The 137417-nt window shown below is 37.5% G+C and overlaps 1 protein-coding gene across 1 annotated transcript; it reads left to right on the top strand.

Annotated features, from left to right (window-relative positions):
- The first annotated feature begins 17346 nt into the window (after positions 1 to 17346).
- Positions 17347 to 129289, top strand: Myh15 (myosin heavy chain 15). Its single transcript, XM_042676874.1, is given in 42 exon segments — positions 17347 to 17439; positions 19034 to 19140; positions 21387 to 21530; positions 23200 to 23356; positions 23966 to 23993; positions 25032 to 25125; positions 27066 to 27158; positions 30252 to 30315; positions 30409 to 30504; positions 34920 to 35023; positions 36828 to 36966; positions 42070 to 42188; positions 46572 to 46721; positions 47156 to 47326; positions 56567 to 56746; positions 58046 to 58178; positions 61930 to 61997; positions 62810 to 62897; positions 63826 to 63943; positions 65025 to 65148; positions 66302 to 66438; positions 73015 to 73115; positions 73118 to 73266; positions 78824 to 79066; positions 80042 to 80218; positions 82312 to 82457; positions 85104 to 85194; positions 87845 to 88234; positions 93509 to 93635; positions 98028 to 98146; positions 101511 to 101707; positions 105177 to 105526; positions 108222 to 108346; positions 111000 to 111115; positions 115076 to 115268; positions 115505 to 115708; positions 119576 to 119701; positions 120735 to 120905; positions 122558 to 122662; positions 125801 to 125896; positions 126772 to 126906; positions 128815 to 129289. Coding segments are annotated over 42 exon segments (5778 nt in total). The 5' UTR covers positions 17347 to 17351; the 3' UTR covers positions 128830 to 129289.
- The last annotated feature ends 8128 nt before the right edge of the window (positions 129290 to 137417 follow it).

The raw sequence follows: 137417 nt of genomic DNA, 5'->3' as shown, positions 1-137417 counted from the left end.
GCATTGGTGCTGTTTATTAATATTAGGTTGATAATTTTCCAAGCAAGTAGGCATCATCTGTTAAGACATCTGTACCTGCCTGGCTATAGCAGAAAATGATAATAGGGAAGTGTTTCTATTGGAAGAGGGACATTAGAAATAAGCTCTAGGGGGGAAAAAAGGTATCAAAAGTGACTCCATTTATCTCTTTAGAGTAGTACTATCAGTTTTCGTAAAAAGTTACATTTTCTTTAAAAATCACTAGACTCAAAATAGCTAGGGCTGAGAAGTTAGCTCAATGGTAGAGTGCTTGCCTCGCATGCATGAGGTCCTGGGTTTGATTCCTCAGCACCACATAAGCAGTAAAGAGCTGAAAGTGGTGCCGTGGCTCAAGTGGTAGAGTGCTAGACCTGAGCTGAAGAGCTGAGGGACAGTGCCCAGGCCCACAGTTCAGGCCCCATGACCGAAAAAAAAAAATTTTTTTTTCAGCTAATTATTTGGAAGCAACACAATATAAATTTTATGCAGTTTCTATTTCCTCAATTTTTAGCTAGGTGCAAGATTCCCTAGAATTGAGAGTGTTTCTGTTGGCCAGGGTGACAAACATCCATTGAAGCTACACCATTAAGTTATCATAAATGCAATATAAATGCAAATTATGAAAATTTTCTGGGGGAAAATACTGTTAAACGAGGCATGGTTCCTTTTACCTTTCTCTGTTCCTGATTGTGCATGAACATGGCTGGCTAAGAGAATTTGAATCATGACTTCATCTAGAGAATGGGATGCCATGAATGGCAGATGATCAGATAGACGACACCTGATCCTTTATACCAGGATATACATAAAAGCCCTGGATTTGCTCCTTCCAGACCTCATAAAAATAAAGTTCTGTACTATTTAAGTCATTGTTATTTTGGATTTTTCAGTTCTTAACTTGTCCATTTGAAAATAGCAAATTTGTTGTTGATCCCCTTGGCAACTAATACTGGAACTATCAAGAAATATTGACTAAGTATAATATATAATCCTCCAAAACCTAACGAAAAAAATTCAGTTATAAAAAGAAAAGAGATATAATTAGCTATAACAAGATATAAAGCAAATGTTACCATAAATATGGGAGATAAATGGTAAGTTAATACTAATGATAGACATGGAATTGGTATGTAAATATACAAAGAATAATTACATTTGAAGAAAAAACCAAATATCCTTATAGTAAAGCAAACAGGCAATTCAGACAACTCAGATTAAGAACCAATATAAACAGCTGATAAACATTTGAACAGATGCTCAAAAATTTGGTGTGTGTGTGTGTGTGTGTGTGTGTGTGTGTGTGTGTGTGTGTGTGTGTGTGTGTGTGTGTGTGCCAGTTTTGAGGCTTTTTTTGCTCATGTATGACACTCTCCCACTTGAGCCACAATCGGAGCGTCCAGCTTTTATTTGTTTTTATTTTTGTTCTGATTATTTGGAGACAGAGTCTCTTGGACTTTTCTGCCCTGGATGGCTTTGAACCATGATCCTCAGACTCAGCCTCTGTAGTAGCTAAGATTAAAGGCATGAAGCACTTTGAACTAAGATACTCAAATTTTAAGAAGAAAATTAAAGCAACATAAGATATTACTACTGGGTCCTCAAAAGTTAAAAAGAATGAAAATGAAAATGTCTTTAGTGACTAATGAAAGAATAAGAGCATTTACATGCATGACTAGTGAAATAATTTTTCTGCTTTTCTGGGACATAATCTGGCAGCATCTATGAAAATCATAAATGCATATTTTCTTTGACATTCTTTGAATGTGTCCCAAGTAAATCTCATGGAAAAGGCAAGTATACAAGGATGTAGTCTGCAAAAACTTTCATAACTGCTTAACCAACCAAACAAAAAATGGGAACTTTGCCGGGTGCCGGTGGCTCACACCTGTAATCCTAGCTACTCAGGAGGCTGAGATCTGAGAATCATGGTTCAAAGCCAGCCTGTGCAGGAAAGTCCGTGAGACTCTGATCCCCAATAAACTACTTGAAAACCGGAAGTGGCACTGTGGCTCAAGTGGTAGAGCGCTAGCCTTGAGCTGAAGAGGGCAAGGCAGTGCCCAAGCCCAGAGTTCAAGGCCCATGACCGACAAAAAAAAAAAAAAAAAAAGATGGGTATTTCAACAACTGGCTGAATAAATTATGGGATAATATGGGATACCATAGCTAATACATATCATATAAAATCATTGTAGCTTGGTTTGGAAAGGTTTCAATGAAGTATTAGTAAGAAAAAAGACATAAATGCATATATAATCCCAGTTTGTTAATCCACACTAAAGTATGATATGTTGTGTATTTTCATAAGCTGGTAAATATGTACAAAAATAGTTAATGGTGCATTTTAAATCCTTAAATAGGTTTTGTAGAGCTAGCTCAGCGATAATGCACTTGCCTGGCATATGTAAGTACTTAGAAAAGTACTAAGTACCAAAAGAGGGGCTGGGAAAGTGGCTCAGCGGTAGAGCGCTTGCCTTGCATTCATGAGGCCCTGGGTTCGATTCCTCAGCACCACAAAAACAAAAAGAAAAAAGCCGGAAGTGGCGCTGTGGCTCAAGTGGTAGAGCGCTAGCCTTGAGCTGAAGAGTTGAGGGACAGCGCCCAGGCCAGAGTTCAGGCCCCACGAGCGGACCCAAAAAAAAAAAAAACAAACCAAAACCCAAAGATAAAATGTTAACTGGGATCATTAATGTGGTAGGTAAAAATGAGTGGATAAAAATGAGTGGATAATGTGAGTGGAAAGATAAGAAAAAACGTAACTCGATTACAGGGTGTGGCAAGAGAACAAACAATTCAAGTTTTAGAGTTTTTGTTTGTTTTTACTTATTTTATATGTAAACTTATCTGTGTCTTATTTATGCTTATTGCCACCTACTTAATTCTAACCATAATTTTATACCCAGAAATACTTATCAATATCTTATGCAAAATACATTTTCATTATGAAAACAATAGAAAATACAGAGATACCAATTGTTTGAAAAATCCATATTCTCCTGGGTACAGTAGTGTGTAACAATAATCCTGGATACTCTGCTTTTATTTATTTATTTATTTATTTTGTCAGTTGGAGGGCTTGAACTCTGGGCCTGGACGCTGTCTCTTCAGCTCAAGGCAAGCACTCTATCACTTGAGCCACAGTGCCACTAATCCTGGATACTCTGGAAATTGGGCAGGCATATTGCAAATTCAAGGGCAGTCTGGGCAACTTAAAGTTGTTTTCAACTTGTTTAAAAAGCAAAATAAAAGGGGCTGAAGTTGGGCCATGCTCCTTGTCAATCTCCAGTAACACACACATACACAAATGGAATTCATAATCCTATTATCCACAGAAAAACTACTTTGAAACTTTTTATGCATATAATTCTTTTTTGTATATGATTCCTAAGTGTACTGTAGATACTGTTTTATGGTTCATTTAAATACTATGAATAGCTTTAATAATTCTTAGAAGTATATGGTGCTACTTGCAACAAATATGTAACCAACACTTCATGTCCACACATCAAATCTTCTCACAAATGTTTTTATCTTCAAACCACATTAATAAAATTTGGAAGAGACAAAGATGGTACCATGAAAGTGAGGACTGGAAAGTCCTGTCTTTCCTACTTTACAGATTGGTGACAAATTTGCATGGAAAATAGTCTTTTTCCTTCCTTTTCTCTTGAAGCTGTTCTAACTTTTCTTTTTTGGGGGAGTAAGGGGAGTCAGTCATAGGGCTTGAACTCGGTCTAGGCATTGTCCCTGAATTCTTTTGCTCAAGGCTAGTGCTTCACTGCTTTGAGCCACAGCTCCACTTCCAGTTTTCTGGTGGTTAATTGAAGATCAGAGTCTTATGGGCATTCCAGCCTGGGCAGACTTTGAACCATGATCCTCAGATCTCAGCCTCCTGAGTAGCTAGGATTACAAGTGCTGAGCAACTGGTGCCTGGCTACATCCTGTTTTTTTTTGTTTGTTTGTTTTTGTTTGCTTGCTTTGCTTTGTTTCTTTTTATCTAGATTAGAATCAGGAAAGAACAGCTGTTACAAAGTGTATTTTAAAGGAGCATACAATTTTTTTAGTCTTCAGATGATTCAGTAGTATCTCTATTTGACACTGCACATTTCCTTTTACACAGTAATTACAATGAGGTCCCATGGTTCCAAGCAGTAATTACAATGAGGTTCTACATCTCTGTACTCAACTATATTTTGTGTGTTTTTGTTTATTTGTATCCCAGGATATTCTAAAATTCACTGTTTTAGTCCAGGGTGGTCTCAAACTCTCAGCCTCCTGAGTTTCTGAATTGTAGACATGGAATATGCCTTGTTTTGATCAATTACATTTTAAATGTAACAATTTCTTGCTTCTGTGTTGGGAATATTTACGTTTATTGTTTTCAGTAATGTGTGGGACTTGACCATTTCAGTGTAGTAACTATTGACAGAACTTAGTTCTAACTTGAGCTTCTAAAGATGTTACTTGATATTCAGGGCCGTCATTTATCCCAACTCTGTTCAATCCAGGGATTGTACTGTTGGGATTATAGGACAATATTGAGTCTCTAGATCTAATGTCTTGTTTTGGTAACTCCTAAACACTAAGTAAGCAATACCTGCCTCTTATGGAATCAGCATTTTCATGAGACTTTCCTCCTCCCCCTCCCCACCCCCCCCTCCCAGCCCCCAGAAAACCACAACACTCAGCTCTCTACTGTCACTACAAACACCCCCACTTGGCTCCCCACAACTTGCCCTCAGTCTCCTGGTGGATCTCTCTTACTCAGTTAGAAATGGAAACTGGCTTATGTTTGTAACAACTGCCTCTCATTTGTTCCAAGTTAAATCCCTCTGAAAACCAGTCTGGTTAGTTTCCTCTGCATTGTGAATTCTTACAGGACATTGAAATACAAGTTCAAGTGTCCTGTTTGATCTGAATTGACTCCAAACTGTCCAAACACAACAACACACCCTTTATTTCAGTCCCTAAATGCATATGAAAATGACTTATGGTCTCCCAAAGGCTAAATGGAGGGCTTTAATACCTATCTCCTACTAATCAACAGCCAGACAGGATGATGTTTCTTCTGCTCATCTCGTGTTCCCTGGGATTTCTGTGAGGTTACTGTTGTCAATTTACCCATTCTAATTAAATCACCTTCCCGTAAGAAGTAAGAAATAGCATCTCGATTAGACTGGCACATTGGCTCATTTCAGTATGACTGATTAGTTATAATCATGTTGTCTTGCTTCAGCATTTATTATTAGCCCATTCTGTTGTCTGCACTGCTTAGAAGAGGCTTCAGCATCAGTGTTCCTCTATTATCTACTGTTTTTCTCAAATGAGAAACAGCAAATTCATTGTTTTAAAGGAATGGTCAATTCAGAACTGGCTTGTCATTAGTAAGAAGTGATTTTGTTAGGTATTGTCCAGAGGATTGTGTGTGTGTGTGTGTGTGTGTGTGTGTGTGTGTGTGTGGTACTGAGTTTTGAATTTAGTGCCCCACAATTGCTTAAGCAGGTAACTTATTACTTGAGAGAGCCTCCTCCCCTTCCCCAGTCCTAGTACTTTGATTATTTTTGAGATAAAATCTTGTGTTTTTGCTCAGGAGGGTATGCCATGATCCTCTGACTTATACCTCTCATGTAGCTGAGATGACAGGCTCATACTACAACATCCAGCTTTTTTTTGATTAAGTTGTGATGTCTAACTTTTTGCACGATCTTTTACTTCCCAATCTCTATTTCCCTAAAATTCAGTATCACAAGTTTAACTGTACAGTTTTACTTTTTAATATTAATTTCCCAAAGAGTAGTATTAAAAATTAGTTCTGAAAGTTCTTTACTGCAAAGAGACATTTTCAGGTTTTACAAAAGGTTTTCAAATTCTGCAAGCATCTTAAAGTCAAGGGCCTTGACTGGCTAGTTTCTTCTTTTATAGTAATAAGCTAATTGCTTCACCAAAAGACTCAGAGAAACAAGTTTCTAGATATTGGCATTGGCAAATAGCAAGGCATTTCCTTGGGAAGGCAATGGTTTTTTTTTTTAATTTATTTATTGAGAGGGTTCAAAGAATGCTATCAGGATTCTAAGCTAATAACTATATATCGCAATGGTTACAAAAATAGCTTAAAACCCAATGCTGTAGATTCGTGTCTTCCAGAAATTGCTTACTTAGCCAATATACATTGTAGTATAGATTTGTAATCCCAGCTACTCAGGAGGCTAAGGCAGGGAGATCCCAAATTCAAAGCCAAGCCTGGCAAACCAGCTAAGCCATCTCTTAAAATTTAAAAAGGGATGAAGATGTAGCCCAGGGATAGAGTATTTGCCTAATATGTAAGACTTCATTGAATCTGGGAATTCAATCCTACTACTGCAAAAATAAATAAACCTTAACTGATTGCATCTGCCTTCATTTTCACATTTCTATCATGGGAATATTAATACCATTAATATTAATAGTAATGTTAATTGTCTTAAGACTTTATTAAATGAGCTCATTGTTTCATATGTGCTTGGAACATAGCATAGTAAATATACCTTTCTCGCATTTCTAGAATGGCATACATAAATAGTGGATAACTATTATTAGCTATTTTTATTACAATATGGGAAATGTTGAGACTCTGAACTGCTGAAAGTCACTGGGAAAAGGAGTACTTCAGGCTAAGCTTCCCAAATTGATGCCACCATAGGCGACATCACTGCTTCTCTGACTAATACTGTCTGATCTTATTATGCAGTGAGCATTAAGGCAATGAGTGAAATTAGAATGTGGATTTGAGTTATAGAAGTGGAGTTGTTCTCTGACTTCTCAACACTCTTGCCATAGAGACATTTTGGGTGCCAAATCAAGATCCATGGGTTCAACTTCTCCAAAATCAGCAGACAAATTTAGAAACAATGGCAAAATTGACTGAGCTTGTCATCATTGACCTTAGCAAAAGTGTATAAAGTCTTGAGTTCGCATTGGTCTGCTCACTGCTTGCTTTCTCTCTCTCCAGGTTTTCTCTCTCTTCTCTTGCGAACACATTGAATAGAAGGTAGGAAAGATGGTTCACTATTTTACCAACATTATGATCATTATAATTCATTACATGCAATAAAAGATATTTTTAAGACAATGTATTTCTAGCATTGAACAATTGCTCTTGAGGCTCATCAATGAATATTAACTGAAATTTACTTATTGACTAGTCTTATCTTGTATTAGACTAGCATAATCATGAAAACAGAAATCAGATCTTAATAATTCCAGTATTTGAAGAATTTTTGTAATTCTTGGTAGTGGGTATTTTAAAAAGTGTTTGTGAATTTAACTGAACTGGAATACATGATATTCTAGTTTTACTCAAGTACATCTTTGAGTATTTGTGAAGTTGTTACTTGCTGCTGTACATAGTTAAAAGCTATATAATTATTATCTGTTGAGGTAATAGAGTTTTGTTATACAAATAAAATCATGTATTTAAAGAATATGTGACCTTTTACAACTACTAGACTTACTTTATATCTATGCTGAATAATAAACCCAGCAGTTATGAACTAGATGTTGCTCTATCCTTAGGAATATCATTACATCAGGGTTCTATTCCACCTTCCATTTCCTATTTTGTGGGAAAATATATTTAGCTTCAATTCCTAAACACAGACATGAAATCTCATTTTAACTTTTTTAGTTCCTTTTCCTAGATGCTAGCATCACTATGTGTTTGATGGTTTGTTTTGGGAGAGTCAGTCATGGGCTTGAAGTGTAGGCCTGGGAGCTGTTCCTGAATTCTTCAGCTTAAGGCGAGAACTCTACCACTTGAGCCACAGCACCACTCCCGGTTTTCTGGTGGTTAATTGGAAATAAGTCTCGCGGACTTTCCTGACCAGGCTGGCTTTGAACTGTGATCCTCAGATCTCAGCCTCCTAAGTAGCTAGGATTACAGGTGTGAGCCACCAGTGCCGGGCTCACTATTTGTTTCTTAAACTTGGGTAAAGACTGTCCAAACTTTCAACGTGACTCCACTGTTTACAGACTTAGTGAATTCTGGTGGATCATTCATTTGTTCTTGTTATATCCACCTATAAATGGGACACTGAGCTAGTTGGTATTAAACAGATTTTATTGCTAAAATTTCATGGATTAAAAAAATTTGGCTAAATCTGAGCTTTGTGGTACATGCCTATAATCCCAGTACTTTGGGAGGCAGATTGAGTGCAAGCAGTTTGGGGAGGAGTGCTATGAGTAGGGGCGCAGGAATGGTGGAAGAAAGGGTGAGTGAATGCAGGTTTTATATTCAATGTACATTATGTAAAAATTAAACTAAGGGGGTAAATTGGGGAGAACAATGGAAGGAATAATGTTATCAAGAAGCATTGTACTCATACCCTAACTCATGGAATTTTATCCTCTTTGTATAACTACTTTAAAAAAAACAAACAATGAAAATCTAGGGATAATACATATTTCCTTCTCCTCCTCCTCATCATCTTCCTCCTCCTCAACTTGCTCCTCCTCCTTTTCCACTTCTTTCATTTTCTCTTGCACTATTGTGGTTGAACTTAGTCTAGCATTTGCTAGACAATGCTCTGCCATTTGAGCCATGTCTACATTCTCAGAATTCATGATTCTTGATACATATATATGCATATATATATGTGTGTGTGCATGTATAAATATACATATATTTATTTACAATTCTTGATCTGAGCACTTGTATTTATTTAGTTTTCCTGATGTAATCAAACACTTGATCTTTAACATTATGTTTATTTGAACCGTGCTGTAGATTGTGGTAGTGATTTAAGTTTTAACTAAGGGCTTGTTGTTGAAAAGTACATGCTGTATCTTCGTTAGATTCTTTTGTGACCAAAAGCATCTGACTCAGCTAGGAGTACAATATATATTTTTTGGGGGGTCCAGTCGTGGGGCTTGAACTCTGCGCCTGGGCACTGTCCCTCAGCTCTTCAGCTCAAGGCTAGCGCTCTACCACTTGAGCCACAGTGCCACTTCCAGCTTTTTTCTTTTTGCTTATGTGGTGTTGAGGAATCGAACCCAGGGCCTCATGCATGCAAGGCAAGTGCTCTACCACTGACCCACCATCCCAGCCCCATGGAGTACAATATTATGAGCTCAGAAGTCAGACTGATGAGTGTTATTTGCTCATTGATTAATTTGCTATTTATTAAGGCCTATTCTGCATAAAAGATTGAAATTCACTCTAAATGAAGCAGATACATTTTTGATCCTGAGGTACTTTATATATGTGTGTGTCCCCATTCCTATATGACAGTTAAATATTATTATGAAATAAAGGTTATGTAACAAGTAGTAAAGAGATTTAAGAATGCATCTATCATGGAGAATTAAGTTGGAGCATACCTTTCTGTAGGAAAATTTGATTAAGAGATACACAAAGGATGGTTAAAGTCATCCAGAGATAAAGATATAGGGCTGAGCATTCCAGGCAGAGGTCATCATATTTGAACACCCAGAGATCAGGAGTATTCTTAAAGTCTATTGATAGTGACATCCAGATAGCCTAGTAATGACAGAGCACAAGAGATACTATAGGGAGAAAAGGTAGATAGATAAACACGGTATATACTCTGTTAACATAAAAATGTGGATAGGTTTTAAGTACTGATCCAGTCATGTTCCTCTGTTTATAACCTCACTCTGGATTGGCTGCTCTCTAAGACAATTAAGACAGTAAAGCACTAAGCCATAAGAAAAAATGTGATGGCCTTCCTTAAAATATCTGCAATGGAGGGCAATGGAGAAATGTGGGTGTTTTAGAAAGATATTTAAATAGTGTCAGCAGAACCCCAAAATTCCTCAGATAGAAAAGTAATGGATAGAAAGGAGACAAAAGGAACAAAGTTCCCTACTGCAGACTTATTTCTAGCCCAATCTGGATTCAAAACTAGGAAAAACGATAGTGGGCTTTCCATTTTTCTATGTTTTTATGTAATAAAGATTATTCTCTTCCTTGTGTAACTGAGAAATTAAAGAATTATGTATAAAACACTTTACCTAGTGCCCCGTGTATATAAACATTCATATTTATGACTAACATTTGCTTTGATTAATTTATATTGGTTTTGATTTTACAGGTATCACTTAATTAACTGGCCTTGTTAAAATAGGAACATACACAAGACGTCTATGCTTTTCTGTACTACCCTGTACCTTATTTTAGCTCAATATTTACCAAAGATGAGTGTAACTACTCACTCACATCTCTGTAGTCCAGTTCTTGCTTGAGAACTTACTGAAATCTTATTCTTCTTCTAATCCACAGATCCTAAGGGAACATGTTTTTAAAAATGAGTGCATGACAGAATTTAATCTGAAGTTTTTCTCTGCATAAATAGTAAATATCTCAGAGCAACAACCTAGGATCTTGAGGAGAGACTGGGAGATGAGACTCTCTACATAGGACAGAAGATCAGGCAGAGGCTGGAAAGAGGGGAACCAGTAGAAAAAAGAGCTGATATCCACATCTTCTATTACAAAGAGCCTTGAATGGTAGATAGAATGATAGATAACTTTTAATCTCTGTGAAGAAATAGTTTGATGAAAGCAATTTTTCTAAAATTATTTATTTATTTGTTTTTGTTTATGTGGTACCAAGGAATTGAACCCAGGGCCTCATGAATGCTAGGCAAGTACTCTACCATTAAGCCACATTCCCAGCCCCTGCTGAAAACAATTTAAGGAAGGAAATAAGATTTATTTTGGGTTCATAGTTTTAGAGTTCTTAGTGCCTGATGGGTGGGCCTATGAGGGGGCAATGCTGTTCAATTGGTTTCAGCTGAAAGTGGAGGTTAGCAGGTAGAGTAGGGTAGAGAGAGAGGGACAAGAAAAGAGAGGGGTGGGGAGAGAAGGGTAGAAGGAAGGAAGGTGAGGGGGGAGGAGAGGAAGGGAGATGAAAGGAGAGAAGGGAAGAGGAGAGGAGAGAAGAGGAGAGGGCAAGGGATGGGAAGGGATGAAAGGGAGAGGAAGGGAGGGAAGAGAAAAAGGCTAAGGTCCTAAAAGGCCATTTAACTCTGAGTCTGTGAATGGAATGATCCACTGAATATAAAATCATCTCTCAATAATGCCACCAACTGGGAACCAGGTTTGTAAAACATGAGCTTTTGGAGACATTAGTAAATGAACCCAAAAAAGAGCAAAAATTAAGAATCCCAAAAGGAGTGATAGCATGCCAGATACTGCAGAGTGAGTGAATAGGGGCTGAATACTTCACCAGGAATGGTCTTTAGCACATCATTAGAAAAATAGTTTCTAAGGAGCAATGGAAGAAAAAATCCAAATCCCAGTGGTTGGAGGGCACTCAGAATGGGTGGAAGGGCAGAACATTACTGCCTAAAGATCTAATACTAAACACAACGGGGTTCAGTTAGACATTTAGGTGTTTATAAAGGAAAACTTGAAGTCATGGATAATTTGTGCAACATTCTTGATTTGTAATTCAACTAAGCATGTTTACATTCCTCTCTTAAGATGATAAACCAGCTTAAGGCATCTGTCTTTGTATAGAGCCAGACTACATATAAATACATCATGCATGCATACACACATACATGCATACATACATACTTACATACATAAAATTTAGGTATTGTAACTGAGTGGAAGGGGTGATAAATTTGTGCATGAAGATTATTTACTTGGGGTTTTTCTATCTAATACAACCTTTGTGAGTGAAGAACCATAACAAGATTATCCCAGCAGCATAACTATTAAGAGATATTACCATAATCTATCTAGTAGAGTCCCTAATTAAGAGCATCTTGCAGCATTCCCCAGATCTGTGCTGTGCACTGAGCCTTGTAACTCAAAGGTGGTTCATTACTGCCTTGAGACATATGTTCCAACTTGTATGTAATCATTTAAGTGCTTGGTAATTCTCCTCTTTTTCTGTTGACATCTGGATAAATCCATTCTCATTTTCAAGCACTTTGTCTTCAATTTTAACAATGAAAGAGGTTTTTGTCAAGAGATGCTTACTTAGTTTTTGTTTATGCAGAAGAATATTAATATATTTCTTATTACTTGCAACATGGCTGCCTAGCACTAGAATTATTTGACAGTAAAAACACATAATAGCCTACTTGGAAAACGAACTCAAGTGAATCTAGTCAATTATGATAAAAAAAAACAAACATGAAAATTGTTGGATTGGTCATTTGAAATTAACTTTTAGCAATTAATAGGTCTTAATTGAATTTTATGCTTATAGTTAATGCACAAAAGGTCAACATTCTGTAAAGGTCTGCAACTTTACCCCTACAAATTTACTGTCCAGCTCTGATTAAAAGTGATAATGGTAGAGACTGCCTCCATGAAGGTCTATATTTTTGCTTTCAAATAAACTTGAACTGTCAGTTTTATTTTTTTAATGACTCAAAAGAGATAAATTTATTGTGTCCAGCAGTGTGAGGACCTCCCACAAGGATACCATGAAAGCATGTGATTCCTAGGTTCACCTAAATCCCATGTATCGGTACAATGTTGCAAGTTTCCTTATTTCTTGCTAAGGTTTGAATATATCATCAGGAGTTCCTTGCTAGAAACTAAATTTCCAAATTCATTTGTTACTATTTGGACATGAGGACAATTGTCCTCAGGAACTGATCCGTTCATAGATTAATGGATTGTCAAGAGTGGTTTTGTTATGCAGTTGGGGTCTGGCATGCATGTTCTGTCTTATGATGAAGGTATCCTTTGCCATTTCAAAATCACTCAGTACAGCCTTCAGCAGATGCTGGTAATTACTGCTCCATGCTCTTGGATTCACAGCCTCCATAACTGTAGGTTAAATAAATCCCTCTTTGTAAATCCTCCAATTGTGGTATTCAGTTGCCACAAAGAACACAGATTAAGACATTTTCTTAAAGAAATGCCTGTATACAGTCACTACATAAGCATAATACAAGCAGTATTATAGTTCCGCTTATATTATGGTTTTGCAGATGTAAGATTCACCAAACAATTTAGAAGGCAATGCTACCCTCCTACTAAACATTTAGCACAGCAATCAAAGATCACACAAATGCTTGTTGAATGGTAGGAGAAGTCAACATGGAAATTGGATTATGCACAGATGTTCTGACATACATGCAATCTTCATATCATTTTAGGAGACAAAATTAGAAGCTGTGTTATGACAAAGACTGGGACAAACTGTATTAAAGATGTTTTGATGGGAAATGGTAGAAACTCACTCAAGAGTTGGAGGCAAAATCAGACTTGACTGGAAGTTTATTGAGTGTTTTTTTTTTTTTTTTTTTAAGAAACACAGGACAGAAAATTAGATCCAAATCTCAGGAAGTTCTGTTACCTGGAATGCTTTTAAACATAAGCATTTTTCTCTTTCGTTGGTGTTTTAGTGCTACTTTTTATCCTTTCTCTATGGCTCTTTTGGTGTCATAACAAGTATGTAGCACCATGTGATCGTATCATAATGGCAAGCCTCAACTCTCAATTTTGCATTACTCCAATCAAGCAAAGACCCCAGTCTCAGAGTGACATCTAAGTCTTAAGGCTATATTCCAGAAAATATTCTGTTTGTTGCAGTTTGGCTCAGGTATTAAAGCCCGATCTACTCCACTGAGCCAAAACATCATGTCACATTACAGACATGGTTACTTACGGCTCACACTTGTGGTTTAGCCAGGCATTTTTCAGAGAAAAGTGTAGGCACAGCAGGTTATCTAAACTATGCCCACTAAAAGTATATAAGAATTATAGAAACAATAGAACTTAATGATTAATTGAATGTAGCCCTAAGACACAAGGTAAAATTAGAGGTTGGAGTTATGGCTCAATTGGTAGAGCACTACCAATAAGTGAAAATGTCAGCTATCAATTTCAAGTACCAGTCTTGGACATAAAAATAAAAAAGAAAAGGTAGAATCAGGGATGACTCCCAATGTTTTATGTAGGAAGGTCAAGGAGAAGACATTTTTATTGGCATACCAGGCCATGATAAAAGAGAGGAGTCTGTGAAAGAAAACTATGAGCAAAAGACCCTTCTGTTGACAAAAATATAACCTTACCTGAAGTTTCTGTTCCAAACAGCATGTTAGGAGTTGTGGCCAAACAGACTTTGTCTCTTTTCTTCACTTTACAGTCCCCATCTGGGCTTCTTCATTCTGACCTATGTTACTAGCCCCAGCCTTTCCCAGGGAGTGGTTTATTGCTTCAAATTGTCCAACACTACAACTATAATTTAAGACAAAGGAATTCTTACCCTCACCAAATCCATTATGCTAAAGGACAAAAGAATATTCAATCTATTATTCTACACCCTGGGCCTACTGAATAATAAAGAGCATTTTTAAAGGTGTTTACAGAGTAATTGAGGCAGATGAGTTAACACAAAAATATAACTAGCATAAAAATAATTACTGGGGCTGGGAAGTTGGCTCAGTGGTAGAGCGCTTGCCTTGCATGCCTGAGGCCCTGGGTTCAATTCCTCAGCACCACATAAGCAAAAAGAAAAAAGCCGGAAGTGGTGCTGTGGCTCAAGTGGTGGAGCGCTAGCCTTGAGCTGAAGAGCTGAAGGACAGCGCCCAGGCCCAGAGTTCAGGCCCCACGACCGGACCCAAAAAAAAAAAATAATAATTACTGTACAAAAATAGATTGTATTCTTAAAATAACTACAGAAGCTATACTGAATGTAAAGGAAGCAACTTGTTATTGGTTTCCATAACTGTCCCTTTTTTGGTCATTAAACCTTCCAAGTTTTGGGATATGCCTCTGTTTCCAGTTTCTTCAGTTCATCCAGGCTGATAACATGATGCAACTGAGAGGTACTAACTTATTTCCTAACAAGGCTAGCTAGATTTTGACTAACTCTAGGCCAAGCTGAGAATCTCATACACAATTACCCATTCCATGTAAGAACTTTCCACTATATGCCTTTTCTTTGTTAACTGGGCTACTAAGTGCACCTGGAAATTGAATGATGTCAGTGCACACAAAAGACTGGTGGTTTATAATTCCCTGAAATGATGAACTGTAGAGGAGTACAAAATGAGCTGCAGATAGAACCACAAACAGAATGATGCAATGCAATGATTCTATTATACCTTTTTCTGAGACAGAAGTTTTGATAGTCTTGATGCTGACTAAATGCTCTGTGAATCATGGGCACAAGGAATCTGAGTTTTGTGGTTATGGAAAAGAGTAGCCTCGCTGTCAGTGTATAAATAGTGGTTACCAGTCACCAGTTCGCTTACAAGTGGAATATCAATGTGTGTCTATAAGAAAGTGTCACATTATGTCTGATGTCCTGGTTTAATTATTATTAGCAGTTCCTTTCACTCTCAGTATGAAAAAAATTCCAATTAGATGGTAGTTCTAAATGCTGCCATGAACCTGATGATTATAGAATACATTAGTAAACCAAACTCCTCAATGTCCATTTTAGAAATGAGGAATTCTGGGAGTATCCAGACAGCTGCTTCTGCTTCTTAAATACATAATACACATAGAAATTCATGTTGATCTAATACATCAAAATATAATTACCTCTCAAAATTTAGATCATTTTTTTTCCTCAAATAACTACTACAGATTGATGTTCATCTATATTTTAATCTATCCTGCATGTATATACCTTCCTGCTGTATACTTTGCCTGCAAGGTGAATTTTTAAAATTCTTTTGAATATTTTCTCTTTAAATAAATCAACTATATTAGACTGTGAAATGTGTTATTCAATCAAGTTATAATATGACTTGAAATGGAAGAGATTTAGATGTCAGTAGGATTTGGGGTACTAATGAATGTAAGGGGAAGGTAAAGGAGGAGGAACAGATCCTCATCTTCAGTCAGGTGTCATTCAGCCATCTTTGTTTGTGTTGCTTCTATCGAAGATCTTTTCTCTTTTCCACTTTAGGATTGTATTCTGTATATACCCCTTTAAACTCAGTGGTATACATCATATCACTGAGTCCCCATACCAAGATACCATGATGAAAACATTAGATTAAGTACAATCAATACATTAGCTAATTGGCTACTTCATTGTTAATCATATACAAGGAAGAAAGTGATCACAGTTGACTCTGGAGTAGACACAGTATAGTACTTTTAGTTCAAGTGTAGGAAGGAGCTGAGCTAAACAAATTTGATTTGCTCTCTCCCTTCTCATCTATAAATGGGGCTGCAAATATTTGTCTTGCCTATTTGAGTGTACAGAAAGCCCTTTTTTAAAAAAAAGTAGAATGATCTTTCAATTGTGATCATGATGGTCCACTTGTCCATTTCTCCTCCTCCATGTTAGCAAATGTAAAGTACGAAAGTTAAAGACAATTCTATAAAGTATTTGGTGTAGAGTATGTGTTCATACAATTTAGCCTTACTTATATGCCTGGAAACACAGTCTTTCCACTACTTGCGTGAGCAAATGAAATCTTTTTTTATTTTTTTTATTGTGAAAATACTGTACAGAGGGGTTACAATTGCATGAGCAAGGTAATGAGCAAAGGAAATCCTTTACTCACACTTGCTCCACTCCCTTCACCTCACAACTAGCTTCTCACTTTCAGCCTCAAGTTCCTTACTCATGCCTTTGACACCTGCCTACATGCCTATTTGTGCAGTTTTGTAAACTATATTCTCCATTCACTCACAACTCTACAAGAATTCTTAAGTTTTTACTACTTTATACTCCAGTGTTGAACATCGATCTGAACAAGTTCTCTTGATGTCCTCTTCTTCTGACGATGATGATCAATCTGTATGCTGGGAGCATCAAAATACCTCTAAGTCACTCTTCCAGTTCTATCAAGGGACTTCGTGTCTACAACTTGACATTTCTGTCTAGTTCCTTAGGCCACCTGCCCAGCTCGGAACTCTGTGACTCATGGTCATGTTTTGACTTTTACCAGCCCTAAGCATTTTGGGGTTCCTCCACAAAACATTAGTAAAAATTTTATTTTAGAATCATATTGGTTTCAAGATAAATACAATTTTAGGCTACCACTTTTATATATCATTAATAGTTTATTTTTTCTCCTGATTTTGAAGAGCTTGTTACATCTTCATAGGTCCCTGAAAGCACTGCTGGCCCTAAGCACTCTGCCTTCCAGTGCTAGTGGTAACTTGGATTTGTCAGAGCCAGATGATCTTAACTCCAGTTTTCGCATAAACATGGCACATGACAAGAAGAAAGAGCACAGACAGATTAAAATGACCCATTATTGGTCTATTGTGATTGGTTTCTCTCTTTAAGGACTCATACCTCAATTCATTCCACCTGTGCCTTTGTTTTTCAGAGTGAACTACCCTGTCAAACATATCCTTTTACGTTGGGTCTTTCTTTTTCTTTCTTTTTTTTTTTAAGAATGGATCTACCAGAGTTTGGAGAAGCTGCAACTTTCCTCAGAAGAAGTGAGGCTGACTTGCTTCTGCTATCAGCCACGGACTTTGATGGTAAGACACATAAAGTAGTTGCTGGCCACAATATATTGCTTTAAGGTGGCAACTAACTTGGAGCCTAACTTATTGGTTTGAGGTACAATTGGTCTCTATAAAGTTCTGACTTAATTGTTAAGGAGCTCAGAGTGTCCAGGCTAGAAATGAAGTTTTCAAGAAAGAAGAAGATGGCTGGGAGGCAGTCCAGGCTTGGACCTTGCTTACATGGCCTTCAGACAAGGATTCTCCTCCAAGAATCACTATTATGAAATATTCATAGTCCCCTCTATCTCCTGGACTAGACATGAGGTTGAACAATGTGAGAATAAAGAAAGAAGAAGAACTGAGAAGTCTAGAGAAAGAGAATTTGTTTCTGGCTCAGTTCAGATGTTTTAAAAATTGGAATTTGGCACTCTGGCGGTCTCTGGGTCAGTGGGGTCACTCAGCTCACAGGAAAGGACAGATAATTAATTGGGAGACTTGCTCACTGTGATCCAAAATTTCTTGGTAATTACAGGCAAGGGCAAAGGTTAACAAAGACTTAGCCTCAAGCAAATGGTCAAACTCTACATTAAACTATTAAGTAAATGATACTCCCCTCTCACCCCGCCCCAAACTTAATTGCATGCTTGTGCTGCATCGCCAGTCTCTGTGAGCTTAACAGAGATTTAGAAGTCATATCACAGTGTGATCTTATACCAGGTGACCTATGTTCCTTAATTCCAAATTATTTAATAAGTCCCATAAAAACTAGCTGTTGTCCTAGTACACAGAATTTTTAGTCAACCCTAGACTTTAATAGGACCAACTAGAATTTAAACCAGTCATGGAAGTCCTTCACAGACTAACTCAGTCCTGGTTCTATTCCCAGTTTCAGTCATTGGATTCCATTAATGTGATTGGATTTTAGAATTACTACTTATAATCTATCAAATCAAATACAATAGCAGAGCAATCCCTGAGGGCAGAGCTGGTCCTGCAGAGGCTTAGCCCAGGTAGTTAGATAACAAAAGACAAGATTATAATTGTGGTGCTGGGGAGGGAGGGAAATCAAAATGGGTCAAAGCATTAAAGATAGTTGGATGATTCATTCAGTAGATTCAAAACTATAAATAGTTACTTAAAATATAGAAATTTAAATTACTATTTTTAAAACAATATTTCTTATAAAAATGTTCCTGTAGCCAGGTGCCAGTGGTGCATGCCTGTAATCCTAGCTACACAGGAGGCTAAGACTTGAGGATAGCCATTTCAAGCCAGTCAGGGCAGAAAAGTCAGTGAGGCTCTTATCTCCAATCAACCACTCAGAAAAAGCTAGAAGTGATTCTGTGACTCAAGTGGTAGAGCACTAGCCTTGAGTGCAAAGAAGCTTAGGGACAGTGCCCAGACTCTGAGTTTTAAAAAAACAAAAACAAAAAACATGTTCCTATAGCCAAAAGATGAATCTCATCAAACGTTGTTCATCTCTCTGGGCAATGGAGGTTGAAGTATTGTAACTTCCTGTGATGGTGACTCCAAGTTGACAAGCAGACTTTTCAGATATGAGATTATATCCATCATATGAAAGCACCCAATGGATATTTCTATATTATAATCCATATTTTCTCTTTAGAGGAGAAGAAATGCTGGATTCCTGATGAGAAATATGCTTATATTGAGGTTGAGGTTAAAGGGAGTGAAGCTGATGGAAAAATAATTGTAGAGACTAAAGATGGAAAGGTAATGGAATCCTTATTTCACTTGAGAATGTTTATGTTACCTGTTTAATTAAACCATTAAACATGTTTTTTCTAATATTTTCATTAAACACACTAGGAGATATGACTGACACTTATCTTTAAATTTTTTTAAAATTATCTTTAGTTGTGGAAAGAAGTTTCCATTTAACAAAGCAGCTTTAGAATACAATATATCTTGGCCTTCTTAACATTCTCATCCATTCCCTACATACCACTTCTCTCACCATTTTTTTTTTTTTTTTTTTTGTTAGTCATGGGGCTTGAACTCAGGGAATGTGCTCTGTGAGTGAACTTTTTTTGGCTCATGGCTAGTGATCTACCACTTTGAAACACAGCTCCACTTCCAGTTTTCAGTGGTTAATTGGAGATAAGAGTCTCAGACTTTCCTGCCTGCGCTGGATTGGAACTACAGTCCTTAAATCTCAGCCTCTTATGTAGCTAGGAATATAGGCATGAGTCACCTTAAGGATGTTCCTCCACTTACCCTCCAAGATTTAATGAATAATACTCAATAACCAAAGCCAAATAATTGCAGTAGCAAATATCATTGGCTCTAGAACTCAGTCATTTCCACTTTCATAAGTTTTGAGTTCTTTATTTTAAAGGTGCTGTTTTGAGTGACTATGACTTATAAACATGTCTATCAAGCTGTGTTTGTAAGATCAAGACAGAGATATGATTTGAATAAAATAGCATTTTCTCTAGATGCAAGAAATGGGAGCAATGTCTGGTTATATGAAATCCTAGAGGAAGTGATTACAGATTTGGAAAAGGCCTTGAATTTCAGTATTAGAAGGAGGTTATCTATGATCACGGAAAGAGAAGATTAATTAGGCCAAGTGCTGGACCATAAAATGGTAGAGTAGTCTTGTGCTGGTAACTCTCACAGTAATCCTAGATACTCAGGAGGCTGAGATCTTTCCTTTTATCTTGTAGCACCAGAAATTGAACCAAGCATGTTACATGTGCTAGGCAAATACTGCACTACTAAACTACATTCTAAATCCTTCCCAACTTAAAAAAAACTATTGAGAGGACATTTATATAACATTTACTTTGACTCTTTAAAGTGTCTGTTTTAATAGGTTCCAAAAACAATCAGCAAACTCCACCTGAATGCATACCCACAATGACCTAAACACTATCTCAATAATAGGCTACACCTGTGTATTATTCCATACTTCACATTTCCATACTGGAGGGAAGCAGTCAACATTTCAACAAATAAACCATTAGAGGACATAAGTCATATTCCAAGCCATAACATTTTTGTCCATGGTTCACAAAACCCATGTCTGCATTATGATACATTTTCACTAATTTAATATAATAGCTTCAAATAGCTTCCAATATTATTCAAATATCCAAGTCCAAAGTCTCATATGAGACTCCAAATGAACCCTTTCCAGCTGTGAATCCTTGTTAAACCAAACCCAAAACAAAACAAAAAAAGTTACATACTTCCAAGATAGAATGAACATTCCTATTCCAAAGGAAATATAAGCAAGTAATTATGGATAAATATTAGCTTACAGCAGACTAACAATCCAAGTCTGGCATCATGCGCTTATTGTAGTGGAAGATTGGCACTGTGTTAGTCAACTTATGTCACCACAAGTATCTGACATAATCAACCTAATGAAAAGATTTATTTTGGTTCACATTTAGAGGTTCCAGTTCAGTATTTGTTGGATCTATTGTTATGGGTCTTGTGGAAAGCAACTCAGTTATAATTGTAGTATCACATAACAGAGAAAAACCCACATTTCTCATAGCCAGAAGACAAAAGAGAATCTGGAAGCTGCTGAGCCCTACAGTCCCCTTCATCCGTATTTCACTAAGCACTTAAAGACTTTGCAAAGTTTTTTAATAGGCTTTATCTGTTAGAGATCAGGTTCTATGTGTCTTAATAGCACCATTCTGGAATCCAGTCCTCTAACTCATGGGCCTTTGAAAGACACCCAAGATCCAAAACTTGGGGCCACAAGGCCTCTGGCAGTCCCACCTCTTTGGCTTTGATGTAGCAAAAAATATTAAGTTTTCTTAAGCTCCTGGCCAAAAGAGGGCTTTGGTAGGAGGAACATCTGTTTCTTCCAGGAAAAGTGGCTTATTCTGGCCCTATTCCCTAAGAAAGCATCCCTTTCTGACTTTGAATATTATTTCCAGTGCATGGATAAAAAAAATAAGCATACGGAGAGAATTGATTAATTTTCTTCCTTTCTGCAGTGTCTGAGTGTCAAAGAGGACAAAATTCAGAAGACAAATCCTGCAAAGTTTGATGTGATTGAGGACTTGGCAATGCTGGCTCCCCTCAATGAAGCATCTATGCTGCACACCCTGAAGAGACGCTATGAACACTGGATGATCTATGTGTGTATAGCTGGTTTACTGGAAAAGCACCATGCTAGCACTCATATTTTGTAATGTTCCAACCTCTCTTGGGTGAAATATTACATTCAATGGCGGCATACTCACATAGAAACAGTCTTTGAGGAACATTTATAAGGGAGACTTACCTTGAATTTCCCTAATCTCATTTGTCAGTATTCATATCCCTTCACACAAGTTGCTATGCTAAATAAAAAACAGGAAACTTGGAACTTGATAGACCAGTGTTCAAATGCTCGCTCTGTTACTTGTTAGTTAAGGTTCTTGATTCCTTAAAGTTATTGTTTCCTAGTGGAAAATATATTTCAGATGTTTCTTTTTTTCTTTCTTTTGTTTCAGTTTTGTGAAAAGGTAGGAGAAACAGGTCAAGTTTGTATTTGCACATAAGTACACAACATTTATGTGCTCATATACACAGACCTGAAGAGAGATAGATATGCAATTCTTAAGCACCTTGCAAGGCAGAGATTACAGTATTAAAAAACAGAGATTACAGTATTACAAAAGAAAATAAGCAGAGGCCCCAAAGTATTGCTGTGTTTATGATAGCCATTGAATCTTGATTATTAGAGAGTTTCTGCATCATCTTCACCATTAAATAATGAGCTCCTTCAAGGCATAATAGGTTTCTGTCATGCTTTTCCTTCTTAGAACTGGAGTTTGAAACCAGGGCTTCTTACTTGTTATACAGGTACTCTTTCACTTAATCCAAACCCCTAGCCATATTTGGTTTTGTTGCTTTTAAGATAGTGTCTCATTTTCTTCCTGGTCAAGTATACTACTTCATCTTCCTAGCTATGCTTCCCATTATATCTGGGATGGCAAGCACATACATCTGTGCCAAGCTTTTCCTGTTGAGGAAAGTTAAGGGGTCATCTTCAGACCTTTCATTTTATTACATCTGAAGAGACTTTAGTTCCCCAAATAATAAAACATTCACTATCTCTGAGCATTAGGATCTAAACATGTCACTTATGGAGACAGAAGGATCATTACTAGAGGCTAGGTTTGACAAGAGTTATCAAGACTCTCCTCTTAAAAACAAGCCAGGCATGGTAGTAACATTCTTTATTCCCAAGTACTCTGAAGGCATTATGGATTGAGGCCAGCCCAGAAAAAGATAACTCAAGACCCCACCTGAAAAACCAACTAAAAGCAAAGGTTTTGGTGGCATAGCTCAAGTAGTTAGCACTTGGGTCCTCAGTACTACAAACAAACAAATAAAAAAGGGAGAAAGAAACATCAGTTGGAGAGCCACAACTCAACCACTTCAATAATGGAGAGGCATGCACTGAACTATTTATTCTCTTTAATGTTCTAAATGACACTTTTCTAATCTTAGGTAAAAATTCCCTTTTGACCTCAAATTACTGATGACTAGCTACCAAAAATTCCTTGAGACCTGCTCTTCTGTGTCATTTTCTTCTAAAGTTATGTAAACTAGGACTATTGGTAGACAGCAGATCTCTCAGGAAAGGGGGGGTAATCCCCAGTCTCGAGGTGGTGAGACCTGGTTTTCTCTCCTAGTTAAAGGTCTCTTCTTTAAAGAGTTGAAAAGCTCTCCTCTTTTGTGTTCTGTTGTAAATATTCACTAGAATGTTACTTGATCAGCTCCAGCTGACAACTAGAATATTTTCTTATATTTCTTTAGACGTATTCAGGTATCTTCTGTGTGACCATAAACCCTTACAAGTGGCTTCCTGTGTATCAAAAAGACGTTGTGGCTGCCTATAAAGGGAAGAGGCCATCCGAGGTTCCGCCCCACATCTTTGCTGTTGCTGAAAATGCCTTTCAGGAGATGCTTCTCAGTAAGGAACTGCCCTAGAGAATGAAGAGTAAAAAAGATATGATCTACATTTTCTCAATGTCAGTGAGATACACTTAAATACTATGAGCTGAGCATGGCCTTCACAATCAGCTAATCTCAAACCTTCCATTTCCTTTTGCATAAAATGTGAGCCAAATTGTGCAGGGTTGTTGAGACAATTAACACATACTTCTGAGAAAAATAATGTATTTACAGTGCTGGGCTGGTGGCTGGTCCAGAGTAAGCCTTCTGTAACTACTGGCTTTTGCTTTCACAAAATATCTGCTATATTGTTTGACCCAAAGAAGTTATTTTATAGCTATTATTGTATAATAATTATTTAAAAGGCTTAAAAAGGTAAAAGTCACAACGTTTAGTTACCATTTATATAGAGATTTATATGTTTTAATGACAGATAAATATATATGTTCTCATGATGCACATAGAGAAATCTATTTTATCCTGTGCTATCTAAAGGGAATATTTTAGTAACTGTAAATAAAACAATTCCTTTCCCTTGTATCTAAAGCCAAGCTATAGGTAAGGAAATTTTGAATACTCATACTAATACATAAATATCTAACATTCTAGCTATTTTTTTCCTTTGTAGACCGAGAGAATCAGTCCTTACTTTTCACGTAAGTGTTTGCCTTAAATTTTCTTTTTGGCCTGCAGGAAGTTTCAATGGAAACAGACATCTACATCCCTTTGAAAAAATTTAACTGTGACATTTTTGAGCTGTTTGCTCTCTAAATGCCAAATACATTTTAGACAAGAATAAGATAATCAGCAACTTTTCATAATGCTTTAGTCAGTGATTGCTCCAAACCATGTTGGCAGGTAGTTTGCCCCCCATGATTTTAGGGCAGCTTTAGAAACCACAGTGCATGAGCTCAAGCAAGAACTTTTTGGTAAAGGAAATTTCACTCTCCCACGTGAATACTTCAAAGGCATTTGGGATTGCTGATTAAACATAGAACCTAAAAGCCAAATGAAAAAGACCAAGGATTTATTTCTGGCAAAAGAAATGTAGAGGCCATTCTGTTTCAGATTTGGGAAGATTGTGTTGTAGTAATATTAATTACTTTCATTAGAGATTAAGTAAGCTTTGAGGAGAAAAAAAAGATGGTGAAAAGCAAAGAAGAAAAGAGATTCAATGGTACCTCTATTGGAAATTAATGTTGATGGAAAGAACATTGGTAGAGCAGGTGACTTTCAACAGATGGCTGATACTCAATAGTCAAGTATGTACATCCTTGGCCTTCATTTGCAAGGTTGATTCTATCTTACTGATTGGTTCTCCATTGGCTTGTGTTCTCGCTGAGTGATCAAAGGCCTTAGAATCATAGAACTGGATGGTAGAGTTCAGCCTTTGGTAGCAGGTCAAGACTAATTTGTAAAGATTTTTTTTTCAATTTGTAAAGTTTTATACAGATAAAAGCAGGTCTTATCTGATGATGTTTTAGGAGATGAGTCTAAGAATTCACCACTGGGTATGCCTATGTTAAAAATTTCCTGGTTAACAAAGGCAAAGAGGAAGCTTATAGCACAACTGTCTTTTGCAATGATTGCTATGTCTTTTTCCAAGAAAAGAATAGGGTTTGGTGTACTTACTTAACTTTCATTAAATTGATCATGAGAATCAGTTAACTGTATCATTGAAATTCAAACCACAGGGGAGAATCTGGTGCTGGGAAGACTGTGAATTCCAAATTTGTTCTCCAGTATTTCACTACCACTATAGCCATGAGTGAATCCAGGAAAAAGCCAGTAAGTATTATATTCCATTCTGGGGGAAAATGAGGTAGACCAGTCTTAAGAGGAATAAGGATGTAGAAACACAATGAATAACTTGAATGGTGTTGAAAAAGTCTTATTTTCTGTCTGTCCTTTGCTCAAGAGAGAACCATCAGTTCTCTAATCTAATAATTTGAAAACAGTGTAACTTCAGATCAGCTTCAAGGGCCAGATTTGTTTATTAAAGTTGCATCCTCAGTATTGAAAGACCTTCTTAAAAATTAAGGTTATCAATACCTTTAATGGCCACTGTTGACATTTTGTTATCTCTTCAGGTATGATGTAGTGTCATATTCTTACAAAGATGTTCCAATGCTTCCACTCTCCTCATATTCCTATATTACATCTTAACAACCCAATAGTCATACTCTGAAATTTAATCATAGTTTTTGTTCTGTAAAACTTTTCTTTCTCTCTGTGTGTAACATTGTTGTCCTTGGTAATTTTAAATTTTACTTACTTTATTTAGCTCCATAAAGAATTAGTAGGCTCTCATAATAATTTGAAAACACTAGACTGTGAAAATTGAAATATAAATAGAATTTTGTAATATGGAGTGAAACTACAAATTAATGAGTTATTGAGCTGTTCAGACTTCTATAACTGACATTGTTATTTTTCAGTTTGATCCTGGATGTTGCCTGGTAGTTTTGCTAATAAGAGCTATATCAAATATTAAAAAAATAAAAAAGAACTACATCAAAATAGACATTGGCATCAAGTTTTAACCATACAATGCTTCCTCTTCAAACATCACATTCTAGATTTTGATTGATTTCTTTAGGTTTCATTTTGTTCTTATTCCCTACATAAAACTTTCTCTAGGTTTTATTATACTTTATAATTAAGTACATAAAACTCTGTATTGCTATGTGTTTAAGGTTTAGTCATTACTGTTGTTTGTTTTTTCATCTGAATTGGTTGGTCTAGCTACTCAGTCTTATGATACATAGATTTCTGTGGGAATCTTTGCTCACATAGCACTTTTACTGCTTAAAGCAGGCCCAAATTATTTACAAGGCTAATGACATTTGTATGTATATATACATAGAGAAGATAGATAGACAGATGGATAAATAGATATGGTTAAACACCATAAAGCAATGTTGGAGAATAAATAGAAAACTACAATCATGATTTAATGTGGCTGTTTGTTAGTTGGTCATCATTCTGTCTCATTCTGAGATGACAACCTTTTAGTCTCATAGCTCTAATTGTGTATAATTTCATTTTGATAAATGTATTAAAGTCACTACTTGTTGTAACAGTCTAGATTACTTAGGAATTTTATTTTTTATATTTTTTTATTTTTTTATTTTATTTTATTTGTGAACATAGTGTACAGAGGGGTTACAATTACATGGGCAAGATAATGCATACATTTCTTACCAAGCATTGCAGCCTCCTCCTTTGTTTACCCTTCACCTCCCTTCCCAGCCTCCCCCCTCCCCCCCCCACCCAATCCTCCCCCCCCTCTCCCCCCCACCGACATTGTAAAGCTCCTTTTTGACATGACAATTTGTACTTCTCATTGTTGCAACAGGTTTAGGAATTTTAGTAGATGGAAAAATGTAACTTAATGAAGCCAAGAGTCTTGGTAGAAGTTTCTTGGTATAAGAATTTCATGGGAAGAAAGAAATATAGCATTATCTATCTGATGTTTATTTTGTCAAACAGCCATTTTCTTTTCAATCAATTAGTAATGAATTAATTACAAACTAAATAGTTTGCCTATATATTCGCAGGAGAATCAGTCTCTCATCCACTTGATTTTCTGAACTTTAATTCCAAAATAATATTTGAAAGCAGCTTTGGGGTACTGCTTATTGAAGGAAAAATGAGGATGGAATTGAGGGCTTCACAAGATGGAATTCAGGTAAAAATCAGCTGTATTTATTTTTCATGAATTTCAGGGGACTTTAGAAGATCAAATCACACAAGTGAATCCTATCTTGGAAGCATTTGGAAATGCCCAAACTCTGAGAAATGATAACTCCTCTCGTTTTGTAAGTAACTTGATTTATCATAATATCAAAATCTTTAATTTTTAATTTTTTCAGTCTTTAATTATCAAACAATGCTAAAATTTATATCTGAACACATAGATATGGAAAAAAATCTATAATGTCAGCAAGGTGCTGGTGGCTCATGCCTATAATCTTAAGGTACTCAAAGGCTAAGATCTGAGGATCATGTTCAAAGCCAGCCCTGGCAGGAAAGTCCATGAGATGCTTATCTCCAATTAAACACCAAAAAAAAATTAAAAGTAGAGCTGTGGCTCAAGTGATAGAACACTAGCACAAAAGCTCAGGAACAGTCTCTAGGCCCTGAGTTTGAGCCTCAGAGCTAGCACACACAATGATTCTAGGATGTCAAAGAAGTTCTTTGTTTACATTCTATTGTTGGACTTCTCAAAAACATTTTCTTAAATCAACTACCTTTGAGACATCTATAGATACTATCTGAGATACTTCTATGTGATTAATTTCAGGAAGAATGTTTTTATCCTAACAGTTTCCAGTTTCTTTCCCTCCCAGCCCACCTAACAAATTATATAAACAAATTAATGCTTTATATCTTATTATACTTTGCAGATTTGAAATACTTTCACATAATTTCCTATCATTTTCATAAGTCAAGTTAGTAGGTATTTCCCATTTTCTTATTACAATTATTCTTCCCACTCTTGCTGATGGCCTCTCTCTTTCCCTATTTCACTAGGGATTTTTTTATTGAGAAAAGTATTTTTTGAATAGCTTTTGATAACCAGAAGGCCCAAATCCATTTTGTGCCCAGAATGAGTGTCAAGAGGCCACTATATAATTTATAGAGAAATCTGCAGAAGTCTTAAAGTCTGTGTCTCTGGGCATAATTAAATGATATCCTTATGCTGATCTGCCTAGTTTCCATCCAAAGCCCGAGAGCTGTTCCATCCTCACTCATATCTTCAATATTGGCTTTGTGACCTCAGCTGCTAATACTGGCTGATAAAATAGCTGCTAGATTTTTTTCTTAATGCGGAATCAAGCATGTTCTGATAAAATATGAAGGGCAGTAAGATGAAAGAAGCTAAATAGAAAAAATGAAAGTATGAAGAGAGTAAAAGACATTTTAAGAGAAAAAAATAAAATAATTTAAAAGGAAGAAAGGAAAGAACAAGTAGGATGAGAGATAAAGAAGAAGGAAACAAGGCGATTGAAACAAGCTAAGAATAAAGTTTGAAAGATAGAAGCAAATGAGAAAGTAAACAGAATTCCGAATGGAAGAAAGGAAGGCAGGAAGCAAGGGAGGAAGGGAGAGAGGGAGGGAGAAGAAAGAAAATGGGAAATTGGGTGTCAGTGGCTTAAGCCTGTAATCCTAGCTACTCAGAAGGCTGAGATATGAGGATGGAGGTTCAAATCTAGCCAGGCGGTATACTTTTTGAGACTTTTATCTACAATTAACCACCAAAAAACTGGAAGAGGCAAATCTGTTGTGGCTCAAAGTGGTAGGGTGCTAGCTTTGAGCAAAAGAACTCAGTGACAGTGCCCAGGCTTTGAGTTCAAGCCCCATGACCAACAAAAACAAGAACAAAAAAAAAGAAAGAAAAAAAGAAAAGAAAGGAAAACATAAAATGGTATCCAGTAATTCAAGTGAAATGTTTTCTATCAACACTATATGTATGTACATGTACATTTTAAATGGCTGTGCATTGGTGCATATTTACATACATGGTTATGTGTGTGTACTGTAGTTCCCATGGTCTTACTTTACTTTTCTTTTAGTTGTTTAAGATGTTTAATTTTTTTTTCTGTAAGAGTTAATTTTTGTTTTGATTTCTTCTTACTTATTTTTAATTTTTAAAACTTAGGATTCATTGCTAGTGTGGGGGTGCTCCTGTAAAAAAATTAAATATGTGTAATAGTGTATTTTGAGTAAGTTCATACCCTCTATTATATTTAACCCTGTTCCTTTCTCCTCTTTTAAAAAATCTTTGGTATGCTTCCTTATTCTTTTGTTTTTTCATTGTTGTTTGTTCTTGAGACAGAGTCTGACTATGTAGCCCATGTTAGCACTGGACTTATTGTGTAATCCAGGCTGTTGCAGAATTCATGATCCTTATGCCTCACCGTCTGGAGCTGTGAGGATTACCTCTGCATTCTTTCTTCCAGATTTTGACTTACTAGCTCATTCTGTGTGTGTGCAGTCATCTCTTTCACCTTCTAGGCTGCTGTCCTTCCCTAGCAATTTCCTTGCATGGACCAACATCTGCCAGGTTGCCCTCTGCTTAGATGTTGACTCCAACGTTCTCATCCTGCCCTCCAGCTGTCACTAAACAGACTTAAACAGTGCCTGGACATCTCTGGCAGACTTTCTGTCCTGCTCAATTTTGCCCTATGGCTTTGTGTCGAGAAGTGGACAAGGAGTACCATTGACTGTTTATACCTATGGGTGTGTGACATCACATTACCCCTTTTCTCGGAACCTCCTGACGTCTCTTGAACACTCATGAGCTAAGCCTGCTTTTCCCTGTGTTCTACAGGACTTTCATGATACGATGCTTATTTATCTTCTGTACTTACTTTTAGGCTTTATTTTTACTTTACTTGCTAGGCTGCAAAACAGTTGCTTTCCTTTTGATTTCCAAACATGCCAGATGTTCCTGTCTGAGAGTTGTCACAAAAGCCACTTACCCTGTACAATATATACTTCATGAGGATGGGGACCATACCTGAGTTTTCTTCTGTGGTACCTCCAGTGTCTAGCAGGTTTCCTGGATAGCAACAGATCCTCAGTGAATGAATATAGTAGACTGCTGAGTAGATATTCATTTTTAGACAAAATTATTGAGATCCAGAGAGATTTTATAGTGTAAACACATCTGTTTGAGAGTATACAGTTTGCAGAAGGCAGATATGGGCATAGATCTCAGGATCATGACTAATTCTAACAGCCAATCTAGCTCCCCCTATGCATTAACAGGTGCCATCTTATCTCAAGCCTATGTTGTATCTCATTTTTCAATCTTTTGGGAAAGTAGTCATGTGTTATATGTACAGTGAAACCATTACACCTATTTGGAAAGTTTGAATAGGAGACTGTGTTCTGCATCCACCTAGGGAAAATTCACCAGGCTGCACTTTGATGCCAGAGGCATGCTTTTATCTGCAGACATCGAGATCTGTGAGTAGCGATGCACTGTCTGACCCTTTTTCTTCTAAGTTTTCTAACTGAGTTTCTAACTAAGTCTGAATCTGTATTCATTTTTCCATCCAGATTTGCTTGAAAAATCTCGGGTGACATACCAGCAGCCAGGTGAAAGAAACTACCACATATTCTATCAAATTATAGCTGGAAGAAAAGAACTTCATGGTATGTATAAGGTTCTAGAACTGAGTGTTATTCTAGAACAAAAGAGAGAAAAGATCAGGGTCTACAAAATGCTATTTTAGTATATCTCTTGGCTAAATGTATTTTGTTAGATCTTGGAATAGCAAATGGCCATTGTTGGTGATACAATGGAGGGACAGGATAGATAGAATTAGGCAGATGTCAGATAATATTGTACTACCAGGCCTTGGCATAAAGAGCTGTGTGATATAAAATCACTGGGAGGGCACAACGCAAAGCTGATTAAGTTGCATTTGAGGTAACCCACTGAGAAGACTAAGGTTACCTGCCATGGGAGTGGGTATGGGCTGGGGTGTCAGATACAGACTAGCAAATGATTGGGTAATTTAAATTCAATATGGCGGTATTTTGACCACCTACACTTTAAAAAGTAGGAATCAAAAGTAGGAATCTACAAATTAGACAGTTATTTAAAGCCATAGGTGAATTAATGATGTGTAAGCAGTGACTACTTTTTCCAGCTAAACCTGGAATAGGTTTTCTCCTTCTGTTAGTAATGCATTATTATACATACTAGTGCATTTGTTATTTCATGATAAACAGTCTTATCATCATTTTTTGTGATGTTACTGGGATTTGAATACAAAGCTTTGTGCTTGCTAGGTGGGCACTCGACCACTTGTGCCAGGCCTCTAGGCCTTTTTGCTCTGGTTTATATATTTATTTAGAGACAAGTTCTCATTTGTTGCCTAGGCCAGCCTGTACAATCGTCTCTTACTTAAGTCTGTTATTAAATGTGTTCTGTTGTGATGAAGTTTTGTAAACTTTTTTTGCCTTGGTTGTCCTAGAAAGGCAATTTTCGTGATTTCATCCTCCCAAGTAGATTGAAGTGTAGGTGCGTATTATCATGGGATGAATCTTTTGAACTTTATTTTCCCAGGCTGGGTTTAAGGAATTGAGATATTCCTGATGTCTGCCTCCAGAAAACCAAGGTTTTTGGGGATGAGCCACTGGTTCCCTATAAATCTTAAAATTCTTGACATGGTCTGTTATGCTGTGCAGGACATCTTATATAAAGATCCTAATTTAGAAACCACAAATATTTAGGTTACCTCAAATATTTGGGAGATATTTTATAGTACACTGCTCTGAAAATTCAGGCATATCCTGAATTGATTCATCTTGCTGATAGTTTAGGGTTGCTCAAAATTGATTATTGTGCAATTGGTGACATCTGGTGGTATAAGATGGGTATTGTCAAGCTATTCTTTTTTAGCTTCTAATATCATTGGGAAACATTTTTTAAAATGATTAGGTAGGTGCTAGAGACTCACACCTGTAATCCTAGCTACTCAGTAGTCTGATATCTGAGGATCCCAGTTTGAAGCCAGCCTAGGCAGAAAAGTCTGTGAGACTTATCTTCAATAAACTACTCAGAAAAAGCTGGAAACAGCACTGTGGTTCAGATAGTAGAGTGCTAGCCTTGAGCAAAAGAAGCTCAGGGGCAGTGCCCAGACTCTGAGATCAAGACCCAGGATTAGAAAAAAGAAAAAAAATAGGTATTATTTCCATCCATGCTTGTAAAAGAAGAGTTTCACAATATTCTGAGGATTGCAATAGGATGGAACATCTTACAAAATGAAGATCATGCTTAGGTCTCCTAACTAACTCTATTTGTCTGTACTAGAAAAAATATTGGACATGGAAAAATCACAGAGTAGAAGTCCACTCATGGAAAAAGCTGAAAAAATTAAGCAATGTGTTGCATTGGAGCCAGAGTTAAGCAATGAATTTTAGTGTAAGAAAATGTTTTATTTTTTTTAAATGGTGATGGTAGTGGGCTTTGCTAGTCCAGTGCTTTACCACTTGAACTATAATTACAGCCTATGTTTCTCTAGTTATTCTTGAGACAGTGTCTTGCTTTTTGCCCAGGCTGGATTGGACAGCAACCCTCCTACTTATGTTTCTTACTATGGTTGGGATGATAGGCACACAACCACTATGTCCAGTTATTGTTTGAGATGGGGTTCTACTAACTTATTTCTGCTTCCTGAGTAGTTAGGAAATAGGGAATTCAGGTCTGGCCCCGCAATCTTGGCCACATGGTGGATGGTAGGGTCTGGCATCTTTTCTTCATGGTGGGGGAGGTGAAGCCCCCCCCTTCTCCGCCTCCCGGGTGATGGGCACACCTGAAACTCTGGAGACAGGGTTGGGTACTTGGATTGATAGGTTACTAAACCTATCAGTTCAGTGCCCAGGACTGGGAGTTTCCTGTGACCCTGGACCCTGCCTGACCCTATTTAGACCTGTACCAGCTCCGGTGCCATTCCTCAATGCCACTTGTGTCCTTATTTGTGTCCTATCTCCTGTCTCCTGTCTCTTATCTGGTCACCATAGCATCCCAATTTAGAATTGGTTTGTTGGTATTGTTTTTGTTCTTTCTTTCCTTTCTGGCCTTCATGGCTCATTTTCCTAACTGTGAAGTATATTTGCTGGCTGCTGGTCTTTGAGACAGGAGTCCGGCATGCAGTTTCTGGCCTTTTAATAAAGACTCCAACATTTGACCTCCCAAAATGTGGCCTCTCTGTTTTCTCACCTTACAACAATAGGTGTGAGCCATCAGTGCTCTGCAGGTTTTTAAATGTTCTGTCCACACAAAAATGTGTGTGTCAGGTAATGATCAAAAGTATTAGATGGGTTAAGTCATTTTGCACATATATGCCTTAAGAAATACCAGGTACATTTTTATGCATCTATCCATATCAAAACATCATGTTGTACAACGTAAATATGATTATTTTTCAATTAACGAGTAATAAAATCATTTAAAATAAAATTAAATGTATTATGTTTGCCATTGCTTGAGCTTTATTGAAGGATGACTGACATAAAATCAATGACATACTTTTGAACTGACAATTGGTGTTGGAATATGAGTATATGTGAGAAGCCATTACCACAATCAAAAGAATGCACACATTCGAAACGTTTCCTTTGAATCTTTTGTGATTCCTCCATCTTGTCCTCATTGTCTGCAAAGCCATTGCTAATATGCATTTTGTCATTTTAGTTTAGGTTGTATTTTCTGTAATTTTTTTGTTGTTGTTGGTGGTGGTCATGGGGCTTGGTGAACTCTGGGCCTGGGCACTGTCTCTCAGCCCTTCAGCTCAAGGATGGCGCTCTACCACTTGAGCCACAACTCCATTTCCTGTTTTCTGGTGGTATATTGGAGATAAGAGTCTCACGGACTTTCCTGTCTAGGCTGGCTTTGAACCGTGATCCTCAGATGTCAGCCTCCTGAGTAGCTAGGATTTATAGGTGTGAGCCACTGACATCCAGCATGTTTTCTATAATTTGATAATATAGACTCATACTTTGTGCATTCTTTTGGTCTGGCTGATTTCAGTGTGCATAATTATGGTGAGATTCTTTTATTCTGGAATTCATACTTTGGGGATTGTATGAATATGCAACAATTTTGTTTACTGATTCAACTGGTGAGGACACGTAGCTTCTTACCAAATAAAGTTGATGTATACATTCATGTAAGCCTAATTCCTTCTGTTCTGAGATTTGCTTTTCAACATAGCAGATAATTCATTTCCATGAGGAGTAAACAGTAAAAAAGACCAGCATAAAAACATTTTTCTGGGAATAAATGGGCAATAGGAAGTTAATGAATTCTGCCATTGTTGATGTGCTGTTGACAGCCTACCTTGGGTCCGGTCTGTATTATGTTTCCTGATGAAGTGAATCACATCAGGAGTCTTAGAGTTGCTGATTTGTGGATCCCTGGAAAGACAGACCCAGACTCTGAAGTGGGAGAATGTGATATGATAGGTTACACTCCTAATGCTTATTAGGTATTGACACCAGGGTCAGGCTGCCTTTGAAGCTCAGGTCTGATCAGGTCTGATCTACTTTTAATTTCACAAAAGGTTTTCTTTTTCTTCCCTTCCTTCCTTCCTTCCTTCCTTCCTTCCTTCCTTCCTTCCTTCCTTCCTTCCTTCTCTCTCTCTCTCTCTCTCTCTTTCTTTCTCTTTCTTTTTTTGTCTTTTGGCCCTCATCCAAGTTTTGATAACATACATTATAGGCTTATTTGTGTTGTGATATTTTGTTTGGTTTTGGGTTTCCTTTGTCTTCCCTCTACTTCCTCTCCCCCCTCCCACCCCTCCACCCCCAATTCATGTTGTGGCAGTTGAATTTGCTTTTGGATTTGGTCAGCCTGGTCTTCTCTTGAGAGGCATTACCACTTGACTGACAAGTCAATAGAAAGCAAAAGTTGATTTACAGGTTTGGATCTAGAAGATGGATTTTACTTTGGCTTGTTTACAAGTATGCTATAAGCTGTGAAGTAAACTGTGAACATTGGTCAATTATTTTCTCAGGCTTTGTACATTTCTCTAATGATGTTTAATGATTGTTTTCCACTGTAGACATGCTCCTGGTGTCAGCGAATACCTCTGACTTTCACATTTGTTCCTGTGGGGTAGCTGCTTTGGAGAGCAGGGATGATGCTGAGCAATTGCTGGCTACAGAAGTAAGGCTTGTTAGCTGTCAAATCGAAGTCTGGTGATAACCATAAATTGGTTCAAGAAAGCATCCTAAAGCTTTGTTCTTAAAGGACTTGAAGAATGACTTTGCTCCCTCTAGTGGTAGAAGTCTGCTTTCATCCAAAATTGACTTGTACTGTAAAAGTATGAATTGTCAGAGTTCTTTTGGAATCATAGAAAAGGAGAAAGAAATTTCAACACAATGGCAAATTCTTTGTTTAGTGTTTACTTCTACAATCTTTTTTATTCCTTTTTTTTTTTTTTTTTGCCAGTACTGGGGCTTAACCTCAGGGCCCTGGCCACTGTCTCTGAGCTTCTTTTGCTAAAGGCTAGCACTCTACCGCTTGAACTACTGCACCACTTCTGGCTTTTTCTGTTTATGTGGTACTGAGGAATCCAAACCCAGGGCTAGGCAAGCACTTTACCACTAAGCCACCTTCCCAGTCTATTTCTACAATCTTTATGTTTTTAATTTATTTATGGTTCCTCTGTGTGGTTATTGTGATGTTGTTATTTTAAAAATTCATAGAAGTAACCCCTCTGTACAGTATTTGCACAATAAAAGAAAAACAGCTCAAATAGGCATAATAGGTAAATTTACATAATTGTATATTACATATTATTATAAAGGTATATCAGCAATTACCTATAATAATGTCCAAGTAGTGACTTTTTCCTTTTTTACTAAATAAACTTATTTTACTTTGGATGGATAAAAAAATTCATAGAATACCACATATGTTATTTGACCTACCATTTTTTAAAAAAATTCTATTATTACAAACTTTTCACAAAACTTTTAAGCAGATATTCAGTATTTTATCAGACATTTGTCTTATGGCTTACTGTGTCATTTTCCTTTTGTTAGTTTAAATACTTCAGTTCCCTTCACTCCTGCGGATATCTTTGTAGGTAAATATTATTTCTGTGTATCAGGCTCAATTCTTAAAACTGAAATAACTAAGTAAAGAGTACGCGTTTTTTAATTGTATATGAATATGATACGTATTCTAAGACAATCCACAGAACGGTTGCCACTCTCCTGAGGTGTATGGGAATGCCTGTCTTATGGAAATGATTCTGTGGTGACATGGTTTTACTTGAGCACTTCCTCTTAGCAGACTTGGAATTGCACATGCTTGGAATAAAATCAGGGGATCCTATGGGATCACAGGAACAACTCATTCAGCAGATGTTGTCTGCCATAATCATAAAAGGCAAAGTAGTTGACCTCATAGAGCCAATTAGGGATCTGTTGCTGGAAAGGAGGAGAATTAGAAGCAGGGTATTGAATGCAAGCTCTGACACCACTGGCCATGGGACCACACAAGTCTTGTGGCTTCATGGTTCTCTTTTATTTGTTTTTTGTTTTTTTGGGGGGGGTCTGGTCATGGGGTCTGAACTCTGGGCCTGGGCGCTGTCTCTCAGCTCTTCAGCTCAAGGCTAGCGCTCTACCACTTGAGCCACAGCGCCACTTCCGGCTTTTTTCTTTTTTCTTATGTGGTGCTGAGGAATCGAACCCAGGACCTTGAGCATGCAAGGCCAAGCGCTCTACCATTGAGCCACCTTCCCAGCCCCCGGTTCTCTCTTTTAAAAGGATAAGCAGACTACTGGTGACCAAGTGGTAACCAAGTGCTCTCACTCTGTGGTCTATGGAGTGCAAACTCTTATTCCTGCCAGTCTCCACTTTAGTGAAGGATACTTCATATATGTGTCACACAGTAAGTGGGCGGGGACTTAGTGCTAACAGTAGGCAAAAGAAGACATAGTCATCTGTTTCTCCTTCCACAGCAAGCCATGGACAGCTTGGGCTTTCTTCCTGATGAGAAGTGTGCACTCTATAAGCTCATTGGAGCCATCATGCATTTGGGAAACATGAAATTTAAACAGAAACCCAGAGAAGAGCAACTGGAAGCAGATGGCACAGAAAGTAAGAATTTGCAGACATGGCTTACTATTCTGTTAAAAAAAAAGTCCCTGGCTTTTTTTTTTTTTGCAGTTAATCTGATCTCTTGGTTTTTTCTTGGTTTTTTAAAAACATAGAAGTTAGTCAATGTGGTGTCCCCCTGTTGCTCTTCACAATAAGAAACGCATCTCAGTTAATAATTGACAAGAACAGTGATTTTCACTTGGTTGAAAAGCAAGTTTGATGAAAACATAGTCTGTCTGCCTTTAGCACATGCCCTATTGAGGAAAGCAAGAGATGGGAGAAAATTATCATTGGGTGTGATGAGTATCATACTGGAGGTGTGAACAAACACCCTTGGAATTTCAAAGGCAATGTAAACTCATTAGGATGAAACTTTTTCCTGTTGTTTTCCCCATATATATAATATACATATTATTTATTCTTTGTAAAATTATTTTGCCTGGAACTCAGAGACCTTGGGCTCACTTAGCTTGCTTGCTGATGCCTGGTACTTAAGCCATATCTCCAGCCTGACTTTTTGCTGGTTATTTTGGTTTGGAGTGGAATCTTGGGGACTTTTCTACCTAGTCCTGGCTTTCAATTTTGATCCTCCAGATCTCTGCCTCATGAGTAGAAAAATAAATATTCTTTGTGTATTGTTCTACTTTTCAGATTTTCTCAATTTGACTAATCTAGATACCTGAAGCAAACAGAATAATATATTTCCACCTTTCATTTCCAGTTTATTTTATGGGTAGAGCACCAGGTGTGCAAGCAAAGCCAAGCAAATATGAGGCCCTGAATTCAAATCCCAGTATTGCTGGGGAGGATAGGGATGAGAGGAAGAAAGGCATAAGAACACTGTAATAAAAAGGCTTGTTTCAGCCAGGCACTGGTGGCTCACGCCTATAATGGTAGCTATTCATGAGGCTGAGATCTGAGGATCACGGTTGAAAGCCAGCCTGGTCAGGAAAGTCCGTGAGACTCTTATCTCCAATTAACCACCAAGAAAACTGGAAGTGGTGCTGTGGTAGAGCACTAGCCTTGAGCTGAAGAGCTGAGGGACAAGGCCCACCAGGCCCAGAGTTCAAGCTCCACAACTGGAAAAAAAAAAAAAGAAAAAGAAAAAGAAAAAGGTTTGTTTCATGCTTTTCTGTATGTTAGAATCACCTGGGTAACCTGATATGTCTGGAGAGTCTCAAATCCTAATCTGTTTTAGTGAGTTTACTTGAAGGTCTCTTCTTTACTCTTCAGACTATTCTGAGACACAGTGTTTGAGAACTACTGCTCTAACTAAATGTTACCTCTCCCATATAAGATCATGCTGCTTAATTAAGATCTATGGTAAAGCCCTAATTAAAATCAATATGTTCATTCACAAGATCTTGAGGGAACTGATTTTTTTTTTTGTGGGAATCTCATAAAGCCACTCTGGTAACACCATGAAAATGTTTGTACAGACAGCGCTAAGTTTATAGTAGCATTAGTAACACAGATTGACATTCATGTATTGATTTACATGACTTTTTTTACACCATTGTTGTAGGACTTTTTAACATTTAGGAAAAATGAAGTAAGTTTCTTTCTTGGCACATGACAACTATTATTTTCTCATAACTTCAAGAAAAAAACTAAAGTAAATATGTAATGAAGGTGGCTTAGTGGGAGAGTGCATGCATGAGGCCCTGGGTTCGATTCCTCAGCACCACATAAGCAGAAAGAGCTGAGAGTGACACTGTGGCTCAAGTGATAGAGCACTAGCCTTGAGCTGAAGAGCTGAGGGACAGCGCCCAGGCCCAGAGTTCAGGCCTCACAACCACCAACAACAAAAAAGTGATTATAATGTAAGTCTTCACTATAAATTGAAAGTATATCAGTTCTGTCTAAATGTTCAGTGCTCTCTAGAGTAGGTAAGAAATCATCTGTGACATTGGTACTACTTCTCTCAAAACTTAAAGTGAGATACAGAGAGTTTGGGTTTGCTTTGTAGGAAAATTGATTAAAAGGATTAAACCTAATAGTGGAAAAAGAATGCATAAAACCTGTCTTGACACAGGAAGTTATTCTTTAGGATTGTTATAAACTGTGTGATCCATCAGAATGCTTCTAAACTTAAAAAATAATCAAGTGCTTCTCCATTTTTTATTTTTATTTTTTGGCCTGGACACATGCTATGGAATTGTTCATTTTTCATTTGGTCAATTACTATTTGTCTTCATTCATATTGGCCAGGTACATTTTTATTTCTTCTTCTCTTTGAGCTCTTTTCATATGGGTTTAAATGCTTTCTAGTCTCTTACAATTCAAAGTCTATAACGCTGACCCAGTAGTTTCAATTTGAAAAAAAATCCATGTTGTAGTTTCTAACCCTGGCATGTTTAGCAGCTGCATCTCAACCTAGAACAGACATGCTTGAGCTCTCTTTCTCTCTCTCTTTCTCTCCCTCTCTCTCTCTCTCTCTGGGTATATGTGTGTGTGTGTGTGTGTGTCTACCTCTTTCTCTCTCTCTTTCTCTCTTTGATTTTCCAATTGTTTCCCTTTGCATTTTGAAAGGATTCATAGCAACCAAATACCCAAACCATTACCAGTGCAGATTAACTACCATAAACTATGGACATAACCTGAAAGAATGTATTTATAAAATACATTGATTTTACTTTATGAGCACATCAAACACTTAAAAGCTTCTTAACTCTCTGCAAATGTTGTGAAAACCTACAGAATGGATATTGATACTGTTAAGGCAAATGACATTGGTGTTGTTATAATTGTTTTTGCTTTATTCCTTTTTGTACTTTTTTCTTTTTTAATGTAAAGGTGATGTACGGAGGAATTAGTTACCTAAGTCAGTAATGAGTACATTTAGTTTTGAACAGCGTCACCCCTCCCTCATTTCCTCCCAGATTTTCCCCACCTGACCCCTAGCCCCCAAGTTGTATAGTTCATTTCCAGCATAGTGTCTAGTGAGCGTGACTGCTGAATGAGTTCACTCTTTGTCCCACTGTTTCTGTGCTTCCCCTTTCCCTCTTCTAATCAGAAAACCTTACCTACAAGACAAAGGGTACAGAAATAAAAAACAGCAACAAAAGGGGGAAAAGACAGAAGAAAAAAAAAGAAAAACAGAACTGCAAACAGTACAATAAAAACTCTCTTGTTTCCATTTCTTGGAATTTGTTTTGATAAGCATCATTTTTGATAAGCACATTTTGTTTTGATAAGCACATTAAGCCCTTGCAAACCACTCCTAAGAATATCCTCCTTTGGTCTCACCATGTGCATGTTTAGAGTCCTGTTTAATTTATCATGTCCAAATGGAATGTTTTTTTGTCTTTTACTATCCATTGTGTTTACTTTATAGGCACATTCTAATTATTTCAAATGAGGGAAACCATGCAGCCTATGTTTGTTTGGTTCTGGCTTACTTAGCTTAAATATTTTTTTCCCAAGTCTTTTCATTTCCTTATGAATGGGTAAATGCCATTCTTTCTGGTGGAAGCATATTTTATTTCTTCGTGGTAATTATGCTCTAGAAAACTCCCTCCCTCTCTCCCTCTCTCCCTCTGTCTGTCTCTGTTTTTCTGTGTGTGTGTGTGTGTGTGTGTGTGTGTGAGAGAGAGAGAGAGAGAGAGAGAGAGAGAGACAGAGACAGAGACAGAGACAGAAAGTGAAGAAACATTGCATTACCTTCTATGTAAGACATTTTGAAGATTTACTATGTCAGATATATACGTATTTCAGGACTAATTTAAAACAGAAGACACAGAAGAGAGTTTCCAGATGAATGTGATATTCATTTTGTTCAATACCTGAAATAATGGACAATTTGAAATATGCTCACAATCTTTTGCCTGTAGCATTCTTTTCTGGTATAGTCACTTTTTAACCTCTAATATGATGTATGACTGCTTACATTTTCCTCTGGCATTTATTCTTTTTTACATCTTTCATGGAATAGGCTTATGGGGTGTATGTAGAGCAATTGGGCAGCAGAGGGAACTATGGAGTAAAATGACAGGAAAAATTAGGGTTTATGATAGTTAACAGGCAAAGTAACCTGACTTCCATAGATTGGTAGTTAATTATCAAATGTCATGGCTGAACTTCCTGTTGCATGTAAAAATCTATATGTAGAAATGGAAAGAAGACAGTAATAAATATGAAAATTTCCATGTCTTTCAGAATAGCGATTTTTAAGAAGGCTACAAGGTTCTTTTAAAGACATAGGTTCTTTTGAGACATAGTGTTTTTTTTGAGATACAACACACAAACTATGCTTTTAAATTATGTAATCAGATGCTTTTAGTATATTCACAAGGTTGTGCAACATCACCTGCACATAACTTTCATCTTGCCCAATGAAACCTTATAGACTTTATTAGTAATTATTCCTCATTCCCTTTACCTCCAACCTCTCATACCACAAAGTTACTTTTTCTCTCTCTAAATTTGCTCATTTTGGACAGTTTGTATAAATGAAACCCTGTGTTATTTTCTGTGTCTTAGTCCATTAGCATGATGTTTTCAAGTTTTAGCCATATCACACCTTACATCATTCTTCATTCTTTCTTCTGACAGAATTAATAAGCCATTACATGAAGATGTCACATTTTATTTACTCATGAGTTGATGGATATTTCCTCCACTCATGAATAATCTGCATAATGATGCTAGGAACATTGTTACATTGATTGTATAAATACATGTTTTTATTTCTCCTAGATACATACCTAAGAGTGAAATTGCTGGGTATGACAATAACTCTGTGTTTAACCTCTGTGTAGTTGCCAAACCACTTTCTTGCACTGTAAACAAAGCTCCAATTTCTCTAGATCCTCACCAAAACTTGTTATTGTCGGTATCTTTTTGATTATAGGCATTCTGAGTGGATATAAAATGACATTTCAATGTAGTTATGATTTACAAAAAGAACCCTCCTTTTAAGTTTTTAGGATTCAGCCATTTTTAAAGCTATAATTTATCTTATTATGTCAATATAAGCACAGTGTTCTTCTGTTCTCTGAATAGTGTATTTACCTACAACAGAATGATTTTTAAACCATTATCCTTTCTTATGCACTCTTTTCCCCTCTTCCCTTCTTGTCTTTTTTCTTTTCTCATGACCAGGTGCTGAAAAAGCTGCATTCCTCATGGGCATTAACTCCTCTGAGCTGGTGAATGGCTTGATCTATCCTAGAATCAAAGTTGGCAATGAATTCATTACCAAAAGTCAAAATATACAACAGGTGAGGTAGTATTTCAAGGGCAACACGATTTGCCAATATTTTTTTTTTTGTTTTTTTTTTGTTTTTTGTTTTTTTTTATTGTGAAAATACTGTACAGAGGGGTTACAATTACATGGGCAGGATAATGCATACATTTCTTACCAAGCATTGCATCCTCCTCCTTTGTTTACCCTTCACCTCCCTTCCCAGCCTCCCCCCTCCCTCCCACCCAATCATACCCCCCCTCCCCCCCCCCCCCCCCACCGACATTGTAAAGCTGGTTTTGACATGACATTTTGTACTTCTCATTGTTGCAACAGGTCCACCTGAATCCTTAAACGACTTGTTTGTCCCCGTCTCTTCCACATGTTATACTGACATCAAATATAGTGAAAGCAGGGGTTACACTGTGGGGGAGGGACATACAAAGCAACAAAGAAATAATCTTATAAATGCATTAGAAACACATGCATGAAAGAAACAAAAACATTAAAATACATATTTGAGGTTTGGTTTTCCTAACATCACATTATCTGACTTTTTCCGCTTGACTCATACCTATACTAGATATTGCAAATAAGGGAAACCATGGGACCTATGTTTCTTTGGGCCTGGCTTACTTCACTTATATAATTTTTTCCAAGCCTTTCCATTTCCTAACAAATGGGGAAATGTCATTCTTTCTGATGGAGGCATAGAATTCCATTGTGTATATATACCACATCTTCTTGATCCATTCATCTACTGAGGGGCATCTGGGTTGGTTCCATGTCTTAGCTATGGTAAATAATGCTCGATTTGCCAATATTTTGTACTTTCATATTTTCAAAAATGTCAGCAATAGTAATACTAAAAGAGAGCTCCTTGGCAAGTATTCCAAATGCATTTTTGCTTATGCACATTGTAGTAAATGTTTTTGAATTAAGTCTTTCTATCTTGAAATACGCATTTTGACAGTTTTCCTTAGGTAAAAATTCTCTTTGCAGATATGGGCAAACCTTTCGCTTGTGATCAAATACAGGTTGTTCAGTCATTTCAAAGCTGAAATGAAGCATTCATCTCTTTAATATTGTGTTGTAAAGGACTGCATTACTGCCCTCCTTAGCCTGTGCTGATCCAATGAAGCAAGCTAGTGCATCACTATCAGTATAAAAAACAAAAAACAGAAAAAAACCACAAAAAAACAAAAAACAAAATCAAACTTTGTTCCCATTTCCTATCTCTTTCCCTTTCCTTTCTCCCCCTCCTGGAGACAGTGAGAAAGTACACTATAAAGCCTTAGGAATTTGACTAACTGTAAAGACAATTGGCATTACTAGAGATACAGATGTATATGTTCTATTGATGGCAATTGCACAAGATGGAGCATTCCTGAAGTTTTAACACTCTTTGTAAACTTTACTTCTAGGTCTTGTACCTTGTATGTTTGCTATGCCTGGACCACAGGTACTAAATGCCAGTAGATTTTTCCCATACCCTTCATATATTCATACCCTCCAATACCCTTCATATTGTCTTTGTGTGTATATTGGGGTGGTGGTGGTGGGGGTTTGCTGGTCTTGTGGCTTGAGCTCAGGGCCTAGGCACTGACCCTAAGATTTTGTGCTCAAGGCTAGCACTCTACCACTTGAGTCACAGCTTCACCTCTGGGTTTTATAACTTTTTGGTAGTTAACTGGACATAGGAGTCTCATAGGCTTTGTTGCCTGGGCTGGCTTTGAACTACAATCCTCAGATTTCATTGAGGATTACAGGCATGAGCCTCCAGTACCTGTCTTTCCTTCACATTTTCAAAAGCATTCCTCCCAAGTAGAGAACCACTATGCCTAATTATGAAGAAGTAAGATCCTTCAGGTTAATATGTTATGATTCCATGAGAATTATAGCCATGTCTAGAAGTAAGCTGATATAATGTTATGATTAGTAGTGATGACACAATAGCATTACTTAGTATTCACTAAGTACCTACTATGGATACTGTCTCAGGTAGTTTTCATGGAGTACCCTATTCCCTCTGATAATAAGCTAAGTATACCTTACTGTTTCTGTTTCATGGAGGAAACAGTGACTGTTAGAAAGATTAATTTTTCAAAGTGATGGAGATAGATAGTAAATGCTAGAGGAAGATGAGAAATGATAATGACCAGAAAGGTGATATGAAAGGTGGAACTGACATTTATTGGATATGAGTATCAAGTGTTCTACAAAGTGTTGTTCTATGAATTTTCTGGGTGTGGATATCCCCAAACAACTCTTAGATATGCATATTTTTATTGCTTTTATGACAGGTACTTGTATCAAACTGGTTAAATTTTTTACTATTTAGCCATTTCTTTACTGTCTGTTGTTCTGTTGTTTTCTATCTTGCATGATAGTGCTGAAGGAATTAGTCTTCTGTGAAGTTATTTTAAAAATAACTAAGCAATGAGTCCTTTTAGCTTCTAAAAAGTGGAGGTATAGATTCAGTGTCCATCCTTCACCTTCAACAGACAGAGAGTGAAGAAAAGGTTAGAATGATTGTTTAGTGAGCAGTATATTGATCTATGGTCTTAATTCACTCAGGAAACACTCTTCCTTTTGCATCGTCCTCTGCTTATGTCTCCAGGTTTTCTTCCTTAGTTTCTTTCTGCAAATACCAAAAAGATTCTCTCCACTCTGACTTCTTGAGTATTTAGGGAACTAAATGGGGGGGGGGGTGAGCAAGTTAATTATGAGCATTTTTAGCTTTCAAACAGACGGCTGTAGACAGAATGATTTCCTCAGTGTTGCAGATGGTAAAAATCATTCCTGACACTTTATTGTACCATGTGCTCTTGATGCCAATAATAAAAAGTGGATGCCATACGGCTTATGAATTACTGTGGAAATGACTCATAATAAACAATCAGAGAGTGAATGACTCACAACTAAATCATGCTGGACACCAACTGGCCTTGTTACTCTGTCTCTCCTGGGCAGGATGGCTGTGAAGGCCTGTTTTGGCATGTTCTGTGTTGGGTATCACTGTTTCCAGACTTAGGGAGGCTCTAGTTGAAATTCAGTCCCACTTGGAGTCTGTGGGAAGGGCTGCCTCTACCATAGCACTTTGCGTTGTGGGAGCAGGATCTTCTTTGCACAGCATCAGTCAGGCACCTAGTTTGGAACTTTACCCAGTAAGTTAGCTGAGAACCTATGTCACAGCCCCCAGGGTGAGGCATATGCAGCCTCACTTGGACTGCAGGAGAGCCTGTGTCAGAATGATGCTCCAAGAGGCCATGGTCCATTCAGGTAGGTGAGGGCCACATTGAGAACTAGTATAGTTAGGAGTGAAAGCCAGAACTAGGAAGAGCCATCAGTTGAGAATGTTGAAAGGGGTGACATTGATCAAGACCCATTGTTTTCATAAACTACTTTGTTAAATCACAACTTCTTTGTACAACTATTCAAGATAATACAAACATTGAAGAAGAGTATTACTTAGATGAAGATACTGCCTCCCAGAGAGGGAAGGTCACTTGACTATGGTTATAAAATTCATCAGAAATCAGCAATGGCACTAGAAAAAGAATAAAAGATTCCTATCTACCCTACCAAATACTTTCAAATTTGATTGCACATAGTGATAAAGAAAGAATTATTCAGACACTTTGTTAAAATGGTAATACAGATACTATTCAGGTCTAATGAAATAGTAGAGAGAGAGAGACATGGGGCTGAATTCCAAACAACCAGGAGAAGTGGGGATTTATTGACAAAGAACAGAAAGAGATCAATAGTGGATTATGAAGAGGAAATGTGAAGAGGAGAGAGCCAGTTCAGGCTGAATAGATTTCTTGCTAATGGCAGGTTACGAATTTGATCTATGGGGATGAGAAACATAATCAGATATCAAAGGAACGAGGTTCCCCATAGTGACCAGAAGAATTTTTGGTACAATTGGGCTAGGCAGACAGAAGACAGACAGGTTAAGTCACAGAAACCTAACTAAAGTTGGCTCAAGTCAATAGGAAGCAATTAGATTAGAGTCTGATCAGTGCTGGGACTAGGCCTGAGAATTAGTAAGTTTTCATAAACTCCCAGGTGATACTGATGCCAGTCACAGGATGCTGTAGAACAGGATTACAGGACACATGGCCATATCCCCTTCCAGCATATGTAGCCCTTTATTAAGTGGAATATGATTTCTCTCACCTGTACTTTTTGGGAAACGAGCTGAATACTGTCTTCTCTTCTCCTTGATTCCTTTTTCTCTCCCTACTTTGCTTCTTTCTTTCCTTTCCCTCATTGCAATCAGCAGAATGCCAAAGAACCACAGCTCAATAAATACATCCTGATTTGAATAGAAGGTATGTGCTGATAGAGAATGTGCACTATCAAATTAAACACTGCTGTCAGAACAAAGTGACACCTTCAATATGATTTCTAGGTAATCTATGCTGTTGGTTCCCTGTCGAACTCGGTATATGAACGAATGTTTATGTGGCTCGTAGAACGGATGAACAAAGTTTTAGACACCAAGCTGTCCAGACAGTTCTTCATTGGCATTCTTGATGTCACTGGTTTTGAAAACCTTGATGTAAGTACATGTGGTAAGAGTGAATTCAGTGTAAACTTACAAGGGAATAAGAAAATGTGACAGGAACATGTGAAAATATGGTGAAAACAAGGGTACGAATCATTATGCTAAAACCATAAGAGTTATCTGAACTATAATTAGTGATAATTATTTTTTTACTGCAATTGCTGTTAAGAATTTAATTTCTAAGTATTAAATAAAGGTGACTTAGAGGTGATGTTTTTGCAAATTTGAATTACAGATATACTATTATTTTATTGTAATACTCTTTAGTTTGTTGCTACAGCTCAGGGAAACAAACATTTAATTGAGAAATGTTACTGGTTAGATCTATTTGACATCATATGATTGTGATATAATTTTCTCTTTATTGTATATTCTTGTCATGAAACCTCTATTTCATTTTTTGTCTCTTTTTCCACCTATCTTTGAAGATGAATAGCCTTGAGCAACTTTGCATTAACTTTACAAATGAAAAATTACAACAGTTCTTCAATCAGCACATGTTTATTCTGGAGCAAGAAGAATACAGAAAAGAAGGTATTGACTGGGTCACCATTGACTTTGGTCTGGATTTGCAATCCTGCCTAGATCTCATTGAGAAGGTAATAGATGAATTTTTGTTATGGTGGTGGTTTTCCTCTTTGCCCATTTTTGTGGAAGGAGGATTGTCTTTACTTAGCATGTTGATTCATGTCAGGATACAACCTTTGGTAGAGATTGGGAAATGAGGCTGGAATGATGTGCATTATTTGTTTGTTGTCCTTTTATGGAACATGTGTGGGATCCTAGCAAACTGTCAGGACATTTTACCTATTCTATAATGTCTCATTCAGTCTATAACTGTCCATTTGTAGCTTATGAATGGCTTCTACTTGTCAAGATTATAAATGGCCATGCTCTTGAATGTAGAATAGAAAACACAAAGCTGAAAATATGAGCTCTGTGGGGCCTGGTTGGTTAACATTAAAGTGAAGGAGTAAACCCACAGAAGCAAAATGAAATTTGGCAAATTAGAATATAAACAAACAAGTCTCATACTGCCTTGTTGAATTTAGTTTGTTCATTTAATTGGACAAGTACCAGTTAGTTTAAGTAATCTGTGACAGTGTTTCATGGCTTATTAGGAAATTAGTTTCTGAGTACAGTGATGTCCACATACTTCGAAATATCCCCCCCTGCTCTGGAGAAAATTAATTGGGTTTTTGGAGGATTTATGTGTGGTCTCTTCTTTAGCTTTGTCCATAGGAGCAAGCATGGTATAATGGTAGCAGCATCATGTCTCTTGTTTCTTAGTGTAATAAGGAACTACAATGCATTTTGGGCACAGGTCTGGGAAGGTTGGGGTCTGGAACCTTCTGAAAGTTTTCTAGTCATATTGTCAGATATGAATCTCAACACTCTTGTCAGGAAGAATCTAGAGTGACCTCCCATTGTGTATTGCAAGCCTCAGATTTTATCAATCACTGTTCTACCAATTTTATTTATTGAGCTTTAAATAAAACAAATGTTCATCTCAGGTAACTATTATTCCTAAAAGAAGCAGACATTACAGGGGTTGAGAAGGTGGCTCAGTGGTAGAGTGCTTGCCTTGAATGCATGAGGCCCTGGATTCGATTCCTCAGCACCACATAAACAGAAAAAGCCAGAAGTGGCAGTATGGCTCAAGCAGCAGAGTTCTAGCCTTGAGCTGAAGAGCTCAGGGACAGCTCCCAGGCCGAGAGTTAAAGCCCCATGACCAACCAAAAAAAAAAAAAGAAAAGAAAAGAAGCAGACATTACATTGACTGTCTTTATTTTTATAACCCATGAACTTCTTGGGATCATGTGGAATACAGTGAGTAAAAGCAAAATGATAATGGATGCATTATGAGTTGATGAAAATAATGATAATAATTAACAACTTTGATAGTGTAAATGTTTTATGCATTATAAAAGCTGTAGGTTTCTTATCAGGAAAGCAACAGAGACCTAGAGAGATCCAGAAATGCAAATTTAAATTTTGGAAAGTGCCACCTGTAATATCTGCTTGCTTTGGTTATGACAAAGTACTATTTGCAAACAGAAAGGAGAGATGTAGAGATTGTTCAGATCATGATAGGTGTGTACTGATTTTTAGTTGACCTGAAAGTTATCACCTCATTTATGCTAGCCTCAATTTTTTCAAGTCATATGATAGCAACATGGATGTAATTTCCTGTTGTATGTTCTTCTGATTTGATGAAATGAGAAAAAGTACTGACCAGGTGATAGAAGGCAAAGATAGGGCTGTAGTTGCTGTGAACAATTTCAAAGGACTTCAGGTTAGGCAAAACCTGTCTTGCAAAGATTCAATAGCTTCAAAAGAGCTATTATATTGATTTGGACTCTATAAGGAAAACTGGTAGTTAGTATTAATGATCAGACTTAGTCCTTAAAATTGAATGAATCATGTTAAGTTTTAAATTTTTAAACAACTAAATCAATACATACAAAAATATCTTATTGCATGCATACCCTCTATGTACATATGGAAAAGCAATTTTCTTTCTTTCTTTCTTTCTTTCTTTCTTTCTTTCTTTCTTTCTTTCTTTCTTTCTTTCTTTCTTTCTTTCTTTCTTTCTTTCTTTTTCTTTCTTTTCTTTTCTTTCTCCCTCTCCCTCTTGTCCCTCCCTCACTCCCTCCCCCCCTCCCTCCTTCCCTCCCTCCCTCCCTTCCTCGCTTCCTCCCTCCCTTCTTCCCTCCCTTCCTTCCTTCTTTCCTTCCTTGCTTCCTTCCTTCCTTCCTTCCTTTTTCACTCTATCTTCAGAGACAGAACATATGTCTGGCTTTTTTTCTCTTGTGATCTGTTGTGTTAACTTTGGCAAGGAATCCCATCTCTACAAACCTGAATTCCCTCATCTTTGAAATGAAGATAATAAGATAGTTTTTTTTTTTTATTGTGAAAAAACTGTACAGAGGGGTTACAATTACATGGGCAAGATAATGAATACATTTCTTATCAAGCATTGTAGCTTCCTCCTTTGTTTCCCCTTCCCATCCCTTCCAAGCCTCCCCTCCCCACCCAATCCTCCCCTCCACCCCCCCCACCAAAGTTGTAAAGTTCGTTTTCGACATGACAACTTGTACTTCTCATTGTTGCAACGGGTCCACCTGTAATCTTAGTTAAACGACTTGTTTTTCCCCTTCCCCTCCACAAATTATACCGACATCAAATAGTTAGTATATGTATGAGTCAAGCAGAAAAGGTCAGATAAGGTGATGTTAGGAAAATGAACCCTAAGATATGTATTTAAATGTTTTTTTTCTTTCATGCATTTGTTTCTAACGCATTTATATGATTATTTCTTTGTTGCTTTGTAGGTCCTTCCTCCACAATATAATCCCTGCTTTCACTGTATTTGATGTCGGTATAATAAGATAGTTTTTGTAGGTAGGATCTGAATGTGGAACAGAAAATATGGGAAAGAGTCTCCAAATAGAATCTCTTTCTGTCCTTGTCTCTCAGGTTTTAGCTTAAAATGCCAGTTGTAACATCTATGAACTCTACCCTCCAGCTTTAGCCCTTCAGAACTATGATTTCTTATTTTTGTGAATTTTGTCTGATTTCCCTTCCTGTAAGGAAAGCCAGCTTCTTTCTTTTCCACAGCACAAAGAGGGGTTACTATTTATTAAATATGTGGCTTTAAGAGAAAATTCATCTCAGACTTTATTTGTTTTGGGTCCGGTCATGGGCCTGAACTCTGGGCCTGGGCTCTGGCCCTCAGCTCTTCAGCTCAAGGCTAGCACTCTACCACTTGAGCCACAGTGCCACTTCTGGCTTTTTTTCTTCTTCTGCATATGTGGTGCTAAGGAATTGAACCCAGGGCCTCATATATGCAAGGCAAGCGCTCTACCACTGAGCCACCTTCCCAGCCCTCACTTCAGACTTTAAAATCTTACTAGAGTGAGTCTAAACTATTACCTGAAGAATCAAATTATTTTTCATACTTTCCTGGTTGAATAAAAACTTTTTTGTGTGGATAACTTTTAATTGTTTAATTGCATTAAGGTGGCAGGAATTTTAAATGTTACTTGTCAAATGTACCAAATTTTTCAAATATAGTTTTAAAATATTTTAAACCTTAGCTGCATGTCATCATTATATAAATATTGTTACCTTCTAAAGGGAGCTTCTTGAATGTGCTAATTTTGCTATTTTTATTCACATTAATATCTAGTGAATACCTACACACAGATGTAAGTTTGAACTCAGGACTCATGATCTTTTTTTTTTTTTTTGCCTTGGGGCTTGAACTCAAGACCCGGGCTCTGTCCCTGAGCTTTTGTGCTCAAGGCTAGGGCTCTCTCACTGAGCCACAGCTTCACTTTCAGGCTCATGTTCTTGTTTGTCTTTCTTGCTCATGGCTGGTGGTCTACTATTTGAGCCATACCTACCACCCAGCATTTGCCTAGCTATTTTGGCAATAACCTCATTGATGTTTCTGCAGGGTCTGGGTTCAAACCTTAATCCTCCAAGCTCACTCTTCTGTGTTGCTAGGATTTTAGGCATGAGTTACTGGTGCCCAGATTCTAGTGAGTGAATATTTTCCCTTCCTTCCTTCCTTCCTTCCTTCCTTCCTTCCTTCCTTCCTTCCTTCCTTCCTTCCTTCCTTCCTTTCTTTTTCTTTCTTTTCTTTGTTGGTCCTGGGCCTGGGTGCTTTCCACTTTCAGTTTTCTTAGTGATTTATTGGAGATAAGAGTCTCACAGACTTTCCTGCCCCGGTTGCCTTTGAGCTGAGATCCTCAGATCTCAGCCTCCTGAGTACCTAGGATTATAGGCGTGAGCCACCAGCACCCAGCTTGAATATTTTCTTTAAACACATAACTCCATCCTTTTTATTGGCAACTGTTAGTGTTTGTCTTATTGCTGATCACAGCCAAAATAACTCAGGTTACATAATTCAAAACTTATCATAAACCAGGACTCATCTGTCAATTAATTACAAGAAATTTCCTGAGGATTTCAGTGATTTTAGTCATCTCAAGACCTGCTATGCTAATGTTGATAAGGAATACAAACCCTAGAAGAGATCATCCTGGTACTTAAGGAATTCTGATGTAATTAGGAAGACATCTTTGAACCAAGACCTTTTATAATTTTCTTAATTAATCAAACAAGTCAATGTGCTAATTAAGTACTTGATTACTTCCTCTTCACTCCTTTGGTAAAGAGGAAGGATTCCTGATCAAATATGTGTTACCTACCCTTAGGCAGATCAAATCATGATCTCATGAGTCACAACTGCTCTTATCTCCAGGGATAGCTTGATACTTTTTTTTTTTTTTGTCAGTCATGGGGCTTGAACTCTGGGATTGGGCACTATCCCTGCTTTCTACTACTTGAGCCACAGCACCACTTCTGGTTTTTCTAGTGGTTAATTGGAGATAAGAGTCTCAAGGATTTTTCTGCTGGGGCTGGCTTTGAACCGTGATCCTCAGATCTCAGCCTCCTCAGCAGCTAGGATTACAGATGTGAGCCACCAGCGGCCGGCAATAGTTTGATACTTTAGCGATCGTTAGATACCCCATATATGGGAGCCCTTAGAAAAGAGCAAGTAAGCAGAGGCCAGGAGAAGTCAACCCTATAGGAAGAGAAAGGTGAGGTGACCCAGGTTTTTATAGGACAATGTAATCAGTTTTTCTGAATAGTTCCACAGACTGACCAGGAATTGAAACCATTTCAGGAATAAGCAGCCACTATGCCTGGTCTCTATCCTAAGGACAGGGCTATCTGTAAGGAACCAAACTGAGGGGGTGCAATGGGAAGTGGATACCTGAGCTCTTCTTATCCTTCTTGACAGCTGTGTTGATGCTCACATAGTGCTGGGCCTTAATTATACCACACTGTGTATAAGACTTTGAATTAAATGCTGTGGAAATAACAGCTTTTGTTCTAAAAAGCTCTTACCTTTAGGAAATAAGCAGGCAAATAAAGGACTTGTAAGTCAAATAAGTGTAAAAATGCATTTAAATTATATGTAATATTAATGCAATGAAAAACATATACAATGCATATAAATTACTTATGCAATATTTGTTGTGAAATTATGATTATTATGTGTAATGTATGTAATTATATGTTATACAATATATGAAATATATTACATAATTATATTCCTTATGTTATATATACTATTATATGTAACAATGATATAAATGATTATATGTAATATTAATAATCAAAGGAAGACCCAACATGAGCAGAACAGAGTTACTTGCCTATAGGAATGTAGAAAGGCTTGATGAAGAGGGAGGTAAAACTTAGGTAAGACGGTAAAGCGTGGATATAGTCTTACGTTAAGATAGTTAGATAAATAAGAAGGTGGGAGTTCAGGCAAGTGCAAACACCCTGACAAGAAATGTCTCTTCTGTTAGATAGTCTGGTTGGAGCATATAAAATGCAGTGGGAAGGACTTAAGGAAAAAGGAAGATCTAACTGTGTCACAGTTTTAATTAATGAATGCCTTACTTTAAGGCAATGGACCACAAAGAAGACCCTGAGCTAAGCAATGGAGAAGTCAGAGCTGCTAATATTTCATGTGGGGATTCTGCATAATGTCTGTGAGAGGCGCAAAGACTAAAATGAAAGCAGGTAGGAAGCTGAAACAGAGCAGGGAAGAAATCAAGCAGTCAGACAGAAAAGGCATACAAAAGTGACAGAGCAGAACATGAGGGGATAATACTGAGTCCTGAGTCAGGGAAACTGGTCAAAACCCTTTACTGTGTAGTATAGGACAATTGGTGCTATGGGTGAGAAAATAATTACTTTCTCCAACCTATATGAAAATTAATTTTCGACATCTTCCATATTTATTAGGAACTTTATAAGCACTAAAGAAACAGACTTTTTTTTTCTCCTAACTGGTATGGTTGTTAAATTTTGAGGTTTGAAATCTATTTGCTTTATATAACATTTCAATTCACCCAAAAGAAGTTGGTTTTATTAGCACCTAGGGAACCTGGGAGCCTCAGGGACAGCCATGGATCTGCATGAGATGGGGGCTGCACTGTGGTGAAGCATTGCCATAACCTCCCTGTTAACCTCCACTCTTTGAATTTTAAAGTAATTATGTTCAGTTTTCACTGAGGGCTTATTGGTATGTAGGAAACTACATGGCAGAAGATATGGCTAGGCCTCTAAGAATTTATACTGGAGCAGCAGCTGTTTAATTTGGGACATTTCTATTTTCTTGACTGCTGCACATAAGTATTTCACATTCATACTCTTCCTCCTCCTCTTCATTTCTTACTTTGCAAATATTTCAAAGTCAGTGTTGTCATGAGCAAGACAGGTGTTAATTTCACCTGGAATACTTTATCTTTACCTACAATATTTCACTGCTTCATATCATTCCGCATCTAGGCTCTTGAGATGAAAAAAGGCACCCAGAATTCTTCAAGAACGATCGCTGGAATGTTCTATAAAATTCAGACTCTAGGACCAAATAAAAAGATATAGAAAAGCTTGGCATGTGTATTAGGTCTTTAAATATCTGATGAGCTGCTACAAAGAATACAAAGTAACCATTTAGATAGCTCCAGTAGAAGAACTTAGAACAAGCAAGTCTAAATTACAGCTGAATTTTGTCTTAATACGTTATATCTCCAAAGTTTGACTCAAAGTAGGTGTATTCTTTCTATGAAGATAGTCAAGTATAAGGTAATTTGGCCTTTAGAATAAGATTATGAGAGTAATTCAAAGCTCTATTTGGAAATTTGGGCTAGACCTACAATGCCTCTTCTAAACTTGTATTATTTTTTAGGTACAAAGAATTGGTAAATAAGCATGAGATCTATGTTGTTGGGGCAAAGAAAATGTTCTATCTTCTTTTTTAGACCTTGGAAGTCTCAAGTATTTCATGTGTCACATGCTGTCTACATATGATCTGAATGTTTTGTCTTTTTGCATAGATACTCTAGGACCACAGCCAGTTTCTGATTCATCTTGGTTTAAGCCAAGTTTTTTGTTACAGTGAGTTGATTACAGAAGACACTTCAAATATACGTGAAGATGACTGGTTTAAGCTTGTTATTTAGTTGCCAGAAAGTTGCTTTTCTTTTGAGAATTAAGAAGTTTGGCTTGATTTCTTTTTTCCCCCTTTGATCTAGAATTAGAATTTTGTTTTACAATACAGTAGTAAACTTTACTTCATTATTCTTTTTTTCATGTGCCAATACAAGAGCTTGATCTCAGGGTGTTAAGCTCTCAAGTAGACTTTCCCACTCACAGCTAGAACTCTGCTCATTGACCTACACCTCTAGCTCTGGATTTTTTTCTGGTTAATTGGAGATAAGTGTCTCCTGGATTTGTCTTCCAGGGCTGGCTTTGATCTGACCCTGATCCTCAGATCTCAGTCTCCTGAGTAGCTAGGATTATAGACATGAGTTACCAGCACCCAGTTTGCATTTTATTCTTATGCACTTACAGGATAAGATTTAGATATACTCAGTTACTTTTAGTAATGAGTATTTAAAGTTTAAGAATTTCATGTTTTCCTTTTTCTTATCAATCTTTTTCTTATGTATATGTCATCATTCTGAAAATTACCATGTAGCTGAAACAATTTGTAATGTCTGTTATTTTCTGATAATAGTTTTTTCCCTTCTGTCTTCAATATTAAATCATTTTCCTTATAAAAGATGTACAAGTAGGGATATGAATGCAAGAATCCTTTGATTTTTCTCCTTTCCCCAAACATGTTTTCCCATGTGTATTTATATATGCATGCTGGCTCAGGCCAGGAATCTTTTCCTTTATACTCTATTTACCTATCAGAATGTTGTAATCCAACTCTCCATTCAACACAAACTTCATGGTTAATGATATTTTATAAGCTCTAGCCCTATGACTAGCCAGACTAGGGGTCAGCACACTATGACTTTGTAAACAAAATCTAGCCTGCAGTCTTATTTTTTAAATAAAGTTTTATCAAAACATTGCTTTCTTTATAGTTTACATGTTAAAAATGGCTTTCAATGTCCAATGGATGTAAAGGTGTGATAACCAATAGATAGCTTTTAGAGAGAACAAATTAAGGAAGTTATAAGGTTTTCTGGTACATTCTTTTGCTTTTTAATAACCATTACAAATATAAAATTCATGAATCATTTTTTGCCTATGGTTTTCCAATCTTCTTTGTCCATCTCTCTTCTAAGTCAATGATTTATTTAAAACATAAATCAGGTCACATCACTTCATGTTCAAACTCCTCAAAGATTGCTCCATTTAAATCCTGTAAGCCTGGAAGTTCTGTGGAATCCCAATGCATTTGACTTTATGTCCTTTGCTCAGACCATGTGAGCTACCCCATTAGCTAGCTTCTTGTTCACACTTCTGACAGGAGCTCAGAGCTGCCAGGTGTGTTTTTTCATTAGGAAATTTATACTATTTATTTGTCTCCCTGGAATATTTGTACTCCTAGCCTTTCAGATTGTTCTTAATTCATGTTAGAGAGGCATTACGTGACCATAGCATGTAGAACTGTTCCCTGCGAGTATGCCACCCTGGTCATTTCTATACTTTGTATAATTTCCTCAGAGCACTTATGGATAACTTTTGTTTGCACAATTGCGTGTTACCTATCTGCTCCAATAGAAGGTAAGTGAGCACCCTCAGCAGCTTGCTGCTGCATTGCCAGCTCCTGCTACCATTGGCATTAAACCACAGGTACTAAATACAGGTTTGTTGAAAGAGTCATTGGCTACTTGTATGCAGTGGATATTATTCCCTTACTCTTTTGGAAGGAATTTATACTGAGCAACTACGGAAAATACTGTGTTCTGGTATTGTTGAGAATCTGACATTCTCATGTCTCTCCCCCACAGCCCACGGGCCTCCTTTCCATCCTTGAAGAGGAATGTTTAATTCCTAAGGCTACAGAGATGATTCTGAAGACCAAACTCTTTGATAACCATTTTGGAAAGTCAGCTTATTTCCAAAAGCCCAAATCTGATAAGAAGGATGGACATGAAGTTCACTTTGAACTTGTCCATTATGCAGGAGTGGTATGTTACCTCTAGACTGACAGCCCTGAATTTTCTTATTTCTGTTTCAGATATACTCAGCTAAAAGCCTCTGGTAATACTTAAATAAAATTTAGATTAAGTGAAGCGATGAGCAAAATATATCTCAATACCACAAAAAATGTAGTGAGTCTTCAGCCCTTGGGAAATGAAATAAAACACCATACAACAATAGCATCTCCTGTGCAGAGAGGTGACAAATCTTAGAAAGGTCACCCCAACTCAAAGCAAAATGTCTGTAGAAAGGCACAGAGACTATCAAAGTCATGTTTTTTTCTTACTTGTCCTCCTTTTGAACTTAACATTGTATGGATAAGTGATTTCAGTTGATATTTTTATTGAAGGTTTTTTAAAAAATTTCTCATAAAGAAACAGTGGTCAGCAAACCATGGCCAATAAAGGTTTCTAATGACATTCACTGCCTCCCTCATCTTCCCACTGGTACCTGTGCCTCTTTCTACTGCTTCTGCCCAGAGATTCTAGGTTTAATAGAAGGAGAACTGATGAAAGATAAACTGATACCTCATCCTAACAATGACCTGTCAGTTGTTCCCAGATACGTTTTTAGTTGTCTTCTTTAATATTTATAAAATTTTAGTTAAGGTAATATTTACAGCAAAATATTTGTTAACTTTTTTGAGTACTTATGATGATTTGAGAGATCTTGCCTAGCAATAAGGCTAATGTCAATTGTTTTTCATGAAAGAAACATTTAATCTTACCCTCCTTTCTTCCCTCTTTTCTCCATCCTTCTCTCTTTTCTTCCTCTGCCTTTCTCCCTTTCTCATTACTTTTCTTTGTGCCAGTACTGGGAGGGCTTGAGTTCAGGGCCTCACACCCTTACTCTGCTTTTTTCAAGCTTTGCTGGCACTCTACCATTTGCACCACACTCTAGTACAACTTTTGTGCTGGTTAAGTAGACATTAAAGTCTCAAGGATTTGTCTACCCAGGCTGGCTTCTAACCTTGATCCTCAGATTTCAGCTTCCTGACTAACTAAGATTATAGGCATGAACCATGGGTACCTGGTTATTGCTTTTATGTCCCATATTCCTTTTGTTTGACAATGTACAAAGTAAATTTGGAAATCTCCTTGAACCCAAGGTGACTTATCCCTGATAACATTTCCAAGACATCGGGAGTATTATTTAGTAAAATTACTTAGACTAATTTAAAATGAAGGAGTCTACACAATTTATGATTTTTTTTCAAGCAACGCTGTTTTCCTGTGTTGACTTGTGTATTTTCACTTTGGTTACCTGAAATTTATGTGTGTCCCAAGGTTCCCTATAATCTCAGTGGCTGGCTGGAGAAGAACAAAGACCTTCTTAATGAAACAGTGGTGGCTATATTTCAGAAGTCTTCCAACAGACTGCTAGCAAGCCTTTTTGAAAATTATATCAGTGTTGAGAATCGTAAGTCAATCTTGCTTGACATTTTGGCTTCAGAATGGCACTCCTCACTTTCGCAAAGATCCTTACTACTTCCCTGTGATATCAGTTTCTTCTTTCTCTGGTTCAGGTTGTTCTCTCCTCTTAACCTGTCTTTGGAGTAGCAGTGTTTTCAAGACATGATAAACCGTAATGAAAACGATATTACATGGAATGCATTTCTGTCCTTTTGCTTTTTTTTGGACCTTCCTACAAAGATAAACTAAAAATAATAATTTTGATGAATGTGGCCAATAATAATCTTCAAATATATATGATAAACAACAAAATTGCAACAAATCTAGTGTTACAGATCTGAACTGATTTTGTCATTCTTGAACTGGGCAGCAGTCTGAAGCAAAACAACAAAAAAGCTGTGAATACTCCAGTCCATCATCTGAGCAGCTTGTGTTTGTAGCTAGAGAAAAGAAAATAGAATTGTGATATAAAGAGAGACTTACTGGTGATAGCTTGCATTAGTCTTATGTGAACATGGGTTGAACAGTTGCTGGTTGGGTTTGACTAAGACTTGACTACTTGTTAAAAGAAGAGGCTTCAAGCCGGGCGCTGGTGGCTCACACCTGTAATCCTAGCTACTCAAGAGCCTGAGATCTGAGGATCGCAGTTCAGAGCCAGCCCGGGCAGGAGAGACCGTGAGACTCCTATCTCCAATAAACCACCAGAAAACCGGAGGTGGCGCTGTAGCTCAAGTGGTAGAGGCTCGCCTTGAGCTGAAGAGCTGAGGGACAGCGCCCAGGCCCAGAGTTCAAGCCCCACGGCCAACCAAAAAAAAAAAAAAAAGAAGAGGCTTCAGTCTATTTTTACATCCATTAAAAATCATTTTATTATGAACACAGAAACCTTTAAGCCCAACTCAAAATATGTGCAGTTAGTCTCCCTTTCCTTCCATTCCCTCTTCTTCCCTTCTCTTCCCTTCCCACTCCTTATTTCTCCTCTCCTTTTTAGGTATTCTCTTTTACAATCCCGTGTACAGTTGGGCTTAAATGCTTCTTCAGGGGTGTGTTAGACTGATTCTACTGTAGCCTCCAGCATGTATCAGGCACCAATCAGGAGATATCCCATAAATATGTATTAACCAATGGACAACTAGTCTTGTCTAGTGACTTGCTGTTTACAAGAGCTGTTAGATATTTTATCTTACTCATTTTGTACATGACCATTTCAAATTTACATAGGAGGGATTCTCTCCTTATCTTACAGAAACACATGTAGCAGACTTCAAGTGCATTTTCTTCAGTTATATAAATGTACTAAATGGCAAGGCCTAGTAAGTAGGAAGACTTCTGCTTTTTAATCTAACATCTATTTTGTTCTTACTGTTTTCCAGAAACAAAGACAGGTTACATGCATTTAGGATTCAATAAGCACATCTTATCATTAGATAAAAAGTTTGAAGATATTGAGCCCAACTTGTTATCCCATAGGAGAACAGTGCTAGGCATAATTTGTAGCGAAAGTAACACTGATAGCTTCTTCTGTCTCAGAACCTGGCTTCTAACTTGTTTTGTGTATTCACTCCACACGGACTGAAAAATCGGATTTTACTTATATTTTTGTCTTTTGAAAAAAAATGAAAAATTTGAGAATAAAAAAAATGTGGCTGGGCTTATTTCAGATCCCCTCAGAACAACTGTGGGACAGAATGGGCCAGCTGTTTTTTTTATATCGCGGCCTCTACCCTCACTTCCTGACCATTTTCTCCTACTATTGTTTCACAACCAGCCTCAGACTTACTTGGGGCTCCCAATTGATATAGTCAGGGAATGGGGGAAGGATTCAGCACTTTCAGGAGTCTTTAGCACATAGTTCAGGAACATGCCTTCTCCGGGCCTTAGAGGAATTAGAGAAATGAGGAGGCCACTGAATATGAATTCCTGCTAATCTTCAGGCAGTGGATTTTCCTTGTTCCATGTTTTTTATTTAACTTTTAAAGTCCATTTATTTTATTTATTGTCAGTATGGAGGTTTGAATACAGAGCCTCTCACTTGATTGGCAGGCATTCTACAACTTGAACCACACCCCTACCTATTTTGCTTTAGTTATTTTTCAGATAGTATCTTAAGTTTTTGCTCTGGGCTGGTCTCAGGCTGTAATTCTTCTCCTCTGACTTCTTAGTCACGAGGATAACATGGACCACCACACTTGGCTTGTTTTAGGGTTCCACTAACTTTTGTCTGGCTGACCTGGAACTGTGATTCCCCTGTCTTGGTCAGCCTTCTAAGTAGCTTGTAAAAACCTCTGCACCTCATACTCTATCTTTGTTGAGACAAAATCTCCCTATGTTACCAAGATTAGCCTGAAATTCCCCATCCTCCTGCCTCAGCCTCCAAAATAGCTAATACTGCAGACATGTACTACTGTCCATAGTTTGGCATGATTTTAAACTTCAAAAGTGCCTCTGAGAAGTCTGTTTATGGCCATATATATACTTCTGGCTCTCAGTTGAATAATTGTCTGATCAGAAGAGATCAAAGAATAGTTGGAACAAAAATTAGGAGGAAATTGTCTTTTAACTCTTCAGGGTGTTCTCTCTCTCTCTCTCTCTTTTTTGGAACTAGAAGAGAAGAATTTTCCAGAATGTCTTTCTTTTGTAGTCATCAAGCACTTCCTGTAAAATTTTGCCTGCAAGTTTCTAACTTATCTACACTTTAAATTGCCCACAACAATCACACTATGAAATCTAAGTACTTTAAACCAGAGTTACGATTTAAAAAAAAAGGGAATAGCATTCCATGTTCAAGAATGGAAAAACTGAAGTACAAAGAAGTCAGGTGACTCACTTGAGGATCTGGGTCTCTCCGTTAGTGGTGAAGCTTCATGATATCTGCCTCCACATAGTGGCCAGTGAAACCCAGATATCATCCTTCATAGCTTTCCTTGTAATAGGGGGCCTATTTTCTCTAGGTTGGCTTTAGATTTTGACAATGTTCATCTTTATGAATTAGAACTACACAAATGCTTGTAAAATAGTTTGGCTTAGCACACAGGTTCTTCTGCTTTAAGATGAAAGGATTTACTTTTTTAAATAAACTATGCCAATACATGAGTGTTGCCTGAAGTATAGCCAATGTGGAAAAACTAAAAAAGGAACATTAATATGCCTATCAGTTCAGGTAGAGATAACCCATCTGTTAATAACTTGGATTATGTTTCCTAAGTGTACTTGAAATATATGCACATTCAAGATCATAATATACAAAATATATAGATTTTATAGCCCAGTTTTTCCTCTAAAAGAAAATTATAGGAATCTTTCTATATTAGTTATGTGTATCTAGACCATTATTTTCAATGTTAAAGAAATATTTCATTATATGCATGTTTTTCACAATCTAACTATCCAAATGTCTGTGTATGTTTCTTGATTATTTTATTTTTGCTGATTTTTTTTCTTGCAGGATTTGGTATTGAATCTATGGCTTTGCAGATGCTAAGAATGTGTCTTATTGCTGAGCTACATCCTCAGCTTTTGCTTGTTTTCTAATGACTATATAAAGTTTCAGTGCATATCTTTGTACAGTTTCCTAAGTATTTGCTTAAGAGAAAGAACCATAGGCATTTTAATAGTTAAGTGTAGTTTTGAAGCTTTTGTTAGATATCAGTATATTATTTTTAGAACTTTGATGAACTTAGGTTTTCATCAACAAATTCTGGCACTGTGACACATTGTAGTTTTTTAAAAATTTTTTTAATTACTTTTTTTTCTGTTTTTAGCAAAGCACTTTGGGAAGAAGAAACACATGAAAGGAGCTTCATTCCAGTTGTTGACATCACAGCATAAAGTAATTTTATGTTGTTAACTATTCAGATTTTTAACTGTGTCATAATGATATATATTATTACTTATCTAAAATTGTTCATCTCTAATGACAAGCTAAATATCTGGTTAGTCAAGTTGGCACGGTGGAGGTTCATCTGATATTTTGAAGTATTGAAAGGACATGATTAGGCCCCACCTTTATCCTTTATGTCAGCTTGTACTCAACATCTAGCTGACATAAGTACAGATTCACAACACATCTCAGTTAAAAGTATTGTCCTTGGTCAAAAGGAAGCTAAGCTGCCTGCAGAGTCTTCTCTTCAGTCATTGGCCCCTCCCTTTCCTCAGCAGAGGAACATCTGTGGTACAAGGGCGTATTTGTATTGGCCTTTCTTTAGGGATCTGATTAAAGTTGAGTCAGCACTACTGCCTTTTAAAATCCTCTGCTCTACTTCATATCTCCGGCTAAATCTTTAAAATCACAATCCCCACCTCAGATTGTGTTTCTAAAGAGTCTGACCTAAAATAAAAGGTTTCCTACAAATCCAAAACTTGAGAAATGATTTTTTTCAAGACATTTTATTGTTCAGCCATAAGTTATGGCTGTCAATTTCAAAGCAGGTTGAAATGATTCACAGTGGAGCTGTGTCTGCCAGATAAATATTGACTTGACAAAAAATGTGTTTTTGGTAAGCAGAGAATAAAGATGAATTCATCATTTTACCACTGGTGTGTATGTGGGGTATCAGATATAGTAGATAGATTTAAAGATATTTTTGAGGGTTTTTAGTAACTTGCAAAATGATTTTGTATTTATTATGATTTTCACCTTAGGAAAAGCTAAATAAATTGATGACAAGTCTGAAATCAACAGCACCTCATTTTGTGAGATGCATAAATCCCAATGTGAACAAAATGCCAGGTAAGAACTAGGCATCTCTATAACCTACGACAGGGAATGCTTTTTATTTAACTACACAGAATGTCTCTTAAAAGAGCCATTTTCTGATCCATTTATATAAGAGTAAATTTTCAGATATAAAAATGAAAGTAACTTAGTTCAGTGTGAGCTTTTGGAACCTCCTCAGGGCTGCTTTTGAATTGAATTTCTAGTGGACATACTGAAAGATTTTACAAAGCAGGCTCGTTTGAGTAATATCAGAATACTTTCTATTACCATTGAAAATTTCTTCTGATCTCAGATGTGTGTGAGCTCCCAAGCAATTGTTTAGAACTGACAACTATAATGGGGTTGCTTTTGATGAACAAAGAAATAATGGAAGGATTGATATACTATACAATAAAACTTAACTGACAACATAATCTGGTAGAATGGAGGCGAGGATATGTCTGAATCTTTCCTAGGCAAGATTGTAAACAAAATTTTGTGATTGTCCCCATCTTCCCATTTCTTTCACTTGCATTATTTTTGTAGTCTTTTCTCCCTCCTATTTAGAGATAGAAATTCCCTTTTGTGTTCTGATTGTCATTCCTAGCTGGTTTTTGGTTGGCAAATGGGTATGATATATGGCATCAACATTCTAACTAAAAATTAAATTAAAATGGTGATCTATTTCATTTCCCAAGACAATATGCCTCTTAATCCTTATCTAACTGTGAACTCAAATGATTGTTCTAGGTTAAAAATAATTTTAGATAATTCACATTTAGAAACTTGAATATAATAATAGAATTAAGTACTGAGAATGCTCTCAGGCAGGAAATAGGAACTTAGATTAAATATCAGGGAGAGCTCACTAAGTTCAAACTCTTTAACCTAATTTGCAACAATCTGGACAAAATCTAGGATTGAGACGTGTATTCAACATGACCCCCCCTTTTTTTTAAAGGTATAATGGACCCTTTCTTGGTTCTGCAACAGCTGCGGTGTAATGGAATCTTGGAAGGTATTAGGATATGTTGTGAAGGGTTTCCAAATAGAATGCCATATGATGATTTTAATAAAAGGTAAACATATATTTCCTATGTTCCAAAAAGCTCGAGGCAGACTATTCTGTTTTCCTTTCTGAATGTTTAAGTACACACTGTTTGTTTGGTTAATATTCTCCTGACTACAAATTGATGTGTTGTGGTGGTGGTGAGATCTATGATGACAGAGTTCCATTATGCTATCCCCTGAAATCCAATATCCATATAACTGTAATACCCCTAAATCTCTATTAACAGATAATAGACCCATATAAAGAGGAAATATATATACAGAAAATGTATAGCCTGAATTCAATCACTGAAATGTTGTATATACTTAATAATAGCTGCCACTCAATGAAGCTATGATTTTATTAGCAAACTTATGAAAGGAAAGAAGCCAACCTGGTGGTTCACAGGAGGCAGAACAGGCACCTTTGCTTTCTATTTCCTGGATTCTGCAAGTGCAAATTAAAGCTCCTCAAGTCAATCTGAGCAAAATATAGTAGAGTAAGCATCTGTTTGGGATCAAATTGGAATGTTTCTATTAACTCATCAGTAGGGTAAAAAACTGGAAAAGGAAATTTAATATTTCTGCTTTTCAGTTTCGTTAGTCCGATGATAGGCATACTTAAGCTTTCCCACTCTCTTTTTCATTCCAATTTTTCTCTTCCTAATTTGGCAAAGAAACCAAATGAGATTGATTTCTAAAGCACCATGAAAAGTGTAAACTATTTTGTCAATGGAAGAGATTATTGATCATAATTATTTTTGCCAAGGGTTTTTCAGAAATTGAGTATGTAGGGGCTGGGAAGGTGGCTCAGTGGTAGAGCGCTTGCCTTGCATGCTCGAGGCCCTGGGTTCGATTCCTCAGCACCACATAAGCAAAAAGAAAAAAGCCGGAAGTGGTGCTGTGGCTCAAGTGGTAGAGCGCTAGCCTTGAGCTGAAGAGCTGAGGGACAGCGCCCAGGCCCAGAGTTCAGGGCCCATGACCGGACCCAAAAAAAAAAAAACAGAAATTATGTAGATAGGGAAGTTAGATCTGTATTGCTTTACAACTCTCATGTCCAGATTAATCATTATTTGAATTGTGTGATCCCTTCACCCCATTTAAAATTAGGTACTACATCCTAAACCCAAGGATTTTTCCAAAGAGAAAATTTGTGAGCAGCAGAAAAGCAACTGAGGAACTACTTAGCTCCCTGGAGATAGACCATACTCAGTATCAATTTGGAATCACTAAGGTAACTAGGAAACTGCAAAGAATATATTTGGAGAAGAATAGCAGGAAAAAGTGTGTATCTTAAAATATCTGTGAATACATGAATAGAATGTGTTCTTCAGCTCCTGTGACCAGAAATAATGCAAACAGAGCTCAGTTCAAAATGAAAACTCCAGTGCTGGCTAAGGAAGAAAAATGCAATGTTTCTTAAATTTCAGTCTTGACTGAATTACAGTTTTTATAATTAATCAGTGAACCAAATTCATACCAATATATAAATTACTGAATTAACCTTTCATTGCTAGAAAATCTATGTACAAATCAGAGTACGAAAAATGTCAGTTAGCTTCCTTAAGGTAATTTTTTTGCCTATGTGAACTGATTTCATCTACTGTACTCATTTAGGGATGAATCTTGTAGGCCTAAATAATTTATTTATTTATTTTTTATTTTTTATTGTGAAAAAACTGTATAGAAGGGTTACAATTACATGGGCAAGATAATGAGTACATTTCTTACCATTGTTGCCTCCTCCTCTGATTCCCCTTCCCATCCCTTCCCATCTCCCACCTTCCCCCGTGCCCACCCTCCCCCGTCCCTGCCAAAGTTGTAAAGTTCGTTTTCTACATAAGGTCTTGTACATCTCATTGTTTGCAATGGGTCCACCTGTATCCCTATTTAAACAATTTGTTTTTTCCCTTCCCATCCACAAATTATACCACCATCAAATACAGTGAAAACAGGGGTTATACCGTGGGGGAGGGGGCCTAAATAATTTAATAGCTTTAAATTCAACCCCACTATTCAAAGAAGCTAGCTTCCTTAAATATGATTCTCTAAATTCCATTTTTTCTAAGAGACCGTATATGGGGGGAAGTGGAGTCTGAATAATAGATTGGTCTTACCTGGTAGTCAGCATCAGATAGCTCCTAATGGAGCTCACTCATCATTCTTATACCTTAGCTTCCCAGGTTCTGAGATTTCATATGTTTGACACCAGCTTTGGCACTTTAGCACAATTTTTTTAAAAAATGACATGTTACCTTGAGTAAAACCAAAAATGAAATAAGACTGATAAAGTCATCCCTGGAATATTTCAGTTGTTTATAGGGCATTCAACAGACCTTTGTTGAATACTTATGATCAGTGAAACTAACGCCTGACATTTCTTTTAGGTATTTTTTAAAGCTAGCTTTCTGGGCAGATTGGAAAAAAAGAGAGACAAGAGACTGACTGAAGTTTTCACATTGCTCCAAGCCAGAGTACGAGGAAAACTGATACGAATCAAATTCCAGAAGATTCTGGAAGAAAGGTGTTGTATTTCTTCCATCTGCTGAGGCAATTGATAACTAATATAAACATCTGTCCATTGCATATTATAAACTGTGGCAAAGAGGTGCCTCTTCTGCTTAGGCTGATTCTTAGAAAAAAAATCAGTCATAGTACATGCAAAGAAGGCAAAGGAAGTTATTATTTTACTCAGCCAATTACAATCACAATTCAGATATTATTTCTGTTGCTTCTAGCCTTCCTTTTAGAAAGGATTGTGTGTAGTTTAGAATCATAGATCTTTGAAGGTGGTGTGACTCACAATTTAGAACAGAAGCAGATAGAAAGGGTTGGCATACATACCCCACAGCCTATTCTGTGTGTTTGCTTTAATGTGGATAAATGTTCTGTCCATTTTCTTACCTTCACTGTAACTTCCTTACTTTCAGGCAGGGTTACTGAGGACTTTCATTTCTACATTTGGGCATTTGGGCATAGAATTTGTCAATTTCCAATGGATTCATGGAAAACAAAATCTTCAAAGAAAGAGACCACTGATTTTACAAAAATGGGTTTGGTAACAACAAGGGATTGATTTGACAGTATTTGTATTAATTTTTTCTCTTAGAATATTTAATCTTCTGAAGAGAAGTTTACAGGTCTTGGTATAAATTGGTTAACTGGAAATTTGATAATTCTACCTGCTTGCCCAAAGCAAATAAAAAAAATCATAGAAGGTGTTATTGAGATATTCATAGAAAGGTGTATCTCATAGTGGCCATACTGTGGGAGTTTGGAGATGAGGAGTATGCCTTGTAGGACTAGTTGTGTAAGTTTGTATAAAAGTTTTAATTTCTTAATGATAAACTTGCTTTCTAAACTAGAACCATTTTAGTCTATTCTTTCTCATTCATCACTTCAAAAAATACAATGTTTTCTCCATAAAAATGCAGAAAATATAGTGCATACTCATGAAGCCATCATTAATAGCCATTTTTTCTGTTATTTTTGACAACCTTAAAAATGCTAACTTAGAGTTCAGGCCCCACGACCAGACCCCCCCCCCAAAATGCTAACTTAGGTGAAGCCTTGTTTTTGTTTTTGTTTTTATCTTGATACTAGTTGTATTCCTTCCTGCCTAGATTCTGAATTTATGTATAGCTTTCTGTATTTCATTGTAACTCAAATAAAAGTATGCTTTTGTGGCTTTACTAGACACCCTTAACCAGTGGGATGATTTTATATATTTTTAGTCTTCATGTAAATAACATTTATGTGTTATAATGAAGTTTATTATATTCAGTATTATACATGTGTCAGTGCTAGACTGGGAATGTTGCTTAAGTGGAAGAGCACTTGTCTAATTTGAGGAAGGCCCTGAGTTCAATAGTTCAATCTCAAGTAAAACACACACACACATGCACACACACATACACATACAATGCATTGTTGATGTATATACATATCATATATAAATACATATGTATTTACACACACGAGGTTGATTTAACTTTTATGTAGTTAAGAATACTGGTCCATGAAATGGAAAGACTTGGAAAAAATTATATTAAGTGAAATAAGCCAGACCCAAAGAAACATAAGTCCCATGGTTTCTCTTATTTGCAATTACTAGTATATGTCTGAGACAAGCAGAAATGGTCAGATAAGTTGATGTTAGGTGAAATGAACCCCAAGATAAGGACTCAAATAACTTTTCTTTCTTGCTATTGTTTCTAACATATTTATAAGATGATTTCTTTGTTGCTTTGTATGTTCCTCCCCCACGGTATAACCCGTTTTCACTTTATTTGATGTTGGTATAATTTGTGGAGGGGAAGGGAAAAAACAAATCATTTAGGGATACAGGTGGACCCATTGCAACAATGAGATGTACAAGACGTTTTGTCAAATAACAAACTGTACAACTTTGGCGGAGGTGGGGAAGGGGAGAAATGGGAGGGCAGGGATGGTAAGGGGAAACAAAGGAGGAGGCAACAATGCTTGGTAAGAGATGTACTCATCACCTTGCTCATATAATTGTAACCCCTCTGTACAATATTTTCACAACAAAAAATTAATAATAAAAAAAGAACACTGGTCCATGATGAGGATGGGATAGGAGCCTTTGGGCTTAATGACTGGTCCTGTCAATGTAGAGCACCCTCTCCCATCCTGCCAAGGTTACAGTTACAGCGCATACACTTCCTCTTTCTGTGCTGCATACTGGCTCTTTATGTCATTAATTATTTTATTCAAGTCCTCTCCTTCTTCATAGTCTAGCTCAAAGTTTTCTATTTTATCTTTAAAAATCCAGACTAGTAATTTCATTAATCACTGTTTACTTTTTGTTATTTATTTATTTATTTATTTTTCCTTTTTTCTGTTCTATGCTTATTCTTTTTCTGTTTCCTTGAGGTATAAGATTAGTTCATTTGTTGCCAAGGTATTGTATTTTGGAGTCTCATGTCCTGAATTCCATCAATATGGCAGTAATTAAAAGAGGTTTAAAAGGAAAGCAATTCTGGGATGTGATCCTTGCCCAGAATGGGTCACATTTTCTTTTTTCCTCCTGTCTCTTCTTCAATGAGTTTTTATTAAGTACTTCCTATATGCTCCTAAGCTTGGGAAATGTTGCTATGAAAAGATGGTTTGCATGACTCTATGGAGCTTGTACTAGTAGGAAGAAGATGCTAAAGAGATGATAATTCTGGCAAGTACTCTTAAGAAAATAACAGTGAGATTGAGAGGGAAATAAGATTAGTTTATTTGTTTAATTTTTGCACAGGTAGGCATTTATCAACAAACATTTCCCTTTAAGGAGTGCTTTAGTTAGATCTTTACCATAGTATTAGTAGAGCACTGGATATGGCTATATTCTTATCTTTGTAGTGTTTCATATGTTTTCCTGTTATTAACATCTTTTATTTCAACTGGAAGAACTGGATTTAATATATTGTGGTAAACAGTGGTGATAAACTCTCATTTTTTGCTTGAGGAAGTCTATTTCTCCTTCATATCAAAAAACAAGCTTACTGTGTGTAAGTATTCCTTGTTGGCAGTTTTATTTTCCTTCTTTTAGCATATTTTAGCATAGACACAGCTAAGCAATCCCTTCTGGATTATCGGGTGTTTTCCGAGAAAATTCACTGGTAGTCTCAGAAGACTCTCTGTTGTATGTGAGAAATTGATTGATTTTTGTCTTAATACTTTCAAGATTTTTTCCCCTTTGGTGGGATTTGAGAATTTTGTTATATTGTAATGATGATGATATCTTTATGCTTAATCTATTTGCATTTTTTTGCTCTTGGAAAATCTGGATGTTTATTTCTCCTTTTAAGTAGTGTTGGGGTTCTCATTATTTCATTATTTAAGCTTTCTCTGTCCCCTCCTTTTTCTCTGCTCCTTCTGGAATGCTCAGTAGTTTATTAATGAAGGTGTTTGCCAGTATTCTATAATCTTCTTCATTCTTCTTTATTGTTCCTTTTTTCCTTCAGATTAGATAATTCAAATGACCTATCTTCAAACCAACTGTTTGAATGAGCTTTGAAGTGTTCTACAGATTTTTCAGCTATGTTTAGCTCTTTTCTTTTAACTTATCATAATGCTTCCTTAAATTTTTGTTGGACACTTGATAGATCTCCATTTCTTATGAACAAGTTGTTTAAAACTAATTGTGTTCTTTTAGTTGTATACTGTATAATTCATTCTTCATGTAACTTGTACCTTCACATTGGTGCACGCACATTTAAAGTAAAAGCACCGCTTCTTGTGTACATTTATGGATTAGCTTTGATTTAAGATGACCTATAAAAGATATGCTGCCTAGAAATTTGTCTTTCTTTCCTTGTGACCAGTTTTTTTTCTTCATTTTAAGAACTTCTAATCTGTTGATCTCTCTAGCATCTAACTTTGTCAAGACTTAAATCTATTTCTTTAGGATCAATAGAGCTTTATTTTTTTTTAAAGATTTTATTGTGGCTATTTTTTTATTGTGAAAATACTGTACAGTGGGGTTACAATTACATGGGCAAGATAATGAGTACATTTCTTTTCTTTCTTTTTTTTGGGGGGGGGGTCTGGTTGTGGGGCCTGAATTCTGGGCCTGGACGCTGTCCCTCAGCAGTTCAGCTCAAGGCTAATGCTCTATCACTTGAGCCACAGTGCCACTTCCGGCTTTTTTCTTTTTTCTTATGTGGTGCTGAGGAATTGAACCCAGGGCCTCAGGCATGCAAGGCAAGCGCTCTACCACTGAGCTACCTTCTCAGCCCCATGAGTACCTTTCTTATCAAGCATTGTAGCCTCCTCCTTTGTTTCCCCTTCCCATCCCCCCCCCCCCCCCCCCCCCCCCCCCCCCCCCGCCTCCCCACCCAATCCTCCTTCCGGCCCCCCCCCCCCACCACCAAAGTTGTAAAGTTCACTTTCGACATAATGACTTGTACATCTCATTGTTGCAATGGGTCCAACTGTATCCCTATTTAAACGATTTGTTTTTTTCCCTTCCCCTCCACAAATTATACCAACATCAAATACAGTGAAAGCAGGGGTTATACTGTGGGGGAGGGACATACAAAGCAACAAAGAAATAATCTTATAAATGTGTTAGAAACAATCTCATGAAAGAAAAAAAACATTTGAATACATATCTTAGGGTTCATTTCCCTAATATCAACTTATCTGACCTTTTCTGCTTGACTCAGACATATACTAGTTATTGCAAATAAGGGAAACCACGGGACCTATGTTTCTTTGGGCCTGGCTTACTTCACTTAATATAATTTTTTCCAAGTCTTTCCATTTCCTAACAAATGGGGAAGTGTCATTCTTTCTGATGGAGGCAGAGAATTCCTTTGTGTATATATACCACATTTTCTTGATCCATTCATCTACTGAGGGACATCTGGGTTGCTTCCATATCTTAGCTATGGTAAATAATGCTGCAATAAACATAGTCATGCTGGTAGCTTTATTGTGGTCTTGTTTGTGAACATTTGGAAAAATGCCCAAAAGTGAGATTGCTGGGTCATAGGGGAGCTCTATGTGGAATCTTTTGAGGAACCTCCATACTACTTTCCAAAGTGGTTGAACAAGTTTACACTCCCACCAACAATGCAGTAAGGTTCCCTTCTGTCCACATCCCCTCCAGCATCTGTTGTTATTAGAGTTGTTGATTATAGCCATTGTAATGGGGGTGAGGTGGTATCTCAATGTTGTTTTGATTTGTATTTCTTTTATGGCTAGGGAGGTTGAGCATTTCTTCATGTGTCTATTGGCCATCCTTCTTTCCTCTTCAGAGAAGTTTCTCTTTAAGTCTTTAGCCCACTTATTTATTGGGCAGTTGTTTCTTTGTAGATTTGTTGTTGGGGGATTTAATTTTTTGAGTTCCAGGTACATTTTAGATATGAGACCCTTGTCCATTGTATGGCTAGAGAAGAACTTCTCCCAATCCGTGGGCTTTCTATTGATCTTGCTAGCTATGTCCTTTGCCATACAGAAACTCTGCAATTTCATGCAATCCTATTTGTCCAACCTTTCTTTGATTTGTTGTGTTTCTGGGTTTCTTCTATTGGCATTGCATTGATATTTTCACCAGACACACACACACACACACATACACACACACACACACACACACACACACACACACACACACACATCTTCTATCATATAGAGCCTGGCTTTAGTAGGTAGAACCGCTGATCTCCGGAGATTCTAGACAAGATAATTGAGTCTATGGATATGATGGCGACTAGGGTTATTTTTATTGTTTGTTATTTTATTATTCATTATGAATCATTGTTATTTTTCAACTTTTAATTATTTCATTGAAAATTCAGATTATTGCATTTTTCAGTCTCAGGCTTTTTTTTTGGTCGATCGTGGGACTTGAACTCTGGGCTTGGGCGCTGTCCTTGTGCTCTTCAGCTCAAGGTGAGTGCTCTACCACTTGAGCCACAGCACCACTTCTGGTTTTCTAGTGGTTTATTGGAGATAAGAGTCTCACAAACTTTCCTGCCAGGGCTGGCTTTAAAACGTGGTCCTCAGATCTCAGCCTCCTGAGTAGCTAGGATTACAGGCGTGAGCCACCGGTGCCTGGCTCAGGCTTTTTATTTGATCTACTTTCAAATAATGATATTCCTCAGATGATGATAGGGTTATGACAAGGGTATTGTTTTTCATTAAGTATATAAATCATTGAAGGTCTCAGCCTTGATGTGGAAGGCTGAGATGATAATTCTTGATAATGAAGGTCTCTTGATATGAAAACGCGAACAGTTATCAAGATGACTCCATCCTTCTATGAACACAGACAAACTATGCCTGCATTCACTTACTATTTTTAGCTCCCTCTATGTCTCCTACTTTCTTTCAGGACCATCTCTCATTTAAAAGATATTTTGAGGTGAGTATTTTCATATCTAGCTCATAATATAGTTAGGCCCATAAATCCTTCAGGGAGTTTTGGTCAGAATCAAATGAGAACCCAGATCTAGAATGCTTTGAAGACTAATGAAAATGCATTGACTCTTAACATGGTGTATTTATTAAATAGCTTTATTATGTAAATACTTTCAGATAGTCTGTGTTAACTTGCTTTTTTAAAAAAAAATTCTTAATTTAGGGATGCACTTCTACTGATCCAGTGCAACATAAGAGCTTTCATGGCTACAAAGAACTGGCCTTGGATGAGACTTTTCTTCAAGATCAAGCCCTTTATTAAGGCAACAGGGATGGGAGAGATATCTCAACTGAAGAGAAGTATATACAACTGCAGAAAGCCTTGGAGAAATCAGAAGCTCAGAGAGAAGAACTCAGAGTGACACAAGTCTCTCTCATCCAGGAGAAGAATGACCTGCTTCTTCGGCTTCAGGCTGTGAGTGATTCCACTGTTTGTTCTTTACATCTACTTCTTAATTATTCTCTCATTTCATAGGCAGCGTTGACTTCAAAGAAAGGCAAATTAACAAACACAGAAGTGTGAGTTTTGGAATACCATAGATTTCACTAAGCACACATAATGGATACATTTGAAAAGATACTGTTTAATAGTGAAGAACTTTGATTAGCAGGGTATCTTTTATTTTAATCGTGAAAATACCATACAGAAGGGTTACAATTATATGAGCAAGGTAATGCGTACATTTCCATATCAAGGGTTGTTGCCTCAACCTTTATTTCCCCTTCCTAGCCCTTCCCATCTCTACCCCCTGTCCAGCGCCAAAGTTATAAAGCTCATTTTTCGACATAATGCCATGTACATCTCATTGTTGCAATGGATCCACCTTGTATTCCTATTTAAACAATTTGTTTTTTCCCTTCCCCTCCACAAATTATAACAACATCAAATACAGGGAAAACAGGGGTTATATTATGGGGAAGGACATACAAAGCAACAAAAATATCACCTTATAAATATGTTAGAAACAATAGCAAGAAAGAAAAACCATTTGAGTCCTTATATCAGGGTATCTTTTAACTAGAATACAGCTCAAGAAGTGCTAAGAGGAAATCTTAGAGCTATGTCTATTTAAAAATATCAGAAAGACCTCAGATAAATAGCCTAATGATGTCTCTCCAAGCCAAACCCTAAATTAGTAGATAGAAATAATTAAGAACAGGTAGCAATGAACGAAATACAAACTGAAAAAATAATATGAAGACCTAAGTACGTGGGCCGCTGGGGGTCGCAGTATCAGCTCCCGAGCCTGTGCTGCGGCCCTGGCCGGTCAGTGTAGGAATCTTCTCAGTAAAGTTGCTTCTTTATTAACAAAAAAAAAAATATGAAGAATCAATGAAACAAAAAATTGGGTCATTGAAGTGATAAACAAGACTGACAAAGCTTAAGCCAAGCTGACCAAAGGAAAGGAGAAGATGAAAATTGATCAAATTATACATGAGAAAGGGGCCATAATATCAATGAAATTCAGAAGCTAATTAAGGAAGACTTCAAAGACTTATAGTCTGATAACTATAAAGTCTGAAAAAATAGATAAATCTATGTGCATAACTTCCTAAATTGAACCAAGAGGATACCAGTCACATTAACATTTCTATAATGAGCAATAATATTGAAGTAGTAATAATCTATTAAAGTGATGTCATAACTGGAAAGAGTCACTGCTGAATTCTACTAGACCTCTAAAAAAACTTACTATTAGTGATACTCAAACTATTGCATAAAACAGAAAGGGAAGAAACACCACCAAACTCATTCTGTGAAGCTAGTGTTGCCATGATAACAAAACTAGACAAAGACATAAATAAAAAAATACAATGTGTTTAAATACGATTCATTACAAAGTTTATACACTATAACCCAGTTGGTTTCTTCTAGGAATACAAGGATGGTTTCACATACACAAATTAATTAACATAACACAGACCATAAGCAGCATAAATGGCAGAACATGTAATTATTTCAATAGATGCAGAAATTTCCTTTGCAAAATTCATCATTCTCTTTTTTACGTAAATATTTTTTATTGTAAAGATACTATACAGAGGGGTTACAGTTACATGAGCAAGGTAAGATAATAAGTGCTATGTACAATAATATTATATCCAACATCATACTAAATAGGGAAAAACTTAAACTATTTCCTCTAAAATCAGGAAGGAGGCAAGGGGCTTCTCTCTCCCTTCCTCCTTCCCATCTCTTTCTCTCTTTCTGTCTTTCTCTCTTTCTCTTCTTATTAAATATGGGCCTCATAATCTTAGCCAGAGTAATGAGGCAATAGAAAGAAATAAAAGAGATACAAAGATGAAAGGATAACATAAAAATTATCCTGATTTGCAGGTGGTATGATTTTATACTTATAAAACCCTAAAAATTCCATGAAAACCTCCCTTAGATAAATGCATTTAGCAAAGACTGAAGATACAAAATTAATATTATCCATCAAATGCATGGCATTCAAAAACTGATTTGTTGAATGGTAACTCCTTTGTATAACTATTTAAAGATAATAAACATATAACAAATTAAAAGCAAAATTGACAACATATAAAAATTAGTAGGTTTTCCATATACTAACAATGAACAGGCTGAGCAAGAAATCAGAAAAATAATTTAATTCACAGTAGCCTCAAGAAAAAAAAAATCTAGGAATAAAACTAAGGAAGCAAAAGACTTCAACACCAAAAACTATAAAACAGTGAAGAAAGAAATTGAAGAACATTGTAGAAGATGGGAACACTACTTATTTTTGTGAACTGTAGAATACACTTTGTACAAGTAGCTATACTACTGAATATGACCTATAAATTTACTTCAAGCCTCATAAACATTGCAGTGTTATACTATACATATTTATAAGATATTTCTTTGTTGCTTTCTATGTCCCCCCTCCCCATGGTATAACCCCTGTTTTCACTGTATTTGATGTTGGTATAGGGCTGGGAAGGTGGCTCAGTGGTAGAGCGCTTGCCTTGCATGCCTGAGGCCCTGGGTTCGATTCCTCAGCACCACATAAGCAAAAAGAAAAAGAAAAGACTCACTTGATGTTGGTATAATTTGTGGAGTGGAAGGGAAAAAACAAATTGTTTAATAGGGATGCAGTTGGCCCCATTGCAACAATGAGATGTACAAGTTGTTATGTCGAAAAACAAACTTTACAACTTTGGTGGGGAAGGGAAATGGGAAGGAATGGGAAGTGGAAACAAAGGAGGAGGCAACAATGCTTGATAAGAAAAGTGCTCATTACCTTGCCCATGTAACTGTAACCTCTCTGTACAGTATTTTCACAATTAAAAAAAAAAGAACAAAAAATCAACCCTAGAATTAATATAGAATATCTAAAACAATCCTGAGTAAAAGGAGCAATACTGTAGCTATCACAGCAACATAATTGACTTCAAATTATACCACAAAATATAATAACAGAAGCAGCTTAGTAGTGCCACAAAAACAGACGTGGAGAAGAGTGGAATAGAATCGAAGATCTAGAAATAATCCCATATGTTTAGAGCTGTCTGATATTTGATGAAGGAACCATTGGAGAAAAGACAACATCTTGAAAAACTGGTGTTGGGAAAACTGAATAATCACAAGTTTCTATCCTGAGGGGAAAATTTCAAAATGAATTAAAAATTTTAATTTAAGATTGGAAATTTTGGCAATACTGAAGGAAAACATTTAAAGATGGAGACATAGGCAACTTTCTGATTAAAATTCCAGTTAAGAAATAAGAATAAGGCTTACAAAATGAGATTATATCAAATTAAGATCACTATGTGTTGAATGAAATAATGACCAGAATGAAGATTCAGCCCACAGAATGGGTAAGAATTTTTGCTCTAAAAACTAAGTTCTAGAGGTAGGAGGGAAGGGATGGTAGGGGAAAAACAAAGGAGGAGGCAACAATGCTTGATAAAAAATGTACTCATTACCTGGTTCATGTAACTGTAACTCATCTGTACAGTGTTTTTACAATAAAAATCATTCAAAAAGAAAAAAAGAAAAGAAAAGAAAAGAAACATAGAGCTAACTAGGGTGAGGTGGTATCTCAATGTTGTTTTGATTTACATTTGTTTTATGGCTAGGGAGGTTGAGCATTTCTTCATGTATCTATTGGCCATCCTTCTTTCATAGAGCTCCCCTATGACCCAGCAATCCCACTTTTGGGCATTTATCCAAATGATCACAGACCATACTAAAGCTACCAGCACAACTATGTTTATTGCAGCATTATTTACCATAGCTAAGATATGGAAGCAACCCAGATGCCCCTCAGTAGATGAATGAATCAAGAAAATGTATGTATACACAATGGAATTCTCTGCCTCCATCAGAAAGAATGACAAAATTTCCCCATTTGTTAGGTTAGGAAATGGAAAGACTTGGAAAAAATTATATTAAGTGAAGTAAGCCAGGCCCAAAGAAACATAGGTCCCGTGGTTTCCCTTATTTGCAATAACTAGTATATGTCTGAGTCAAGCAGAAACGGTCATATAAGTTGATGGCAGGTGAAATGAACCCCAAGGTAAGGACTCAAATGGCTTTTCTTTCTTGATATTGTTTCTAACATATTCATAAGATGATTTCTTTGTTGCTTTGTATGTCTCTCCTCATAATATAACCCCTCTTTCACTATATTTGATATTGGTATAATTTGTGGAGGGTAAGAGAAAAAACAAATTGTTTATATAAGGATACAAGTGGACCCATTGCAACAATGAGATGTACAAGTCGTTATGTCGAAAACGAACTTTACAACTTTGGCATCGGGTGCTGGGGTTGGGGGGGGAAAGTGGGGGATGGGAAGGGATGGGAAGGGGAAACAAAGGAGGAGACAACAATGCTTGATAAAAAATGTACTCATTACATTGCTCATGTAATTGTAATCCCTCTGCATGGTATTTTCACAATAAAAATATTAAAAAAAATAAAAATAAATTGTAAATAAAAAATTTTAAAAAAGAAAAAAAGAAAAGGGCCAAAAGAACAAATATTCTAATTAATAAACAGGCAAGTGAATTGAGAGGTTGTGAAAATTGTTGGAAGGATTTTGTATCTATGGTGAATTGCCCGGTAGCCACTAACTATAAACAATTACGGAGAATTTGAAAGGTACCTAGTTCAAACTGAGATGCACTATGAATGTGAAATGTAATTAGATGTCAAGTTCATGGTATGAAAAATATCTTACTAGTTCCATTTTGAAATGACAATACACTGTACTTACTGAGTATTGTAAAACTATAGGGGTTCAAAATTATGGAAAGTGTCTATCACAAAAAGTCAATTTATTTTGTAGCTGGCTTGTATCATAGGAATGATGTCTTTCGGCAAAATGTAGAAGTAGTATGTATAAAACATTAAAAGGAAGAGGCATTTTATGTTCTTTGTATATAATTTGTAGAATTTGCTTATGGCAGAAGCAGTTGCTTTTTTATTAGAAAAAATAGTGAAATCAAGTCAGTGCTTTATAAGTGAACTTGTAAATAAAAAAACACTATGCAGGTCTACTTAATTTATTAGAAATACATATACAACTGCACCAGGACACTTAATGTAATAAATAAATGTTACACTGTCTGAGAGAAACTCCTTTCTTAAAAGACCATAGTTTAAGCAGGCATCAGTCTCAAAATTTGTGCCCACATCAGTTCTTTCAGCAGCACAGTATTGACTTTTGGAAGTGTGCTATCTCTAGGCCATGAGGATTCTATTAAGTGCATATTAAAGGTCATTTAATCTACTGAATAGGCTTGATAGATGAAAGGCTCCTCCAAACACAAACAGTTCCCCCACATCTCAACAACAGGATCAGGGACCTGGGAATATTATTTCAGCTGCCTGGGAAAGGTAAGGTGAAAGTCCTGGGCTGAAAGTAGGCAATTATCTCCTTAGCTATGTGTTAAGCAACATTTTCAAATAACTGATAAATTACTTCCAGCTATTGGGAACAATTTTCCTCTCATCATGGCAGGAGCAAGTGACCCTGGCAAATACTGAAGAGCAGTGCCAGTTGCTGATTAAATCCAAGATCCAGCTGGAGGCCAGAGTGAAGGAGCTGTCTGAGCGGGTGGAGGGAGAAGAGGAAATAAATTCTGAGCTGATTGCCAGAGGGCGGAAACTCGAAGATGAATGTTCTGAGTTGAAGAAAGAAATCGATGACCTGGAAACAATATTGGCAAAGTCAGAGAAGGAGAAGCACCAGGCAGAGCACAAGGTACTTCTTCTGTGATGTTTCACAAGGCCTAGATGCCTGAATTCCACTCTCAAATCAGGCTGGGGAACTCAGAGTGTTGTGTTCAACTTAATTAATACAGGAGACTGCAACATTACAGCCTTGGGAGCCACAACCAACATAAATGAAATTGTGGTTTCAGTTTAGATTTCTACTTCAAAATTGTAGATCCCCATTTAGTGTAACAAATCAAATGATTTTATTTGTTCTAGTCTTATTTCCTCTGTAATCGGTTTCATCAGGCCTCTAAATATCCTTCTTGGATGGACAACTTTCCATGATATGGTGTGCTAAAAGGTGATTTGGGATGTGTCTGACTCTCCAGCTCTGCCACTGATTTGAGGCAATCTCTTGTTTTAGTTGTGAGTTTTAACTTGTACATCTAGATGTGGATTGAAGTTAATGCAGAATCTGTATCAAACCTTTGGTAAACACTTCCCATATGAAACTGTAATTTGGTGTCCATTGATTCTCCTTCACAGAAAGCATATAGCTAGCTTCCACTTTTGCATGTTATCTGTTGGAATCCTTGTCTGTCCCTCTAGGAACACTGTGGTACAAAATATTAATTCATGCCCTCCTGAATCCTCAAAAGCAAGTTAAATTACTATTAGTTATATATTATTATTATACTATATTATTATATGTTATATATAATATTATATATTATATATTAGTTGTGTATTATTATTGTTACTACTATTATTATACAATAATATGGTGCTCTTAAATTAAGACAATGAACTGTTTGATAATATTTGAATAACTAGAATATTACATTTCCGGACTTTATCAGATAACAGATCATTATTTTGTGGAAGAATTCACAACTTTAAAAAGTTTATCAGGAATATGCCTCAATGAGGCACATGGTGACACAGAATTCCTCCTGAGGCTTTCCAATCTTCCATTTCAACTGGTGGCTCTTAGAAAGCTATTCTCATTTAATCTTAACAGGTCAAGAATCTGACTGAGGAGGTGGAATCTCGAAATGAGGAAATCAGCAAGCTTCACAGAGCAACTGAGGCTGTAAAGGAGGCCCATCAGCAGACACAGGACTGTCTGCAGATGGAAGAAGAGAAACTCAACACCTTGAGCAAAGCTAATCTGAAACTGGGACAACAAGTTGTTGCAGTAAGTGATCATGGATTTAGCAGTTGGCACTCTGCCTTCATAGATATATGCCTTCAACTTTTCTTCATTTATCTGAATAGTTTCAGGAAACCATAATAGAATATTGTATTTTATTTTTTATTTGGGAATAGAGGTGGGTTTTCTTAACGTACACTCAACCACTATAGTATAAGTCAGGCCCAGCACATAATCTATCACTTTTTAGAAGCAACTATCACACAACTCCATGCAATGGGAGAGTGCTGAGATGACTAATCCTTCCCATAGTCAGCACAGAACCAGGATTTTGCTACATAATGAATGCTAGTTCTGGTGTTCAAGCTTATATTGTATTCTGACATTTATTTGTTGTTGAAAAACTTGTAAGTCACACACTACACTTACCCTATATTGTTGAAAAATCTTGTAAAATTTTAAAGATGATTGTGCCCTGTTCTGTGCCTAATCACTTTGTGAAAAAAAGCTTCAAGTCTACTTTTACTGTTCATAATCCTTCATTTCTTTTTCCTTGACTGATCTGTGTGCATTCATTCTCTTAGTCTATATAAAATTGCTGATACAGGGAGTGATAGCTTTTTTGTTGTTGTTGTTTGCTTTTGTTGTTTTTATGGTGGCAATGCAGCTTAGGTTTGAACTTGGGATCTCAAGTTTGTTAAGCATGCTTAGTCCATTTTCGCTGCTATAACAAACTAGCATATACTTGGTGGCTCATGAACAACAGAAATTTAGTTCTTTTTTTTTTTAATTTAATTTTATTTTATTTGTGAGAAATTTAGTTCTTATAGTTCTGGATAGTGGAAACTTTCAGATCATAGGGCTAGTAGATTTGGTTTCTGGTGAAAGACCACTTTACCAATACATGGCCATTTTCTTGCTGTGTCCTCATTTTGTAGAAGGAGGAAGGGCGTCTTTGGTCTCTTTTTATATTCATACTAATCATGCTCAGGAGGACTCTGTCCTTGTGACCTGTTCACCTCCAAGAGCATCAATTTCTAATACCACCAATTTGGTGGTGAGGATGTCAACATGAAATTTTTTTTTTTCTTTTTTTTGTCGGTCGTGGGGCTTGAACTCTGGGCCTGGGCACTGTCCCTCAGCTCTTCAGCTCAAGGCGAGCGCTCTACCACTTGAGCTACAGCGCCACTTCCGGTTTTCTGGTGGTTTATTGGAGATAGGAGTCTCACGGTCTCTCCTGCCCGGGCTGGCTTTGAACCGCGATCCTCAGATCTCAGCCTCCTGAGTAGCTAGGATTACAGGCGTGAGCCACCAGCGCCCGGCAACATGAAAATTTTTTAGGGGACAAATATATTTGATGTGCATTAAATGTATTCATCATTTTAGGGTTTTACATGTACTTTCCAGAAGTATTGCTCCTAATTTGAATTTGATATCTTTCACTAATACCAGGAAATGTTTTCTATTTCTGAAAAGTAAGCATAACAATAAGCAGAGTTATATCATAACTGTTATCTTCCTACTAAATTAATCTCTATTGATGCTATCAACACAAATCCAGGGGTGACTGGAATGTTCTGACAGCTTGGTAGAGTATCAGAATAACATAATGATATGGACTGGGAAAAGGTGCCAAAGAGGTGAAGGGAACATTGAATCACACATATGAAACCTTCGCAAAAGGCCAGTGATACCCAGGAGTGCTGACAAATACTCATGGATGGTATCGTGGAGATAGATGTTCTTGGTACTTCTCCAGAGGCCACTTTCCAGAGAATATTTCTATTTCTTATGAATAAATGCTCCTGAGTAAATGAAATTATCCATCCATGAAATGAGCTGCCATATGGAGACGTGATCTTCCATCACTGAAAAGTGACCAAACAGGCCCACTGGCCACAGGCAGAGCTCATACTCCGCAATCTCCAGAGACTTCTTCTATCACGATGACTTCTAGATTCCTTGGTTAATTTGTTGATTCATGTAACATTTAATTTAAAAATACCTAGATAGATGGTATCATTTCCAGAGTATGCGCTTGTAATTCTCTTTCATTTTCCCAAAGTGGTTAATGAACACATTTAGTAAAATATACATTCTACTGATTTATTTAACTAAATGATCTCTCCTTTTGTCAGCTGGAGGGTGCCCTTGAACAGGAGAGGAAAGCAAGAATGAACTGTGAGAGGGGGCGGCACAGACTGGAGGGAGATTTAAAGACAATCCAGGACCATGTGGAGAACCTGGAGGGCAGCCAGCAGCAGCTAGAAGCACAGCTGAGGAAGTGAGTATGTTTCTGTTACCATGAGGTTCTGGGAAGGAGATCTCAGGTTGGAGAGAAGAGCTCTGCCATTTTACTTATCATTAGGACTTCAGGCCAAATATTTTGAGACCAAAGCCAAAGATGACAGATTCCGAAATGGGCTGCATTTTCTTTATTGTGTAGTGGCAAAAATAGAGTGAATACGTACCTGGAACCTATCACTGATAAAGTTTCTGCCTAGCAGATGAAAATAAAGGCTGTAAAGATCATGGCATGTGAATTACTGGGAATTTGAGAATTCAGGTAAAAAAGTGAAAATTGCCCATTTTTTTTAAAAAAAAAAACTGGATCAATGGCAACATAAGAAAATGAGGCAAAAATTTTCATTGATGTGGTATGAAATACTGTCTGATCACTTGAATAATGCTTGTTTGCCAGATATACCTTCATTAATATTTATGTAGTGGAATTTTGCCAAATAACGTACTATAAAAGCATGGATGTGAGCACTTAAGGGATGAGGTAGGATCAGGGGAAAAAGGTTAACAAATGAAGAGAAGAGGGGGAGAATACAATCAAGAATCCAATGTATATCCTACAAAATTAAGAAGAGTGAAGGAAGGCGGGGGGGGGGGGAGTGCATAGAGGAGGATGGATAAGAATGTTGAAAGGGGTGACACTGATCAGGATGTCTTGTATTCATACACTGCTTTGTTAAATTGCAACTCTTTTGCACAACTACTTGGAGATGATAAAACAAAAAACTTCCTTAAATACAATTATTGGAGAACAAAGGAAGCGGTAACAATGCTGTACAAGAAATGTACTCATTACTTTACTCATGTAACTGTAACCCCTCTGTACAGCATCCTGACAATAAAATGAAATAAAAAATCATTTTCAATCATTTTGCTTTGAAATTGAAGGCAACACTTGAAAATGACAAAATCTAGGAAAGCCAGAAGTCATTTGGATTCTTTATACCCCAAAGAACTGAGGGGAAGGTGAGGACTTCATTTTGTTCTAGTAGTTAGTGAAATAGATTCTCTCTCTTTCTCTTTTTTGTCCTCCTTTGTTTAAAGAGACATTTTTTCTGGTAACACTTAAGGATTAAAATTAGATCAAATAAGAGGAGAAAACAGAGAAATCCAAATGTAAGGGAAGGCCAGATTACAGCTGGGGACAGCATATCCAAGGTCAGAATCCATAGTGGAAAACGAAGTGTCAAGGGAACAACTTATAAGTTTTTGGCTTTTTGTTAGTGTGCATATGTTGGCTTCATACATGTTCATGGTGAAACTTGACTAGTAGTGTATTAGTAAGTTACAAACTTCATAGATGTTTGGAAAATAAGAAGATAGAGAACCTTATGAATGAACTGGGATTGATGTAAGGCAAAATACAGGGACAGAATGTTGGATGGTAAAGTTCAGACATTCAGCATTTTAGGACATAGTATTTTTCAAGAAGTGGTAGCTTCATTGTAAAACTTTCTCTAAGTGGATCTATGTATATTTAAGACAACACATGACAAAAGTAGCATTTCTGATGAGCGATCACAGGATAGAAGAGTCAGTACATAGCTTCAGAATTATTAGCTACATTTTAAAAGATAAAAGTTAAATGACATAATTTAATATATGCAATATTCTGGGTGGCCCACACCTCTGATCCTAAATACTTGGGACACTGAGAGTGGAAGGATTGCAGTTGGAGGCAAACCCTGGCAGAAAAGCTTCAGGAGATCCTTCTCGAAATAACGACCACCACCCCCTGCCCCTGAAAATAAAAAAAAATACCAAAATAAAAAAAAAAACAGGGATGGAGGAGTAGGTCAAGTGGTAGAGCACTTGCCTAGCAAGTATGAGGTCCTGAGTCAAATACCAGTACTGCCAAAATTAATTAACAACAACAACAACATCAACAACAATAATTCAATGTACAAAAGCTGTACCACTTTTAGAAGTGTCAGAATTATTCATGATAGCATAGGTGCAGACATAACAAATATTCTTTATGTATGAAACAAGAAAGTGTGTTATATACATAGACCGAAATATTTTTCATCCTCAAAAGAGAAGAAAATACTTCCATATATGACAGAAAGGGATGAGCCTGGAGGACATCATGCTAAGTGAAATACACCAGTCACAAAAGTTAAATAGAATAATTCCACTGACATGAAGTATCTCAAATAGTCAAACTTAAAGGAACAAATTCTTAGCATGATCATTAATTAATAAGGAAATTCATAAACAAGCTTCATTTTGCCTTAATTATTGAATGTTATGTCACAGTTAAATATTAAGGGAAGTAATCTGTGTATGGGCCAGCATAGAACAATCTCAATATATTACTGTGTTAATAAGCTTTAGATCTGTGCATAAATTATATACAATATTACAACTTTCACAGTAAGGAAAAATGAAATTTTCTCTACCACTATATATGTACACATGCAAATTTGTGAATACTTAGAAAAAAGAACATTATAGTGGTTTCTCCTAAGAGGAGAATAGGAGAATCGCGATCAGAAGACAAAGGTTTCAGACCTTGATGCAATAGTTGTGTTTTTGAATAAGAAGAACTCATATATTATTTCTATAATTTAAAGATTTTTAAACAAAATGTTCCAAACAATTCAATGTGTTACTTTTCCCTAAACAGGAAAGAATTAGAAATGAGACAGATGGATTCAAAAGTGGAAAATGAACAGGTCCTGGTGGCCCAGCTTCAGAAGAAGGTTGAAGAGCTACAGGTAATAATTTTTCAAATAATTGTGTGCACTAATGTTTAAATCTGTGGCAGATAACTGGTACTTTAAATAAGAAAATCTCTAGCAAGGTATCCATACTTGGTCAATTGTAGACAGAGGAAGTAGAGAGCAGTAGCTTAGATGTATACATCTCTGGATGTGTACATGTCTGTACACATTTGGGAGTCTGCAGAAGGAAATTTTGAGTTTGAGACCATTCCTGACCATATAGTATACTTGTAGGGAAAAAAATTAAGAAAGAGGGAGGGAGAGAAGGAAGAAAGAAGAAAGAAAGGAAGGAAGAAAAGAAAAAGGAGAAGAGGGAAGCAAAGTGGGAGGAAGGAGAAAGGAGAAAAAGGAAAGGAGAGGAAAGGAGAGGAGAGGAGAGGAGAGGAGAGGAGAGGAGAGGAGAGGAGAGGAGAGGAGAGGAGAGGAGAGGAGAGGAGAGGAGAGGAGAGGAGAGGAGAGGAGAAGAGAGGAAAGGAAAAGAAAGGAAAGGAGAGGAAAGGAAAGGAAAGGAGAGGAAAGGAGGTATCCCATAGATGTATGACCTAAGAAAAAATTATTTTTATAAGCATGAATTTTCTTACTATGAGGATAATAAACTAAGTAGCTTATTTATTGAATGTTTACTCTGAACCAGGCATTGAACTAAAATCCTGGAGAAGCATTTTTTCTCATTAATCCTGCAACTGTATGCTTAATTGATAAGCATAGTACATGACCTGAGGCATATATTCATTCTTAGCAGTTTAATTTTTATGTTGATTATTTATGATTATAAGGCAATTATACTGGAAAGCAGTAGGTTCTGTAGTAGACTGAAAGCATTATTTGATAATAGATCACTCTATTAGTTTTAGACCGTGTCAGTGTTTTATACTGTATCACCATTTTGTACAGTAATTAAATACATGAGGCAATTATACTCACATGCACACATATACATGTGCATCTAGATACTTTTTTCTTTGGAGAATATCCCAATGTTGTAAACATCATTCAAATTTATTTGGGAATCTCTTTTCTTTTCTTTTTTGTCAGTCATGGGGCCTGAACTCTGGGTTTGGGCGCTACCCCTCAGCCCTTCAGCTCAAGTCTAGCACTCTACCACTTGAGCCACAGTGCCACTTCCAGCTATTTCTGCTTATGTAGTGCTAAGGAATTGAACCCAGGGCCTCAGGCATGCAAGGCAAACGCTCTACCACTGAGCCACCTTCCCAGCCTGGGAATCTGTTCAATAGTTCTTTTTCAGAATGTTTTGAGTAAAATAAAAGAAATAGTCCTGCTGCTTTGTGATTATGCTTTATTTTCAGAAATAATATTAACTGTCAGGTGGCTCTTTATATTTCCAGCCTTATCCCCACACTTGGCATTTTTCTAAAATAAAGATAAAACATTTTTTTCACAGTATCTAAAAAACAAGGTTTCTCACCTTAATGAATTAAAAATGGAGGTAATAATGCTTGATAGGAAATGTACGCATTACCTTGCTCATGTAACTGTAACTCCTCTGTATAGTATTTTTACAATAAAAAACAAATTAAATTATTTCTGGAAAATTAATTCAGAGTTGTATGAGTTTAGTGATGATATTATTTAGGACATTTTTGGATCTAATGATACTCATTGTCAGGGAATCATGTTAAACTATAGTGGAAATCATACTTTTCTTCAGTAACTTCATCATATTTCATCTACGCAGAGACTACTTTCTTGATATCATCTAGATATTAGATTTCTATACACCATTTTATTTTTTGGAAAGAAAAATGTCTTCTAAACAAAGTTTTTACCATTTCTACCCTATCCTACATGTGCCCAATTTCTTAAAACAATGTTAAAACACATAAAAGGCTTTATTATAATATAGTACAATAATATTATCAAGATTTGTAGAGCTATTTGCCCTTATACTAAGATTAGGGTTTAGTACTTTGAAAATTCCAATCAATATTTTTCATTTTCTAACATTCATATCTATAAAATGGTATCAGCTTTCTACTCATTTCAAGTGGTCCTTTTCCTCTACCAATTCTAATTTGTTTCTATAAATCTCCCGCAGTCTAGAAAACCAGATTAAGTTATTAGAAATATATGCAAAATTACACTGATCTATTTCTTCAAAACAAGGCACTTGAACTTGATATTCATTCAGTTGATCCGATTTTTGCAGCTTTGAGAGTTGTCATTGTTAGGTAAATGAATTCTAGACAAGGAAAGTTTGGTTTATAAAATCTATTGGTTTTTTTCCCAATAAATTCTCTTTTAAAATTTTTTTTATTGTGAAAATACTGTACAAAGGGGTTACAATTACATGGGCAAGATAGTGAGTACATTTCTTATCAAGCATTGTAGCCACCTCCTCCTTTGGGAATTGCCTCTTACTAAGCTTTTGTTCCATGTATACATAATTTAATGACCTTGTTTATTTCTGTGATATCTGAAAGAACTGCAAGTAATAATTTTAGTCTTGTTATTGTTTCAGGGAAAATACTTGTCATTTGTCTGTATCTGTTCCATTTCCTTTAGTTATAAATTGGGAACCAAGTATGTAATGTTAGCTATCTTACTGGTGAGAAAAACAAATAGAATGCATTTTCAAAGCTCTTGAATAAAATATGCTACAAACCAAAATTATGTATTGCTCCAGACTCATATAGGAAATTTGAATGAGGAACTGGAAGTTGAAAGGACCACTCGAGCCAAGATAGAAAGAGAGAGAGCTGACCTCACTCAAGACCTGGAAGACTTGAATGAGAGGTTGGAAGAGGCTGGGGGGGCAAGTTTGGTTCAGCTGGAAATAACTAAGAAACAGGAAGCAAGATTTCAGAAGCTTCGTCAAGAGATGGAGGAGGCCATGTTGCACTTTGAGACAACTTCTGCTTCTTTGAAAAAGAGACATGCAGATAGCTTGGCTGAGCTCAAAAGTCAGGTAGAAAATCTGCAACAGGCCAAGCAGGACCTGGAACAAGCTAAGAGTGACTTGCAGCTGGAAGTGAGTGACCTCCAGACTCATGTTGAGCAGATGACAAGAGCTAAGGTAGACACTCTCAAATCACTCTTGGGGGCTTGTGAAAAATGGAAGAAGGTAGGGCAGGGGAGGAGAAAGGAAAATCAGAGAATAACTTGAAGTATTTCATCATGGAATCTTTAGTTCTCGAGTCTGACCTCAAGGTCATTGCTAAGATCACCCATCAACTGAATATGACCTGAGTGTGACTTCTGGTTTTGTTAGAATCCCAGCCATCTTCCTTATGGATCTTTCTGGTGATGGCATAAGAAAGTAGGATAGAAAAGTGAAGGCTCACTATCTATATCTCTTTTGAAGAATGGCTTCATTGTGTTGTGAGTATGCCATAGGGGTAGCCTTCGTAATTCCAGAATATGTCAGAATAGTGGACACAAACACTCTTGCTGAGAAAAGTGAACTTCCTCTTCCATGTGTCTCTGCATCTCATTAACCAGCGTACACTAGATAGTTTCATTACATGTCCTATCTTAGCTGATCCCATTAATCTATACACTGCAAGTTTCTATATAAAATGGGAACATGGTTAACAACAGCCTTAACTTTTGGTAGTAAGGGGACATTTTACTTTAGGTTAAACAAAACAAATGACTAGTTGCTGCAACTTCTGCTCCTTTGTGAGCCCAATTTGTGAAGTTACCTAAGAAAGTTTGAACCCAGCCCCAATTGCTTAATCTCCGTGGACTGTGAGCAAAAATATGTGGAATAGCTTCAGAGCTATAGAATATATTCTAAAATATTTCACGTTAATTCATCTTAAAGTCCCCATCAAGACCATTTCAGTTATTACTTAAATGAACTAAAATATATGAGGTATGATTAAGCTTATGAGACATATGGGTACTGAAAAGATACAAATATATAAGCAAAAGAAAATCAATAAATCATTTTTGACAGTTCAAAAATGAAATCAAGCCTTTCTCCTGTTTTTTTTTCCCACCCACAAATAAGTGTATTCTTCCTTACCGGCTTACTTTTTAATCTTTGCAAATTGATTTTATTTCTTGAAAGTTTAAGTTGTTCTATTGAAGATCAGCATCGTCTTCCTTCTCACAAACCAGCATACATAAAACCAACCAAATTACCTTTATTTTTCTTTCACAAAGTTACATTTTTTTCTGGACTTTTCTGTCTCTAGCACCTAGTTCTTCCCATTACCCAAGCCCTAAACCTCAGTTTATCATTTTCTCTCTTGTCTTTTGCTTTCTAATCTTTTGTCACATCCATTCAGTTCTCCATGCTTGCTGCTTTCTCTCCCATTCCCATGTTCTTAACTGGACTGTTGAGGTGGTTTCCTAAATTACCTTTTGGATTTACCTTTCATTGTTTTAATCCCTTCCATGTAGTGCCTAGATCCATTATTCCAAGCATGGATTTATTGAGTTATGTTCGTGTTTACAAATGAACTTCAAACTTCTGCTTTAGAGGTAATTGATGATTGACAACCTATGGTCTGGCTCAGTCTGCTTGCCAGTTTTAGATATTGTTACTTTTTGACTCATTGACTTCATTTCAGCCAAATTAAAATGTTGAGTGGAAGCACTAAATATTCATTTTCTCAGCAATGTGTCTTTTCCAAACTAATTCCCTTCTCTGGAATGCTCAACTGCAACTTTATGTATTAAAATTGTGCCTGTTTTTTGCACTTTTAGGAGCTCCTACTTGTACTATCAAATTGAATAATTTAGCCTTGCAAAAATGGAAACTGTCTTTCAGATCTCATTTTGTTCATATTTTCAGTTCTTTGTACACTCTGCACTTAGTTACTGGCATTCACTTCGCACATGCCTGCTGGGACTCAAAGGTTCAGTGACTGGTCTAATGTCACATCATTTAGAATTGGTAGGATAAATTAATTCTGGTTATATTCAAAGGCATATCCATTATTCTGAACTCTTGTTTGAATTATTGATTTTATCTTTTTCTAAATTATAATGGTAAGAAAGCCAACACTCAGTGATACAGTAGAAATGGAAGCATTTCAAAATGTATTATTCTGATAGAGAAGCCCAGAGCAATTTAGAAGTGATAGGCGATCTTCCAGTTATTTTGATTATTTTGAATTCCCCTTGGTTCCCACATTTCTTCAAGGCAATATTTTCATGCATCATTTTAAGAAGCAGCTTTAAAATGAATGTGCATCATTTCATTAACCTTCTCTTCCCTGGCATAAAAATTTATTGTTTATTTTTATGCTTCAATGTGAAATTCTGTTGCATTTCATACTATATCCATCTATTGGCCATCTTTGTCTTTTACCAAAAATACTGCTTTTATTTTTGCTTAAACTCTGGGGTTGGGCACTATCCCTGAGCTTTTCTAGTCAAGGCTAGTGCTCTATTTGAGCCACAGTTCCAATTACTTTTTCTTGTTGCTGTTGTTGTTGTTTTGTGATTAATTGGAAATAAGAGTGTCATGGATTTTTTTTTACCTCTAGGCTGGCTTCAAATTGTGGTCCTCAGATCTCAACTTCCTGAGTAGCTAGGACTGGAGACATGAGCCACTGGTGCCTGGCCAGAATATTGATTTTTGTAAATATTTTATTAATTGGAAAAACTAACCCTGTGGTTAGCAATATCTATGGATGTGAAAAAAGGGAAAAGTACAAACATGCACAACTTAGCAGGCCACTACCACGTGGATTTATCCTGAAATTTCTCCTGAAACTTGGGACTCTTTGGGTTCTTTTTTGCTGCTCCTCTTGACTACATGCATAGAGCATCATCCTTTCTCCCTCTTGCATAGAGCATCATCCTTTTTCTCTTTCTCTCTTTGCAGGTGTATATGAGAGCATATTCAGGGCTATCAATACAGGCTTTGTTTTTTTTCACACCTGGATAGGCTCCTGCCAGTTCAGTTAATGGGTCATTTGTCAGTAGAGATTTAAAACAAAGTTGGTGCACATCATAATAATTGTATCCAGTTTCCTCAGTAATCCTGCATTTTGGTCATCTGATTCATCTAGTATATAAAATCAGTTAATTCTTAACATTTCCTTTTGTAACTTATACTTCATATGGCAGGTTCAAATCTCAGTTCTGATGCTTCTTAGCATTGTGATTTCAGGCAAGATAGTTTATCTCTCTGATGCTGTTTTCTCATTTACCAAATAAAACCAACCTCAGTTTTTTAGGAGTCTCATGAGAAAAAATGACTATGCCAACTTTGTCAAAATTGCTTTCAGAAGTATGAGCAAACATTCAACATTCAGAGTTTGATTTAAAGAGGCAGGCAGCCTACATATGGTTACAACTCTTTTTTTCTGGTTGTGTGTGTGTAGTATGTGGATAACTAAGCATGCCTACATGTAACCTCTATGTTTCAATGGCATTGTATGAGAACCTGCTATCTAAATCTCCACCAGGTCTGGGTTTGCAACCACCCAGATCCTGCACACAATGAGGATGACCTGCCAGTTGGAAATAAATAGCATTGCTTGTCTGTCTCCAAGTGGGCATGCTCTTAATTGGTTCTTCACTTGTTTGTGACGAACCTGACTAAGCATCATCTGGGTGCTTGAATCTATGAGGAAAGTTTGAATGTGACCTCAGTCTGAATGTTGGCCCATCTCCTACTAAAGTCTACAATAATATGAGTATCTTAGGAATTTGCCAGGTAATTTTGTTGAATATAGAGCAATGTATAGGTTAAAAGTCTTTCATAGGATGTTCAGAATACTCACCAAGTAGATCAATCCTTCACACAGCCTAGTCTCCAGCTAGAGATTGCCAAGGTTTTTGCTAACTGGGAAGTTTTCCAGAGGACCAGACATAACATCATCATTTAAATGCCCCTTGTCTTTGGCCACTGGAGTTTGACAATGATTGGATTCATAGTATGCCTATTAGTCTTACTGTCAGCTTTCATCATTTCACCAGCTTTCTCAGTTTTCTCAAACTGATGCTGATGTAATTCCTCTCTTCTTGTCTCCTTATTCTTTTCTATTTTTATTTTTTTTGTCAGTTGCTGAACTCTGTGCTTAGGCGCTGTCCCTCAGCTCTTCAGCTCAAGGCTAGCACTCTACCGCTTGAGCCACAGCACCACTTCTGGTTTTCTGGTGGTTTATTGGAGATAAGAGTTTCATGGACTTTCCTACCTGGGCTAGCTTTGAATCATGATCCTCAGATCTCAGGCTCCTGAGTAGCTAGGATTATAGCATGAGCTACCAGTGCCTTAGTCTTTAATTCCACAGTACTCTTTACTTGCAAAGATCAAAGGCCTCAAGAACTATTGATGACTTAAAATTTAGTACATGGAAAGAGCTTAGAAAAAAAGCTGAATAAGAAATAAGTACCAAATAAATATAAACTTCTGTTATTTTGATAATTGTTAATATCATCATCAACAACCATCATGGGACAGATGGAAGACATACAAAGATAACTTGTAGAAGAGTTTCACAAAAACTCTGAATATGGAAGTTTACTGATGTAATTTTGCTATTTGTGACATAAACTATTGCTAACTGCTAGATAAGGTCATACTTTACTCCCCTGCACTTTGCATTTACGAGTTATTAGTCCTGTCTAAGGAACTTGAGTCTCAAAATCATTTGCTTGAGTTACCAGTGGTTGATAAGAATGTGCTCCTTTGGTTGGTTAATTAAATCAGGTAGAAATTCAAAAGCCAATGGCCAATAGTTTTCTTCAATTCAATTTTGCAAAGTTGAAATATGAAAACTAAGTATTAGCCCAACAGGATTATATTGAAGTTGGAGTTATAGTGATTAGTAGGGTGCAATTGCTTTGACTGTTCAATTCCCTTTATCATGTTATTACATATTATCTCTGTCTACTGTTTTTAGACTGCTTGGTCAGTCCTTTTAATATTCTTTGTTCTTTGTCTTTCCTCTCTCTATGCAACTTCTCTCTTGTCTATTGAGACACTTATGTTCTGTAAGCATTATTTGAGGCACTGGAGAATCTTGGTGAAGTAGAATCTTGATCTTCATGCAATTTGTGTCCCAATGGGAAAGAAAGACAGTAAATGTCAAGAAATGATCTTCTTTGACACGGCACCAGTGTTTGATATGTCTCCTTTTCTAAAAAATTCTCAAGGTTTCTGATATACAGCCAGTTGGATTTCTTCTTTGACATCTATGGTCTGAGAAACTTATCACACTTGTGGATATAGACTCTAGAACTTATTGTTCATCCGTAAATAATAAGATGTAGTTTCCTGATGATCTTCAATACAGAAAATATCACATTAGACCTCATACCACCAATTTCCTTCTTTCTAGAACAACTAATTCATCTAGACCAATTCTTCTTTACCAACTCACAGGCTAATGCTGACAAACTCTGTAGTCTGTATGAAGGACGTTTGAATGAAGCAAATACAAAACTGGATGAAATGACTCAGTTGACAAATGACTTGACAGCACAGAAGACAAAGTTGCAGAGTGAGAGTGGTAAGTAAAGGTGCTGTCTTAGTTGTAATTAATCCTTCCCAGTAGTGTCATGGCAGATTAGGTCATGCATTTACAGACTTTAGGGGAGCAATGCCGCTTCTGAATTACCCTGGTTTAAAGACATGCCCCTATCTGGAAAAGGTCACCTCTGTACTTCTTTGAGTGACCTTTCATGAAAAGCAATATACAGTTGTTAGGATCAACTCTTAAGACCATTGAAGGAACCCATATCACCTATGGACATAACTTTTTTTAAAAAAATAAATTAGACTTTGTTGTATAGGTGTTTCCCTCCATTTTTAACTATTGAGTCCACTTTATTTTTACATTATTTTACATCTGGCAAAAAACATAATCTAGATTTATAAGTTAAAATAGCTTACATGAGCTCATGTAATTGTGAGCCCATTATCCCTGAATTTATCTTCTGCTTGCTGCTTCTCTCATTCTATTTTATCTCCATTAATCTTTTTCATGTACTCCAAATATATAAGACATACTCCAACCCTAGAGTTCTGGCCTTGCTATTCCTTTGACCTGGAATATCCTACCTATTCTGCAAAGACTTGCAGATGATAGCCAATCAAGAGTATATGTAGCAGAAGTCAGCGTAGTCCTGTTGAGAAGGCAATGTGATATGCTTTTTTCTCATAGTATATATTACCTTCAAATAAACTTTACATTTAACATAATATCATGTTTCTCTCCATCTGTCAGATAATGAGTTCTGTGAGGGCAGGAAACTGTTTTGGTTACTGATGTATATCAATTCTTCAGCAGGCTGCCTGACATAGTATTCCACAAACATTTAATAAATAAATTAGGTATATGTCCCATGGATAATCCCATCAACCACTACTGATTTTTTTAAAATTTTAACCTTTGATATTATAGCAATCTATTTAGGATTTTCTTTTCTTAATTTATCATATGCTTTTTATGTGTGTGTGTGTCACACACTCAGTCATTTATAACAGCTGTTCCCAATCTGTCAAACAGATGGACTAGAGTTTATTTTGTATTACTTTGTAACTTGACTTGTTTCTCTAATATGATTAGCATGTGGGTAGTTGTTTGGCCATACTCAGAATTAGTTTTGTAATGTATTTCCACAGATAGAATTACTAGGTCATGAAAATGTATAGTGTAATCTTTATACACAGAGGCACATACTTAAAAAGACAGTGAGGATCACTGGGCTTTGGCACATATTTCTGTAATTGGACATCAACTTTTCTAGGATTTTTAAAACAAGACTGGAAAAAAGTGATTTCTAATAAACAAGAAAACAAGAGATTTCTGAAACACAAGGATTTTATTGAACTGTTTCAAATCTAGACAAAGATAGAAGGACAGGTTCCTGGGTCAAACTTACTAAGCCGCTACCAGCATGCCCCAAAAGCATCTGGAAAAATATCCACCAGATTTAAGAAGACAATATATTTTATAATGGAAATTTGGGAAGAAGGAACCGATTTCTACTTTGAACTACTGCTTCTTACAAACCATATTGATAAGAGGAGTGGGGCTTCAGGAAGCTCATAAAGTCCTAGGGTATGAGAATAGTCCATAGGAAGTACTAGTGACTTCTTGAGTGGTTGATTCTATAGACTGAATGCTATGTTGCTTTAATGGCTAATCATCAACACACAGAAAAGGAGTGTGGAGTAGTCTCATTTTTCATTTCTTTGTTGGTGTAAACCAACAAACAAAAAAATCTGTTAAACTTGTTCTACTCTCCTGCATATAACTAATTTTAGAACATTGCAAAATTCTTTTAATAAGAGTCAAAGCTAACATAAAACAAGTTAGCAAAATAACAAACCTAGACAGGTTTTAGTTCTAACAAGAACATCCAACAGGATCGTTCACCCAATGTGGATAGAGTGTGTGGCCCTGGACCTTGTTAAAAATCCTACAGGTTGATCTGTTGTATCATTGGAGATGTCATCAATGTGTGAACTACACAGCCTAGAAACAAAACTATGGATTTTTATGTTTGGCCCTGCAGGAAGTTCTGTGGAAATTTTGTTTTACTAGGCAGTTCCTGCTTCTCCCTGGTCAATAGCATTAAGTTTCTACACACTTTTTTGATGAAAAAATTGATGGGTAAGTGAATGAAATGAAAATAGTTATGAAATGACAGTTCTGCTTATGATTCTAGCTTTATCTTTTGTCTTTGGTGCAAATTTGAAGTATGTAGTTGTCCACTCTGCTCACTGGGCTACTGATCTAGATGTCTTTTGCTATTTTTTTTCTATAGCATAAGACATGATAAGAGTATCTTATGTCCTATTCTTTTTAATTTAATTTATTTTTATTGTAAGGGTGATGTCAGAGGGGTTACAGTTACGTAACTAAGGTAATGAATACATTTCTTGTAGAACATTGTTAGCCCTTCCCTTGTTCTTATCCTGTGAGCTCATTATGCCCTGCTTTCATATTACACGTGCTAAATCATCATTGGACACTGGGTGTGTGAAGTACATTTCTTCAGAATCCTTTTAAATATGGTTATGTCAACCACAGATAACTAAAATTGTGCTACAGACTCCCAGTAATCCTCAAAATGCTTTAGGGCTCTATGAGATTAAAAGATACCTTGTTACAATATGTAGCTGCTATTTGTTTTGTGAATTCTTTGTCCATTTTTATTCATAGTGCAAAAAAGATTGGCAGTCAAAAGTGCTGAAGCCTATTAATAAGTCCAGCCATCAGCACCACACTGTGCTAATTATAACTTTATTCAGTACTCACAGTACTTTATTCAGTACTCAAGTTTTAAAGTCATTTTCACTTAAGAATATTCTTAATGAAGCAGCAAAAATTTCATTATATCTCAAAGCTAAGTATTTATCACTTTAATTTTCTATGCAACGAAAACTATGCATAAAGAACTTTTTGGCTAGGTGCTAGTGGTTTACGCTTATTTATTTTAGCCTAGGTGCTTGTCAGGTGGAGATCAGTTTCTTTCTCTGAAAAATGAGTACTATAATGCCCCTGGCCCATAGAACTAATGAGAATTAAACTAATGCACATAAAGTATCTAAAATATAAAAGCTTCTCAAAAAAAATAGTAGCTTCTGGGAAGGTGGCTGGGAAGTAGCTGGCTGAGATGGTGGCTCAGTGGTAGTGTGCTTGCCTTGCATGCATGAGGCCCTGGGTTTGATTCCTCAGCACCACATAAGCAGAAAAAGCCAGAAGTGGTGCTGTGGCTCAAGTGGTAGAGCACTCGCCTTAAGCTGAAGAGCTCAGGGACAGTGCCCAGGCCAAGTTCAAGCCCCATGACTGACAAAAAACAAAAGAAAACAAAAAAAAAAACCATTAGCTTCTGTTATTTGTTATCAACACACCCTTTAAAAACTCAATTATAAAATAAGGGCTCTTAAGGAGTACTAGAAAGACTCATTACCATGGTTTTGCTAAAAATAAAAAAATGCATCAAGAAAATATGGTATATATACACATATGGAATTTTACTCATCCATCAGAACAAGTGATATTGTTCCATTTTTAAGGAAATGGAAAGACTTGGAAAAAATTATATTAAATGAAGTAAGCCAGACCCAAAGAAACATACATTTCATGTCTTCCCTCAATTGTGGTAACTTCAATGAGCCTATAAATCTACAAGTAAACACACTGGATGGTAAAAATGAATAAAAAATGCAGTGAAATAGGATAAATTATACAGGTCTGTATGCATTCACAGACTAAAGAAGGATAGTCTTAGGAGAGGGTCACAAAGGCTCCATAGCTATGTGCATCTAATCATATAAAATAGTATTTATTGAAATGAACTCTGAGAAATGAAAACAAGAGTGTTTTTTCTTTGTTGCTGTTTTTGTTTTCTTTTCCTTTTGTTTTGTTTGTTCATTTATCTGTCCTTGGGAGGGAGGGAGGGGCATGGAAATGGTGGAACGAAGGGTGAACAAATGCAGCAGTGATATTCACTAGACACTATCGAAAATGAACTATACAACTTGTAGGTGGGGACTGGAGGGAAAAACTGGGAGAGAAGGAGGGAGGGGTGACATTGTTCAAAAAGAAATATACTCTTTTTATTGTGAAAATACTGTACAGAGGGGTTACAATTACATGGGCAAGGTGATGAGTACATTTCTTATAAAGCATTGTTGCCTCCTCCTTTGTTTCCCCTTCTCATCCCTTCCCATCTCCCACCCCCACCTCCCACCCCAGAAATATACTCTTATTTAACTTATGTGACTGGAACCACTCGGTCCCTCGGTGCACCACCTTTACAATAACAATTTAAAAGAATATCTACGTAGGAGAGACTGTGGTTGCTCATAAAGCCAGTAAATTGGTGAGTAAGGGATGATCTGAGAGAGATTGGGATTAACTAATTTTGTGATTTTTTTTTTCCTGTAGGTGAGTACCTAAAGAGATTGGAAGAAAAAGAGATTCTGATAAACCAGCTTTCCAGGGAAAAGAGAAACTGCACTCAGCAAATTGAAGAACTCAGAGGACAGCTACAAGAGGAGACTATAGTAATGTATCTATTATTTCTCACCAATAACTTGACTGACTGCATGTTAAAATATAGTGCTTGGTGAGTCAGTCTCAATATCTTTTCCTATAAAAAAAAAAAGGAAGGATAGTGCTCTAAATGTGGTAGGAAAAAAACCATCTAGAATTCATATGTTCCAGACAAAACCCTGACAACTGAAAAGTCTTCCAGGATTCAAATAATTTCTGTTGTTTGCCAGATTTAGGGCAAGAAAAGTATATCCTTCCACTGTGCATTGTTACTTGAGCAGGGGCAAAAAGGCCCCTATAAATCTGAATTTTAAATGTTCACTAAGAAGTCTAATTAAACAACAAACTAGAATTAAAAATTATGGCCTGCCTTAGGTCAAGTATTAAATTGTCAATAAACCACAGAAATCAGTCATTCCTTCTGTGAGACTTAAGTTTATTAGTAGGAGACTCTATAGTGACTCAGAAAAGAGATGAAATCATTGAGTCCTGATATATAAAGCCAGTTTTTAGTTCATATTTGAGATATGTGTTGTAATATCCTAACATTCCTCACTTATGCATAATCTTACTGCAAAGGCAATACACCCTAAAGGTAGAGGTATAAAAGACTAACCTGCTGGAAGGGAGATACATTTCTCTTTTTAAAACATTGTCAGTTTATTTCCACTATTCTTCTTATTTTTTATCTTATATATACCTCAAATTTTAATTAGAAAAGCTCTCATATACTACTTATTTACATCTGTACAATCTGATATTATTATTCAATACTTGTCTATAATGTCTCATAATCAAATCACAGTAATTGGTATTTCCAGCTCCTCATGTTATTTTTATGTATTAGGAACTGAATTCTCCTCTACTTAATTTGAGATGTATAATTGTTCTAGGCTATACAGCATCTTAGTGTGCTGTGTAACATTTAAATTACTGTCCACTCTGAGTTTTACTGTGCACTATCTACCATTTCACTATCTCCATTTGCCCCCTCCCTTTCCTAGCCTCTTCTGACTTTCTTTTTGCTCTCTATTTTTATATAATCCACAATTGAGTTCAATAGTTGAGTGAGAATATGTAATATTTGTCTTTCTATGCCTAATCCATTTGACTGAACAGGTTCCATTATTAGTGCTGCTGCAAATGAAGTGAATTTCTTTTTTATTTTCAAAAGTATAACTAGATTTTATGTATTATTTTATTTTTAAGATATATTTTATTATTATTGTAGAGGTGATAATACAGAAGGGTTATAGTTATGTAAGTCCAGTAATGAGTACATTTCTGTTTTAATCGTGTCATCCCTTCCTTGCTCTCTCCCAGTTTCCCCTTCCATCCCTACTCATGAGTTGTATAGTTGATTTTCCACACAGTGTCTAGTGATGTATTTGTTTGCCCTTTGTCCCACCGTTTCTGTGCCCCCCTTCCTTCCCAAAGACAAATAAACTAACAAGATGAAATGAAAAGACAACAACAAAAAATTTCTTGTTTCCATCTCTTGTAGTTCATTTAGTAAAATACTATTTTATATGATCATATGCACATAGCTGCTTCTATGAATATCCTCCACTCACTATGTGAATGTCTAGAGACCTGTATGTCCCAGTGTATTCTTTATTTTTTGGGGGGGGGTCCAGTCATGGAGCCTGAACTCTGGGCCTGGGCGCTGTCCCTCAGCTCTTCAGCTCAAGGCTAGCGCTCTACCACTTGAGCCACAGTGCCAATTCCGGCTGTTTTTTTTTTTTTTTCTTTTTGCTTATGTGGTGCTGAGGAATCAAACCCAGGGCTTCATGCATGCAAGGCAAGCGCTCTACCACTGAGCCACCTTCCCAGCCCCCTCTTTTTAGTTTTGTTTTACCATCCAGTATGTTTACTTGTCGACTCACAGGCACATTCTAGTCACCACAAATGAGGGAAACCCTGCAATCTATGTTTCGTTGGTCTGGCTTACTTTTTTGATTAATGTAATTTTTTCCAGATCTTTCCATTTTCTTGTGAATTGTACAATATCAGTCTTTCAGATGAAAGTGTAGGATTCTATCCTTTCTAATGAAAGTGTCAAATTCTGTCTCTTGATCCAGGCATTCACTGATGGGCATCTGGGTTGATTCCAGATCTTGGCTATGGTAAACAATGCTTCAGTGAACATGGGTTTCCTGGTAGCTTTAGTGTGTCCATATTTGTGGTCTTTTGGATAAATGCCCAAAGGGTGGAATTGTTGGGTCATAGGAAAGCTCTGTGTTTAATCTTTTGAGAAAGCTCCTTACTGCTTTCCAGAGTGCTTGAACAAATTTAGATTCCCACCAATAGTGTAGTAGAGTTCCCTTTGACCACATCCCCAGTAGCATTTGTTGTTAGTTTTCTTGATAATGGATATTCTAACTGGGGTGAGGTGGAATCTCAATTTACATTTCATTTATGTGCCTGATCCATTTCGCTGAACATAATCTCCTCTAGTTGCATTAGTGTTGCTGCAAACGAAGTGAATTTCTTATAGGTAGAATATGGTTAGATCTTTTCTCCTGTGCACTTCTCTATATGTCTTTTGATTCAGAAAACTAATCATTTTACATTTAAGGTTGCTATTGATATGTTAACCTATTACTATACATTTTAAAATTGTTTTCTCACTGTTTTGTATGTTTTATCCTTTACTTCTATTTCTTTCATGATTGTTTTTTGTTTTGGTGGTTGTAGTGGTGGTGGTGATATGTGTGTGTATGTGTGTGATATGCGTGTTTTTATGAAGGTAACTGTGTTTCTTTTTGGGGAGAATACCTTCATTTTTGCTTATCTAGGATAGTTTTTATTTATCTTCCATTGCTGAATATTAATTTTCCTGAGTATATATTCTTGGTTGGCATTTTCTTGTCTCTCAAAACTTTATATTCTCATGGATTGTAAAGCTTCTGCTGAGAAATCTATTGTTAGTCTATTTAGGATTTCACCAAATGTTTGATGTTCTACTCTTTCTGTTTTTGGAATTATCTTTGTTTATCTCTTGGACTTTTAAATTTGATATACTATTCCATATCCTTTGATTCTCCTGGACCTGCATGTTCGTGATCTTTTCCAAGGCTGGTGAAATTTTCACTTTTTAATTTTTCTTCTTTGTATATTGGTGTTTCATAAATCTTGGAGAGTTTATTCATACATGTTATTTTTGGTAGTGTTGGAGTTTAAACTCAGTGCCTCATACTCTCTTGGCATACTCTACTTGTCACAAATCCCTTTCTTGATGTCATCTGACTCTGTTTAGGTAGAGCTTGATTTTTATTGAGTGATTCTTAACTCTATTTGAAAAAAAAAATCACCTCCAAGTGTCTCATTGTTAATTGTAGTGGTATCTTTTTTTAAATGTATGTTCCCCTGTAGTCTCAGAGTGCCTTGGCCCATGCCCTTCAGTCAGCAAAGCATGACATTGATCTTCTGCGAGAGCAGTATGAAGAAGAACAGGAGATCAAGGCCAAACTGCACCAGGCCCTATCCAAAGGCAATACTGAAACTGTGCAGTGGAGACTCAAATATGAACATGATGTCATCCAGAGAACTGAAGACTTGGAGGGTGCCAAGTGAGTAAACCAAAGCTACTGTTAAGCTGGAGTTGGTAATATACAGGACTGTGAGAATAATGACTATATCTCATGGGAGGTACTTAACAAATCCTTGATAAGTACATGAGGAAGTCTAGAATCAAATCTGAAATATTCAGAAGCATATATACTTATATATACTTAAGGGTCTAATATTTATAATACAAGCCAATTGAGTTTTAAAGGGTTCTTCAGGGAGAGAAAGGAGCCTCTTTGTAGTGGTAAAGCAGATTTTTGTTTCCTTGTTGCTGTTTTGGTTTTCTGTGCCTTTTTCTTTTTCTTTTTAAAAATTGACTGTAAAGGTGATAAATGAGGGGAGAGTTACAGTTACATAAGTAAGGTAATAAGTGCATTTCTTTTTTTTAATAAGTTCTTTATTGTGAAAATACTGTACAGAGAGGTTCAGTTTTCAACACAGTGTTACTCCCTTCCTAATTTTCTCTCACTTACCCCTCTCCTCTCCCACTTCTCAAGTTGTAAAGGTCATCTCCAACATAATGTCTAGTGAGTATCATTGTTGCATTAGTTCATCCTTTGTCCTGTTTCTGTGATTCCCTTTCCCTTCCACGGATCAGATAAGGTTATATACAAGACAAAAGGTACAGAAAATTGAAACAAAAAGAAAAAAATAGAAATTATAGCATACAGGGCAGAATAAGAGCCTTTTGTTTCTGATTCTTGGAGTTCATTTTTGGAGATGTCTCTTTGAAACCTGGGCTATCACATAAAGTCCTACAGCAGAATGATTGAGTCTGTTTTATCTGCATGTATCCATAACATCAAAGTCATTGTGCTTCTGGTATAACACTTGTAGACTACTAAGTGCTTTGTGAACATGGGACAGTGGTGGTTGGAACATGTTACTATCTGTCATCAAACCTATGAAACAAAAGTGTCTTTGAAAGAAACCATCCCTAGGCCACTCTTACTATTACAATGTCAGTGTTAGCCAATTTCACAAAAACAGCTTTAAAAGTTTTTCAGAACTACAACAGTTTTGAGGACTAGCTGAACCAAGACTTAGTATTGGAGTGTATAGCATTTATCTTGAGTGATTGTGTATCTTGAGACAAAATGTCAAACTAACCCCAACTTATGACCATTATAGGTTTAGCTCAGAAGAGTAGGTCCCTGGTTTGATAGCTTAGCAAAGACCCAGGGCAGATCAATACATTTCTCTTTAGCTTTGACCAATTATTTTTCAGTTCTTCATCTAAATCTTACATGGTATTGCTGTGTATTTGCTGAACCACTGTCATGTCCTCTCCCCAAAGGGATATCAAGTGATCTATCTCTGTACTCACAGAAACTTAAAAAGGACTTTAGAATGACAGATACTAAAATGTACCTATACGAGGTGTTTTTAGGCAAACTTTGGACCCTAGTATAGTGGCTTTCAACTGAAATGCTTCTGTATATCCAAATTTGTCATTTTGTTTTTGCATAAAGTTTGTTTTCCTTCTAATGACTGAAGATCTAAAATGTCAGTACTTACCTGTCATTCTGCTTGATGGTTTCCATGAGTGCTGGATAGAAAGCAAGGACTGACTATAGACCTCATTATGACTACAAAGATTTGATAGAACCAGCTCTGTAGTATATGAAAGGAATTAATGGGCAAATGTAATAATATTTGGACACTCTTTTTGTTTTCAATGTATTTTAGTATCATATAAAGAAAGCTTTACACTATCATTTTCCCCTTTAAACACCTCAGGGAAGTAGGCAGCTAATAAAAAGTGTTTAGAATTCTGTATTTTTCAGGTTGCAGAGTCAAAGGTCCATCTGCTTTCTTTGTGTTTCAGACAGGGGTTCATATGATAAGTTGGTTTAGCAGAATCAAGCTTGCCTAAAACCCAGTGATTGGTTCTGAATTTACATTCCCTAAGGATATGACTTTAATTTCTTAATCTCTCAGACCCCTTCACATATTTAAGGCAACAATGTAGGTAAGTTAAGGAGTAAAATAGTAGATGGTGTTGAATATAAAAGGGAGATTTCAGTAAATGAAGATCTAGTCAATTTCTAGGTCAATTTACCTAGTTTACCCTGGTATTAGCATTGAAACCCTTGAGTCCTAATGAAACCTCTCCATGCTGGAGAACTAGCTTGGTCAGTTGCCCAAAAGAAAACTCCCATGTCCAGGCATTGATCCACCATTTCTAACGCACTTAACAAGCAAGTAGTATAAGTATAATTGTTTTACCAGACTCCTGTGTTAGGTTAGAATAAACATCAGAATCTCTTCCTGAGAAGTATGAAGCAAAGAAAGAAAATATCCTCAGCCAGTGAACAGGACTTTTTTTTTTGAGCCCAGTGCCTACTTTCTAAGATGCTAAGCTTGAGTATTACAGGATTTAACCAAATGGGTCACTCACCGTAAGCTTATTCTTTGCAGGTAGTTATGTGGTTTACATTAATTCCTGAGGTCCTTTTTCAGTTTTATAATATCCAGGCAGAAAAGCTTTAGTAGATATCTTTTTAAGAATTGCAATGATAGAGTAAGAATGGGATAGCTAGCAACCTTGTAATACATTTCATTCATTAGAATTCCTAAGAATGCTGTACTGTGATGATGGAGGAGGATGCAATTTCATAAATGGCATAATCTCTCTGTGATCCTACAAGAACACAGTGGGGCCTAAGGACTACTAAGAACAGATATGTTACTGTTATGTGGCCATCATGTATCTGGGATATAAACCTAGGGAAAGAAACTGATGTGGAGAAAACATTTGGAGAGAAGAGAGAATTATGTTTCAGAGCCTCATGAGAAAAGGGAGAGAAAATGAAAGTGAAAGCCAAGAAGTTCTTTAGAGAGTAAACATGCCTAAGGATTTTCAAATAGCTTACTATTGAGGAGATATTCAGCACAATCTTATTTTTCCTATTTCTTGAAAAGTTGTCAATAATTATGGACATTTAATGATTGTTTTTTAAAGTTTTTTTTTTTTTTTTTTGTCAGTGCTGGGGCTTGAACTTAGAGCCTGGGCACAGTCCCTGATCCTCTTTTGCTCAAGGCTAGCGCTCTACCATATGAGCCACAGTGCCACTTCTGGCTTTTTTGGGGGGGTGTATGTGGTAGTGAGGAATCAAACCCAGGGCTGCAGGCATGCTAGGCAAGCATTCTACCACTAAGCCACATTCCCAGCCCTGCTGCTTAAAGTTTTAAGATACACAACTACGTATAGAAATTTAAACTGATCCTGAGTTTTAAGTCTAGATTGGCAAAGAATGAGGGAAATAAAATCTATGTGGACAGAGGAGCAAGAAGAGGGGTGGGCAGCAGACAGTTGGGCTGTGTTGGTTTCAGGGAAGGCTTGTGCTATTACTGTGAAGCCTCAGAGATCATGCTGCTTTGTTTTCAATCATTGTCTTTAATCCATGGCAGCTCTATGAGCTCTATGAGCATTGCTGTTCTCAGGTTCATTGAGTCTCCTCTTCTTAGGAAGAAGCTGGCAATCAGGTTGCAGGAGGCTGCTGAAGCCATGGCCGTGGTCCATGCCAGGAATGCCTCCCTGGAGAGGACCAGGCACCGACTGAGGCTCCAGCTCGAGGATGCACTATCTGACCTGGAGAAGGCGCGCTCTGTGGCAGCCGCACTGGACCAGAAGCAACAGCACACTGACAGGGCCCTGGCTGATTGGAAGCAGAAGGAGGAGGAGTCGCAGGCATTGCTGGCTGCCTCTCAGAAGGAGGCCCTGGCTCTCAACACTGAGATCCTCAAGCTCAGGCATGCCTATGAGGAGAGCGTCGAGGGCCAGGAGACCCTGAGGAGGGAGAACAAGACTCTGCAAGGTACTCTGGCTGCATTCACAGCCAAGCAAGAGCAGGAGCTAGGGGGAACCTCATTGTGTGTGAGCCTGCCTTCTGTGGGTAGAGAGGCTGGGCATTTTCCTATTCCCATCCATATTCTCAAATTTTAAAATTTTATGTCGAATATGTTTACTATAAATTTTATTTGTATTAAAGTAAATGGTATATCTTTAACTATAATTCCATATTGTAAAGGCCACCACCCCTGAATTTCTTGTTACCTATAGTTTGGCCAAAATTTCCATATATACGTTTGTTTATATCTTCTACCCAAAATACACATTATCTTAACAGCTTTATTTTCATTTATCAGTATATTTTATAATTTAGCTAATATTTGGTGGTACTGGGATTGAACTAAGGGCCTCTTATTCACTAGGAAAGAGCTCCTCCTCTTGAGCCAGGCACCAAGATCTGTTGGCTTTTAGCTTATTTTTTTTTAGATAGTCTTGTGCTTTTGCCCTAGCAAAATAGACTGTGATCCTACTACACCTACCTTTCAGAGTAGATGGGTTACAGATAGGAACAACTATGCCCTAATAATTTTTGAGATAGTATGTTAATCATATTTTGCCTGGGTTAGTGTTTATTCATAATCTCTGCCTATTAGATTACAGGGGATTACAGTTATTAACATATCAGGCCTAGTCCAACAAGTAGTTTTTTAGTGCATATTTTGTTCCAGGTACTATCTATCATCTTATTTTCAATATTAATTGTTTAACACAAACAAGAATTATGATGCTACATTCTTCATTTCTGCAAAATGGATATTGCATTGGGTCACATCAGGTTAAATAACTTGTCTGAATTTATAATTGGTAAGCAGCAGATTTAATAGCTGAGCCCAGCCATCTGGGCTTCAGCTAGTACACACTTAATTGCTTGGCTCTACTACTTTCTCATGCACCTCGTTGCATGGTTTTTTTTGTTTTTTGTTTTTGGTGTGTGTGTATCCATGGAGACCTGCCACATGCTATATAGTGTTTCATAATAAGAATGACCAACACTTATTTAGCTAGACCTTATTCATTTTAGAACTCATTATTCACAATTACAAGAATTGTCTCTTATGCATTCACATGCATATATTTATGTATATGGAAAATGTTTCAGTCAGACAGATACCTAGAAAAGGAATTACTGGGTTTAACAAATGAATTTAAAACTTTGATACACTGCCAAACAGTAATTTAATGAGACTATTTAGACTAGCACCAATATGAGTTACATGAAAACCTTGTGTGCACTGGAAGCAAATTCATTACTGTTGGAGACATAAATGGAAATTCCTATTTCTGTTGACCTACATTGTCTATGCTTGGCATAGGCTGGACATTTTAGAGGATGTATGAGAAAAAGGAGTAGAAAAATTTGCTGCATCCCAACTACCTGGAATGTTCGTTGAAACAAATTTTCTGATTCCTTGGTGTGTGGGCTGAACCTGTGAATTTCTATTTCTAGTAAACCCGCAGGTGAGGCCAATGTTGTTGTCCTTCAGTACGACTTGGGATTTTACCTTTTTTTTAATTTTAAAATTTGCTGGTAATTTTAAGATATAATCAGAGTTGAGAAAAAGATGCTCTTTGTTTTCCCCTGGGAATGTGTGTTTTGACAGGTGGTATTAGCAGAGAAGGATCATAACTCACAGGAGAAATCTCACCCTGTATGAATGTACATAATTTAAAAATAATTAATATAACTTATTATACCCCAGGGTCTCAGAACCACAAGAACAGGTAAGCTTGAAAAGCTCTCTCCTCACTGCCTGGAGCCTTAGGGTCACAGTTCTACATCACAGCATGCAGATGCTAGAGGCTCCCTTCACAGAGACAAGTATACACTCTAATGTATTGCGTAGCAGTACAGCACCAGGTGGTTGAGTTTGTTACTTTTGGGTTCCTCACTCTGTCAAAACATTGTATTTATAGAAGGCTAGCTGGAAATGTCATGGACCTGAGCTAAAGACTATATATATATATATTTTTTTTTTTTTTGGGTGGGCGCGGTCGTGGGGCCTGAACTCTGGGCCTGGGTGCTGTCCCTCAGCTCTTCAGCTCAAGGCTAGCACTCTACCACTTGAGCCACAGCACTACTTCCAGCTTTTTCTGCTTATGTGTACTGAGGATTTGAACCAGGGCCTCATGCATGCAAGGCAAGTGCTCTACCACTGAGCCACCTTCCCAGCCCAAGACTATATTTTTCTTGAGGCCCTTCTATTTAGGCTATCTGGGGTCATGCCTGGGCAGCTGACAGTGACTTGCCTTGGGCTTTGTTTCCATCACAGTGTCAAGTGTGGCTGACACAATGGCAGCCACTGGTGTTGATAGTTAAGCATGCTGCTGAAGTACAGGGATTCTCTGTATCTGTGACTGAGAGGACCTCCCTGTTGAACAGGCAGAGCCCTGAACAAGCGAACCATGGTGTGAAGTTACACACAAAACTCTAGCAGCCCCATCCTCATCAATTCTTGTGACAGCTTTAAAACAGATGGCGAAAAAAAAATCTGTTGAAGAGAAAACTTGTAAAAATGCATCAGGTCCTCTGTAGGATATGGGCGGTTCTGCCATCAGGTGCATCGTCTAGCAGGTCTTTAAGAGCAGCGTGCTGTGCTTGGCATCGTGGGTTTGAAATGCAGCCCTTTCACTAAGCTAGCTGCTCTCCCCTCTCTCTCCAGAACAGCTTGCAGGTCTCACAAACCAAGTTAAAGAAGTGACCAAGGACTTAACCAAAATGGAAAAAGTCAAGAAACTGATTGAACAAGAGAAAATTGAAGCCCAGGTCATCTTGGAAGAAACAGAGGTCTGACCATTGGGAAGGAGAGAAAGCTTTCCTCATTAGGTTCTGCAGAAGATCTACACTCTAGTAAAAATAGCTGCGACCACACCCTAACATTCATTCAAGTGATTACTCCAGGCTGGGCATCATACACAAGGCTTGATAGACATTGCTTGATGTAGTCTCCCCAGAAACTATTCCCTCCCTTCACAAAGGAAGAAGTTGAGGCTAAAAAAGAGGATAATCACCAGTGATTGCAAATCTTTTGATTGTAGTGAACACAAAAACCATGACTATATTATTCACTTATTTATCCCCCGTGCCTAGGAGCCTTACTACTTAAAACCTGGCGTGGTGCTTGTACATCACCTGGGAGCTTGTGAGAAATTCACATTCCCAATCTCTGCTGGTTCTGCTGAACCAAGGTCTTCATTTAAACAAGTTCACCTGGGGTTTCCTATGGGACCTTAACACTGAGGAGCACTGGCCTTGAGTGTTGTTGGCCTATAAGAGGGGGTTGGTAAATAATTGCCAAAGTTGAAAGAGTAAGTATTCTCATAGCTAAATATTTAAACAGTTTGTAAAAAGCAAACAAACAAAAAAAAAAAACCCAAGTTCTTCCCCACCCCATTACCAAACAACTTTTTGTCAAATGAAATTCCAAGCAGAGTTCTCAAGATGACCTTGTTTCTTCAAGGTCATCTAAGTGTAGATTATCTTTCAGAAGTATTTTTAGTGTTATGGATTCAAAGTTCAGGAAAAGCCTCTGACTATTTTCCTACCTGTGTGCTAGTGATTGAAATGGCTCTGAAGATGACCTTATGCCAAAGAGGTGAAACTGGAAAGGAATTTCCCCTGCTAGTCTGTAGGTGGTTAACCAACCTCCATAGCCCCCTTTGTCCCAGCTGAACCTCGTGTTCTTGATTTAACACGTGCATGACTATCCAGAAACATTGAAATCTAGTTTGTGTCTGTACACAAATCAGTAGCAAAAATTAGTTTTGAAGGGCAAGGTGGCAAGGTTTAGACAAGCACCATTTAAAAGCATAGTAATGGAAAACAAGCCCCAAAGACTGTTCTGTACAAGTTAGTCATCAGCATGCCACTATGAGAAATTGTAAGGTGGCTGTGTCCACATTATTCTGTCTACTTAGACAGTCTTTGCTCTATTATGAATAGGCATTTTTTGAGATCTGGTACATTTTATGCAGAATCCCTTCAATTACCGATGTGGTGTCCTGTGCAAGCCTGGTTTTAGTACAGTTGGTGAACTTTGTTTCATTTACTTGTCTTTGGCTCTCAGTCATCTGGCTACAGGTCACCATGTAAACTAAAACAAATAACTTTTATAGTATGGATTTAAATATGACCAGTGGATAACTCTAGTCCTGCATAAAGTTTAAGTCAGCCCACAGTATACAAAAATATAATTGTATATTAATCAAACTAGCCAAAGGTGGGAATGACATTAGAGCAGTGGATCACATACCATCTAGTACCACCAGATGGCAGTATATTCTACTAGCCTTTACTGAAGTTCTGTCTTCAGCATGGTCATAAACTTGGACATGTGTTTGTAATATTCACTTACTTCCTTTCTAGGTGAGCCTTTATGAAACACTGTATCTCACTTAAAATATATATATGCTCAAATTATTCCAGCTCACCCTCTCCAAAGATTCACTCTCTAAGTGACTTCTAGAGAATTAGAGATGGCAGTTTCCCCCGGAGGAAGTATACGATTCCCTTTGACAAAATTGCTATGCAAACATTTGCTTTGGGTTTATATTGACACAAGTGTGGGAGAGCAGCAAAGGAGGCCTTATCAAAATTCCTGAATATATTACACGTTATTTGAACATTGTTACTCAGTTCTTTTTGATAAGTGTTAAACACTACCCTGAGCAGGTTATAAGAATTTCCCTTCTTTTGAGCTGTCTAGAGGTCACTAATCACTTACATCACTCTTATGTCCTTTATCATCAGTGGCCTTTAAGTGCTTTTGTTGTTCTTGTTTGCTTTTGATTTCTTCTTTTATACATGCTATCTTTGGAATTGGTTTAAAGACTATCAAACTTACACTTTTAAAATTGAATCATCTTTAGACAATCTCTGGAAATAATTCCATGGTATCTATTTACATACTCCAAGGTGATAGTGGCTCACTAATATTGTGTGAGATGGTTCCTAAATCTGTTTATTTGTTCATTATATAATTGTATTTGAGTACTAAGCTTAGCTTGCTCAATTGTTGCTTGCTCTCAGTGCACTGAACTTTTCTTCTATCATTCTAGGATGTACAGAATTAAATAAAGTATTCCAGATAAGAGTTAACACCTTCTGTGCTCTAGGTTTACTTTTGTTGATTAACCCCAAAGATGAAATATATTAGAAAACTTCAAGAGCAATAAATGATGACTTAAAGTCACAGAAAAAATTGTAATTTTCTGCCACTCACAATTGTAGCTCTAGAGTTTCAGCTAAAAGATCAATGCATGACAAAGGAAATCAATCACTTGTTTTTCATTTTTTCCAATTTTAGAGGCCTGATTTGAAACTAAACCCTCCTAGAAACTCTAATAAGAGTTATATTAGTGATACATATTTTGAAGAAAAGAAACAAAACTTTTTGTCCAACTGAGTATTCATCAAATGCTTTTTTATTTTTTCACTTCAGGGAGCTCTGGAACGGAATGAAAGCAAGATTGTTCGTTTCCAGCTTGAACTCTTGGAAGCTAAAGAAGAACTTGAAAGAAAGCTTTCAGAGAAAGAAGAAGAAATAGAAAATTTTAGGTATGTAAGATTATGTGGGTGAGCAGCTGTTACATTGTTCAGAACCATGGGTGTACAGGGGGAGGGGGCATGCGTGCTGGCCTTGCGCCTTGATCTCAGGGTGTGAGTGTTGTCCCGAGTCTTTATGCTCAAGGCTAATGCCCTACCTCTTGAGCCACAGTGCCATTTCCAGCCTTTTGGTGATTAATTTGAGATAAGAATCTCATGGACTTTACTGTCTAGTCTGTCTTTGAGCCATGATCCTCAGATCTCAGCCTTCTGAATAAGTAGGATTATAGGTGTGAGCCTCCAGCTCCTGGCAAGGTTCAGAATTTTTGAATGAACAATATTCATTATATTTTGGTACTGATGACTCTTGCAGGAACATTTCCTCCAAAATATGGTCTAGCTCTATGAAAGAATTTTCAAGTACATATGCCACTATATTTTGTAAAGGAATTCCTATATACAATAATTACCAATTTTTGTGTTTTTTTTATATACTCAATCACTTTGGTCTTATATGAGACCAAAGATAACATAGCAGTACACCCTACAATTACATATAGAAGGACGGGGTATCCTGTCCAGGTCTATACACTGCAATAAACTGTTTTCTTAAACTTTCAGCAAACACACTGATAATGCCAGAGAGAGAGATGTACATGTTCCCTCAGGTGTTTATTTGGCAAGGGCAGTGAGTTCTTGTTGAAACCATTGAGTTTTAATTGTCAGAAAAGTGAATTTGAGAGAACTCCTGGCTTAGATCTTTCGTTAACTTTGTTAAAGCAAGCTGTGACTGGAAGATTCCACTTCTTAGTTTTCAGTGAAGGGGAGAAACATGGTCCCACATGTCACAGAAGATAGATCACGGATACAATTGTAAACAGATGGAATTAATGATGATTGTATGAGTTAGCTGGTGAGTTTCTTTAAGTCAAAGCTACATTTTTGGATATTCTAAACTGTTTATGTTCTGACCAAGGAGAAAAATCATGTTTCGCCAATATGGATGAGCAATATCATAACAGAAAAAAGTAGCTTAATGAACGATTGGTTTGAAATTAGGAAGTTTTCAATGTTTTAAGCTTTTGTCCAGATTTTAAAATTTTATTTCTCCTCTCAATTTATAGTTGTCTAACAAGCAACAAACAGAACAAAAGAATGTCTTACAAAACTGCCATTGGACTTCATTGCTTTGTTTTTCTTTAAAAAATATACTGAAGGGAGTTTTCATTTTCTTCATATTGCATAAAATGCGTTGATCATGTAGCAGGCATTCTCCAGGCCTGTGTCATTTCCATTCCTCTTAAACAATAGCACATATTACTGGTCCATAGGCACCCATGCAATTTCATAGACAACATTGGAAACATTCTGTTTGCTGCAGTAGAATGAATTTCTGTACTGAGGATTTTGACTATCAAGCCAGGATGCTTTGGACTTTCTGTGTAGGGAGAGTTGACTATGGGGAAATGAGAATTTCCCCACTGGAAGAGAGAAAGCATTTTAAAGCATCTGTGCTGTTTTGTATGAGTGTCCCTCTAGTAGTTTGCAAAGACTATCATCACAAAATGCAGAGACTGGGTGCTTGTTCAAACTAATTTTCTTGTAGTTCTGAAGACTACAAATCTGAAAGGAGGGAGTTGTTAGATTTGATTTCTCCTGAGGCTTCTGTCTTTGGCTGTCAGAAAGACAACTGCCTTCTTGATGTGTCCCTATGTGATCTTTCATCTATGGTGCCTTTCTCCTTTTGTGAGGATACCAGAGTTATTCAGTCAGTGCCCTACCCACGCTGTCTAATTTTATCTCAGTTACCCTTTCAAAGGCTCCTCATAAGATCCTGTCTCCAAATACAGTCACATTCTGAGGTACTGTGTTTGAGGCTTCAATATATGAATTTGGGAGATACATAATTTAGCCCTTAACAGTCCCATTTAACTTTATATAATTCTATATAATTATTGAATTATGTAAATTATAATTTACATATAAGTTATAAATTTTATATCATTATATAAATGTATTATAAATTATAGAGTATATATCATAAATATATATAATAAATTATATATAAATATATAGAGAGAGACCTATAGGACTGTACTCTGAGAGGTAAACAAAGGCCCAGTGCCTAAGGATAGGTAAGAAAACCTGTGGGGTCTCATGAGATGAGGTTGACAGAGGGGTGATGCTAAGCCTGGGATACAGAGCCAGATGACTTATTTCTCATGCATTTAAGTCCCCTTCCTGAGTCCCCTTCCTCCATAAGAGAAACGTGGTCATCAAAAGTGAGCTCCACTTAGACCTAAGGGGGAATTCCGACCAGATGCCTATTTGCCTGCAACCTGGGCAGGTCACCTCAAATGTCTGAATAAGGCTCTATGACAATTCAATGTGAAATCCATTCCTGACCCAATAGATACACATTTTTCTCTATTTGTTCTGACAAAACTGTGTGAAGAAGAAAGGGAGAACTTCTCCCTCCTGTCTCCTATCTTATCTATCCAGCACCAGGGTCTTGTTTGATGAGTGAGCTTAATATGACACGTGTTTCTGAAAGAGTTAAATTGTCCTGATGAAAAACAACCCAATCATGGGAAATTAAGTCAATATAAATTAATTTTTGCCCAAATCAGAGTTCAGTATGAATTGAGATGGAAAATGAGTCACTCTTCAGAGTCATTCCAGAAGGCAGGTTCTTTACCTTTGGTGCAGGAACACATAGAAAAAAATCAAGCTTGGCATCAGCAAGTTATGCCTGTACAAGAGGCTTATCTATCTATACAGGAGGCTGAGACTTGAGGATCACAGTTCAAAGACAGCCTGAGAAGAAAAGTCTACAGGACTCAAATTAAGCAACAAAAAAGCTGGGCTGGGCTCAAGTGTAAAGCACCAGCTGTGAACAAACAAAACCAAGCAAAAGAACAAAGCCATGAATTCAAGCCACACACACACACACACACACACACACACACACACACACACACACACACACACACATTTCATTTGGTGAGACTTTTAATGGTACACTTCACTACAGTCCAAGTCTTTAAATTACATTAAATTACATAGTCCTCAGCTATTGTCACTAGTATTTTTTTGTCAGTATGGGGCCTGAACTCTGGGCCTAGGCACTGTCCCTCAGCTCTTCTGGTGGTTTATTGGAGATAAGAGTCTCACAGTCTTTCCTGCCTGGGCTAGCTTTGAACCACGATCCTCAGATCTCAGCCTCCTCAGTAGCTAGGATTACAGGAGTGAGCCACTGGCACCCGGCCTACTACTATTTTTGAGAAATGAAATTTTCTGACTCACCTCAATTGTCTCATAGCTTTTTTCAACATACAGCTATTACTCATTTCTTTGCAAATGTGGTTTTGCAGAGTGTTTGTTTCTATGATGGAATAATTCATTATCAAATTGCATTTGGTTTTCTCAGCCAATCCTGTCATCTCAAACTCTCAGGGAGAGACAACCATAGGATTATATATAACCATACAATTGTAAAGGATATAGTATCTACAAGCCATTAGAGCAGTATTGCTATCTCTTAGAACTTGTAACTCTTTCCTGCCCTATTCAGACACTTTATTTTGTCACTGGCAGTAGATTAAATTAATATTATGACTGCCTTAAATAATCTCCATCTTTTATCTTTAGCCACCTTGAAAATCCAGGGATTTGCTTAGATCGTTCATTAGATGATCTACCCCTCAGGAACCTTGAAAAGATGAGGGCACTTCCTTGATTCTTTGCAGAACTTTGGCTGGAAATCATAGTTTGTTATAATGAGCTCACTAACATAACCCCAAACTCTTCTGTTTATAAAATCTAAACATTTTAGACTAATTTTGTTAATCACTGAAAAAATTCAAGTTTAAATATATTTTTTAAATTTCCTAACGTGTTGTGAACACAGCAGGCAAGTTTTCTTGATTTGGGTATGTGATATTTTCCTTCTGAATGTTATTCTAAAATTAGGAGCAAACAGCAGTGTGCAATGGATTCCCTGCAGTCTAGTCTGGATTCGGAAGCTAGGCAGAGGATTGAGGCTACCAGGATGAAGAAGAAGATGGAAGGAGACCTTAAGGAGATGGAACTCCAGCTTTGCACTGCTAATCGACAGGTGTCCCAAACAACCAAATCTTTGGGCCAGCTTCAGAGTCAAATGAAGGTATTTTCAAACTATATTATGAGATGATAGTGGAAATATGTCTGCATATTTGCTAAACTAAGCAACAGTTTCAATTGAGCAATAAAGGTAAGGATAACAAATTCACCCTTCAAGGATGAAGAGCATGTGATTCTATTCTAACAAGAGGAACTCTGCTCAGAGCATGTATGCAGAGGAGCACATCCCACATTGGATTCAGAAGGGTCTTTGTTCCAGGCTCCTATGTTCTCTTACAGGACCTTCAAGTGCAACTTGATGACAGCACACACCTGAACAATGATCTGAAGGAACAGGTGACTCTGGCTGAGCAGCGAAATTCTTTTCTTCAGTCTGAACTAGAGGAACTGAGGTGCTTGCAAGAGCAGACAGAACGTGGGCGCAGGCTGGCTGAAAAAGAGCTCCTTGAAGTCACAGAAAAGATCAGTCTTTTCCACACTCAGGTGGGGCCCGTAAACCCTCTCCATTAGCTGAATCAGTGGGTTAGAGGCAATGGTTCCTACTCTTGGTTCAGCCTTAGGCCATGGATGGTTGCCATTTCAAGTCTTGAATGACATGAAAAACACATGGAATGCCTTGAAGCAGAGTGCTGGTCACCCTCTTCATTCACGAGTGTATTAGATTAACAAAGTGCCACAATGTGGATGTGTACTTGAAATGCTGAGTGTTTATTACTTGTTTATTATTCTCACAGTCCTGGATCCTGAACATCCAAAATCAAGGTGTTTTCATGCCCATGGTCCATCTGAAATATGTAGGATCATCATTCCTTGGCTCTTGTTACTATTTGTTCCCTTCTTGCTATAGTTCCTTGGCCATCTTTCAAATTCCTTGTCTTGTCAATGCCTTACTCCACTGCCTTGCCTTTCCATGGCATTCTTACTGTGTGTTCACATCATCTTCCCTCCTTGAATGTCTTGTTAGCTCTTCCCCAATTTCTCCTCTCCTAAGAACACTCATCATATAGAATAGGAACCATATGAATACATTATCTCTTTTTTTAAGGCCTATGTCCAAAAGCTGGTTGGTTAGAAATTCTATCCCTAGAAGTTTTCTGAGAGATACAGAAATGACACTAGGCCTTCTCTGGAAGAATGGACTGTGAAGGCATTCATGGTAAAGATGCTGGGGAAGGAGAGATGAATATTTCTTCTTGTTCTAGAACAATTCTGGCTTATCCTGCTCTCTTTAACTTGCTTGCTCTCGCCATCATCCAAAGCTTACAGAAAAATGTTCCTTTCAAGTGCCGGGAATCTCTAAAATAAATGGCTACTGATAGAAAAAATTAAGCTGCCAGAACTCTGGCTTTCCATGTATGGTTATTAAATGCCACGAAGCAAAATTCTGAGATCCTTCATTATGATCCTGGAATCAGAAGAAGCCACAGAGGCTAGGACCTGTACCTGTGAATGAATGCCTCACATACTTAGCATTTTTAGAACCTACCACAACTTGGATAGTAAGCTTGATGATGACATAAAACGTGGCTTCCCACATGTAGAATATTTCTGTTTTCAAGCAGTAAAGGCCTAAGCAAACAATTGTGGTGCACTTCTGGGAGTATTATGATGAAGGGTATACCTTCAGAGAGTCTTGTTGGATGCCCCCAGACATGGGTGGATACACAACGTGCTTCATCTGTGCTATGAAACATGGAAGAAATCAACTAGATAAAGAGAAATGCCAGGGAAAAGATAAGGGGGAAGGAAATTGGGGATCTTAAGGGATATTCATAGATCAGAGCCCAGGGTGAGCCGGAGAGATAGCATGGGTGATGGTAAGAGGAGGATAGGACTTTGAGTCTGAGACTGATGGAGTTTGAATTTTTGTGTGTAAGATAGTGAGGATCCACTGAGGAATTTTGAGTAGCAGAGTATGAAGTTATCAGATTCACATTTTAGAAATTTTACTATGCTGATTGCTATGAGGATCGATTAAAACAATTAGAGACAGACTGCCATATTTGGTGATGAGAAACATCTGTGGCAACATTTTGCTTGCCACAGTGACTGGGAAGTGCCACTGACATTTAGTAGGCAGAATCCAGAAACACTGCAAGTCCTTCAAGGTGCCAGATAATTCCACATCACAAAGCATTTGAGGTTTTCCCCCACTGAGAAAGATTGCAGCAAAGAATATGAAAAGCAGAAGTGTGTCTAATGAAAGATGCTCCAATTAGTTGTGCCTACAGTTTGATTCTGTGTCCCTGTGTGTGACAAAAACTTATTTGGGGATCGTGGGGGTAAAATTCATGTTTTCAAGGAGGTCAGTTTGAATAGGCTGTCCTATTTTCCTGGGGGTATAGTTATGGTGGAGCATATGCCTACAGTGTAGTAGTGTCCCCTGGGTTCAACACCAGATCTCACAGGAGAAAATAAAAAATTATTTTTTCTCCTTGAAGAAAGTTTATCTCAGTGCAGTGTGGTGAAATATTAAGAAACAGAACATAGAATTTTAAAGGTCAGTTATCTAGTGTCTTCAGTATTTAATAGCTATTGATGACCAATCACTTAATGGTGGCATGCATATAATAACTGATAATGCATCTGGATTCCCAATGTGATTAAAACAAAACCCCAAACCCACTGGGAAAGCGGGGGAGGGGAGAGGAAGTGAGAAAAACAGACAGATACAGAAAAAGCAAGAGGAAGACAGTAAAAGAGAGGAAGAGAATGAAGGAGTGAGTCAGGGAAAAGGAAGTAGAGGAGAAGGAAGAGAAGATAGAGGAGGAAGAGGAAGAGGAGGAAGAAAAATGCACTCAGAAATAAGGAAGAAAGGATTAGGGGGAAAACGAAATAGTTAAAATTAGGCTCTGAATACCTGGTCTTCAGGGCGGATCTTCCTGAAGCATAATGACTGAAAGTCTTTAATACAAAAATACTAAATCTCAGGTCTTACCACAGATCTACTCATCAGAAGCTGTCATGGGATTGAGGAACTCAGCAAGTTCTCAGGTGTCACTCCTGGCTCCAAGACACTATTTGACCAGCTCTGCTCTATATTAACATTTTCTTAGAGTAAGCATGTATAGCCAAACTTTTTCTTTGTCTAGTGGCATGGACTCCCTTTTTAAACCTGAAATGTGACAGTATAGATGCCCCGCTGTGCCTACAGATGCCATCTACAGTAACTTTAGATACTCCTCAACTTGCTTCTTCAACCTGTTTCTTCCTTTAAAATGTACCAAATCATAGAGCTAGTCAACTTGTAAATACTTTAACCACCATCTTTATAGCACATTTTAAGTGATTCTATTGCAAACAAACAAGTGCTTTTATATGTTCCTTTCCTTACAAATAAAAAGTTTCCAAGGAGTTAAGTGTAGTGAACATTCATAAAACACTTCATGTAAATGCACTTACCTCCTTTAGCCACCCCAGGGGGTGGAGATCCTGGGTGCACAAGGCCTGGCTCTCCACAGGACAGAGGGGAGCAGTCTTGATGATCTTTCATGCCACCGAGGGGGCAAGCAGAGTCAGTGAGGCTGGCATGTCTTTCTCTCTATTTCCAAACCTTAATCCTGCCCCTGAGAGAGGCTCTAGATAGAGGAAAGGGAAAGCATAATATGGAGGATGAAATGAAAGAAGAAATAAAAGCTAGAAAGCTGTGCCTTTTATACACATGCTCTGTGCTAAGGCTTCACACCCTCAGAAAAGCTGTACTTCAAACAATGCCCACATGCAGCAAAGGGAGCTTTGGCCTCCAGTGTCAAACTCAGAAAGAAATTAGGGCATCCCCAGCTGCAGTGCACAAAGCATCCTCCACTTAATAGGGGTCCTTAGGGCTGGGGGATGGGGCTTTTGTGAGCTGCTTTTCCCACCTCCTCCTCACTGCAGGGTAAGCAGGAAGGCAGGGGGATAAAGAAGAGAAATTGGTTTTCTCTCTGGAGCAGCATGCTGGAACTGTGATTTTTGTTCTCAAACCTCTTGTTCCCCAGGGGGCTGCAGGTGACCCCAACTTCCTCTTGGAGACACTTGTTTCTAGCACGTTGAAAAGCAGGAAAACATTCCTCAAGAAGTTAAAAAAATCAAACCCATGTATGGACAGTAGGTTATCTGGGACCTGTTTCTCCTTTCTGACTCAGGCTGCCATGTCTTTCATTCTGATCCTCTAAATAGACAAAATCCCTTCCATTCACACATGCCATTGACATCAAAAGCCATCTGGGGTTGGAAGTCTTGCTTAAGTGAACATGACTGATAAAATTGCCCCTTTAAGAGCTGCCTCGATGATTACATAGCCGGAACAGACCAGCTTGCACTTGCATTTCTGGTTCCAAGTTGTCTGACAGCAAGGCTACTTTTCCTTAGAACATAAGTCTCCTCAGCCAAAAGAAGAAACTGGAGGATGATGTTGCTCGGATGCAGAAAGAAACTGAAGAGATGATTCAGCAGTGTCAAAGGGCAGAAGAAAAGGCCAAGAAGGCTGCTGTTGAGGTGGGTGTGTTGACTGCTTGTTTGATCCTGCCTTCCAGAGTGCACTGGAGCAAGAACCCAGAGGCAGGAGCCCATTTGCTGCCCCACACAGTCCATTGATTTCCCATATGATCAGCAGGAGGCTAGCTGACCTCTGTGACTCCCTCTGCTCAGCTTGCACAATTAGGCCAATTAGCTCTTCCCTTCCAACTTACTGGGGCAGTGGAAAGGAACAGTTGAATTGCTAGAAGGAAAATCTCTGGAAGCAAGAGTTCCTCCCTTAAGTTTTAAATCAATATACCAAGTGTCTAGAAACAATTCTTCCTATGTTTTCTGACAAATCCTTATCCTGGGGCCTCTAATGGTTTTATGATGATGATCTGAAAGGAATGCTTTAGTGACTTATGTTTTGCACTCCATTCTACTGCTTGGGTAATAAGATTAGGCTAGTAAAGAACTGTTTGAGGTCTGGTGGGCCATCTTTAGCTGCAATTTTTAAATTGTTGATGGTGTTGCTTTTCCTCAATGACTCTAGCTCAGAGTTGGCTGCCAGCCATTGTACAAATAGCCAAAGCCAAAAGTAAGCTGCATAACTCAGCTTCCTTGTGTCACATTGTTGTCACTGAGAACACCAGACGCTGCCAAATTCCTAGAGCCTACATTTGTTTACAGTGGTAAAGCACAGAACTATACAAGTGAGCTTTTAAAAATATTTCCATAGGCACTTTTCCATACTGTTCAATAACAAATGACAATCTGGTGTTTTATTCAATTAAAACCCAATGCTTTAGTTGGTCATTTTTCTCCAACATAGTTGTTGTCTTCTAATTTTTAAATGCTCTTTTTCTACCATCACTCAGCCCAGTCTCTCCTCTGCTGCTGCTATCTTCATTGCCTCACTGTTCAATCATTTGGAAGTGACTGCATTGATAAGCAGAGCATGGTGGTAAGAGATTAAATATATGTAGGAAAGGCCAGGAACTGAAGCTCTTTGGCAGAAATATGAACACCGGTAGGTTACTGTACTAGCTCAGTGCCTTTCTTTCATTTCTAGGCAGCAAACTTGTCAGAAGAACTGAAGAAGGAGCAAGACACTAATGCCCATCTGGGAAAAATGAGAACGAATATGGAGCAGACGATTAAAGATTTGCAGAAAAGGCTGGATGAAGCTGAGCAGAATTCCTTGCTGGGAAGCAGAAAGCAAATCCAGAAACTAGAATCCAGGGTAGGAGTTTTCCTTGGAAACTATGGAGACTTGATGACCCCTCAATTCAAAGTCCTATTGTCTTTCAGTGTCACAGTACATAATATTCTCCCTGCCTCATCACTTTTGATAACAGCACTGCCAGATCTCCAAGGGTGTCTAATCTCAATATATCCATTCATTCTTGCTTGAATTTAGGTCATTGAGTATGACTTTTGTCACTCAGAATGAACTGTGCCTTCCCTTTTTCTGCTAGGTGAGGATGTGTCTTCTCTTGTTCTGTACCAGCTCTTGCTTCCTACAGGTAGCATGACCCACTAGCTCCAAATGCAGCCTTGAAATCTTGCTTCTGTGCCTCTACTCCTGTCATTTACTCTGCTGAGAATGACCATTTCCTAACAGCTGAAGAAAGTCAAAACCAATCTATGATCTACAAAGACTCAGTACAGCTAAAACAAAAGCTGACAGTAATGATGTAAAATCTATTAAATAAAGCTTTTAAACACATAGAAATACTTATTTTAAAACTATTAAATTTCTTTTCCTTTCTAGATGGATTTGACAGGGCCTCAGACTTAATAGACTGTCAATGCTATACCACATGAGCCACGTCCTTTTTTTTAACTTTAGTTTTGTTGTTGTTGTTTTTTGTTTTTTTGGTAGGGTCATGTACTTGTATAAGGCCAGCCTCAGGCCTCAATCTTTCCACTGCTACCTCTGAGTAGCTTACATTACAGATATGGACTATTATGCCTAGCCTAAGTTATTAAATCAACTTGAATTGATTATGTATATAGCATATGATACATTCCACAAAGTAGGAAAGATTAGGTTCTTTCTCAAAGCATGCCCCAAAAGGGCCTTTCAAAAATAATGTATCACTTTTGTAACAGGCATGAATCATCAGCACCTGGCACACTATCTGATTCTTAACAAAGTTACCAAAAACATACACTGGAATTATTTTTAAAGTAGCCTTATTAACAAATGGTACAAGGAAAACTGACATCCATATATAAGCATGAAACTAGATCTCTATCTCATCTTGTCCAAAAAATATCAGTTCAAAATAAGTCAACCATTTAATATTTTTAGTCACAGCTCTGTAACTAACATTGGAGTGTGGTTGGAGCACAGTGGGCATCTTGTTGAATGTGTGCTGTAATGATCATATTGGCATAATTCTGTATAGCCAAAGGCAGTTCCACAGTACAGCTCTTCTACTCTGAGGGCTGTAAGGCTATGTGACATGTGTGTGGCAGAGCTGAGGGTCTGATTTCTTTAGAGCCTGAGCCAAACACAGAGGAAGAAGCTTACGATCAAGAAGTAGAATTGTTGAATCCCCTATGACTGGTGTGTGCATCAGATCTCTGTGCATATGTTCACATAGGAAGGTGGGTATGACTCTGTAACACAGAAGAGAATCTTATTCCATTATGTGTACCAGCCTTTGGCATCCTTCAGGGTCTTAGCAATCCTTATATGAGATTACAGAATTCAGTTGATTCATTGTAGTGAAGGTTTTCCCAGAGAACTTGCACTTGTTTCTGTGAGAAAGAGAGCAGACACATCTTCCTTGTACTATTTCACTCAATTCCAAATGGTTTTCCAGCTTGCAAATAACAACTCAGCCTTGTCACCCGTGTGGGGTCTGACACTATGCTTGGTTGCAGGTGCGAGAACTGGAAGGTGAACTGGATGGTGAGCTCCGTCGCAAAGCAGAAATCCAAAAGGAAGCCCGCAGACTGGAGAGAGGCATGAAAGAGCTGACCCTTCAGGTACTCCCGGAAACCACCCCTGTGTGCATGACTGGGCTCTACCTGTGGCAGCTCCATCCTTCCAGCCTGAAAGGGCCTCTGAGGTGCTCTGAAGTTTAGATCACCTTCAGCAGTAGACTCTGACTCACCTCCCAGGGCTCTGTGCGGTCAGCGGGTGAGGCCTGTCCCTTTACAGATCTAGTAGAGAACAAAATGTGAGCTGGCAAGTGCAGTTAGAAGTGGAAAGCTATTTATACCTTCCTTACTTTTTCACACATCGTATTTGCAGTGCTTTCAGAAAGATGGCTTCCTGTGAGAGGCTGAGTGAGAATGACATGTAAAATAAGCAAGGGTACTCAAATGGCCACCTCCAGCAGACTGCACAGGATGCTCACTAATCAGGTGGTTCAAGGAACCTTCCTACTCCTGTTTTCTGGTTGCACACACATTCAATGCCAACGAGGACTTTGCTCCAGATGACAAATGGAAACAACAAATACTAAAGAAAGACCTCTTAGGCTTTCTAGATGTAACCTATGGACCAACATTGGTCTCAAGCAAATAACTGGTGGTAGACATTTTATAACTTGTACTTCCAAAATATCCCTTAACTACATTTTCATTTTAAAATTTTTATTGATTTATTAATTTTATTGTTATTATTAAGGCATGGTATGGAGGGGTTAACATTTTATTTGTTTATTTATTTATTTATTGTCAGTCATGAGGCTTGAACTCTGGGCCTGGGTGCTGTCCCTGAGCAATTCAGCTCAAGGTAAGCACTCAACCACTTGTGCCAGTGCCACTTCTGGTTTTTTGGTGGTTAACTGGAGATAAGAGTCTCACAGACTTTGCTGCCCAGGCTGTCTTTGAACCTCAATCTTCAGATCTCCCTGAGTTCTAGCCCCAAGACTAGTAGAATAAACTCAAACTTTTCCCTTCCATTTTCCCCTTCCCCCAAAAGACCTTTATTATAGAACAAAACACCAATGCTAAGCTTTGTTTATTTGTTTGTTTCGGTTATCTCAAGAAATGCAGTATTTGTTTCTTCAGTGAAATATCTTCATGTTTCTCTTGTGGCAGCGCATTTCTTAATTTCTTCCAAGTGTCTTCACAGCGTATACTAGATCTATTCAATTACTCAATGATCTTCCATCACTGCATCAGATAATACCTTTTGAACACTTACTTTGTGAGATAACCAACTATACCCTGTAAGAGAAAAAGACACTAGAAGTCCCTCTAGACACACTAGAAAACTTTCTAGACAATAATATCTGGTTCAGAAATATTCTAAGTCAGTACTGAGTCAGTTCAGTCCGTCCTCCTGTAACATCAGAATATATATCATACTATGAGTCAAGATGCTTTGTGATAGCTTATTCATAGATACTACTGATCAAAGTACACTGGGCACAAATGTGGAAATATCAAAATGTGATCACCCCACAAGCCAATGTCTGCTAACTGAAAAAGAAATACTAATGAGGTTGATTATCATGACAAAGATAAAAGTAGTGTCTCTTACTAGTAAAATGCTCAGGATTTTATTATAGTCTACTACAGGAGTCTACAACAGACTGCAGAGTCAGGTATATGCAATAACAGATATATCTAATTATTGCACAGAGATCACCTGGGGGTTGTGTGGGTGCAGGGCCAGGTCCCAAAGGCACTGCATATCCTGAAGGCACTGCAGTGGGTGCTATCAGATAACTTCACATCTCCCAGGTGAATGGCAAATTCTTCTTTGGAAGGAGCATTGAGTGCACAACCATGGCTACTAGTTACTGAATACCTCAGAGCTAAGATCTGAGCCTAGGCCTCACCCTCCCACATGGAGAACGCCAATGACATTAGCATCCACTTCTAGCTTATAGTTGTATTTTGTGCAGCCCGCTTTATCACCTCCTCAGTAAGATTATTAGCAATTAGCCTTGTGCTGATTTCCATAGGTAGATAATTGTTCATCGTTAAATTTGATAAACCTGAGGTTTAGAAGAATAGGCAGATGAAAGGAGAGAAGTAATTTTACTTGAAATATAGGCTAGTCTCAGTTCCCTAACCATGTTGAGCTCTGTGGTCATCTTGCCTAAGTAAGTTAATATTAGTAATTGTCTACTGTCAGACTGAACTTTGCAGAAGAGGCAGCTTCTAATGATGAAGAGAGCTTATCTTCAAAAGAGAGAGCTGAGGAGAAATAGGGTTAGATCAGCCTGTTGCAGTAGGCTTTCGTGAGACAGAGGATAGGCTATGAAAGTTACTGTGTTAAGTCAACTTCCCATGACACTAACAAAATCCTAGACATAAACAACTTACACAGTGAAAAAGGTCTTTGGGCTCATGATTTTGGATGATCCAGTTCATGACTGATTTGGCTGTGTTGCTAGTGGGCCTGTGAAGAGGTAACGCATCATAGTGGAGCAATTTTGTCCACTTCTGGCCAGGAGAGAAGGAAAGGAAAGTGCTGGGTTTTGCCATCTCTTTCAGAGGGTGACTCCCAATGATATGGGAACTACTCAATAGCCTCATTCTTATAAATGTTCCACTACATTTTCCTCTGTAATTTTGGAGGCAGACCTTTTGATGCAAGCCTTTCATGCCTTTGAAGAACATACAAATAATAGCATTCACCACTACATTTGATACTTGATGGAAGGGGCAAAATGGAGCCAGAAACATACAAAAACCTGAGCAACAAAGTGAGGTCATTATTAAGTCAGCCTCATTTCTTGGCAGGTCAAAGTATTTTTTCCTTTGGACAGTTCAACAGGCCTGAAGTAGAAATAGTCTAGTTGAAGGAACAGGGAAAAGAATAGAGGGTGTGAAGAATCCCATCCATCTGTTGGCTTCTTCACTCCTCCTTTCTCAGAATAAAGACTATATTGAACCTAATAGCTTTAACATCCTCTTAAACAAAAGTGTTGGGATACTGTGATGGATGCAGAGAAATGGCTCAGTCATTGCTCAGAGCTGTCTTCATTAATTTCTCAAAATTTGGGGGATGAGTAGATCAAGCCCATCCACTATACAAAACACAAGTTATTTGATGTTTAATAAAGTTTTCAACCCTTTTCTCACACAAGGCTGCATTCCACATGGCTAGATCCTTTCAGTGACCTTCACATGCATATATTTATATATACCTGTGTGTTTCAGGCAGAGGAGGACAAGAAAAACCTGAGCAGGATGCAGACTCTGGTGGACAAACTTCAGCTGAAAGTACAAAGTTACAGGCAGCAGGTGGAAGCAGCGGTAAGTGCCAGAGGCAATTGTAGCCCCCCCGGGGTGTCCCAGCATTGATTTGTGATTTATGACCTGAGCTAGGAGAGCAGCATCTCAGAGAAGACCAATCATGTCTTCCTGCTGTCAGGTTTTACTCAGATTAAGACGATCACTCATAGTAAATCTTTATGCTTCTTTTCCTTCTAGAAAACTATAGTACTTTCACTGAACCGTATAGTTCCACCCAAATATTTGCATTACAAGAAACGAACCAAATAAGAGCAGGATATCATGCAGGGATTTGGGGCAGAGTTTCATCATGGAGCCTCCCCCTAAACTCTAGGTAAACATAAACACAGTTCTTAGTATATTTCCTAATGAGTTGTGGACAAAACCACCATGATTAAGGTGCACTCATCATCTTTGGTTTAGTCTTTAGAGTTACATGAAGTACCATATACTTTAGGTTTTGCAAAAAATATATATTATTGAGGGTTTTTGTATTGATTCAATTATTGGAGCAAGCACTGCTATGTGTACTCTTCTTATTAATTAGTAGAAATTAAAAGCTCAACTTTCTCTACTCAGAGGTAGAATAGGATGTTGAATGGATTACATAAGCAATGGTGGTTGCTGCATCACCCAGCAAGTCTGTGAAGGCTGTCCCGTTAACAGTTGGTGGAATGTACACACCAGGTTCTGATTTGTCATAGAGCAACAGTTATTAATACAGTTCTTTGTGCTTGCTAGAAAGTCTTAACATTTATATCTTATACAAAAGTAGTAGGCCTCATTCAATACTTAGAAGTTTATATTTCTCTCACATTTTTCCACTTCTCATGTCAGAGCAGAAAATACAGTTAGGGCAATATATCTCCTTTCTGTGTTTTTAATTTTTTTTATAGGAGACACAAGCTAATCAATACCTCTCGAAATATAAGAAGCAACACCATGAGTTGAACGAAATGAGGGAAAGGGCAGAGACAGCAGAATCTCAAGTCAATAAACTCAAGATTAAAGCAAAAGAGCTTGAAAAAAAGGTACAGCAGGTATTCAAGTCTTCTCTGACTCACAGCATGTTGGGTTAGGACTCAGGATATTGAATGAGCAGTACACCAAGAAATTTCTTACTTTTCTTTTAAAATTCTTATAAAACAACAGAAAACAAGTTCAAACATAGTTCTCCCCTATTTACTAAATCCTACTTGTCAAGTAGTAGTGAAGTGCTAAGCATTTGCATGGGAAACCAATCCTATTTATATCTCAGATGTTTAATTCCAAGTTAACTAGCAGTCTCTGAACTCTGAACCTTCAACATTTGAGAATATATAGAACAAAGATGACTTTTGAAAGCACAAATTAATCTCCTGGAAATTCTGAGTGAACGCTTTCAATGGTAGACAAGTATATGACTTTGTACCATGTCAAAATGAACAGTGTGGGGGAGGCTGTTTAAGGAAATGAAGGAGTACAAAGCCAAAGTCCTGTTTTCAAGATCTCAGCTTTACTGCTGATTTTCCCCTCAAATCATAGAGAATCTTTTACATTTCTGTGGTTTTTGAATATCGTTGCTGATGAAGTGGTAGAGGCCAGTGCCCTAATTTTTTGGGCAAAGTGACAGAGTGACAAATAACTCTGTACTAAATGTGTGGCAGAGAGAGAGCTTTTACTGTTTTACAGAGATTGTCCCAGGAACAGCTTTTAAATGAGATCTACCTGTAGGGGAGGTAAGTTAAAGGAAATTGGGCTATGTGGTATTAATTGCTTTTCAAAGAATAAGTATAAAGCATTTAGAATAATTGCCAGCCCACACAGGCAACATCTCTTCATTTTTATAATTTGGTGCATATATCTTCTTATTGGTGATATATGAATACCAACCATGTCAGTTTATAATAAATTGATAGAGAACAATAAATAGTACCTTAAAAGAGATCACAATGATCTCTTTCAAAGAGATCATTGTGATCTCTTTTAAGGGAGAGACTAAAATTAGGTTATTCTGAAGATACTTAGAGCTAAATACAAGAAGCGGGAGTCTCTGGCAGCTCCAGAGATTTCTTAATGATGCTGAAATAGCCTCTATGGAAAGGTCCAGTTAAGTGCTTTGAACTCTGGCCTCAAGAAGTGTTGTGACACTAAATTTAGAGTCTTTTTTTTTTTTTTTTTGCTAGTCGTGGGGCCTGAACTCTGGGCCTGCGTGCTGTCCCTCAGCTCTTCAGCTCAAGGCTAGCGCTCTACCACATGAGCCACAGCACCACTTCTGGCTTTTTTCCCCCACTTATGTGGTGCTGAGGAATCAAACCCAGGACCTTATGCATGCAAAGCAAGCGCTCTACCATTGAGCCACCTTCCCAGACCCAGATTTAGAGTCTTCTGTGCAGAGCCCATCTAGTGGTGTCATGAAATCTTCCAGCTTAGAAATAAATGCCTCTTGTGCCCCAGTTACATGGAGGAGGTCCCAGGGCTTCCAAATGAATTTCCATGCATTTGATGTTGTCACAGCCTTTTCTAACTGAAAAATAAAATGAAACAGAAACTAGAAGACTAGAGATGAGTAGGAAAGCCTTCTTGGCAATGCAATGACCTCTTATTTTTCCATTCACTAAAGAAAACCCTGAAAATTCCTCAACTGCCCTAGCATAAGGACAAGGTTTTCTAGTAGAATTGTGTGCCAGGGTTGTTGGTGATGTGGCCACAGAATCTTTTCCTTCAGTGGGGAAGGGAGGCAGGAAATGGAGAGTGACCCAGCATGTCCTTGGTGTGAGTTACCAGGGCCTGCCCTCTGTAATGCAGATAATTGCCTGAATTCCCTTCCTCCCATTGTAGCTAATGAAGAGTTGGCTGTGGCCTGCTTACCTCTGGAAAGGACTTGGCATGGGTGTGATGTGTGTTCCTCTAGTGAAAATCAAGGGGATTTCAGAGAACACTGACATTCTGTTTTTCAGGTCTATGAAGAATGAGCATTTTTCTTCTTGTAAAGGACACTTGTGGGAGAAGCACAAGGAACTCAAGTCTCAGATTAGAGAAAAGGATATTATTTTGTGTGAAGAGCACTTTAAATAATGCAATTAGAAAAAATAAAATAATTAAGGAAAATGTTGTTGATTCCAGGGTTAATGGATGCTGCTTTAAGTCTCAAAGATAAGAAAACTCTCTTTTTAGTATTTCACAGAAAAGTTTCCCCAGATGAAAGCTTTAAAATTCTGATGTTAAAGAAATGAATGTTTGATTTTTTTGGTTCATATTACCTGTTTATAAGTAGGATTCAGAAGACATCTTTAGACCATTGGAGCATGTTGGTAAATAATTGTTACTTAAGTTAGCTAACTTTGCTTGACTCATTCCTACATCCACGACTCTATATTTTTAGCCATTAATTATGGGAGTTGACAGCCACAATTAGGCACTTTGAGCTTGTAGCTGAAAACTTCCTAATTGACATAGATGCTACTAGATTACATCAAGTAGGCTACTTGCTGGTGTGCATTTTAACCACTAAAGCCATGTTCCACACAAGACCTTCAGTGAGTGACAGTGTGTGAATGTGGAGACTTGGTACTGCCGCAGTGTAGCTAAGCAGGAGAGACATGTACAAGAATTTCTTTCTTTACCTATTTCTGGAATGAAATTAGTAATGAGAGAATTTACACCAGATTTAGTAGGTAAGAGAGAAGCAACATCTTTTATATGCATGGGGCTGGCCCCAAGACCTGTGATAGCTCAAAATATTATACCAGCTCAGAAAGGGGATCTAGCAGAGATTAGTAGCAACTGTCTGCAATGCTAAAATTCTGGCCCACCACTCTTCCAGTTCCCCCTAGTCTCAGTCAACTTTGGAAAGTCCTCGGCAGGTATATATAGAACAGCAAGGTGACTAGCACCAGTCTCTCCTACAGACTATCTGTGGCTTTGACATGGAGACTGTCACTGGGTCTCAGGGTGCACTGAGGGACTTGCTTTCATTACCTTCTTATTCCATGTCCAGCTCTCTTTCCTTACCACTGGTATAGCCAACAACCATCAGTCATTTCTGGTCTGGCATTCACAATGATGTAAAACTAAATCCAGTGTAAGGTTCCCTATTGAGCTATCAGGATGTCTATTATGCCACATGGAAAACAGTGGACTCTTTCTCATTGATCTGTCAGTGGGAAAAAAATACTCTTAGTGTGTAACTTTTCTAAGATGTTCTTCTGGAATAATAAAAGTTTCCCCACCAGTAAACTTGAAGTCCTTCTTTATGACATATGAATTTTATTGTTTCTCAACATAACAACTCTGTAAAAGCAAGCATATAGACAATCTTGAATTTTGGGGACTGCATTGTTTTGCTTTATTGCTATTTGAGTCTTAAACTTATTTTTCTCATTTGGGTACAATTCAAATAAAAACTCCAACTTTACTACAAGAGAAAGGTCAGAAACTTAAATATTTTCTCATTGGCGTTAATAGTCTGTCATACATTGTAACAGATATTTAAGAGTTAACAGAACTACATGCAAATATGGAGTCATGAAATCAAGGTGAAGTATCAGTCACACCACACTTTAGTGTTTTGTAACTCGGTAAGCTATAGAGTTAACACCAAAAGCTTGGTTATAATGAATAATTCGTAAGCACTGACTTAAGACTATTTCATATAAATTACTGAAATGAAAAAGAAGGGACCATGAGGTCAGCGGGTCTCTCTGTTTTCTCCCTGCATAAAATTTATTTGGAAATATCAATCTATGAGGAAGCTAATTAACAGCATGCCAGCTGAGATGAAAGAATTCATCAAATTATCTTCATGGCCAGCATCAATAGACTATGCAAGCCTGACTTTACCTTTTGTGACCCCCCTCCGCTCATCCCTGCCCCAGACATGCCAGTTCTTGAGTGGTTTGCCTTTTTCTCTGCACGGTCTCGGAGATAATGGCATTTTTATTCTTTGGGATCCCTAAGCCTGGCCATACTAAATCTAGTCAGATATGCGGGAGGAATAATTTACATAAAACTAGGATATAGTCCTCCCTGAAATAATCATTTACATATAACTAGGATATAGTCATACCACATCAGTCATCTTGGTTTTAGGTCCTACTATTTCACCTTTTCATAAGATGACTTCTCATATCTGCTCCATTCATTTGCAGCTGAATCAGCTGCTAGCAATATATTTCTTTCAAGTTCTTGGCAGAAACCTCATCATAATTTCTCAAGGAATTCTTTTCTTCTCATTGTTGCTGGATTTTCTACTTACCATAAGAGCATTTTAAAACACAGTTTTAAAAGGGTATTATCACCTTGACAATAACATTAAATTAAAAAAAAATATGAGCGATAACATAGGAAACTAAAACAAGGTACCTGCAAAGAGATTAAGCTAGATTTTTAGCCCTAGTGTAATAGTTCCAAATATGTTCTCAGTATACCTCACTGAAGAATTATCTAACATATTTCTAATATTTATTAGCTGGATGATTTCCTAACCTAGTTCCTTCCCAGGTTTTCTGTTCATCCTAATTTACAGTTTATCTGCTCTCTGCTAGGGCAGGCTGAAGGCATTGGGCTCCATTTCCTGGATGTTTATTTTGGCTCCTAGTTGAGTAAGTATTAATAGACAGAGGGAGGAGTTAAATCAGATATTTATTCTCCCAGCTCCTTCCTTGTAAGGTCTCCTCAATGTGGCTTTGCCCCTTCATATAACAAGTAACAAATACAGATCTCTGCAAAAAAACTCCATCATAGAAGCAATGGAAAATCAAAAAAATTCTATTAAAAGATCTATTAAAATAGATCTTTCCTTTTACTCAATGTAAACAGGGTATACAGTCTAATACATAAAGTATTTTTCTTTAAGCAAGGTTATCATTAAGATTTTATGTACTTTCTGCCATTTTAAATTATTATATTTTAAATTATTTTATTATATTTGTATTATATTTTCTAAGTTTTGGAGTTGTCAATATTCTTCCTTGGTTCTGGACTAAAGAAACCAACTAAAACATTTTGCAAGTTATAATTCTTGGCAAAGAAAAACAAAAATAAGACTGACTTACTCATAAATTCCATGTTCACTAGTCCATGTAATTCTGCTAGAGCTATGATAGCCAAGCCTGAAATGAGAAGAGGTCATATACTGGTTCATATACTGTAAAATCAAACGTCAGAAATGCCCGGGAAATGACTGAATTATAGAGGAATAAATAATGTCAAGTTATAAAGATAGTAATTATTTTTCTAATAATCAAGGGATGAAAAGCATCTATGATTCTTATTAATTCAGTGAAATAACACCATGTTATTATAAGAAAAAAAATCTTATTTGCATAACGTACTCCTTATCATTTTAGGACTAATGAAAAAATGCTGTGTACAGTGTAGACTCAAATCAATTAAAACCTGGTTATTTTATTTCTAACACCGTTCTATTAGCATATATTCGTGCTACAAAGTTGTATGTGTATATGTGTATATGTGTGTACATGCGTGCATATGTGTGCTCACGTGTACGTGCCTGTACTGTGACTTGAACTCAGGACTTGGGCCCCGTTCCTTAGCTTTTCACTCAAGGCTGATATTCCACCTATGAAATCACAGCTCTACTTCAGGCTTTTTGTTAGGTAACTGGAGATAAGTATCTCACAGAGTTTCTTTCATGGTTGGCTTAAATCGCAGCCTTCTGAGTAGTTAGGATTATGGGTGTGAGCCACTAACACCAAACCACAGGGTTTTCATTGTTACAGTTCAATACATACTTACAATACTCCTTAATCAAACTCACCCTCCTTTATCTTCTTCCCTTTTGAAAACAGTGTCAGCAGGTTTCATTATTCATTTGTCATACATGTATGAAAATGCATGGCCTGTCTTGCTTTCCTGTCATTCATTGTTTTCATTTTTTAGTGTATATTAATTTTATACTTCATAAGTTCTTTCAAGCCACATGTACTGGCTCATGCCTATAATTTCAGCTATTCAGGTGGTAGAAATCTGGAGGATCGCAGTCTGAGATCACGCAGGGCAAATAGTATGTGAAAGCACATCTGAACTGGAAAGGCATACACCTTTGAATGACGCGTGGCATGCACCTGCCATTCTAGCTATGTAGAAACCAGAAGTAGGAACATTTTAGTTCACACTGGCTCCAGGTTAAAAAAAACAGGGGACACTATTTAAAAAATAACTACAGCAGAAAAGGACTAGGGGTGTGACTCAAGTAGTAGAGTACCTCCCTCGCAAACCTGAGGTCCTGAGTTTAAACCCCTAGTGCTGCCACAAAAAATAGTCTCAAATATAGCCACATAGTTTGGCTTTCATAAAAGTCAGTCCACCAGCTATTTGGAGACAATATTCTTACACCAATATGAAAAGGGGAAAAATGAGAAGTTCAAAACAAAACAAAACTCATCACACCAAATTCTGACTCACAGGAGGGGAGAAGCTGTCATTCTTTGGTGACAGCAGTACAAAATGCCGTGACCATTCTGACCCAGAGAACTGTGCAGTTTATCACAAAACTGGCAGAACCTTAGTGCAAAATCCAGAAACTTCACTCCTTGGAATAAAATGGAGTTGAAAACTTTTATCTGCATGAGAGCAAACACATGTATATTTCTTTTTTATATAAGTTTTTTATTGTGAAAATACTGTACAGAGGGGTTACAGTTACATGAGCAAGGTAATGACTACATTTATTATCAAGCATTGTTGCCTCCTCCTTTGTTTTCCCCTACCATCCTTTCCCTTCCACTTCCACAACTTTGAGGGAAACATGGGGTTGCAGTAGAGAATACAGTCATAGAATTCAATGCACAGCCTACAAACATCAAGAAAATTGAGGGAAGGGATAGTATTGAGAGGGATGAGGAGAATGATGATGAAGAGGTATCACATGGATCAAGAGGCATTGTATTCATAAACTGCTTTGTTGAAAGGCACCCCCTTTGTGCACCTACTTAAAAGAGAAAAATACGTCTAAAAATTAAAGTGAAACAATTAAATAAAGGAAAACAACAAGATGCTGCTCAATAAATGCATGCATAAACAAAGTGGTGCATTCAGGAAATACCATATCACTCAGCCAGAAAGAGTAGTGAGATGGAAAGCAAGGAAAAGATCCAGGGAGGGAAACACTTAGATGTTTATTTATAAGTGAAAAACACACTATGATTCCAGCTAGAAGACATTCAGAAAATGAAAACCTTATGAAATAACATGAATCTCTATGTGCTAGGGATTTAGCAGGGTAAGGGTAAGGGCAATAAGAATTAATCGGAGGAACATGGTATGTTTTAGGGCACAAAAGCTTCTTTGCTGTAGAAAGTGACATATACTTCTGCTTCTGAGAATTCAAGCTTGGAAATATTCAGAGGATATTATTGTGCCACCACACTTAGGCATTTTTCATATTTTCCTGCTTAATCTTCACAACATTCCCTAACAGAAGAAAAAAACACCATCATGCGTGAGGAGAAAGTAAGCTTCACAGCTAATAAGTGGTACAGTTCGGTTTGAGTTTTGCTCCATGGCTCATGCTCCTGTCTCTGCTACAGAGAAGGAAGTGGGCAAGCCAAGCAATCCTGGGACGTGCAACTCCCTCATTTCCCACCACCACTGCTTCTAATGCTGCTTCTCACCCAGATTGCCACTGTCCACCAAAGATCCCCCATTCTCCTTCTTGGAGATGTGGATGTCCGCTGGCTCCCTGCAGAAAACAGATGGCTTGACTCAGTGAAGTTTTTGCAGAGAGATTAAGGGAAGAGAGAAGCCCCTTAGTAGGTATCAACTGTCACACTTTCGAACTGGAGTAACAACGAGAAAGAAATAGGAATGAGCAGCCCATGAGAAAGGAAAAACTGCAGGAGGGGTTATCTGTGAGGAGCTGTGACCTTCAGAGCAGAGCCAACCTACCAGTCTGGCTGGAGAAAGGACTCCCACACTCTTTGATTTCTCCCAACTCCCATTATGGAAAAACCTCAGTCAGAAACTAGGGATATAGGAGGGTCTGTTTGTGCAGTTCATGAAAGTTTAGCTTTTCAAGTCCAGAGCCTAGGATGGGAAGATGGAGGTAGATATGAAGGAGGAAGACTATCTAGCCCTGCAGGATTCTCCTCCTATATCCTTGTGATTGAAGGTGATTATGTGACCTTCTATGGCTACTTCATTAGTTCCCTGTGGATGCCCAAATAAATGATAGTACACGAGAGGCTTAACCCAATAGAAGTTTATTCTCTCACACTTCCCTGAGCTGAAGTCTAAAGTCAAAGTATCAACAGGATTGTGGTCCCTAGGAAGGTTGGCAAAGACTCCTTCCTGTTTCTTCCTGGGCTGGATGCTTGGTTTTCCTGACTTGAGCCGCCTCATTCCAGTCTCTGCCCTCTGTCTCACAAAGACCTCTCTGTTTCTATGTTCTTGTAAGAATGTGAATCACAGCCTAGCGTTGGTGGCTCACACCTATAATCCTAGCTACTCAGGTGGCTGAGATCTGAGGCTCACAGTTCAAAGCCAGCCCAGGCAGGAAAGTCTGTGAGCCTTTTATCTCCAATTAATCACCAGAAAACAGGAAGTGGAGCTGTGGCTTAAGTGATAGAACATTTGCCCAGGCCCAGCATTCAACACCCATGGCCGACAACCCCCCCCCCAAAAAAAAACCAAAAAACAAAACAAATCCCCCCAAAACCCATGAATCACAGAGTTCAGAGCTCACTTTAAATCTGGTATACTATCATCCCAAGATTCTTAACATGATATACCTTCAAAAGTCTCTATTTCTAAACAAAATCACTTGCAAAGGTTCTGTGTCGACATGAGTTTGGACAGTGTAACTATTCACCTATGTGTATTATCAGACAAAAAGTTTCAAGACCTATGTTCAACTCTTAGTCATAACTATCAGCAAGGCCCAGATAGTATCTGCTCCCTCAGCCTCCATCCTGGAGTGAGGACAAAGCAGAAGAAAGTCCCCTCAGATGATCTCAAAAGGAAATCTGACAAGAACAGACCAATGTTTCATCTGCCCTGCAGCTACCTGTACAGCATTTAGTCACAGTCCAGCCCTTTTGAGTCCTTCCCAGCAGGCTTGCCAGCTCCCCACTTCCTTCCTCACACATCCTTGAATGGACCAAACCACTGGGCAGAACTCAGCATTCCTAGTTACAACTCAATGGGTAACATTCTGCCACAATGGAGTGACTCTTTGGAGCCAAGGTACAGAAAGAATTATATCTTTTGTTTCTGATATCTTTACAGGGCAAAGTTTTCTAGGAAAAAAAGGCAGGGGTGTTCTTTGAAATTAGCTTCAGTGTAGCTGTCTGAATTTTGGATTGATAGTTTCATTTCCCATCTCAGACAAGTTCCCCACTACCAGCAGCCAGGAAATGTCTGAGAAGTCTTTGTACTCTATCTACACTACAGCTCTCTATATGTGCCCTTCTCTGCCCTGCTGTGGACACTTGTGCAAAACCACTGAAGAAAGTTGCCTTGCGAAGAGTGCTTATTGATGCTCCGTGAATTTTCAGAGTACATCTGCCAATCTCTTTGTCTCTAACTCTGACCGATGGCTGCAAGTGTAGGCTAGTGCATGCAATGTTTCTCTTCAGGTGGGCTGTGAAAATAAAGTGAATGAAGTACCATGATGGTTCCAGATGACAGATACTTATTCATTTGAAACCATCCTGTTGCAACAGTTCTACTTCTATTTTTTTTGAGGGGGGGGTCCGGTCGTGGGGCCTGAACTCTACGCCTGGGTGCTGTCCCTCAGCTCTTCAGCTCAAGGCTAGCGCTCTACCACTTGAGCCACAGCATCACTTCCAGCTTTTTTCTTTTTTCTTATATGGTGCTGAGGAATCGAACCCAGGGCCTCAGGCATTCAAGGCAAGCACTCTACCACTGAGCCATCTTCCCAGCCCCGTCTACTTCCTTTTAAACCTAACATCTCTCTTGAATGGCAGTCTGGAATTGATGCCCTCATCAGCTAACTGCTACTCCAGAATCTGCAACTTCCACATACTCTCCCCTAATTACAGGCCCCTAGACCACAAAGACAGTGAGAAAGAAGCAGGTTAAACATGCCCTGACTTGAGAGAGGTGGTTCTCAAAGAGTGTTATCTAGATCATGAGTAGCAGCAGCCAGAGCATGCAGAAACATGATAGAAATATAATAGAAATATTCCAACTACTCAAAAGTAAAAATAAGAGGAAATTCCCCCAACTTAGATCAGCTGAGAAAAAGCATGGAGCTTAAATGAGCAAACAAAACAAGCAAACACTAGAAACAGCTAAAAGACTGTGTATGTGACACACGTTGTAGAACACTTAACTGGAAAGGGCAAGCCTCTCACTTCAAGTATCATAACTGAAACAAGAACAACAATACAAGCTTGGCATTTAAGTTACCATGTCAGCCGTGCTGGGCTTCCTCGGAATGCCTGGGAAGAATCTGCCCTTGCTTCTTCGGAGCTCCTGCTGAAGGCTGCAACTTTGGCCTTCAGTGACTTGAACTTTCTCACTGCAGTCTCTGCCTATTTCTGCACAGTCTTCTTCTCTGTCTGTCTCCTCTTCACAT

The sequence above is a fragment of the Dipodomys spectabilis genome, unplaced genomic scaffold (assembly GCF_019054845.1).
Source record: "Dipodomys spectabilis isolate Male_0828 unplaced genomic scaffold, ASM1905484v1 ptg000032l, whole genome shotgun sequence".
NCBI classification, from domain to species: Eukaryota; Metazoa; Chordata; class Mammalia; order Rodentia; family Heteromyidae; genus Dipodomys; species Dipodomys spectabilis.
The sequence above is the reverse complement of the archived record's forward strand: the minus strand, read 5'-3'. Positions and strand labels throughout refer to the sequence as shown.